The sequence below is a fragment of the Vulpes vulpes genome, chromosome 7 (genome assembly GCF_048418805.1).
Source record: "Vulpes vulpes isolate BD-2025 chromosome 7, VulVul3, whole genome shotgun sequence".
Lineage (NCBI taxonomy): Eukaryota > Metazoa > Chordata > Mammalia > Carnivora > Canidae > Vulpes > Vulpes vulpes.
Genome location: NC_132786.1, coordinates 22,526,917 through 22,668,991, shown reverse-complemented (window position 1 = coordinate 22,668,991; position 142,075 = coordinate 22,526,917). Strand labels below are relative to the sequence as shown.

The 142,075-nt window shown below is 47.2% G+C and overlaps 4 protein-coding genes and 1 long non-coding RNA gene across 18 annotated transcripts in view; 1 reads left to right on the top strand and 4 right to left on the bottom strand.

The window, feature by feature from the left end:
- Window positions 1-13,017: 13,017 nt before the first annotated feature.
- On the bottom strand, window positions 13,018-25,980 carry HTR5A (5-hydroxytryptamine receptor 5A). Its single transcript, XM_025993743.2, has 2 exons — window positions 24,851-25,980; window positions 13,018-13,920 (listed from the first exon to the last, which is right to left on the bottom strand). Exons 1-2 carry the CDS (start codon window positions 25,604-25,606, stop codon window positions 13,588-13,590), a joined length of 1,089 nt encoding a protein of 362 aa, XP_025849528.1. The 5' UTR covers window positions 25,607-25,980; the 3' UTR covers window positions 13,018-13,587.
- A 20,700-nt stretch (window positions 25,981-46,680) lies between these two features.
- LOC140599646 (uncharacterized) lies at window positions 46,681-51,228 on the bottom strand. Its single transcript, XR_012002532.1, has 2 exons — window positions 51,076-51,228; window positions 46,681-50,194 (listed from the first exon to the last, which is right to left on the bottom strand). It is a non-coding gene; the product is annotated as an uncharacterized lncRNA (long non-coding RNA).
- A 568-nt stretch (window positions 51,229-51,796) lies between these two features.
- Window positions 51,797-102,058, top strand: PAXIP1 (PAX interacting protein 1). 11 transcript variants are annotated; one of them, XM_072763235.1, is made up of 22 exons: window positions 52,427-52,764; window positions 56,000-56,134; window positions 60,492-60,535; window positions 62,799-62,862; window positions 67,205-67,367; window positions 70,248-70,361; window positions 74,875-75,513; window positions 80,703-81,357; window positions 81,812-81,906; window positions 84,702-84,797; window positions 85,695-85,832; window positions 86,491-86,612; window positions 86,998-87,182; window positions 88,235-88,278; window positions 90,139-90,209; window positions 91,449-91,551; window positions 92,530-92,698; window positions 99,466-99,566; window positions 100,530-100,664; window positions 100,751-100,826; window positions 100,913-100,973; window positions 101,609-102,058. In XM_072763235.1, exons 5-22 carry the CDS (start codon window positions 67,359-67,361, stop codon window positions 101,622-101,624), a joined length of 2,829 nt encoding a protein of 942 aa, XP_072619336.1. In that variant the 5' UTR covers window positions 52,427-52,764; window positions 56,000-56,134; window positions 60,492-60,535; window positions 62,799-62,862; window positions 67,205-67,358; the 3' UTR covers window positions 101,625-102,058. The 11 variants fall into 11 exon arrangements, with proteins under 11 accessions (XP_072619334.1, XP_072619330.1, XP_072619329.1 ...); XM_072763231.1 differs by lacking the exons at window positions 52,427-52,764; window positions 67,205-67,367 and adding an exon at window positions 51,872-52,066; XM_072763232.1 differs by lacking the exons at window positions 52,427-52,764; window positions 67,205-67,367 and adding an exon at window positions 51,872-52,066 and having other exon boundaries at window positions 100,913-100,977; window positions 101,613-101,764.
- Window positions 98,468-116,710, bottom strand: LOC112916191 (uncharacterized). Its single transcript, XM_072763239.1, has 7 exons — window positions 116,529-116,710; window positions 116,185-116,342; window positions 105,753-106,036; window positions 104,554-104,702; window positions 103,881-104,343; window positions 102,944-103,022; window positions 98,468-101,490 (listed from the first exon to the last, which is right to left on the bottom strand). Exons 2-5 carry the CDS (start codon window positions 116,240-116,242, stop codon window positions 104,169-104,171), a joined length of 666 nt encoding a protein of 221 aa, XP_072619340.1. The 5' UTR covers window positions 116,243-116,342; window positions 116,529-116,710; the 3' UTR covers window positions 98,468-101,490; window positions 102,944-103,022; window positions 103,881-104,168.
- Window positions 116,711-123,565: 6,855 nt separating this feature from the next.
- DPP6 (dipeptidyl peptidase like 6) overlaps window positions 123,566-142,075 on the bottom strand; it is a 908,079-nt gene continuing 889,569 nt past the window's right edge. For all 4 annotated transcript variants that reach the window (XM_072763227.1, XM_072763225.1, XM_072763226.1 and 1 more), the window contains exons 20-26: window positions 139,666-139,860; window positions 132,222-132,276; window positions 130,087-130,198; window positions 128,398-128,456; window positions 127,657-127,729; window positions 127,476-127,549; window positions 123,566-125,449 (exon numbers count right to left, since the gene is read on the bottom strand). In XM_072763227.1, coding sequence (XP_072619328.1) covers window positions 125,303-125,449; window positions 127,476-127,549; window positions 127,657-127,729; window positions 128,398-128,456; window positions 130,087-130,198; window positions 132,222-132,276; window positions 139,666-139,860 — 715 coding nt within the window. In that variant the 3' untranslated portion in view covers window positions 123,566-125,302. The remainder of the gene's footprint in view (window positions 125,450-127,475; window positions 127,550-127,656; window positions 127,730-128,397; window positions 128,457-130,086; window positions 130,199-132,221; window positions 132,277-139,665; window positions 139,861-142,075) is intronic.

Below are 142,075 nucleotides of genomic sequence, written 5' to 3'. Positions count from 1 at the left end.
AGAAGTGGAATTACCAGCAGGTCCACTTCTGGGAACATGCCTTAAAGAATTGAAAACAGGAACTCAAACAAATACTTGTTGGTTAACCAACTGTCCACAGCAACGCTATTCATAGTGACCCAAAGAGGGAAACAACCCAGAGGTCCATCAACAGACAAATGAATAAAAAAAGATGATAGCCACATACATTGTACTATTATTATGCAACCTTAAAAAAGAATGGCACACAGACATCTACAACGTGGGTAAACCTTGAAAACATTACACTAAGTGGAAAAAAAGCTGGACCCAAAGCTCCCATATTGCACAATTCTGTTTGTATGGAATGTGCAGAATAGGTAAATCCATATAAGTAGAAAGTAGATGGTGGCCAGGGGTTGGCGGGAGGGGAAAGGGGATGAACCACTTATGGGAACAGAGTTTTATTTGGGGGAGATAAAATGTTTTGGAACCAGATGAGGGTGATACTTGCAGTAGATGTTGCTGGTTATTCGCTTTTGATGGTTACTTTACATGTTGTGAATTTGGCCTTAATAAAAGGAACTCATACCTGAGAACGGCTGGATTCAGAGGGAAGGCCAGGCATCAGTATTTTTTTTTAAAGTCTTCCAGGCAGCGTGAACTTGTAGCTATGGCTGAGAGCCGTCGACGTAGGAGAGAAGGAGGTGGATCTCTGTGTCCCAAGCATGTCGCAGGAGGGGGTCCTGGTGTCAGGATGCAGTGTCCCACCACATGGACCCTGGCTGAGGCCCCCACCCTGGGCAGGCTCGTTCCCCAGCCAATGGTGCTAGATGAGATTCTAGAATCTCAGATGTAGCTTGGCAGATGAAAGAGGATTTGAAATGCAATTAAAGTGATACTTGGAGTACATCTGAGTTTATGGCTGGAGCCTAAAGGCGGTGCGTTCTCATACTTTTTTTTTTTTTTCATTCTCATACATTGTAATTCTACTCACGCTCAGTCATCCCTAACATTCCTGCGGGCTGCCGCTATGTGGAAGAGGAGCCTGGCTACCATGTACTCATTCAACAAATATTGGCCGAGCACCTTCTGGGGGCGTGGCACCCTTCCAAGCACCAAAGTTAGGACAGTGAACCAGCAGGTTGCAGGTGCCCCTGGCCCAGGTGACCCCAGCATCAGTGTGTGGCCTGAGGAGCCTCTGTTGCTGTCTTTGGTACACAGTTGCTTGGGCAGATCAGATGACCTGAGGCTTATGTTCTGTTTGCCCCGGAGGCCAGGAGCCAGTTTTGCGGGGGGGATCCATGGTTGCATTCCTGTTCTCAAGTGCAACCCCACGTCCTTAAGCCTTTTCCCACTAGCTTGCTTGGCTCTCTGCTGCGCCACTTGCTAACAAGTCAAAGAAAAATTTAATAGGTGCTCAGTTGACATGGTATTTATTGTGACATCTTTTTTTTTTTTTTTTTTTTGTGACATCTAAGCATGGTGCTCTGATAGTCTGGTCCCCTGGCAGGATAAAGCATCTGCAAGAAACTTCTCTTCAGTGAACGAGGCTGTCTTTCTGAATCTCAACCAGGATTCCTCAGCACAAGAAGGGGCCAGACTGTAGTGATTCCATGCAAGAGAGGTTTTAAAAATTAGTTCTTATTGCCAAAGGAACAGCCACAGGGATCTGGAGCTTCATGACACCCTGTGTCCCAGAGCCTTTACGTCCTGTTCAGTGACCGTCTACGCCACCTGGGGACTCAATGAGTCTAGGCCGGCACCCTAACATGCTGGGCCCGATAATTCCTTGTTGCAGGGTTGGTCCTGCACACATGTGATGTTGGCAGCATCCTCGACCCTCCCCACTGGATGTCAGCAGAGCGCCTCTTCTCCCCAATAGCTGGGAGTTTTTACAAGAACGTTTTCCGGACATTCAGAATGTCCTCAGTGGGGGCATTCCCCTAGAGACTCCTAGAGTTTCTCGGTGTGGGGTATAGGTTTCCAGACTTCCTCTCAGAGACTTTGAAAGATTCGTTTTACTCTGTCTCCTGAGCTGCTTTGTCTGCAGAAGAATGCTTGTGTTCACATAATATCTACTAACATTCCTTGGGATTAGGGTTTTAAGAAACACACCCTTAAAAAGTCTGGTTTAGGAAATGTTGCATGGGTAAGGGTCCTGGTGGAGGGCCAGATGCTGCCGACTGGCACCACTTAGCGTCCCATGGAGAGGACTTGGCTGACACTAAGGTGACTGGAGCATCCCTGCTCCCCTGCACTCCCATCCCTTCTGACCTCCTTGCTTCCGTAGGTGCACGTTCAAGCAGAGATGTGCCTGTTATCTTTCTGGGGCAGAGAACGGGGAGGAAGTATCTTAAAGGTCATTTTTCCAGCTGAATGGAAGTGTCTTGAGGAGCTATCCCTCTCGATCTGACCCCCAAACAGCCTGGGATCTATGAAGGGAGCACAGCGGGAACTGTTCGCTAACCTGGGCTTACCCCAGCAAAACCCTGCACACATACTCACACCCCATGTGTCTCACCTGGACTTCTGTGTGCAGTGTCAGGAGATTCTTTCTTCCGCTTGTAGGGCTCGGGCCCAGACAAGAAGAGATTTGGGGTTGACAAGGTTTTCTACTCAGTAAAAATGCACTTTCTCTGCCCTACCTAAAGCATCAGGGAAGTCAGACATGTCTCCTTGAATATTTATGGTCTCACAGCTTCTCCTATTAATAATTCATCACACATAGTGATGTCTCCCCATCAACAGGGCTGTGCAGGGAAGCAGAGGCAACAGAAAAATGCCCTCCTCCCGCCAACCCTGGAGGTCCCCGCACCCGAAGCCAACAGATGGGGAGCCTCGTGCCCATCGCCCTGTGAAAGTTCATAAAACACACTTTGTTGGAAGTTTCTACAACAAGCCTTTATTGCTGTAATAAATCATAACTGGAGATCACCAGAAAAGAAACAGTGCTTTTCCAGCCAAACTTCCAAGAGGAACATTTGGCTCCTTTTGTCATCCTGGGGCCAAATATTGCTGCTGAACTGGTCTAGTTTACACACATGGGGAAGCTTTCTGCCTCATGCAACTTAGCTCATCTCCAACTCAAAGCTGTCAAAATTACAAACACCTTTGTTTCTGGTTACAAATTATAGTCATCGCAATACTGTCGGGAAATATTTCAAAAGTTAAAAGGAAAGTCGTCTGTAATCCCAACACATGGAGATAAGCCACATTTATGTCTTGCTTTGTAACCTTCTAGGGTATACAAACCTATACATATAAATACGTACTTAAAAACAAGAATAGCACTGCACTACAAGTTCTCATAAATGTCATTCCATAGAAATCTATTGTCTTCCTTGTTTCCTATAATTTACATAAACACGCAATATAATGGCTTCCCAGCCTTTCATTGTACGGATTCTTCTGTGACGTTGGTCATATTTCCTGATGATTATTAATGTTGCTTCTACTTTTTTCTATTATTACAAAAATGCTGTGATGAGCACCCTTGTATTGTTGCATCCAGTGACTGACGTTCCTTCTGACTGACGTTCCTTCTCCCTGTGTCCGTCCTGGCAGGAGAGTGTGTCCGAGGACCTCACGTCCACCCCTCATCACACCTTGTCCTGAGGATGCAGGGCTGCAGTCGACAATGTCTGTGATCACCTACCTAAAGTTTATGGTGTTTTCTCCAACTGGTAAGACGCAGGGACAGAGGCAGGAACCATGGGCCGCAGGATGGCCGCGTCCAGACCAGCCCCTGCAGGCTCCCTGCTCCAAAGAAGAGGGGGAACCTGTCCCAGAATCACCCTGCAGGAACGCAGAGCCTCTGTGATGAAATATTTTAATGGGGGAGCTGAGAGCTTTGGGTTTTAATGTTCTGGTAAAACAGTCATGGTGTTTTCCTGAAGTTGGTGGACTTCCAGATTGCTTTCTCAAGGACTCACAACAGAGAGAGTCAGATCATCCAGCAACACGGTCATCTCCCAACATGGGCAGTGCTGGCACTCCCGCCATCCCCCTCCTGTTCTTCCTACCGGCAGCCTGTCCCTCCGCTGGTCTCCGTGACTCCTCCAGCCACATCAACCCCAGGCTGGGCTCACCGATGTCTTCTTGAAGGTTCTACTTTCCTCCAAAGTAATTCGCTTAAAAAACAGATGGTATCACTGCTTCACAGTCTGCAGTCCGCTGGCCTTGACCTTCAGACTCAGGACTCCAGATAGAGACAAATCATGCAAATCCTGGCTTGCTTTCAGGTTTCAGGGGTTTGATCTTATCTTCCTAACACAGGAGTCTCTCAAAGTGCGTCTCCTCCTCCCTCCCACCTCTCCCCAGCCCTCGAGCTGAGAAGCTAACATAGCACAGTGAGAGTCTTCATCCCGGCATGTTAGAAACGATCCTGCATTAGGATGTGGAGTAGTTTAGACTCCGAGGCATCAACCTCACTTCAGGACGGGATTTATATTGCACAGCCAAAGACTCTTTCCAAAGAATAGATCTCACCTCCACCCTAGAGTGAAATCCATTCTCCACCCCCAGCAATACTAAAAACAAGCAAGGAACCCCCCAAAATAACTTCTTACAGACTTCAATAATTCCAGGCCAGTTAAGACCCAAGTATGTAACGGTGTGATGTGAAGTGGGGTCTGGGAGCTAATGGTCCAGGAAGAATTCTTGAGACGTCTTCAGTAAAAAGCATGGTTTTATTAAAGCATGGACAGGACATGCAGGCAGAGAGAGATGCAGGGGGGTCACGAGGAGTGGGGAGGGGTGAAGGAGAGCAGGGGTCTCTAAGGAATTGGGAAGCAAGGTTTCCAGACCTTGAGGGGCTGGTTGGTGTTAGGAAAGAGTCGTTTACTACAGTCCAGGGAACCCGTGCTCATATGCCCAGGGGATGACTGCTAATATATATTGGGGGGGGGGGGGGACGGGGAACAGAGATAAAGAAGTTTCCAGAGGGGTTTTCCCAGGATCCTGGAGGTCAGGCTAATGTCAAGCTAAGGTTGCCTTCTGCCTCTAGCAAAGTATTGACTTCCAGGCAGTAGAGTTCCTGGAAGGTGGTCACCCTGCGTGTCCCAGGGACTTGTCACTGGGCTCCAAATTGTAAGGAGATTTAATATTTTCTTTTCTATTTGCTCTCCACATCACATAACACAACTGTCACCTTCTCAAAAATGTCTTTTCTGAGTGGAAACTTCCTTTCTGAGCTTCTGGGGGGTCCATCCATAATGTGGGGTAGGAAGAGCAAGTAGAAGCTTTCCTGTTAGGCACATAGTCAAGGCTTCTGTTAAATAGAGAAAAATGAATTTCAGAAACACCAGCGATGTCTATTCTCACCAGCTGGGAACAAGAGTGCTCATAACCATTCCAGGACCGGGTAGTGTTCACCTGGCCATTCTTTTTGAATTTCTCAGACTTGCTGATTCTTTTCTTAATTAAAAGATTGAATGTTGTTTTAATAATATATTTATTATAATTATTGGTGATATGTAACTCCTTTGAGCTGCCTCCTTGCATTCTTTTTTTTTCCTACTTTCATTCTGAGTTGTTTTCTATTCAGTTGTTTCTCTTGCAAAAGATACTTAATGAAGGCAGATGAAAACCATGACAATCTCATGTAAATTATATATAATTAAACAAGGAAGGAAAGTGGCCGTGAATCAAAACTCGAACTCAGAAACTCAGAAGAGAATCGGAGAACAATTAAGACATGAAGTGGAAACTCCTCAAACTCAGGAAACAAATTGAAGAAAAAGACAAAGTCAGCTCAGAAATAACAATTAGATCATGAACATAAACCATGGATGAGAGGTATAACCAGAAACACAAGGAGAAACATAAAGGATAAGAGAAATGCCAAGGGTGGGCAGTGCCTGGGTGGCTCAGTCGGTGGGGTCTGCCTTCAGCTCAGGCTATGATCTCAGGGTCCTGGAATAGAGTCCTGCATTGGGCCCCCTGCTTAGCAGGGAGCCTGCTTCTCCTTCTCCCTCTGCCCCCCCCCCCCCACTCATGTGAACGTGCATTTGCACGTGTGTGTGCATGCTCTCTCTCTCACTCTATCTCAAATAAATAAATAAAATCTTTTTTTAAAAAAAAGAAAGTGTAATAGTGAATTTTATGTGTCAGCGGGGCCATGGTACTTAGGTACTTAGTCAAACATTACTCTAGATGTGAAGGTATTTTTAAAATGTGGTTATATATGTATCAGCAGACTTTGAGCAAAGCAAACGAACTTTCATGGTGCCGGTGGCCTCATCCAATCAGTGGATGGCCTTCATTAAAGAGGGGCTCCATCAGCAGATGTCCTTGAGCTGCAGCTGCAACATCCACTGTTCCCTGGGTTCCAGCCTGTAGGCCTACTCTACAGGTTTTGGACTTGCCAGGTCCATCACCACATGAACCAATCCCCTGAAATCATCCTTTCTCTCTCTCCCTCCATACACACACACACACACACACACACACACACACACACCCTATTGGTTCTGTTTCTAATTCTAATGCTTGAAAAGGGGAGTTAGAGGAATGTAGAAAGTCTTTCTTATTGTCTTTTCAAAGCTGCTCTTCAAAGCTGAGAGGATCAATCCATCCCTCTCCTGACAGTCTTAACCTCTAATCCTGGCAGATGGATACCTTTGGTGAGCGGGGAGCAGTCTGTTTGCCTGGAAATGTGTGACAATAAGGTGAATGAACATATTCTTTTAAAAAGTGTGTCAATGACACCAGAATTGTAATTTCCAGTAAGTAACATTGGGTATATGAGTGGGCTCAGGCCACCATAACATATAGCACAGATTCAGAGCTTATGCAACAGAAATTAATCTTCTCACCATTCCTGGAGGCTGGAAGTCCAGGATTGAGATCCGGGTGCTCTAGCTTTGGGTGCAGGGGCTTGCCCTCCCACTGTGTGCTCACATGACCTCCCAGTTTGTGCATGGAGAGAGCACAGGCAAGCTCCCTGGTGTCTCTTCTTATGGGGATGCTAGGTGCGTGTGGAGGCCCCACCTTCATCACCTCCAGAGGCCCTGTCTCCAAATGCTCTGCCCTGGGGTCAAGCCTTCAACGTAAGAATTTGGGTGCTGGGTGGGACACAAAATTCACATCGACCAGAGGATCTAGATACAGATGGGGCGGCGGAATCTGGATCTAGATACAGATGGGGCGGCGGAAGGAGTGCACTTGGCTGAAATTGGAGTCTGTCCTTCCTTGAAATCAGTTCCAACGGTCCCTCCAGGAAGTGGCTTTCAATTTGTTGCTGAAATATCAAAGATTAAGGTTTTTTTACTTTTTTTTTTTTTTTTTTACAAGTCCTTTGATCTTGTTTAAAGATCCATGGGCAGATGTAACTAGTTCAAAAAGAATAAACCCCTCGTGGTTAAAATGAAGATTCCATGCTTCGGATCCCATGAATTCTACAGCCTCTGAATAGGACCACGGGGGGGGCGGGGGCTGTTTGTACACACGATGGATCTATAAGCCATGCCATAATCTCCCACCAGGACCTCAGCCCACAAGTATGCCTTCCACGTTTGGAGGAACTTACCTAAGGTCCAGTGCTTTGGGCATAAATAGGACTTGTCATCATATTAATTATTGCCCTGGGACCCACAGGAGGGCACCTGGCAGCCAAGGAGCAAGAGATTAGCTTACATTGCGCGAGCCAGGACAAAGGCGGGCTTCCCGCAGTCATGAGGAACATACACCGCAATGGTCCTTTAGGGCCAGTGAGAGTCCCCTGGAGTCCTTCACAGAGGAACACTGGCAGAGCCGTGCTCCCCACCGCAGTGCGGTCAGAGGGCCCACACTGCTAACGGGGTCTCCTTCTATGCCTCCTGCTTCATCCCCTTCATACTTGGCGCCTCAGTTCCCAGGCTCCCCAGGATCTGTAAAGGAAAGTGACCACCATGGTAAGCACCATTTACGCTTCCAGAAAAGTATAATAATCCTCCCCACCTCGATGTTCTGACAAGGCTTCCGAAGCACCTACAGCTTTTATGCCAATAACATTACTGTCTGGTTCTCTCAGGAGCTGCCTCAGAGTCTTCCAAGGACCAAGGAAGGGAATGATGATTTCATTGCAAACATGACACTTCTGTGAGAGCACAGAGGCATCGCTAGGATGGACGGTGGTGATGAAAAACGGTCATTATTTCCTAAAGTAGTCAGTTCACACCAGGAGGTGTGAACCAGCTGTTCCCTTCAGGCCAGCCTTCCGAGGCATTCACATCAGAAAGCTACCTCACCCTGGATGTGCAGAGAGACGTGCAACTTTTGGACGTTAGCATCTCAGGCAAGTCCCCTTGGGGATTTTGGCCGCAAGGAGCAGAGAACAAACTCGTGTATGTGAGGCAATAACTAAACCAGCAGGCTTCTCGGTGTCATGCAATCCAGGAAGGGCAGGAGGAGAAGAGCCACCTGCCCCCAGCAGCCTCCAATTTTTCCCCATGAGTGTCCTCCGGATGGTGTGCACACTTGGTGCAAGGGTCCTGTTGCTCAGTTGGCAAGCTGCTCACCTGGGCTAGTGGTCTTCTATGCTGCAGGGCTGCACCAAAACCACCCCAGGAATAAAAGCTGCCCAGAGAGGAGGCCACCTCGCTTGATAATCCTCCCACGTTGTACCTGCCCAGACTTTAAGATAAAGCTGGTATGCAGACTGTGAGTCAGATACAACTTTCTCTTACATGTATTCTTCACGTCAGCTCCCCTCGAAGCAGGGACAGTTGACTTCGAGATGAGATAGCGTGACCTCCACCTTTCTGTTTGTATAAACAAGTCAAGCCCTGGCTCTCATTCCCAGGCCAACTTCTTGGGAAGTTGTTCCTCAGCACTGTCGCTTTTTCCATCTTCCGAGGCCAGACTTGAGAGTCTCACAAGCAGCCCCAAAACCTGAAGTCCCTACATTCCTTGGCTCTTTGCCCCCTGATGGAAAACTGCAGGCCTGGCATTCCAGGCTCCATTGAGGTAGAGAGGTCATTACCCAGGGGAAGGCTGAATTGCACAGCCGCTGACACAGTGGTGCATTTGGGGTGATTTGGGTACTGAACCCTCGCATACAATTTCTGGGAATTGGGGCAGCCAGCACCTCCTGGGAACCCCCTGTCTTTACATCACATGGAGGAAACCAGGAAAGCTGTAGGGGGGTGCAGAGCCTCACAGCATTACTATGTCTTGAGGCCTTTGTTTCAAACTTCTGGTGAGCTCCCCAAAGTTCAGTGTATCTGTAGTGGGGACTCTCTGTCCTGAGATGTGTGAGTGGCCTCACAGATGGTTTGAGGAGAGACTTTGGAGAGAGCTAAGACATGGCGGGCTGGTGGTGGAGTGGGAGGGAACGAAGGTGTGAACATCTCATGAGGATGTCCCTTGCTCTCGGATAGGACAGCTCGGCATTGGAACCACAGCAGCCTTCCTTAAGTCCATGTAGACACGTAGGCATTTATTTAATGCACTGTTAGTAAAAATACCAACATTTTAGCTGAAGCTTGATGTGTTGATGGTAGGTGTCAACTGGAAAACAGTCTTTAACAAAATTGGTAAAAGCCCAACAGTGGACAACACATGATACATCCAGATAGCACAACAAACTCTAGGCCTCGCTGGGTAGAGTGTGGTGCTGGGGCAGCTGAGTGGAGGAGAACCGAAGCCGCCAGACAACTAGAGAGCGCTGGGCACTGGTGGCCAGAGTCAGTGACCCAGGCTGCTCCGCTGTAAGCTGGGCGCTGCTGCTGCTGCTTTCAGCTCCCAGAGCCTGCAGCCCTCTAGCTGGCTGTTCACTTTTGTAGCCTTGTGCATTCTCTGTAAGTCACATGAGCATGCGCACATGCACATGCACACGCACACACGCATGCAGAGGCATCCCCAAACTCTGATTTTCTCCCATAGTTTTGGTGATGCCAAGAACCACTGTCCCACGTGTCTCATACTCACCTGCTGGCCTCATGTAAAGCCACAACTAATGGACAGGAGAGCCAGGCAGTCAGTTCTGTTCCTACAGGTGGCTCCAAGCTCCCTGCCAGGCCCATCTGTCCAGCTGCACTTTATGACACACCACGCGGCAAGCGTTATGTCCCTAGAGCCCTTCCCTCTTGACCTAATTTGAACCTTAGATGGGTTCCAAAATGCAGAGAAAAAATTAAGCTCATTAGACAAACTGTCAAAAAGATTCTAAAACACCATCTTTGGTGACAGTGAAAGGCAGCCCCTTTGTGGTAAAATATTGAAGAGCGTACTTATTAATGGTGATGCCAAAGCAACTGGGGTGGTTGTGAGTGCTTCCTGCCATGCACCCCGCCTTCCTGGTGACCCCGCCGCAGGGACAGCTCAGTGCCTGGGGGACCCCATGTGCCTTGAGGAGCAGGCAGATGAGGAAGGCCCACGAGAGGCGGCCCCTCCAGCCCCCTCCACACCCATGCTCTCCAGACCTCCTTCTCCAGCCCTGGAGGGACCTCCATCTCCTAGAAGGTGGTGGTCAGGGCAGAGGACATAGGTCTCTCTGATGGCAAACAGGAGGTTCTGGGTCACCTGCCTTCATGAAGCTTCTCCAACAGCTCACGGGGGAACCCTGCCTGATGGTCACTTGTAGGGCTCCACCTGCGTCAAGATGACTCTGACCCTGACCTTGACCCCATCCTGTGTTGCTGTGTTTGGCCACTTTAGCAAAGTACCACAGACCAGGCAGTTTAAACACACAAAATTCATTCTCCCGTTTTAGAGCCCGGGCATCGGAGATCATGCTGCTGTAGGCTGGTCCCTTCCCAGGGCTCTCTGCCTGGAGTGTGGATGGCCGTCTTCTCCCTGTGTCCCCCCCCCCCCCCGTGGCTGTCCCTCCATGTACCTGTGCCCTCACCCCCCTTCTTATAGGGTCACCAGTCACCCTGGATCGGGTCCCACCCTCCTGACCTCACTTTACCTTAGTGGCCTCCACATGTGTCATGCCCTCTAGGACTGGGGGTTGGTTAGGACATCACACACGAGTTCTGGGGGGACACAACTCAGCCCGCAACACCCCCAGGTTTGGCTCCAGCCAAGCTGGAGAGACTGTCATATTGAATGCCACCATCCTTGAGTGTGCCTGTCTGGGTCGGGGGCTGGACCCCCCTCGTTCCTATCAACAGAAGCTGCAGTACAGCCAGAGACAGCGTCTCCGGGCACACAGTACGGGTCAGCACGAACAGAGCACTGGTGTGAGGCTGGGTGACCCCAGGGCTGCAGCGCCCTCAGCAGAGAGCTGACCTGGCCCTGCACCCCTCCTGGGGCTGCTGGGGAAGGGGACCCTCATAGGTAGAACTGAGCATCAGGGCTGCAGGTGGGCACCAGAGTGCGGCTGGGGGTGCTGGCACAGTCACCACCCCAGTTCAAAAACATTTTGGTTTGCGTTTTGTCCTATTTCCCACTGAGTCATCCGTAACTTTGAGTAGTGAAACAGAAGCAAAATAATTCTTTGGTTGCTACTTCTACCTTCAGTGGGCAGTGTTTCTTGCCCTGGAGTGGCATATGCAGAGCATTTCCTACGATGTGTATTTTAAGTGACATCTGGAAGGCGTAAAATATGAACTGAATACTCACCGTAACAGGACTTACGCATCTCACAGAAATATTAATGACCTCGGCAAGAGACTGAAATTAATATTATGACAACCTATTTCTCCAGCAAAGTGCACAGAATCCTGGGGGAGTCTGGAGTTTTTGAAGCCACCAGACAAACATGGCACATTTTCCTAAAGCCTCACTTTGCTGAAAAGTTTGAGGGAAATAAACCTTTAAAAAACAGGAAGACAAACATTGAAATTACAGAGTATCATGAATTTCACGAGAACTTTCAGATAGAACAGACTTTAAAAATTTTGCCCTTGGCTACGACAGTCTATCTACAGGTTCCCCATGACTACTGTAGCCTTCTCTGTTAACGGAGACTAGTGAAATTTTGGAAGCACTTCCTTTACTATAATACTAGAATCTAATAGGATTTGGTGGCCTCTCTGGTTCCAAGGAATAGCGGGGAAGGTACCTCAAGTAAGTGAACAATCTGTATTTTAAAATATTTGTGGGCCTGGCCCTTCCACAGATATATACAGAAGGAAAAAAAAGAAATCTAAGAATGTTTCCAAGGAAATCCTTCCATGAATTTGCTTCAATGCCTGGGTAAGAGGTTTGCACTTAGCATTGTCAGGGATGACCTCACAAAAACTGTGCAACATTTCCTCATCTTGCTCACATTCTTTGAGTAAGGAATCTTCGCAGTGAATGCAAGGCTAAACTTCCAAGACTACAAAATAACATAAATTTTCTACTTTTGAAATTTTGGTATAATTTATTATATACGAAAGAATACATGTTTATTATAATAATTCAAATATTATTATATAATATAATTATATGATATTATATAATATGTAATTTTTAAATTCATGCATTCAAAGAATCAGGGACATAGTGGACCACAGCCAGTTTTATTGTCTGAGACCTTTACCAAGTTTTGTGTAGTGGCCTGGATTTAAATGATCATATCAACACTGTACTATCACTTTATTGCCTTGACTCATTTACATAGAAGGGTCACATTATAAGGAACGGAGGCTCACTAGTTGCTAGTGTTGACCTCATAGCATCGGTTCACACACCAATAAAAAGACAGCAAATTAGCCAACTGTCCCTCTAAAGTGTACGTGTTTGGTGAGTGTAGCTTTACAGCCCTTGGTTGTGAAACTCTACTGAGGTAAATCATCCACGTTGTGACAACTGTTTTCCTCTAATCCCATGGTCCAAGGACAGAGTCTTTGTCCTGCAACAGCTGAATAAATTCCATACAAATAAAACCCATAGAAAATAAGCACATTTGGCAGATTCTATGAAACCACTGGATTTAAGTATTGTTCATATGTAGTTGCTTCAGAATGGAAGGAGGTATTTGACTTGATTTTTAGTTCCTGTTCCAAGTCGATGGGTTGAGTTTTAGAATAAACTAGCCAATGGGGACATTCACCACTTCCATTGGTGTGTGTGTGTGTGTGTGTGTGTGTGTGCACGTGCACGCATGAGCATGGTTGCCACAAACAAAGCCAATATTCACTGGTCTTGCAGCTGTGACTATGTACTTTAATAGGTTTAGAGACAATATTTTGTAGCCAAACATTGGAACATACACAATAAGTACTAGGGTATACTCACCAGGACCATAGAATGGCATTTCAAAATAAGGACTATTCCAGAAAACTGGGAATTATGGTTTCCTACCCCTCGGATGTCCCCATTCTGACTTCTTCCTCAACATTTTCTATCCATTCTCAACCTGTTCATGTTGCTTGATTTCTTCCCTCTTATCTGCCTTGTTTGACTTCTCTGGGGCAAGGACAATGACCACGCTGGAGTGGATTTGGGGGTGGAATGGGTACTTTGTGGGCAAAGTCTGTGGCTGTTAGGTGCCAAGTGAGAAATAATAGGTAATTTAGATCAATAAGGTTGCCAAAATTGGACTGTGAAGACCCACATCCCTACCTAGGAGTATGGAGGTGAGGGCCAGTTCTGAAGGCAACCCTGGAAAACTTCATGGGCTTGCCTTTTTCATGTGGTGCTGTGTAGGGATGGGGAAGTGGATGGAATTGGAAATTTCACTGAGTTACTCATTCTTATGCCCAGGCGCCATTCTCAGTGTTGCCTAGAAAAGAAATTCTTGAAGGCGCTATTGTAGTTCTTGTTGAATGCTGTATAGATCAGGGGGTTAAAGAAGGAGTTGGAGTAGCCGAGCCAAAGGAAGATGCTCTTCCAGATGGCGGGGATGTCACAGGAGCAGAGGGGGCTAATGAGCTCTGTGGTGAAGAAGGGGATCCAGCAGAGTGCAAACACCCCAATGAGGATGCCCACCATCAGGGCAGCTTTCTGGTCTTTCTGTTCCCTCCACGTGTCTCCTTCTGTCTGGAAGGTGACGGTGGTGTGGCGGACAGTGAACACCATCTGGGGCTGCTGAGTAGAGGTCTTTGCCTGGAAAAGATAAGCAGAAGCTTCATGAAAAGCCAGCTTCTTATGCCTGTCAAACACGTGGAGGCTGAACTCAGACCCTGGTGCCTGGATCCTATGCACCGACTTGAAGAGAAGGTCCTTGATGGAAGAGAAGGGAAACTGGCAAACTGCAGAGCCCACCCTCAGCTGTGAAAACATGGTGACAGAGCTGGGGTGCTTGTTACATCTTAGAAATGGAAGGAAAGTGGGAGCATCCACAATAAGTGTGATGAAGTTGAATTCCCTATTGCTGCCTACTCAGAGAGGAAAACCGAAATACACTACTATACAGGTCCTTCAGTATGTTTAATTTAGTGACAAAGGTACACGAGAGTAATCAAAAGGGTACTAAATTCTTACCAAATCCTTATACAATTAAAGCCTGATTTTCTGAAATTTTAATAACTTTCTGTGTTCGTGTGAATCCTCCCTAAATATTCTAGAATTTTTCTTCTGGTTTCAGTTTCCTACAACTGTTTGGGACAGTTCACTCACCAGGACACTTATCTCCTTCAGGGCTTTTTCTGTGTCCTTCTCCCCTGGTTTTCTTGGAAAATAGACCCCAAATTCTTGGAGTCTCCCCAGTTGGGTGTTCCCAGGTTCCCTTTGGATAGGTTTCTGCAAAATCAGTCTCTATGTTCCAGGCCCTTCCCAGAGAAGTAGGATTTCTGGGCATTTCCCTCCATTTCAGTCCTTTGACTTACATCTTTGGGGAATGAAACTAAGGAATGTCTGATGAGAAGGCAGCCTAAATATGGAGAAATTACAATGGGTAGATTTACCAAACTAGCAAGTTAACTGGTCCAGTTAGGATTTGGGACAATTTCTGGGCCAGTCGATCATTCGCTAGAGGGTGAGACTATATAGACATTAAATATCATTCTTCCCAACCCCAGCATTCTGTGACCCCAGTACATTTGCAAAGGAAAATCACACAGCTCTCTCTCATGCAGCACACAACCTTTTAGGCAAAAGACCAGGTCAGAAGGTCATTCTCATTAACCTAACCCACTTAACCAGTCCATGGCCACATCTGTAAATTGGAGTCAAAAGAAATCAACTTATTTGTCATATAAAATAACTGCGGTATAAATAGGAACACTATAGTTAAGGTAATAGTAGTTGATATGTGAATTATTAAATTTGTATGACAGCCTTCCTGTCATTTACTTGAAGAACAGTGGAACACCAAGCATTATACAATAAAAAAGAAGATCATGGGGTGCCTGGGTGGCTCAGTCAGTGAAGCATCTGTCTTTGGCTCAGGTCATGGTCCCAGGATCCTGGGATTGAGCCATCGGGCTCCCTGCTCAGCAGAGTCTGCTTGTCCTTCTCCCTCTACCCTCCCCCTCTGTTTGTGCTGTCAAATAAATAAATAAAACCTTAAAAGAAAAAAAAAAGATCATAAATATTGGAACAAAGAGTCCACAACACTGCAACTCTTAAAGACATACATAAAATGAAAAGTGAAAATCTCTCTTTCTATACCCTAATCTCACCCTGAGATGGAAGCATAGCAAGTTTTCTTATGTTATTAGTGCATGTCTGGTATTGCAGGAAATTCATTTGCAAAAATGCATACTATTTAGTTTCATTTTTCAACATAAAACAGAGAAATCCACCAATTTCTTGATAAAATTCAATCCCCAAATGGCATTGGGGAAACCATTTTCCCCTACTTTCCAAAGATGGAAATTGAAGGAAAATTCTGGTCCTGACTGTCGATCAGCATCGATATTTCTCTTGGTTCAGCATTCAACACTAAGTCACTTGACTGAGAAAGAGGGTCACTGATTCAAAATGGTTCTTCAGAGGGTCTGCTGGGAGGAGGATCTTTGCTGTTTGGGAGGACCTAGGTTTCTAGTTGTCTAATGTCTTATGGTCACTCACCCTGTGGCTTTCTGACTCAGGGACTCCAAAGCGCTTTGCTCTCTGTTAATCAATGATGGCAATAAAGCACCTAACTGAGTCTGGAGAATTGAATTCTATTAATTACTCTATCAATTACTCGACATGCTCATTAGATTCACAGAAAAAGAAGTAGTAGGGTAAAGAAAATGAGAATTCAAGCCAAATTAAACTTTTCTTAATTATCTTTGTAACACTGTATCTTTTACAGTGAGAATTGTGCACATATCTCACAATTTAGGATTCATACATAAATTTTTTCTAAGTGAACAATTAGCCTCATCTCTCCAAATGAATGCATTCTTTGGGGGCACATGTACTTATGTTCCAGGCTACTCATTTTTCCAAAGTGGTTATATGCTAAATAATAATTGGTTATTCATAAATCTAGTATGTTTCTTTAATTTCCTCTAACCATTTGGCTTCACCTGCCTACTAATATCACAGATAATCAATAGATTACCATCAGTAGTGGGTACTGAAGTTCAGAGATGAAGACTCTTACATTAGAAGTGTGGTTTTGGGGTGCTTTGCAGAATAGACCAGACCACAGTCAGAATGCAAGATGGACAGATAATCCAGGATGCTTAAGCTAGAAATGGTCTTACACTTTAAGGGAGGACTCCACAAGGGAAAGAGTGAAAACATTCTTCAAACTTCCCAACAAACTTAGGAAAAGACGGGATTCTTCTGTAGCTTTGGTAACAAGAAGCCTTGTTACATGTTTAAATATCTTCTGTTGATCAGGAACAGTACAGCTCTGTGAATGTACACTTGCATACCAACCAATCCATGGCTGCCCTTGCTTCTGAAAGTCAGCCAATTATGGTAGGCTCACTCCAATAAACCCTTCTCTGAGTGCCAATCCATTGATGACAATCTCACCAAGTAACCCCACTTTAGGGTGACGTCTGTTCACTGCCCTCCAGGTCCTGGACTCCATGCTGTCCCCAGTCCCCATAGATGGTCAGCATTCTGCTCTGCTCTAGAGACAGTACTTGACAAACAGCTTTTTTCTTACTGTAGTAAGTAATAGGTTTGGCTTGTATTTCTATTTCAGTTACTGTGCAGTGCTTGCATCATCCTTAGACAGTTCTAGAGAGTCCACTGAGATCATTTTGAAGACCCTCTATTTTGAAGGTCTGCCATGTTTGGACCACAGGTGCATTCACTGCACGCAGAGTCTGCAGCCAGGGGTACCAGTCTCAACATCTCCAACTGGCCCTGCTGGGCATTTCTTGCTCTCTGCATTTTGTTATCCTAGGACTTGTAACCAAAAGTGTCTTCATTTAAGGTCTTTAGGCTTAGATTTATGTATCAAGTAACTAGACCTTTGACAGAGATGTATACCATTTGCTAATGAACTTAGATTTTTGGGTAAGCCTCCTAGATCTCTTGTCCTGGAGGTGTACCATTTAGCAAATATTTTTGTTATGCCATCAAAGTACTTATTTTACTGCCAGTTGCTTTGCTTTTGCTCTTGTCTATATGTGCAAAGTCTTTGGTTTCATAGGGTAATTTTTTTTTTCTATAGGGTAATTTTTAAACCCTTTTCCTGGAGAGCCTTTCAGTTGAATGTAAAAAGGATTGCCTGGTAAGGCATTGGCTGGAAAAGCTTCTAATCCATTCCAAGCCAGACCTGAGGGCTAATGTTTTGAGGACTGTTAGACCTAAGACCAATTTGTGGGAAAGCAATTAATCAAACTTTGCTTTAGGTCCTTTACAAAATTTGAGGGAACTTCCTGTCTTCTTAATTTGCAAAAGAATGCCACTTTGTTCAGTTGGATTACACCTCAATGAATATTGGGTTGGTGATTGTATGGCCCCTTGCTAGTCTCTGGTCAGGGATCCTGAGACACTACTCATAGGCACAGACTGTTGACCAGCCATAGAAGCTCTTTCTTATGTGTCATGGTTTACCTAAGCCGAGGTCTTGATTTTGTCCATTAGAAACTTTGACTTCCTATTTTAAAGTCCACTATAATCCTAACTTTGTGCTTTTCTTGACAAGTGCCTCTTTTTTTTTTCTTAATAAGGAACTCTTGACCAAGTCAAAATCAATAAACTAAGCCATTTAAGAGCCATAGAAAAATTAAGAGAAAAATACCAAACAGTTAACAGCTGCTTTAATTGTTATGTTAAGGCCTTAAAGAAAATTCTAACCTAAAGTAGTCTCAAAGATTGTGTAACAGTCCCAAACCCACCCACCTTGTATACATATGTCTTGCATATTTCTTTTCTTTTTTTTTTTTGTCTTGCATATTTCTATTCAGCTTCGCCTGACGTCCTATATGCACTGTCCTTTCTTTAGGATTTTCTCAGAAAAAGCAAAGTCACAAGGTAAAATTGCCAGATAAGGAGTCAAATCTATAGATTTTCAATTAAAACCCTGGTCTAGAGTTAAGGGCTATGATTTAGAATTTTCCTAAAGAGAGAAAGTAAAAATAAAAACTATTATGGAATTTAGAACTACATGGGAGTATTGAATAAAATTCTTCTTGTCCTAGACAAATCTGTACCATGAATGAAGTTCATTGAAGTCTCCTCAGATGGGGAAAAACGGATCCTTAAAAGTAGAAGGATAGAAAAGAGAAGAGCTATATAACACAGCTATGAACATTTTAAATATAAAAATATATATTTTTATAAATATTTTTAAAATATTTTTATTTTTATTTTTTCCCAAATCAATTTCAGAAGCCCTTCTTTTTGTTAAATTTTATTTATTTATGTGAGAGAGCATTTGTAGAGAGAGAGAGAATCTGAAGCAGATTCTGCACTGAGCATGGAGCCTGACATGGGGCTGAATCCTACAACTGGGAGATGACGACCTGAGCCAAAACCAAGAGTCTGATGCTTAGCTAACTAAGCCACCCAGGTGCCTCTCAAAGCCCTTCTTTTAACCCTGAGCCAGACTTAATAAAAAGAAAGGATAAAGGGCCTACATAAACAAAATCATGAATGAAAGAGGAGAGATCATAACCAATACCATGGAAATACAAATTATAAGAGAATATTCTGAACAATTATATGCCAACAAATTAGACAAGCTGGAAGAAATGGATAAATTCCTAGAAACGTATAAACTACCAAAACTGAAACAGAAATAAATAGAAAACCTGAACAGACCCATAACCAGCAGGGAAATTGAAGCAGTAATAAAAAAATCTCCCAACAAACGAGAGTCCAGGGCCTGATGGCTTCCAAGGGGAATTCTACCAAACATTTAAAAAAGAACTAATAGGAATGCCTGGGTGGCTCAGCAGTTTAGTGCCTGCCTTTGGCCCAGGGTGTGATCCCGGGGTCCTGGGATCAAGTCTCACATCGGGCTCCCTGCATGGAGCCTGCTTCTCCATTCTGGCTGTGTCTCTGCCACTCTCTGTGTGTCTCTCATGAATAAATAAATACAATACAATACATACATACATACATACATACATAAGAACTAATACCTATTTTTCTAAAACTGCTCCAAAAAATAGAAATGGAAGGAAAACTTCCAAACTTATTCTATGAGACCAGCATTACTTTGATCCCAAACCTAGGCAAAGATCCCACCAAAAAGGAGAATTATAGACCAATATCCCTGATGAACATGGATGCAAAAATTCTGAGATACTAGCCAATAAGATCCAATAGTACGTTAAAAGGATTATTCTCCACAATCAAATGGGATTTATTCCTGGGCTGCAGGGGTTCAACATCTACAAACCAATTAACATGATACACCACATTAAAAAAAAAAAAAAGATAACCATGTGATCCTCTCAATAGGTGCAGAAAAAGCATACGACAAAACATAGCATCTTCTCTTGATAAAAACCCTCCACCACATAGGGATAGAGGTAATATACTTCAATATCATAAAAGCCATGTATGAAAGACCCACAGAGAATTATCATCCTCAATGGGGAAAAACTGAGAGATTTTGCCCTAAGGTCAGGAATATGATGAGGTTGGCCACTCTTAGAACTGTTTTTCAACATAGTACTAGAAGTCCTAGCCTCAGCAATCAGACAACAAAAAGAAATAAAAGGCATCCATATTGTCAAAGAAGTCAAACTTTCACTCTTTGCAGATGACATGATACTCTATGTAGGAAACCCAAAGACTCCATCAAAGAATTGCTAGAACTAATACAGGATTTCAGCAAAGTTGCAAGATATAAAATCGATGCACAGAAGTCTGTGGCATTTCTATACACTAACAATGAAGCAGTAGAAAGAAAAATCACGGAATTGATCCTGTTTGCAACTGTACCAAAACCCATATGATATCTAGGAATGAACTTAACTAGAGAGGTAAAAGATCTATACTCTGAAAACTGTAGAACACTTGTGAAAGAAATTGAGGAAGACACAAAGAAATGGTAAAACATTCCATGCTCATGGATTGGGAGAACAAATATTATTAAAATGTCTATGCTGCCCAAAAAAATCTATACATTCAATGTAATCCCTATCAAAATACTACCAGCATTTTTCATAGAACTTAAACAAAAAAATTTTAAATTTGTTTGGAACCAGAAAAGATCCTGAATAACCAAAGTAATATTGAATAAAAGCCAAAGCTGGAGACATTACAATTCTGGACTTCAAGTTATATTACAAAGCTGTGATCATCAAGCCAGTATGGTACTGGCACAAAAACAGACACAGAGACCAATAGAACAGAATAGAGACCCCAGAAATGGATCCTCAACTCTATGGCCTATTAATCTTCAACAAAGCAAGAAAAAGTATCCAATGGAAAAAAGTCTCTTCAACAAATTGTGTTGTGAAAATTAGGCAGCCACAGAAGAATGAAACTGTACCATTTTCTTACACCATACACAAAAATTAACTCAAAACGGATGAAAGACCTAAATGTGAGACAGGAATCCAGAGGAGAACACAAGAAGTACCTCTATGACCTCAGCCACAGCAACTTCTTCCTAGACACCTCTTCAAAGGCAAGAGAAACAAAAGCAAAAATGAACTATGGGGACTTCATCAAAATAAAAAGCTTTGCACAGCAAAGAAAACAGTTGACAAAACTAAAAGACAACTGACAGATTGGGAGAAGATATTTGCAAATGACATATCAGAGAAAGGGCTAGTATCCAAAATCTATAAAGAAGTTATTAAACTCAACACCCCCAAAATACTCAAATAATACAGTTAAGAAATGGGCAGAAGACATGAACAGACATTTTTCCAAAGAAGACATGCAAATGGCCAAGAGACACATGAAAAAATGCTCCACATCACTCAGCATCAGGGAAATACAAAACCAAAAACCACAATGAGACATCACTTCACACCAGATTGGCTAAAATTAACAAGTCAGGGAACAACGGATATTGGTGAGGATGCAGAGAAAAGGGAATCCTTTTACACTGCTGGTGGGAATGCAAATGAAAACTTTTTTTTTTTTTAAAGATTTATTTATTTATGATAGACATAGAGAGAGAGAGGCAGAGACACAGGAGGAGAGAGAAGCAGGCTCCATGCCAGGAGCCTGACATGGGACTCCATCCTGGGACTCCAGGACTGCGCCCTGGGCAAAAGGCAGGTGCTAAACCACTGAGCCACCCAGGGATCCCCACAAATGAAAACTTTTAACTCAAAAAGTTAAAAATAGAAACCACCCTATGATCCAGCAAGTCCACTAGGTATTTACCCCAAGGATACAAGCATAGTGATTCAAAGGGTCACCTGCACCCCAATGTTTATAGCAACAATGTCCAGAATAGCCAAACTGTGGAAAGAGCCCAGATTTCCATGAACAGATAAATGGATAGAGTAGACGTGATGTATATGTATGTATATATACTCACACAAAATGGACTACGACTCAGCCATCAAAAAATAAAATCTTGCCATTTGCAATGATGTAGATGGAACTAGAGGGTATTATGCTAAGCAAAATAACTCAGTCAGAAAAAAACAATTATGTAATTTCACTCCTATGTGGAATTTAAGAAACAAAACAGAGGATCATAGGGAAAGGGAGGGAAAAATAAAATAAGACAAAATCAGAGAGGGACACAAACCATCAGAGACCCTTAACTCTGGGAAACAAACTGAGGGTTGCTGGAGGGGGGTCGGGGGAGGTGGGGCGATGGGGTAATTGGGTGATGGGCATGGAGGAGGGCACGTGATGGGATAAGCACTAGGTGTTACATGCAACTGATGAATCACTAAACTGTACCACTGAAACTAATAATACAGTATATGTTATTTAATTGAATTTAAATAAAATTTTAAAAAAAGAAGAAAAAAGAGACTTATAAGATGATGTCAACCCACCTCTCCCTCTCTCAGTCCTCCAGTAACTGAACTCCATGCTTCCCAAAAATTCCATTTAAGATTAACACTGGGGGCACCGGGGTGACTCAGGGGTTGAGCATCTGCCTTCAGCTCAGGTCGTGATCCCAGGGTCCCAGGATTGAGTCCCACATCGGGATTCCTGCAGGGAGCCTGCTTCTCCCTCTGCCTGTATCTCTGTCTCTCTCTCTCTGTCTCTCTCTCTCTGTCTCTGTCTCTCATGAATAAATAAATAAAATCTTTATTAAAGAAATAAGATCCACCTTGTTCTCTGCTCAAAGTGATCGTGTCTGGCCAGCACAGCTCTGCCCCATGCTAGTAAGCAATAGATTCAGCATTATCCTTTAATGCTAGATCTTTGGTAGTAGTTTCATCATCCTTTGTCCAGAGCAAGGCCCATCTCTCATGTTGCCAGTTCCCATTTCAGTGTCTGAGAGAGGTTAGGTTCTCAGTATGTATTTGAAGAAAACTCAGCAGACAAAGAAGCAAGGAAGAAGTGTTGGGATTCCCTAGGTAACACAGCTAGTTGGTGGTAGAACTGGATTTAGAAACTTTAGCACCTGCTACCATAGAAAAAAAAATCAGGAAACCTGGTTTATAATTCATCCTTCACAGAAACAGTGCAGCTCTGAATCATTTGGAGGCCTTGCAACACCAAGGAATATTTTCTTAATATTATATGGCAGAGAGAGTGAAAGCCTGCATCACTTCATAGTAAGCTCCACAAGACAAAACTGACTGCTTTTCCTTTTTTTTTTTTTTTAAGATTTTATTTATTTATTCATGAGAGACACAGAGAGAGAGAGTCAGAGACACAGGCAGAGGGAGAAGCAGCCTCCTCCCAGGAAGCCTGACACAGGACTCGATCCTGGGTCTCCAGGAACACACCCTGGGTCGAAGATGGTGCTAAAATAAATGTGAAACCGCTGAGCCACCCGGGCGCCCTGCTTTTCCTTTTCAAGCTGTGTTTGGTATTGACTGCAAACCATTTACATAGATAATCATCTTGGCAGAAGAGGGTCCCTGCATGGAGGGTCTTCATAGGGGGCTGCTGTTCTTGTTCCTGGCCCAGAGCTGGGGTGGATTCTCACACATGTGGAAGCTCCAGGCAGTTTGGTGCTGCCACTGCTCAGAGCCATCAGATCAGCCCTCTTTGTTCAGGATCTGATAGATCAGGTTTCCCAAATCTGGCACTATTGTCATTTTGCTCTGAATAATTTTTTGTTGTTGCGGGGGCTGTCCCGTGCATAATGCAATGTTTAGCAGCATCCCTGGCCTCTACTGAGCCAGCATCCCTTGGCTCTCCCCCAAATGTTGATAATCAATAAAGTCTCCAGACATTCTAAATGGTCCCTGGAGGGTCAAATCACCTCTGGTTGAGACCATTGTTCTAGATAAAAGGACAGGTAGCCTCTGACCCCCTTTCCCTTCTTCTAGAATGATGCACTCTCTCCCCCCTTATCTACACCTCTGGTCCCTCTGAGCTTGATTGATTGGTTATTGTTAGAACTAGCTACTGATCTGGAAAACACAATCATATTGCAGCACTCACAATAGGTGTCTATGTCCCTCACTAGAGGGAGCTCTTCATGGGCAAAGATGATGTCTTTATCATTCTTTGCTCCTTGCACCAAGCCCATAGTATGTATTTAATATGCTTAATTGAATTTATGTTATCCCAGAGCCAATAAGAGAAAATGAGGCTGTGTAGGTTTCTGATCTAACTTGAATATGTGAGTTAGGTTCAAGGGATCACCTTGGCAATGAGAGCTGGTCAGGGGAGAACAATCCCCATATCCAGTCGTTATATATTTCCTGACTCTGGAGTCATCGGGTTGGGTTATTAAACAGTTAACAACAAAACAGGCAAGCATGGTGGAGAGAGGACAAGAAAAGAGCCCTCACAGTCGCTGTAGATTGTTTTGCTGAAAATGCCACTTGTAAAGAGCTGGAGAATTGTCTGCCTTAGATTTTTAATTCCTGCTGTAGCCTGTTAGGAAAGGCCAACAAGTGATCCCCCCCCCCCCCCCACTGCATACAAAAGCCTGATGGGCCTGGGGATAGACCCAGAAAGTAGCCCCACAGGCAGTGGAAGTAAATAACAAAACCAGGCTCTGAAATAGCAGCTAAACATCTTGATAATCTTGCTTCAGGGGAGGAGGATGAGTGGAATAGCAGGTTGTAATCCAGGAGATACTATGTTTTTGCAGAATTGGTGGCTTTAATTTGCAAAGAAAAAATAGACCGGGCTAAAACATTAATCTGTTTTGCCTGATGTTTAGCCATCTTTCTGCCAAATCACGTCACCATCTGTCCCTTCTACTCCTCCTTGAGCACTCCACTCTAGGTGCAGCAAGCTGCAAGTTTATCTAGTGGAGCCCCAGACACTGGCTTCATCAGACCTTCCAAAGGGTTTTATGGAATCACAGAATTTTAGAGCCACATGGGACCGTGTGGGGGTATGTAGTCATTTTATATATGGAAACAATCCACCAGAGATGGTAAAGGCCATTATTTGCTCTGTGATGCTGAGCACGTTGGTGCAAAGTCTCTGATGCTTTCTCCCAGTCTACCGCTTCCCCTTTCTCCCTCCCCTCTCCCCAAAAGAAAACCACAAAGTTCACTTTCTACAAACTTTGGAGTGAAAGCCTGAAGGAGCCCAGCGAAGTATTTACACGCATCCCTGGAACACCCACCTCCACAGCCTCCGTCAAGGGCGAGACGCTGTTGGTCTTCCTGGAGCCCACGCGCACCTTGGCGGCCTTGTAGATCTTCCAGTACACGAAAAGCACCACGCAGAGCGGCAGGTAGAAGGCGCCCACGGTGGAGAACACGGTGTAGGAGGGCTCGCGGCTCACCTGGCACTCCTCGCTGCCCTCGGAGTAGGTCTCCCCCCAGCCGAAGAGCAGCGGCGCCAGGGAGATCACCGCGGACAGCGCCCAGGTGAGCAGGATCATAACATTGGAGACGCGCCTGCGGGCGCGCAGCGTGTATTCCAGGTGGCGGGTGATGGACCAGTAGCGGTCCAGCGCGATGGCCGTCACGTTCCAGATGCTGGCGGTGCAGCAGAGCACGTCGCACGCGATCCACAGCTGGCAGAGCCGGCGGCCCAGCTGCCAGCGGCGGCCGGACAGCTCGTGCACCAGGCTCAGTGGCATGACCAGAGCCGCGACCAGCACGTCCGAGATGGCCATGGACGCCACGAGGTTGTGCGGAACACGGTGGAAGGTGCGCACGCGGAGAATGGTCGCCAGCACCAGGAGGTTCCAGGAGAAGGTGGCGGCCACCAGACAGCCCAGCAAGGTCAGCACAAGCACCCCGAAGACGGACAGGAGCGGCGGGCTGGGGCGCGGGGCTTCCGAGCCGGCGCCGGAGCCGAGGCTGCTGTGGTTGGCCTCCGAAGGGGCCGGGGTCAGGAGGGAAAAGTAGGTGAGGTTCGCGGGCGAATCCATCGTGGGGTCGGGCCAGCCCCGGGGCCAGCCCCGGGGGGGTGCGGAAGGGGCGTTCAGGAAGGCGGAGCAGCGCGCAGCCACCTGGACGTCTGCAGCCTCGCCGGTGGCCGGAGGCCGGAGGCCGGGCTCCCGGGGATTGCAGCCCGGACTGGCCCCCGCCTCCCGCCGGGGAGCGCGCGTGGGGGACGGCGTGGCAGGGCGGAGAAGGCTGGGCTGCGGCTGGCGGCTGGCGGCTGGCGGCCGGGCCCTCCTGGGCTTCCACCTCGGCGGGGGTGGTCGGGTGCCCAGGGCGGGCGGCGGCGGGGCGTCCCTGGAGCGCCCGGGCCGGTGCGTCAGAGCAGGACTCTCGCCTCGTCGCCTCCCCGGGCGGCGGCTACAGCCTCAACTCCGAGCCCCGGGGCAGGGGGGGCACCGAGGGCCCCGCTTTGTGGGGCCTGCCTTCCGCTCTCGCCCCTCCCCGTCTGGGGCCGCGGCGCGGGCGCGCCCATCCAGACCTGCCTCCTCAAAGTGGGGATCCAGCCTACGTAAGGCGTCAGCTGACAGGTCGCCTCTCCCCGCCTCTCCCCGCAGCGCGCGGGTGCTGTCCTCGGTGCTGCCGCCTCGCCCACCTGGGCGCGGGGCCGGGTGCTGTCCTCGGTACCGGCGCTGGTCCTTCTCTCTACGAGCCCTGCGCGCTTCCCCGGTGGATCGAGGTTACCAATGCGCCCTCCTGGAAACATTCCTCGGCCCCCCCACCCCCGCCCGCCCATCCAGGTCCTTCCAGGGGTGGTCTGCATACCTGGAGTGGGTCCTCAGCTTTCCACGGGGGCTTACATTCAGCATACGTGTTGGAGTCAAGCGTCTAGGATGGTATCGCCCGCTTTTCTTCTCCTGAAGATGACAGTACATGATTGCGTCCTTCCTACACAACACCTGGTGCTTCCCCCTAAGGGGTAGCTTTCCTTTAAGGAAAAAAGGGCAAAAAAGAAAAAAAAAGAAAGAAAGAAAGAAAAAAGGCAAGATAGCACTTACTGTCCTTCCTAGAGAAGGCTGAGGGAACCACAATGTTTCAACTACGTCCTCAGAATCACAGAGAAGCTGCAGTCTTTTCAGTGGTCCCCATTGGTTTTGCTTCCTTTGAGGGGCAACACTGGATACCAGTTGTTACAAAAATCCATCTTGTTGGAAAGAAAGGGGGCGTGTTTAACTCTTTCCCCACATACACACTTACAACTATATACACATCCATAGTAACTGGGAAAAGATCAAAAGCTCCGACCCAGAAGTTATGATGGAAAGCACTCCACAAAGGGAGACATGGTATCACAAGATAAACTAAAATAAGAGAGACAACATGATAGAAAGGAATATAAGACGGTGTTAAGAATTTTTAAAGTGCATGTAATTGGTATTATGAATCCTAGGCATTCAAGTGGTTGGCCACAAGTTTAGCCAAGGTTTTTTTTTTTTTTTTTAACTATTTGAAAATGAGAAATATGTTTTGTTACAAGATTCAATTTCTTTTTTTTTAATTTTTATTTATTATTTATGTATTATAGTCACAGAGAGAGAGAGAGAGAGAGGCAGAGACACAGGCAGAGGAAGAAGCAGGCTCCATGCACCGGGAGCCCGATGTGGGATTCAATCCCAGGTCTCCAGGATCGCGCCCTGGGCCAAAGGCAGGCACTAAACTACTGCGCCACCCAGGGATCCCCAAGATTCAATTTCTAACAGAATGCAATAAGTATCAGGAGAATGCACCGAGAAGAGAGAAGCTCCTTCACTGGGACCCAGCGAGTGACGCCCGCTGTTATGAAATGTTGATGGAAATACTCTTCATTAAATACAAGATTATTCACAGAGCTGCTTCACCCAAGATGCCTTAGACACAGCTGATGGTGGCTTCCTGTGTACAGTGCTGCTGTGTGTGGCTCTAGCTGAGGGGAAAACTTGTGTTCATTCAGAGAACATTTACCTTCTTGAAGCTATAGAAGCAACAGGAATAAGATGTAAACTATGAATCTTCATCTTTGAAACAAATACTGTGAACAATTCTACATTCAGTTTTAGGGACCCATGACCTGGAATAAGGGTGGCCTGCATATCCAGTAGGCAGCAGACCTTGATGATGGTATCTCCTGATACAGATCTTAAGAGGCATCATGGATTGCAAGCATATTCCTCACTGGCGCTGTATGCAACAGCTAGCAGTCTGCATTGACAGTTAAGTAGGAGGCTGTCAAATAAGGGGCCAAGCAAGGGATAACTGAGGATATTTTGTAAAAATTGGAGTGTCATATAGATAAGAATGCAGTCAAATGCTCTCACAAAGAAGAAATCCAATGGGGGTATTTCCAGGAGAACCAAATTTTTTTGAGGAATTCTGGTTTATCTCTTAAAGAAACAAAAAGAGAAATCAGAACATTTCATTTTTTTATCTTAGAACACGGCCATAATTTTAACTTGAAAAAATATATAAGCAGGTATAGAACTCCCACCTGCCATAAAGCACCCCTGAAATGTCAGTTTTGAGGAGTAGAATTTCTTGGTTTACCACCTACTGACTGAATTGTTTTCCCTTCTCCTTCAAAATTCTTGTGTTGAAGTGTTAACCCCCAGCACCTCAGAATGTGACTGTATTTGGAAATAGGATCTCTAAAAAGATGGTGAACTTAAACTGAAATTCTTAGGGTGAGTTGCACTGGTATCTTCACAGAAAAAGGGAATTTAGACACACAAAGGGATACCAGAAATGTGTGTACACAGAAGGAAACCACACAGGAATACAGCAAAAAGGTGGCCATCTGTGAACCAAAGAGAGAAGCCTCCAGAGTAGCCAAACTTGATGACACCTTGATCTTGAACTTATGGCCTTCAGAACCGTGTTAAAATAAATAAATAAATAAATAAATAAATAAATAAATAAATAAATAAATAAATAAATAAATAAATAAATGGAAATTACTGTTGCTTGAGCCACTCAGTGGGTGGTATTTTGTTATGGTAGCTCTCACAAATGAAGAGAGAAAAAAGACATATGCAAAAGACATATGCAAAAAATACAACCAAGATGATACACTGCATGGGGGTTTTATAGACACAATGACAAATTACAGGCCATCTACTGAAACACATCTTTATAAAATGTAGTATGTGCCCATGCTAGCAATAACTAGGTGCAAGTTCTGTTGTCTGTTGAAGTGCCTCAGAACTCATGAGTCAGTCATATGATTGGCATATAGAAAAATGTTGATTGTACATTTTTTATAACAAGAAGGTATGCGTCTATTTGATATAAGTAAGAGCTTAACTGCAAACTAAGATTCTTTTTTTTTTAAAAAAAAGATTTTACTTATTTATTCATGAGAGACAGAGAGAGAGAGAGAGAAGCAGAGACATAGGCAGGAGGAGAAGCAGGCTCCCCATGGCGAGCCTGATGTGGGATTTGATCCCAGGACCCCAGGATCACGCCCTGAGCCGAAGGCAGACACTTAACCACTGAGCTACCCAGGTGTCCCTACAAACTAAGATTCTTAATTACAAGTTTAAAAATGAGAAAAACTGGGAAATGCAGAACATGACCTTATTCTGCCCTACTTGCAAGGATGGAGGGATAACATTTTTCCTACCCACCTAAACTATTACAGTTTTATAAGACTCATAAATCATTAAAGCATTATTGTTATACAAAATCTATATTATAAACCAGGCATCAGGGGGATCCCTGGGTGGCTCATGGGGATCCCTGTGTGGCTCAGCAGTTTAGTGCCTGCCTTTGGCCCAGGGTGTGATCCCGGGGTCCTGGGATCAAGTCTCACATCGGGCTCCCTGCATGGAACCTGCTTCTCCCTCTGCCTGTGTCTCTGCTTCTCTCTCTCTCTCTCTCTCTGTGTGTGTGTGTGTGTGTGTGTGTGTCTCATGAATAAATAAATAAAATCTTAAAAAAATAAATCAGGCATTAAATAAGTATCCCTGTATGATCATACCTCAAACAAATTTTAAGAAACGGTTATCTCTATTTTATTTATTTTGAGAGAGAGAAAGAGAGAGCATGGGAAAGGGGGAGGGGCAGAGAGAGAGAGAGAGAGAGAGAGAATCTTGAGCAGGCTCCAAGCCCAGCATAGAGCCTAAATGTGGGCTCTATCCCATAACCCTGAGATCTTGACTTGAGTGAAAATCAAAGTCAGACACTTAACCAACGGAGTCACCCAGGTGCCCCTATTATTCCCACTTTATAATTGAGAAAATGGAGTCCTAGAAATGAAGGAACTTGTCCAAAATTACATGAGATTTGAGCCTGAGTGTGGCCCAAGTGTGTGCTCTTGATCAGTATGTTTTACTCTACTAATAATCAGGATTTCACAACAGTTAACTACATAGGCTAAGCCTTTGTCTTCATTAATCACTGCTATAACAAAATACCACAAACTGTGGCTTATACAACAGAAATTTATCTGCTCATGGTTCTGGAACTCTGAGATCACAGTGTCAGCATGGCCAGGTTCTGATGAGAGCTCTCTTCCTGGCTTTCAAACATTTGGAGAGAGAGAGAGAGAGTGAGAGAGAGATCTCTTTCTCTTCTAAGGCCACAGTCCTGTTGGATAAGGGCTCCAACCTCATGACTTACTTTAACTGTGTAAAAACTATCTCCAGATACAGTCACATTGGGAGTTAAGGCTTCAACATATGAATGGGGGGATACAATTCAGTCCATAGCAGACCTAAGAGGCCACTTAATGGTAATGGAAAGACCAAAACAATTTACAGAACTCAGTGTTATTCCCAGCCAATTTTTCCAAAGGTGATAGAAGATAAAAATAACCAGAGGAGCCATTCTGCATGGTCTTTTAAAGGCTTACCTTCTCCACATGCTTAACAATGGCCACAAAAATCCAAGCTTGCTATGTTGTCAAGAAGAAAATGGAAATGGATCATGGATAGAATGAATAGCATGCACCTAGGCTACATTTTAAGAGATCATGGTCCTCACACTTTTAAAACAATTGCTTACCCCTGTTTGTATATAAGAAGTACATTTTTTCTTCATCTAGTCTACTTAAAAGTAGAAAACAACTGCAAGTCACAATATACTGACAGCTGAAGAATATGGTGCTGGTGGAGATCCTATGCTTCATTCAGAGTGTCTCAAACTCCATACACATTCTATGACCAGAAGAAGAGATGTGCTAGTTCTAGATTATATATAATAGAGTGTGTTTTTCCCTTTTTCAAAGGATAAAAGAGTACAAATAGAAGTTATTTTCAGCCTAAACCCGCACTGACTGCCTTACGTGCACCTGCAGTACATGTGCCTAGTTTGGAGACTGCTAACTATGGGTCATTCTCAGGGTCCATCAGGATAGGACAACACACATACACTTGGTCAGGGAGAACAGATAGCAAGAGTGACAGGTCATCATTCAAAGCAGCACCAGGGCAGTAAAACACCTGCTACACCCTTTTAGCTTGAGCACAAACTATTGGCCCCTCATCCTATGTCATCCTGAGTGAACTACATGAACTGGTTGACTATTCCAGTCACAGCCAATTCATTAGGCTGAATAATTAATTCCTCATGTCAGACAACTTCTCTTTATTTTTGTTTTCCTATCACACCCAACAGAGCCTAAAATGTATTAGGCCCTATAAATATTTTCTGAGAGAACAAAATCAGGAAAAAAAGATCTCCCAAGTAAACTACTGTTTTTCGTGTCTAATGTAGGCATAATTAAAGCTATCTGAGTGGAAACACTAACATAAAAATTAAGAAAATGTCTAACCTCAGAGCAGTGATGCTGTGCTTTTTTTTAAAAAAAAAGCACAATTATTCTGAATAAGGTGAAGTCAAGAATAAATAGATGCTAAATTGTTATCAAAATCTTATAAAATAAGATCAGGACAGGGTCATGGAAGTCGTGGCTCTCGCGTAATATTGTTCTCCTCCCCTAACTACTACAACAAATGACAAGGTCGGAGTGACCAGCAGGAGGCGCCCATTAACAGTGAGCTATGGAGATTGTGAATGCAACACAGCAACCATGGAGATAGATACCTCATCAGCAAGAGTATAGCACTCAAAACAAACCAGGCATTGACAATGAGGAGGCTGATGGTAGATAACACTAAGAAAAGAGCCACACTCTTCTGCCCAGGGATCACACCAGAACCACTTCTCAGGCTCAAAACCTATGAGCTGAAGGAGAAGGCAGACACCTATGATGAATGACCCTACAACATAGTACTAGGTGTACTCAGTAGAAATAGCCTTGGTCCTCCCCTCAAAGAGCTGACAGCTATATTCACAGATAACTGTGCATGGAGGATAGGAAATATCTGGACCTTCTGAGGACTGTTGGACTGAGGACTGTTGGACACATTCTGAATTGACACTGAATCCAAAGTACCACTATGGTCTCCTTGTCAGAGCAGGAGCAATTGGAGGCCAGCCAATAAATGGAGGCCTGGTCAATCAGAGTAGATGCATTGGGTCAGTGGACCTTTCCTAGTGGTTATTTCTCCAGTTTCCAAGTATAGAATTAGAATGCATTTATGATAGTTGGTGGAACCCCACATTGGTTCATTGCCCTATGTGATAAAATATATTATTATAGGGAAGGCCAAGAGGGAGACTCCAAAACTCCTCCCCTACCCCGCAGCCAAGATAACAACACAGCTGAAGGGCAGAGAACAACACAGCTGAAGGCAGAGATTATCACCTCTCCTGTCTTACCCGCATGCAATTACCTACTTAATCCCTACAACATCAGTTGGATCCTGGCAGATGACAATGATCCACCACAAACTTAATCAAGTATTATTAGCACAGTTATACAGTCCATGCAGGTCCAGCTGAATTGGCATATCTGCTGGAGTGGATTAACACAGCTTTCAGTACCTGGAATGCAGACACTGATCTGGCCTCTGAGCTATTTTCTGTTCCCATCAGACAGGACAATCAAAGCAGCTCATACTCGCTTGAAACAGCCAATGGCAAACATCTATGTTCTTGCTCCAGGGCTACGTTAACTTTTTTCTTTCCTTCATGAAAGGGTCTGAAGGACCCCGAATCATCTAGATTAATGGTTTTCAAAGTATGGTCGATAAACCCCAAGAAGCCTCTCAGGCCCTTTCAGGAGGTCTACAAGGTCAAAACTATTTTTATAGAAACATTAAGATACTGTTGCCTTTTTCACTGAGTTGACAGTTTCAGTGAGGGTGCAAAAGTGATGGGTGAGTCAACCTGTAGGCACCTGAGCACAGATCAGAGCAATGGAATGGAATTATAGCAGTAATCACTGGCACTCCTGCCCTACACTCAACAGGAAGGAAACAAAAGAAAAAAATGCCAGTTTCACTTAAGTATTAAGAATTTTTCTTAAGGAAGAATTAACTATATTAAATTACATTAATTATAGTAATATAATTTATTACATTATAATCAATATATTAAGTTATATATTATTAATATTAAATCTTGGCCTTTGGATACACATTTTTTTAAAGTCAGTGTAACACATTAGAAGGTGTGCATACAGCATTTCCCGTATGCACCTAAAGAAGATGATTGTCTTAAGGAAAAGGACACATGCGAGTGTTTGATTTGAAATAATAGCTTTTTTAAAAAAATGAAACATCATTTTTACTTGAAAGAACTACTGACAGATAATAAACTTTCATTACTGAGTCCTGGGTGTTTGGCAGATATTTTCTCAAAATGAATGAAGTGAGCCTTCATGTCAGGCAAAACAACTGATAGTGTTTGTTACTCATAATAAAATGCGAGCTTTCAAGTGAAAATTAGAATTTTGGAAAACTCATATCCACCACGGTGAGCTTGACAGCTTCCCAATACTTAAGGACCTTTCTGATGAGATTGGTGGTGTATTAACAAATGTGAGTTTTTGACATTATGTAATGAAATATGTCAACATCTGAAAGATCTGGATAATTCAGTGAGCCAATGACCAGTCCATGATGCTACAAAATCATAAAGGGATAGAGGATCCATTTCAAAAGGCCAAATAGACCAATGGACTTTAATCTAACAGAGTATAATGGATTTCAGATTCTACCTCATAACAAACCTTTAAGAAACTACCACGTATTGAGTTTTGATATACCATCACAGGAAAATATCCATAATTATCTATTATAGACTATTAAAATACTCTTCCACTTTTCAGCTATATATTTCTGTGAGGCTAGATTTTCTTCATAAACTTAAACCAAAATAATGTATCACAACAGATGGGATGCAGAAACAGATATGAGATTCCAGCTGTCTTGAAAAGATTTGCAAAAATGTTAAATAATGCCACGCAAATTTTTTTTCAAAAATATGGTTATTTTTCCTAAAGACATGCCATTTGTGTAAACATATAATGGGTTTGGGGCACCTGGGTGGCTCAGTGGTTGAACGTCTGCCTTTGGCCCAGGGTGTGATCCTGGGGTCCTGGGATCAAGTCGTACATCGGGCTCCTTGCAGGGAGCCTGCTTCTCCTTCTACCTGTGTCTCTGCCTCTCTCTCTGTCTCTCATGAATAAATGAATAAATAATCTTCAAAAAGCATATAATGGGTTTATCATTTTATTGCTAACAGATTAATATGTAAGTATGTTTTAAATTTGCCTGTTTCAATTTATATTCCAGTGAATATACATAGATATGACTCATGTAAACAAAATCTCTTTGGGATACTCAATCTTCTGAAGACTGTAAAGGAGCCCTGAGACCAACACTGAGAAGTGCTGTTGTCAGCATTCATCAGAATGTGACAATGGCCCACTGTGTTAGTGCAGAATATCGATAGAACTGGATGGCGGTATGCTAGTCCTTGGTAAAGTATGTGTGCTATAACAGGTAGGGAATAAACCTTTTGAGGATCCAGACAGTGGCTGTATCAGGGAAGATGTCAGGGATCCAGTTGTCTGGGACATGGCAGGAGCATTCCTTCCAACGTAAAAGAAAAAGTACTGCATCTGGGACTTCCCAGCACTAAAAGGGAAGCATAGTTCATGGTAGGCATTTTGGGTGCCACAGGAGATCCATTCTACACTTGAGAGCACTGCTCTGATTCATATACCCAGTGACATGAAAAGGCTGCCAGCTGTGGTTGGAGCTAAGAGCAGGAGAGGGATCTACCAGAGGTCCTGGTGCCAGGGAGAGTAACTCTCCTGCTTGGGCCCTGAGATGGCAAATCTTATGGTACTAGATGCACCTGGAATGGGAAAAGACTGCATGTAGATTTTGTAGTAGACACCAACACAAGAGTGACAGTGTCAACTCCTAGGGTTCCGATACAAGGTCATGCCATGTGCACAGAAAGCATTATACCTTTGGAATAGCAGCTTGTGATGTGCTAGGCTTCAGCAGAGACAGAGCACCTGAGCATGAGGCATTAAGTGGTGATAGAACAAGATATAACCACCATGACCTGATTCTTGCAGAACCACCCACAAGATTGGGTGGGCCCAGCAGCAGAACAGCATAAAATGGGGAAAAAAAGATGCAATTAAGCTCCACAAGCCAGTTCCCTAGGCCACCTTGTCACCTGTCATTGCTGTGTGAGCACCTATCCTTAAGCTGCATGACTAGTTGATGGGGTGTGGGAAAAGCAGAGAGTGGTTCAGAGAGATGGGTCAGCTTGGTGTTGGCACAAGCCAAAGGAAAGACCTGGGGCTGCTCATGGCCCTACTCTGAGGTGGCTTTGACTTCCAAATAAATGGAGCTCTGGGGGGTGCATCAGATCATCCATTTTGTGTGGAAAGCGAAATGACCCAAAGTAGGAATATATGAAGACTGGGGAGCAGGATCTAAAGGCCTGGAGGGTGCAATATGGGGAAGAAAGTGGCCTGTGAAAGCAGCATGTGGATAAACCAAAGGGAATACATCCAAAATGGGAACATCTCTATCTCCTTCTAAATTACGTTTAACGTGCTCCAGGGGGCAACCACGTGGAATGAAGTCCTGAAGTCCCGACGGCAGAGTGGCCCAGCCAGCTGGGGACAGCCTCTATCCCTGGCAGATCTAGTGCAGGACAACAATTGCATGGAGAAGCCATGGTAGGAAGGGAAGAAAACCATGAAAGGTAGAACAGTGCAGACTCCTCCCTATCAAGCCTGGTGTAGTTACTGTCACTGCCTGGTATCCACCTTGCCAATAGCAGACACCAATCCTGAGCCCCCAAACTGGTACCATCCACTGAGGGGATCGACCAACCACTTGCCTAGTGGCCCAAACTGACTCATATGGGAACCAACCATGTGCAGAGGGAGGGCAGCTGCTTGGCTGCGTATGTGGATGTGTCCTTCTCGCTTGTGGGGTCTCGGCCAGCACTGCTCTCCAAGGACTCACATGAGTTCTGAGCCGCAGATACCGAGTTCCACATAACATCCTATTGAACCAATATCTCCACTTTACAGTCAGGGCATATCACCTTATCTGTGGATAGTTCCCTGGGTATACTGGCACATTCACCGTGGAATATTACACAGCACTGAAGATGAGTGGACAGTGCTATGTACAACTATGACAGATCTCTCAGGATCTTGAGCAAAGGATGACAGACACAGAATTCCACTTAATATAGGTTCCATTCATGGGAATCTACTAACAGGAAAATGACTCTAGGGCATCAGAAGTCAGGATAGTTAGCCATGGTGGGGCAGTGATGAGGAGGGGGTAGTGTTCTAGTCCTTGCTGCCCACACAGCTGTGCCCACCTTGTGGGCTCCTTTCAGTTCCACATGTATGGCTTGTGCATGTTTTGTGTATACGTTATGCTTCAATAAAAGATTAAAAAGATTCAACAGTAAGAGTAGCTCATTATCTTCCAGTTTGAAGTGTTCTCTTTAATTACCTCCTCCAGCAACAGTTACCTTCAGCAGAATGGAAAACCCATGATTATTACAAAATCATTTATTTAAAAAATATTGAGGACATCACAGATTTCTCTCCCCTGAAGCAATATTAAATTTTGCCCTACTTCGGTAGGTCATGATAAAATTTTAAGATCATAATGCCATATGCCTATGTCAGCCATCTGCTGCTCTGGGTAGTATTTTGTAGTCATTTAGAAATGATCGTAGGGAACCAAGAATGTGGTTCGCTACAGGTGACTGAGGGCCTGACGAGCAGGGGTTCCAATCGGGATTACCACGTGGCTGTGGCCCAGGGTTAGAGCAGCGACAGCAGCCGCACCCAGGACTCAGCTCTCTCTCTGCACCCCACTGTCCTCTGCAGGCTGGCTCACCACCTACCTTCTCGCACATTGCCTGCTGCACATCCAAGCATCTCATCCATTTACCGGGAGAAAGAGGAGGTTAACGAAGGAGTGCCACGTTCTGCTGAGCTCTGCTTGCATACTCCGCACCTACACTGGTGACCCCAGAATGAGGATCTCCCCCGCCCCGAATGCCACCACAGGAGCCTTCTACTCATAGTGAATCCACGAGAATTGTGTAACATGGCCAATGCTTGCTGCCAAAGCAGCTAGGACATTTCATAGTTAGCTTTCTTGTCTGTATAGCAGAGGACAGAGTGGGGTTGGGACTGCCAATTAAGTGGGGGAAATTAAGATGATTGCTGCTCTATCATGTGATTTCCCTCCCCCGACCCATGCTATTAAATAACTATGTACTCTAGCGCTCATCAGTTCTAAAACTCAAGATCTTGACCCTTGTGCTGGCATGAGGAACCCTGCGTTTCAGGGGACAGAAGTGCATCTCACTGCTTAGGGAGCATTACCGTCTGATGTCAGGGGCGTGAGCTCCGTCCTGCGGATCCGCCAAATGGTGCCTTCACCTGGGGCTGAGGGTGGAAGCGAGTCTGCACCACTCAGGCCCGTGCTTCACACTGCCGTCTGTGCTCAGTAGAGAGTCAGGGCGTCTTGTTCAAGAACCAAGAACTCCTGTCGTACAGGAACTCTGAGCAGGTGCAGTTTCTGTGTCTTCCTTGTCTTGGGGCCCCCGCCACACTCTCTGTGCTCCATTAAGCTTTATGAGCTACAGGCGTTTTCAAGCCAATCACTAAATGAGACCAGGGCCTGTGGTGGTCTCGGCCTTCACCCCTGCTGCCCACAGCTGTTTGTCGGACTCTGAAGCTACCTGGACCAGCTGTGTCTAGCTGTGTCCGTCTCCAGGTAGTTGCTACAATGACAGCTTCCAAAGAATAGCTACAGAGCCCTTTGAGGTAAAATGAAAGTGGATCTTTCTGGAAGAAGTGTTTTTGGAGGCCTGCGATGATGTTACATGTAAAAATTCTCATTTCATGTACTTTACTTAGTTCACAAAACTTCTCTTCCATGGCCTTTCTCCTCAATATGTAAATGTCCTCTAAAAAAAAAACTGAGACCAATTTTGGTGAATTAACATGTTTATGAAAACCACTTCCTATTATTTTAACCAGACTGTGAGATCTCTTAAGTGCAAGGCTGGTCTTGGTTGTCCTGTGGCCAGGAAAACCTTCAGGAGTCGCTGAAGGATTTTGGGTCTTGGTGACACCAATACAATAATTCCGGTAGGTTAAGTGGCTAATGGTTTTGAGAAAATCGATGAACTGCACTCTGAAGTCTTCATGAACTACCCCTAGCGTGACTGGAGTTGGCTGTGCTCGAGCGGGGCCACACTGACCGGTTCTCCTACCCCAGTCTCGGCGTCGTGGGTGTGGTCCGTCCCCCTCTGGAATGGTCTCACTCCAGGATGGCAGTGCCAGTCCTCCGGCCACCTATCCAGGTCTGAGCTCTGACTGGCTGCGTGGAAGTGGCAGACACCCTCTGCTTTACAGAGCTTTGGCTGGCTCCTGGGATCCTTCTTTCTCAGTTAGTCCTATCTTGGATCTGCCCAGCCTAGTCTTAGCAAGAATCACGTCACCACCCCTGCCCTTGACACCCGATCAAGGTGTTCATCCCCCACTCTCGATGTCCAAGTCTTGGGCTGTCTCCAGCAAGACTCCCATTTGGCCATGTCAGCAAGGATTCCCCTATCCTCGATGTCTTCTCTCCGTGGTTTCTGTCCCCTGACCCCTTCGCTGCTCCTCCACTACGAACCCTACACTGTCTTTGCCGTGTTCAGAGCTCAGCCTGGTCTCTCTTGTCCGTTGAAGACACTCTTCCTTACTCTTTTACCAAGCATCAGAGTAACTTCCTTCACAGAGGCGGAGCACGCAGTTGTTCGGATGATCAACTGCCTCAGTTTGCTCCTACCTGAGGGTTTTCTCAGGATGCAGGGCTTTCAGTTATGGGCAGGTCAGACTGTTGGCCACTGCAGAGCTTTTGCTCAGTAACTGTAACCTCTACTTGATCCCTCTATGTGCAGCTCTCCCATGCGAGTCATAAAGAGAGGCTTGGCTACTGGAGAATGTATGCCACGCTTTGGACACCTGCTTGTATTTAGCTCATGGGCGGTGGTAGAAGACAGATGAACACTGAGGGCTGACACAGCCTACAGATCAGGGACCAGGGAAGTGAGAAGCTGAAAACCAGAGGACATGTAGAGTGACAGGTGAAGAAGTCAGGCAACCCATGTCCGAGTCTTGGAAAACCCAGAGACACGTGATATACCACACTCCCAACTGGAGAGGCCGTCTTTCTCCCACATTTTACTTTGAGAAATGTTCAAGCTTCCGAAAAAGTTGAAAGAATAATGAGAATGCATGTTTCATAACCTGGGCTCACCAATGTAAACATCTTGCTACATGTCTTTCACACACACATATATGTGTATATATGTATGTATATGTGTGAATTTGTATACACATATGTATCTCACCTTCTTATGTATACAAACACATACATGCTTGCCTCCAAAGACATCTCACCAGGGTTGAATTTGCAAAGCATTCCTGATCAAGAATGTGAATTAAAAATGAGAAAATTGCTGTGCTAACAGCAAATTAAGACATGAAAAGGCTCTCAATCTTATGTGCAGATAGGGAAATGCTATAGTTTGCTTTTTAAAATCATCTTCATTTTTCTAATTTGATGAGTAAAAAAAGTAGCACAACATCCAAAGTTGATGAGAGTGTAAGGGAGTCAGGTACGTTACACACTGCTGATAGTAACGAAAATTGTTGGTGGAAATATAAGTTAATTTGCGGAGGAAATAATCCCAAATAGAAAAGGAGGATCTGGGCAGCCCAGGTGGCTCAGTGGTTTAGTGCCGCCTTCAGCAGAGGGTGTGATCCTGGAGACCCAGGATGGAGTCCCACATCGGGCTCCTGCATGGAGCCTGCTTCTCTCTCTGCACCTCTCTCTCTGTCTCTCATGAATAAATAAAATCTTAAAAAAGAAAAGGAGGACCTATTAAAATTAACAATGTGTGATCCAGCAATCTTTCTCTAAGAATCAGGACTCAATTTTACAGAAATGAAAGCACCTGTCCTTAATTGTAGTTCAAAGCTGTTTACAAGGCGAAAGCAGTCCTGTTTCTCCTGATTTAAACCTTCCTCTGGCATGTTTTACCTTACCAGCCCCAACTTCTCCAAGCCTCCCATCTGAGCACTGAAGATGTGAAGAGGAGGGATGACATTGAGTCACACAAGATGAAGAGAGGATCAGTATGCACCATGGAAGAAAACTGAGAAGAGAGTATGGAGGAGGGAGAGGAGGGAAAGTTTGGCGTGACCCTGCTCAAGTCCCAGCAAAGCCTCTCATTTTTATTTGCATCTTAGCACCTTCATTCAGCATCAAGAAGACTGGAATTAATACTTTTATATCTGAAAATATCTGATTGAAGATATAAGCAATCGTTCCTAGGATGGGTTCCAAGAAGGGACTGCCTAGAATAACAACACATTGTGGCAAACTGGCAAATATCGATGGATTGAGTTTCAAGTATGCTAATCTCTGATGAATCTTCCTGTAAATATCGCTGCTAAAGAAGGTATAAATGAAGCTCCTTTCTCTGATTCTAATAAACACATAGATAAATGGAAGGAAACATACAATGACAAAGCTTAAAATGTAAAAATTCAGTGTTGCTGATGTTATGACCCCTACCCTCCAAAACGTGAAAATTTTCTATAGCAATGGAACATGGCACTCAACACTATTTTTTTGTACTCCCGTGAACGTTCTCAGAGCTCCCACACACACAGGCAAACAGATTAAGTAAATTCTCCCACTGAGAAATATGTTGGAATGATCCAGAACTCTATTAAATCAATTAATCATTGAAACTAGTTGCCCAGGCAAAGGGTTCTGAAAATAAATTGGTTCTGTGTTCACTGAGGTTCCTCTCTGCTTGTCATGGGCTCGGTTTCCTTTCTCTCTATGGGTATGCAGCAGACTCTTCTGAGTATGTGAGCAACACAGGAGCAGATGAGTATCAATACCCTCAATGCTGACCCCAGTGCATTTTCTGATGTTACAAATGAAATAGTCGGTGCCACTCAATCAAAGCACACCAGCTGTTTCCTTCCTGTAACTTTCTTTCTGATTCATCCTATAGCCTCCATACTCCCAACGGGCAAGGTACTTCCTGCGTTCTCTGCGAGTAGCAGCTGGTGCTTAAGGGGAGAAGATGAACTGATTTTTTTTTTTAGATTTATTTATTTATTTGAGAGAGAGAGAGAGCTGGAACATGAGCAATGGGGAGGGGCAAAGGGAGAGGGAGGAGCAGACTCGGTGCTGGGTAGGGAGCCTGATGTGGGGCTCGATCCCAGGACCATGAAATGAAATCAAGAGTCATACACTGCACTGACTGAGCCATCCAGGCACTCCAGAAGATGAGCTGATTTAAATTGAGTGAGATACTTTCTACTTAGGAAACAGAGGATAGTGTTAGAACTTTGATTTAATTGGGTTTTTAATTAATATCTTAGAAAAATATGTAAGAATTTAGAATTTAACAATTTAGAATTGACTAGGAATAGAATGTCATAAATAAAGAGTGACACTTTTTAAGATTTATAGTCCTCAGATTTGTTCTAAGCTTAAGGTCCAAAATATTTGTTCATGTTAGGAAATGGAAAAAAAGAAAATGTATTTTAACTTATTTAAGGAGCCACATACCTAATTTTGCCACCATTTTCTCTTTGTGAACATGTTATCCATAAAAACAGTTATCACGTGTTGAAATGTCCGGCTTTTTTTTTTTTTTTTTTTGGTAACAAAAATAGTTTTATCTTGTGAAATATCTTGTGAAAATGTGCCTAAAAATCCTTATATTTATCTTGGCAGACACTGAATTATTATAACTTCTTTCAGATGAGTGCTTTTCTTTTTTTTTCCACGAGCGTCACTACACAATAGGCATTTATATTCGATATACTATGAACGAATTTCACTAAGACTTTACTCATTTTCACCTGTGCCATGCTAATAAGTCTCAAACAGCTCGGTCAAGTCTCAGCAGCTGGCATTGTGCCCCACTGAGTATCACAAACTGAAAAATGATTATTTGGGGAGGCTTCATAATTATGCTAAGATGAAAATGTTGGCAGCCAGGAGATACATATTTTTCAAGATTTGAGAGAAAATTTAATGAAAGTGCCACAAACATATTACTTAGGATGATGATTTGCACTTAATATGAGGCCCTTTTCTCTCTGGATTTCAAAGTCTGGACTAATTAATTAGCCCTAATCCCCCTGTTTTCCTGATGGTCAAGCATTCAGACAGACCTCCCGAGAGCAGAATTATCACAGTGAAGCAGAAAGTGTGCCGACGGGGGCCATGAGGCCGGTGGCTTCGTTCACACCTGTTGGGTGTCAGCCTTTGTTTCTTCCACTTTCAAGTCTGTAACCCTGGATTCCCTCACCCCCCACCCCACGTCAGCAAACTTAGGCCCAAAGGCTAAATCTGGCCCACTGCCTGTTTTTGCAAGTAAAGTTCTATTGGAACACAGCCTTGCTCATTGGTAAGCACATTGTCTACGGCTGCCTTCCCACTGCAACTGCCAAGGTAAAGAAAACAAAAAAAGACTACAGATCATGACGTCTGAAATATTTTTTACCTGGCCTTTCACACACACACAAATTTTCTGACCCAAGACTTAACCTCTCTGAACATTTCCCCATCTGTAAAATAAAACCCAATAGCCACTAACATAGCGACTTCATGAGAAGAGTTTTGTTTTAAATTTGCACAGTGATGACTGTCTTTAGTGGTGCCCCAAAACTAGGGTGAAGAATCCTTAGCAATGATATTAATTCATTCAAAACACGTCCATCCATTCTTTTTTTAAAATATTTTATTTATTTATGAGAGAGAGAGAGAGAGAGACAGGCAGAGACAAAGGCAGAGGGAGATGCAGGCTCCATGCAGGGAGCCCAATGTGGTACTTGATCGTGGGACTCCAGGGATCACGCCCTGAGCCAAAGGCAGGCGCTCAACCGCTGAGCCACCCAGGTGTCCCCATCCACCTTTTAAATATGTGTCCACCTGACATCAGGCACCACTTTAAACAGCGTGTGTGTGGGGGGGGAGAAACACGTTAAGGGAAATACGACTTATTTTAATTAGTAGTGGAGGGATTATGTGGGGGTGGGTGGGGACGAGATATGAGATGAAGTGTTTCAAAATAAAGTCTTTTTTGGTATTTTAAATATTAGGTTTTGGGGTGAAGGCAAGCACTCACATTTTAGGTTCCCTACCCTGTTAAATCCTTTGCCCTGAAAATGGTTCACAGACATATCACACCAGCCATCACACTGGGTTGAGATAAACTCTCTCCTATTTGATTGGCTTAGTCATCCTCCATCCACGCCAAAGAGCCTCTGCTGACATAATTTACTTGTAAATAGAAAGGACCAAAAGAATTCTATGTCAAGTCATGAGAGATGTTTCAAGACGTGGGGGTTTGATCTTGGCCATAAGAAGAGGTAAGATCGGCTCTGGTGCATTGAGTGGAGAGGGTCGTTCCACAGGGAGAGGTCAACTGACCTCAGAGAGCCATGGAGTCGTGGCCATGCTTGAGGCAAGTCAAACAGTTCAGTCTGGTGGGAAGAGAGCATGGAGGAAGGCAAGTAGCAGAGACAGGCCTGGGGTGCTCAGTTCTGGAGGATAATGATGGGGCATCCACAGGGAGTATAGGAGGTCCTGGTGCTCACTGATGGCAGGCTAATGGGTTTGGACTGTGCCCCATGGGCAGTGAGACACCTTGGGCAGCATGGGTCCCCCAAGGGGAGCACTGTGCAGCCAGCACTTCTCAAGCACTGTGGAACTCGTACGGTACTATGCCTGCTTTACGCTGATAGGGCAGGTATCTTCCAAATGGGATCAAATGGAAGACCAGCTCCTACTGCTCAGTTTTCACCCTCATAACAGATAGATTCTGATCCACGAGAACTGTGGGCGATCATTGTTACTCCCTACACAGCTCTGCTCTAAAGGTTTTTGATCCACTACGTGGTACGTGTCTTCCAGAGCCCTGCTCCACAGCCCCTTCCTCCTTGGGTCAGGAGCTGCTGTCTTGCCACGTTGGTTCCGGGCTGGGCCTCTGCTGAGGTTGCTGCTCCGAACAGGAATGGGTGCCTTCTTCCTCTCCTTATTACCTGCCAGAGCCTTAATCACCCCAGTCCCCATGGCATCTCCCTGCTTGAATTCCAGGACCCTATGCTACTCATGTTGGAATTTAATATGCTGCTTAGGGAACAGCTCTCAGTCAGGGGCATCCAACTCTTGACTTCAGCCCAGGTTGTGATCTCAGGGTCATGGGATCCAGCCCCACATTGGACTCCATGCTCAGCAAATAGTCTGCTTGTCCTTCTCTCTCTACTCCTCCCCCTGTGCATGCATGCACTCTCTCTCTAAAATGAATAAAATCTTAAAAAAAAAAAAAGAATGGATCTCATTCTGAGGGGGCATCTTGACAGCTTAGCAATGCCTATTTGCTGTGCTCCCTCATGCTCAATAAATGTTTGCTCAACAGAAGTGCACTTCCTATAACCAGACACTTCATTTTTCTAAATATGTTAGATCTGCGTTTAAAACTGTACCACTACCACCATCACCCGTGCCCCCAAGATTCCCTCATGTAACCTATGGCGGACCTGAGCTTCCGCCAGGTAGTGCTGTGCTATGGACAGGCAGCAATGAAGAGGCCTGGGTAAGTGGGCAGCCATGTGCTGTCTCTGATACTCTCTGCACAGCATAGGACTGATCACTCCAATCTACATGAGGATGTACTTGGAAAGTGGGGAAGAGAAAAATCCAGCCACTTTACAGATCCAGTCTCATTTTTGCTCTTTGAAAAACTGTTTAATCTTTGTGTGTGTATCATGTCTTTAAAACATAGCTATCCACAAATTATTTATATAAACACATACATACACCCAAAAGAACAGGCCTATGTGGTTTCCACAAGCCATATGGATATTAGGTCATGGTTTTACTGGGTCATCTCAAATGTCATTGATGTAGTCTGTTAACAAGTCTGAGGAAAATCTGAGTATTTTACTGTGTCATTTATATGGGTGATAATTTCAGAAAGCCATTATAATTATCTAGCATTATTCAAAGCTTTATGATTATTTTATTGTCCTTAACTAAGATCATGTGGTAGAGCTATTTCTTATAAAATCCTATGTCCTAGGGTATCTTTTAACTTTAAATACAAGACATATCCACTGAGTTCTAATTTGATAGAAATTATGGAATCTCAACCTGTTTTTACATTTACCATGTTTCAAAATAAGGAGAAAATGGCCTTTGCATGTACCTGATACCTCACCTAAAATCCCCTTCAGCCTGTCCTGTTCTTGCCTTGATCATCAAGCAGTAAGTATAAAACTTGGCAATATTCCCTCTTGTCACAAGCTTTCCAATTATTGAAAATTAAGTAACTCCCAATAGAGGAGAAATCATTAAATATATAGTAAATAATGAGGTTAATTAATTTAACCCCTTCTAATTAGGAAACTAATTAAATCAGAAAATTAAAACTGACACAAGACTAAAATTGGTAAGTTTTGAACTTAGATATAACTATCATCTCTTCGTTGTCAGCCAATTCCAAAGGAGGAATAGATGTTAGCTACAAAAATATGTATCAGTGGACTATTTAACTGATACAAAGCTAAGTTTTCCATACCACAAATACTATTTTTAGAGAGTACCTTTTTTCCTGCTTCTGTTATAGGTGAAATTAAACCTTGTTCCTTTTAATTCTTCTAAAGAATAAATGAGAATAAATCCAAAAATATGGATTTAGCCCAAATTCTGCGAGTAACTGTGACTAGGGGCAAGATACTTAAGTTCTCTGGGCCTCAGGCTTCTCATCGTCGGAATATCCTATTAAAGAAGTGAGGTTGACTCACAATACCTTGAAGATAGAGATAGACCCAAAGAGAAGGAATGGCTTAGCAAATTAGAGTCAAGGTATTAAAATCTTTATCAGTAAAAAAAAAAAAAAATCTTTATCAGTGCGACAGAGTTCAGAACCAGATCCTCACTTACAGTCTTGAGTAATTAGCTGGTGAACCATGAGATAAAATTAGGCATATATTTTTGCAGAGACCCAGCTCTCTCTACAATCTTAAACTGTCATGCCAGTCCAGATGAGCTTTGGATATTCGTTTCTAACCTCTGGAGAAAGTCTCAAAGTAATAACATAATGGTTTTGGTGTGTAGTTCATTGGCAGTGCTGTTTCTACACCTAAAAATATCTGAGCAGGTATCCTCTTGGCAGTCTTTGGACTCCCCATCCTGTTTACGATGTTCTCAAGCTACATGCAATCGACAAGAGGGTGGGGCACTGTGGTCAAGGCCCTTTCATGGGACCCACCCTGTGAAGGTAAGCCAATTGAGATTCCCAAAAGCCACCACCCAGAAGAGTTTTGATGAAGAGGAGCTCTTTGATAGATACTTGATCTCACCTGAAAAGGCGAGTGGCCCCAATTTGTAGGGAATCTTCCAAATTCCAGGGCTCTCTTGCTTCAGCATGTACTTCCTGTGGCTGGTGCCCGTGAACACAGAGAGAAATTAAATGTAGTCCATCTGATCAAGGTGGCTTCCATGAAGCGCTAGTAGCAGCTGATGGGGCATAATTCTTCCCCCAAATTTGAATGCTGAACTCGTTCATTTTAATTACTATAAACAAATGTGTTCTAATTTCTTGGCATGTTAATGCTGTTTAGTGCTTCACATCAAACGGTCAATACTACTCACAATGACGACTTTATTTCCACATACTTCAAAGTCCATGACATAAATGATGCCGCAGTTAATCCTGCAACCAGGTTGTCACAAACCACTTCACTTTAAATAGCTAACAGGCTATTTTCTCCTATTCCCACAGCTACAGGATGATTCTATACCTCAAATGCAACAGTCTGCTCTGGTGGGGATCCAAGATCTTCATACACTAAACATAACCTATTTATTTTGTATTGTTCCCCATTTTACTCGTATCAAATAATCAATGACTTAATATCTAAAACATGCAACTTTCTATTCAGCAACACCAGCCTTCTGACCTCACGCCGCTCATCTGTGATCTCCCTGAGAATTACTTATCCACTCCACACAAGAAGTCTTCCCTAGCTATCTAAGCACATGGGGACCCCTTCTCTCAATATCTGCTGTATTTCTCACTAATTCCACTCATGCCTGGCTTGGGTATCCTAGATACTTGTAAGGTTTTTTTTTTTTTTTTTTTTTTTTTTAGGGCAGACACAGTATCATATTTGAAAGAAAACGTTTCCCACTGTTCCCATCGGGTTTTCATGTCCATAATACCAGCTAGGGTTGCAACTGAAGCAGCACGCTCAAATCAGGGTCATCTGAGCGAGTTGGTTTTTAAATGTACTACTCACAAAGGTGTAGGCAGGATGTGTGGATAATGGAGGAGCCTAGGTCCAAAGAGAAGAAGGCAAGCTGGCAAGACCCCAGTTGGAGAAGGTTGTGCAGGACAGGTTAGTTACTTCGCCAGCTCAAGCCAACTTGATGTGGAACGTGGGAAATAAACAGCCTAATCTCAACCTCCGCTGGGCTTCCCTCTTCAGCAAATTCAAGTGGAAGCCAGTGTATGAGGGAGACTATACAACCCAGTCAGGTCAGGGTCCTGGGACAGAGAACAAGGTGAAGGATGGAATGTAGATCTGAGGGTGGGAAGATAATGTAAGATAACCAGCAGGTCCATTGCAGGCCCTCAATAAATAACTGATTGTTTAAAAAAAACAAAACACTATTGGGGCACAAGTGGCTCAGTCGGTTAGGATTGGTTTCAGCTCAGGTCACGATCTCATGGCTGTGCATTGAGCCCCGCCTCAGGGTCTGTGCCCAGTGCGGAGTCCGCCTCATGTTCTCTCTCCCTCTCTCAAACAAATAAAATCTTTAAAAAATAAAAATTACAATTCAACAAATACCTATTGAGCAGCTATACACAAACTTGCTATTTAAAAAGATTAACAATTTTGTGTTATGTTGGCATTCTCCAATCTTAATTTGTAGTTTTTAAAATAAATTTTTAAAAAAAGGACAGAAGTCGGCAAGATGCCAACGATCCCATTTCCTTTTCCTAGATACATAGAAGACAACACTTCCCAGCCTTCCTTGCAGTTTAGGTGGGGGTCACAAGACTAGGATTTGGCTAATGGAAGTGGTTGGGCGCAGAAGTGTGATGCTCTTTCCAGGCCATAGAACTTCCTGCATGATATTGTGAGCTTTCTTTCGGTCTGAATATCTGAAAGCAAATGGCTCTCGGACAGCAAAGGCACAGAATGACAGAAGCCCTAAGTGCCCATTTGGAGGAAAGCTAATTGAGCAAGCCACCTAGTTGTGTGCAAGAAAATCTCAATGTCTTAATTCAGTGGAATGTAGTTCCATCATTTTAAACATGGTTTCTCCATGGTGGTGCTGTTGACATTTTGCACAGGCTTATGCTGTGGGGGCTGTCCTGTATATTGTACAATATTTAGCAGCTCCCTGGCCTCTATACAAAATATCAGTAGTGCCCCACCTCTAGTCCTGACAATCAAAAATGTTTCCAGACATTTTGTCTGTCTGGACACCATCTGGACAGGGTGGCAAAACTGCCCATAGTGGAGAACTGATTTAAGTCCTCTTGGCTAATATACCGCATGCTAGGCACTGTGCTCAGTGATGGGAGACAGGTATAGGACATACTTTCTAACTTTGAGAGTGGGACAGTATACAGGACATCACACATGCATGTATATTTTTAAGATAACTGCTTCACTGCAGCATTGTAATTGTTACACTGGAAACAAATGTGCAACAGTTGGTTAAATTCAGGTATATTAAAAACCTGTACTGCATATGCATTAAATAATGCAGATGTATGTACTGACAAGAAAGGACAATTCTTTTTTAAGTGGCAACAGAAGAGCACGTGTAGTATAATTTTTTTTTAAGGAAGAAATATTTTTCTATGCGACGATGTCTGGAAGGACTTTAAGTGTTTGCTTCTGGGGATTGAATTTGGGGTAATTTACTTTTTCCTTGTGTTTTCTAGTTTTTATACATTAGTTAGATGACTATTGGTGGTAACTGTGCTGTGTGGGAGTTGACCAAACCTTTCCCATAAACAACACCCTTGGGGTTCCCAGGTTCTCTAAGACTGGCTTTTTTGTGCCTCTAACATTAACGTAAGTATCTCCTTTTATGAGAAAGGTTAAATGTTGTAGTCTATAAACCTAGATGAAAGGTTTACTAAACATTGCTAATATCTAACTTTAAGTGGTGTGTGACCATCTGATCTGAACAAAATACAAGAACAAGGCTGAGTGTTCTATATAATATAGAGATGCATTAAAAAAAAGCCATTTGGAAATACTTTTCTCAATAACACTTCAAATTCCCACCAGTATGACTGAAGTATTCTCAGCTCTAGTTTTGCTTTTTCAATTTCACACTGCACTTTTTTGTAGCCCTGGGCCATCGAACTTGCAAAACAGAAAACAAGAAATGTATGACCCTATTTACTGTATCAGCATCAAGCAATATCTGTTTATTACCTGTTTATTATCTGAAGGCTGATTATCAACGAAATGACCATGGTTTGAACTTTGCTGGAAGAAGTGTAAAACTATTAATGGTATCATATCTGAGGGTAGTATGTGCATCAAAGTGAAGTGCAAAGCTTCTGTTTAATCAAAAGATACTGTTATTATCTCTAATCTGGGACATCTTCTAAGTGCCACAAAAATCAACAAGAAATATCTATTTGTGAAGAAAATACAGTCATCTCAACATGGTATTTTTCTTCCATAATTTTGCGTATGGACATCTTAAGAAGTGAACCTTTTGTGAGAATCATTTTTATGAGTCGTAGGGCTAATTTTAAAAAACTGAACTGCCTTCTCAAGTCCTTTGGCAGGTGGGTTCAGGATGCCAGTCTTGTTGACTTCCTTAGAGCATCTAGCACCCATGTGAAATTGATCTCGTCTAGAGGTTTTTATTTGTTGGTCCCTGGCAAAGTGGCTCTGTTGAGCGCACTCTGAGAGTGTTTCCTGGGTGCTGACGCCTGGCCCTCCTGCTGCTGGTGCAAGGTGCACACATGTGCACCATGGGCCCATGCAGCTCCCTGGGGATGACAGGTTGGCATTTTACAGGGAGCAGATGCATACAGATGTTACTTCCATATTCCTTGTCCACTCTTGAGTCCCAGCAGGGTAGGTTTGTTCTGCTAAACCGGACAAGTTTTCTAACCTAGAAAACAAAACACTTGCTTGGTATGCTTTACATCTTTTAAAATTATGCAGTTTGTGTTTAACCAGAGAAGGAGAGAGCTAAAAGAGTCCTGTCATACTATAACAGGGCCAGCTAATCTTGGTTCAGTCTTTATACAAGCGATTTATTACACTCCCATTTTCTTAACATCGAACATAAAATGTAACCATGAACATCAAATACGTTGTCAGGTACTCAGATAAGGAGGGCAGCTCTTATTCAAACAAGCACTCACGTTTTTATTTTTCATCGCAGGAATGTGCTGGCTGCAAGCACACATGGAGTGATGAGTCCAAACGCACCCGCGAGACGCCCTCCAGCCAGCTGCCCTGTCCTCCCCCGCTGCTCTATCCTTCCCCATCCTGCTCCATCGTCTTCTGTCCTTCCCTGTCCGGCTCCCTCCTCCTCGTTCCGCCTCGTCCTCCCCGGCCAGCCAACATCCCCACCAGTCCTTCCCTTTCTTCTCCCGTCCTCCTGGGCTACCCAGTCCAACCACCCCATCTTCTTCCATCCTCCCCGACCCTGCCCTGTCCTGCCCTGGTCCCACCACCCCGTCCTGCTCCGTCCTCCCCAACCTTCCTCATCCCTCCCATCTTCCCCCACCCTGCCCTGTCCTGGTCCATCCTTCCCAACCTTCCTCATCCCTCCCATCTTCCCCCACCCTGCCCTGTCCTGCCCCGGTCCCACCACCCCGTCTTCTCCCGTCCTCCCCATCCTTCCCTATCCTGCCTCGTCCTCCCCCCTCCCCGGTCCCACCACCCGGTCCTGCTCCGCCCCGAGCGCCCGTCCCCGCAGACCGCACAGCTCAGGCAGACCCCAGAACGGAACTCCGGAGGTTCCCGGGTCTTTAAAAAACCAACCGCACTCGCACTGACTCGAGAACGCTGACCACTCAGCAGGTGACAGCAGCCTGCTGCGTGTCCGCGGCGCCGCCGGGTGACATCAGGGAGAGGACACGTCAGGGCGGCGCCGGCAGGGTGACGTCAGAACGCGCACGTCACGACGGGCCGCCGCCGGGGGCTGTGTGTGGGGGGGCAGGGCCTCCCTCGGCAGGAGTGCGCTGCGGGTGCGACGGCGAGACGCCCACCGGCGAGGCCCAGGACCCCAGTCAGCCGCGGCGCCCTCGGTCCCGCACGCCGTCCGGCGCCCGCCCCTCGGCTGGGACCGAGCGCCCGCGACCCGACCTCTGTCGCCCGCGGGCGCTGCGGCGTTACCTCGGTCCCGTCGGGCGGCCGGCGGCGACGGGAGCCCCTCCCGGGCCCGAGGCTACCCCGCGCCGCCATCGCCTCCGCCGCAAGCCCCGCCCCCCGCGCCGCGCGCCTGCGCAGCCCGAGCGGCCGCGCGTGTTGACGGGAGGGGCCTCCGCGTTCCCTTCTTTCCCGGGACCGGCCCACTCGGACCGCGCCGGGGGGGGGGCGCGTTTGTCCGCGTCCTCGGGGTCCGCCTCTCGAGGGGGCGGCGGCTCCGGGTTCCGGGTGTGTGGAGCGGGCCTCGTGGGGGCCGTGCCCGCGGAGGTTCGAGCCGCGGGGGAGGTGGGGGGCGGCGCCGGCGGGCGGCCGGGCCCTCGGCGCTCCCCCTCGGCGGCCGGCGGGATGGTGCGTCCCGCAGGGCGCGCGCGGCTCCCGCGCTTGGGCCGCTCGGCGCGGGCGGGGGCGCGGAGGGCGGGGGAGCGGGCCCGACTCGCAGGACCGGGCCCCGGCCGCGCCGTTGGGGAGCGGGCCCCGCGGGGCGGGGCGGGAGCCGCCGCGGAGCCTTCCGGCCACCGCGACCATGTCGGACCCGGCGCCCAAAGTTCCCGAGGAGATGTTCCGAGAGGTCAAGTATTACGCGGTGGGCGACATCGACCCGCAGGTACCGCGCCGCCCCCGCCCGCGCCCGCGCCCGCGCCCGTCCGCCAGTCCGCGCCTGCCCGCGCCCGCGCCCTCCGCCCGCCGCGTCTCCGTCCCCGTCCCGTCCCTGCTCCCGCCGCGGGCGCGCGCCTGGCCGCAGAACGTCTGGGCCCCGCCGCCCCGGCCGCCGGCCTGGCTGCGCGGACGCTGGGCCGCCGGGCGCCGAGCAGGCCCGGGGCTGGGGGGCCGAGGGGCCGGGGGAAAGGGACCTGCGGGAGGGGACCTGGGGGGCGGCCTGGGGACCTGCGGGAGCTGACCCACGGAGGGCAGGTGGAGGACCTGGGGGTGGGGGTCCTGCGGGACCTGCGACCGGCGAGCCCAGGGGAGCGACCTTCCGAAGCAGACCCAGGGAGGGGACCTGGGGGGCGGTCTAGGGACCTTCGGGAGAGGACCCAGGGAGGGGACCTACGGCAGGGGACCTGGGGGCCGTCTTCTAGACCCGCGGCCTGGAGGCTGGGACACAGGGGTCTAAAGGACCCACGATTAGAGGAAGCATGAAGGGAGGCGTGGAGATCTGGGTCATGCCCTACTGGGACCATCAGCCAGGGAGGGGACATGTAGAGGGGGTTGCTTCCTGACCAGAGAGGAGGGGAGGATATCGGGTGGGGGGGCCACGTCTCCGGCCTCTGCCTGGTGGGGGTCCGGCATCCTGTCGCATAGGTAAGTCCCCCAAACCCATCTGCCACCTCAGCCAATTGCTACTTTGCTTCTTTCTGAGGCAGATTTGGAGCAGGAGCATCCTTCCTGTTGCCCACCCCATGTGCCTGTGCTCCCAGAACAGGGGGCCCGAGAGTGGGGACAAGGTGAAGGGAATGGAGCTCAGGTGGGAACCCCAGGTCCAGGCTGCTGGGGTGTAGTGAACAGCCCCTGGTGTGGCCAGCCACCAGAGCTCACAAGGCTGGGCTGTGCAGCTGCAATCATGTGGGAAGTGCTTCGTTTGAAACCCTCTAATTCCTATTTCTTGATTTTCCTAATTGGGATTAAACAGTAAATGTGGAAGATATCCAGGTGGCACTAAAATTGTGAACATTTAACAGGCTCATACCAAAAGATACAGTTTTTTCTAAGCCCCCCCCCCCCCCCCGTAATACATCTGTTTAAACGTCAGGGTGTTACTCTTGCACTGTGGAAGTGAATCTTAGTTGAATATCTATTTCAGGTGAATCTTCGCAACATTCTTTTTATTAAAGTTTGTGCAGGTAAAATTACCTGGGGTGTCTTATATGCTATGAGGGCTAAGCTTGGAGGTGAAGAGACTTGGAGCCAGGTGATCAGACCTTCGTCCTCAAGAGTGGAGACAGGTGTTTAACCAATGATCTTGGTTGGCACTGAAAGAATTATGGAAGGTTGATTGGTCTTGACCTTGTAGAGGCTGGTCTGTTTGTATCTTAGTAAACTAAACTCCCTTGTGTGACTTTCAGGGTGGACCCTTGTTCTGTTGTAACTGTAGGGTGAAGAGACTGGTCCTTGAATTTAAAGGTAAACCGGTGTTGAACCCATAGAGATCATGATGAATGCCTGTAACAGTGGCAGCTTTTTCCGGTATTGATAATTTTCCTGTCTTTGACTATCCAACCTTCTCCCCCACCTCCTTCCTACTCTCTTTATTTCATTTTAGGACTTTGGCTCTTATGAGGGACTTGAATCAAATGTTACTTAAAACCTGGAATGAGCTGAATTGGAACCATATTTGCTCAACTATGAGTCAAATCTAAGTGCTTAAAAATGTCCTTGGCAAACTACTTTGATGTGAAACAGTAGATTTTCTAAATGATTTAGAGCCAGAACATTGATTCCCTGAATCTTATAAATAAGGATTCAGAAAGTTCATGTGTATTGAACATCTAGCACCTGTTAAAAGCATTGGACCGAAGATGAGAAGAACTGATCCTTCTCAAGAACCCTTCATTGCTGGGGATGAGGAGCACACCTGAAGACATGGTGGTGTAGGGTGGTAGGTGTGGCAAGGACAGACTTTAAATTATAAATGCTGAGGTGCTTAGGAAGAGGCACCACTGAACTTTTTTTTTTTTTTTTAAGATTTTATTCATTCATGAGAGAGGGACACACACACACACACACACAGGCAGAGACACAGGTAGAAGGAGAAGTAGGCTCCATGCAGGGAGCACGATGTGGGACTCATCTCGGGACTCCAAGATCACGTCCTGGGCTGAAGGCGGGCACCAAACCGCTGAGCCACCCAGGGATCCCCTGAACTTTTTTAAAGTAGTCCTATCAGTGGGGTGTTGAGCTATACCCCGAAATCTATAGGATGAGGTGATGTTTTTCGTGTTAAATGTGTGCTGAGGAACAGAAGCATTGATGTATTTGAAACACACCAGGGTGATCAGTACACCTAGTGCAGAGTGACATGAGTTAAATCTAGTAATAGATTCAGTAGTGTGAAGATTATAAAGAAGCTACAAGTTTGGGCACCCTTCAAGTCCATGAAAAAATTAGTATTTCAGCAGAGTTGTAGAAAAGGCAGGCGACGGTGGGTGAAGAGTGAGCAGGAAGTGAAGACATCTTGGACGGTTCCAAGTTATCTGTCAGGAAGAGGAAGCAGAGAAGGAGCCTGGAGGTGTGTGAGTGCATTTGAGGACCAGCGAGGCCTTCTTTGTTCTTGGGTGGAAGGGGAGAGATTGAAATCTCATGACTCCTAAACAATGTGGTAGGGTTGGAAATGCAGACTGGAGGGTGGATAGAGGAGGGTACCATTTTCTGTGGGTCAAGTCGAGTGGATGTGAAAACTAAAGAAGTTTGGAGGTGACGTGTGGCTACACCTACTGGTTTTCACTTACTAAACAAATATTGAGCATTGGTCCCAGTTGCTACCTCTGGATGGTCAATAAAACATCCTGAAAAAATTGTCCACCTTGTGGGTAAATTGAACTTTGTGGGCATCAGTTCACGTTCCTATGTGGTGCGCACCTGGGCTCCTCAGGCTCTGCCCTCACCTGCACCTGTCCCTGAAGTCTCTGGCCTGTGAGTAGCCTCCGGTTTATTTACTGCGTTGCACCTGGGGACCTCACTCTCAGAACTTTGGCCACCATTGACTGCCATCTGGTGGGGGCCCAGGCATTTTCCTAGCCCTTCCACCTGGCATGGGAAGGATGTGCCCCAGACTAAAGTACTTTTCTTCCTCGCCTGTGTGCTCATAACATGTTCCTCAGTGGAGGCTATTCTTGTGTCCCCAGGCTTTTTTTTCTTGCACTCCTACCTCTCCCAGGCACTTGTTTCTTCTTCCTAACCCCTAGTGATAGTTCTTTGGTCTGTGACCCTGGATTCCTGCTGTTATCTCAAACGCAGTCCATTCTTCTTTCAGCAAATCTGGTCATATCATTTCCCTGCTGAGAACCCTTGTGTCACTCCAGAAGACGCTTCTGTAGGAGAATAAAATCCATGTGTGTGTAGCACATGACTGTTGGACCCTATCACCTGTCCGGTGTATTGAATGCTGCTACCCTCTCTCCCCTCCAATAGCCCATGTATATTTGTCTCACTAAGTCCTTAAATTCATCAAGAATCTGCTCATTGTAGCTCCTTTTCTGGAAAATTTCCCATTTGTGATGAAACTACCTGTTCCTAAACCTTGAGGGTTGAGCCTGGTTGCCCTCTCAGCACTGTCCTGGCTGCCTGTCAGATCTTCAGTCCTCAGGACAGAGACGGTACCTAGTGCCCAGCTCACAGCCTTCATGCTTACTTGGTCAGTGGATTGGGATCTGCTGCTTTCCTCTGCTCTCAAATGTTTGATTGCATATGACTCAGTAAAAGGTTATTAATTGTGTGGTGAATATGGTATGTCTTTATTAGCATTTTCATTCACAACAATTTGTGGAAATCAGGAATGAAATGCAATGTTTTTCATTTTAATTTGTGTGGTTTTTTGAAGGTTATCCAGCTTCTCAAAGCTGGGAAAGCTAAGGAAGTGTCCTACAATGCGCTAGCCTCACACATAATCTCAGAAGACGGGGATAACCCTGAGGTTGGAGAAGCTCGTGAAGTCTTTGATTTACCTGTAGTTAAGGTCAGTAGTAAATCTTGTTAATTTTACACACTTCATCGTATGCCTTGAAATCGATACAGGGTCTTGCCGAAGTACTGTCTTGTATGGGAAGCTGCCAGGCCATCAGAGCTCTTTGAACACACCAGTAACCGACTGCAGCATAAAGCCCTTTGCATTAAATCATGCTGTGGCAAGGTTTCTGCACGTTGCAGGTAACTCTGAACTGCTCAGCTCATGCACCTGCTATGGCGTGGCCCTGGTTCATCTCTGCCTGCAGCTCTCTATGCCAAGGATGTGTCCAGGAAATGGGTGTGTCGTCTTCCAGCGCTGGGCACTGGGGACTCCTAAGACAGTGTGCTCGATCCCAAGTGGGCAGTCTTGTCAGGACGTGACGACTCGAGCAGGCCACTTCCATCCCTACTACAGCAAGTGGTCTTAATTTCCACCTAGACACGTTGGAGCGAGTCCTGTCCTGGTTTGCTGTGCTGTTTAACTGCTCTCTGACATTGGTCACCATGACTGGGACACTGTCCACCCAGTGGCCATCATTGGTACCACTATCTAGCTGACTCTGGGTGGTTTATTTTAGAAAGTGGAGGCCTCGGCTCAGGTCGGTGACATGGTCAGATTTTGTTGATCTGCACACTGCTGTTCTCTTGCTGCTCATAGTTAAATGCCTGATGTTAAATGCATATTTTGAAATAAAATTTTGTAGTTTTGGTCCCTTAATTTTTTTCTAATCGTAGGTATTATTTATTTGTTTTAAAATAGTTCAGTTCGATTACCACTTTTTTTTTTAGGCTGTCAAATACTTTGCCTTAAAATCAGTATGAAAGTGATTGTGGTTTAATAACAAGAGAGGCTAGGAGTTAGGAAAGATTGCCATTAAGTTTGGCTGGGATACAAAGAAGCTGACCAGCCCTGGGAAGTCTGTACCTTATCGGTACCCAGGGTCTGAAACTGCCTTGCAGGCTTAGAAATCTGATTTTTGAAAATAAACCTGAAAGCAGATCTGTCTCACGAGAAGGTTCTCAGAAACCAGACTCTCCAGAGACGGCTGTTTCGGTCAGAGTAACTATTAATTTGCAGCACTGAAATAGAGTGGTCACGATCCTGCACTAGATGGCTTATTTCATTGTGGCCAGCTCCTGTGTGAAGCCCACATGTCAGCAGGTTGCCTGCTCCCTTCACCTGACCCCACTTGATAAGAGAGACAGACTCATGACAGGCAGTGGGCTGTGGGTTCGTGCACTTACCTCCCTGGGACCCTGCTTTTGTCTCTGGTTTGTTTCCATTCTCCTTAGCCATGGGGACAGTGTCTGCACTCCCTCAGCAGCCTGGAGCTCATTGTCTCAGGACAGTGACTTCATGTAGATTGTGTAGGTTGCAGAATGAAACTTAAAAGGGCAGCCTTACTGACAAATGTTGGGGCCAAAGTCATTGTTGCCAGACCATTTAGAGCAGTGGTTCTTAAATCTGGTGACACTCAAATCCCTTCTTGCAGCAAGCACTTTGTAATACCCTCTTTACTCTCTCTTTATTTGCGTGTAACAGAACACATAGTTTAGAACATATGTACACATGGATGTGCATTTATATTTACATATAAATTGCCCAAACTGAAACGTAAAGGAGAAAAAGAAAATAAATAATATGTATTTCAATGTGTAGATCCTTGGGCACAGGTCCACAAGGATGGGGTAAAAAGGTGAGCTGCCGGGACTGGTCAGATGTGAAGTGACTGCCATGGATGTGGACTGGTCCCCAGAGCTCATAGGCTGGGTCGCCAGCTGGGAGATAACATTTCAAAATGGTGATCAGTCCTTGCTAGAATTCTGAGCTAAAAAAAAAAACAGTCTTCTTCATTTTACACATTGTATTTCTGGAAAAGTCAGGCTGTAATAAGGCTGCATGAAATACCTATTACCCAGCTTCTATAATTATCACCATTTTGCCAATCTAGCTTAATATACCCCCATCCTCCTCTTCCCCTTTGCCTGTAGTAGCTTGAAACAAGGCCCCAGGCACAGTCATCTTTCATCTGCTTCACAGCTCCAGGCTGCTTGTGATTTGTGACAGCGCCTGTCCTGTCCAGGGACTACAGTGCCCCATGACGGGATGATGGAGTTGTGAGAGCTTGTCCAGCAGTGTGTGTGTACCCCAAGATTGCTGCTGCTAGACCCTCGAGTTCCTAGGCCGAATTTGGCTGATTGAGGCAGAGGCCTGGTTCTATAAGCACAGATTCCTTGGCCTTTAACTTATTGAATCTGACAAATGCATTTTAAAAATCATCTTTATGCACAGTGACAGTGTATCATTTACATATTTGAATTGTATAGATGTTTAAAACTTGCATCTTTAGGCACCAAAACTTTTTTTAAATGGAAATATTTTTCTCAGTGGCCTTAGGACATCATTGGAAATGATAGTTATGCTGACTTATAGTGGGCTTATTTTTACATACTGTTATTTGCCTTTGGGATAAATCACTCCTTGTTACTATGCTTTTCTAGTTCTCCATTTCTGTGGTTACTGGTATGTCTTACAGACTTGGCATTATTTTTTATTTTTTCAAGATTTTATTTGAGAGAGAGCATGAGTGAATGAGAGAGAACAGGAGCAGAGGGGAGAGGGAGAGAGACTAGACTCCCCACTGAGTAGGGATCCAGATGTGGGGCTCGATCCCAGGACCCTGAGATAATGACCGGAAGGCAGGTGCTTCCTCCACTGAGACACCCAGGTGCCCCTGACTCAGCATTATTTTATGTAGAGTCTTCTGAATGAGGGTCTGAGGGTGGATCTGTGAGTGGGCATTATGACTAGCCCTAAATGCTTAAACGGGGATACCTATACTTGTTCCCTCCCTCAGGTTTTCAGAGGGACACTTACCAGGGTGTGTGCTGCGTGGTAGTTGGAAGGGATGCCTTTCCAGAGTGTCTGCTTCCTTCTGTGGTCACACTCCTACTCAGAGGCACCTCTCTCAGTGTTCTTGAGAAAAGTCACACCTTAACCTGCCCAAATCATAGCACAGCGCATTGCCTGAGGCTCTGAAAACTCAGACTCAGGGATGAATAGAAATGCTGGTTTCTGGAAAGCCCACCTGGTGCTCAGCCCTGCAGCCAGGGAGTTCCACAGGGCTCTGGGTGTTACTGTGCAGAATAACAGCTTGGCCCCCATGATGATGAGAGTCAAAGCCAATATTGGGTGACTGATGCTGGCCAGCCTCCTTCAGTTTCACTGAAGTTATCCCAGGATCATCAAAAAATAAAATGTGAAGACACATTGGATAGAATGCATGGAAAGTAACACTAAATGCTTTCTTTCAGCATGGGGCGCTTCATCCAGTAGGTTAGCATGCTTGCCAAATAACCAAATCATTGTCATGAAAATAATGTCCCAAGGAGAGCCAATCTTTATTTTATAAAATATCACGTAGTCCTACACCTTGTTCATGGAAGACCCACTGTTATAAACTTAGGCTGACACATTGTTGGTGTCAAATGATTGCTGAAAAAAGATGAGGGGATTTTGTTTTCTAAAGTTGTTTTAAGGTGTACGTGACAAAGCTAGTGTGAAGATCATTAGGGGAGCACTGGTTGCACGAGAGCAAAGGCTACATTTTTCTTCTTCATTGTTATATTTGCAGTGCCTTGCACCATCTCTGGCACAAAATAGATTTTCGATAAATATTTGATGAATAAGTTGATGCATGAATAATAGCTAGATATGTACATTTAAGTGGGTGGAAGTTTCTGGAAGTTTCAGCTGGCTAAATGGGGCATTACATAGTTGAATGTAACTTTGAAAATTACATGTAGAAATGTAAGATAATTTTTCAAAGATGTTAATTACCGAAAAAGGTGGTAATGAAGCTTAAGGTTTTATAAGTAATCCGAATTTTGGAGTTCATAAAAAATTACCAGACAGAAATACTCTTCATGGTTTGCAAATGTTGTATCTATTGGGATTTACTAAAAAACAACTGTGAATTTCCACTTGGTTGGATTCAAGATTGAAGAAAGGAACCAGACAGCGGCTGATATACCTGGGGTGGGGAGGGAGTGGAGATGGCTCTCAGGTCCCTGTCCTTCCAGCTGTGAGGACAGTTTCTAGCTGGTGTAGATGCTGAAGCAGCAATGTGTGTACACCTAAAATTTAAGTTTCTGTATGTAGTAATTTAAAATATATCTGGTAGTGTTTCATTCTATAGCAGAATTCCAATCACCTTGACCATTGATAACTAATCTTTGATATTGTTACTACTTGAATACTTATAATCTGGGTGCTTTTAATTTCCAGGAGCAATGTTGGTGAAATAGTGTCATTTGATTATAAATTGAAAGTATTTTTTGATTTGAGTTCATATTTTCTTTTTCAGCCATCTTGGGTGATCTTGTCCGTTCAGTGTGGAGCTCTGCTGCCGTATCCTTTTTGGGGGAAGGGGAGAGGGGAAGGACAATGCTGGGTTAAGACTCACATGATGACTAAGTGGATTCATTAGTTAGGGCAGTTTGTGTGTGTGCATTCTCTGTCCCTGCTGTTTTCTACTCTCTGTCAGATTTTATGTCATCTCCCCTGGAGGGAAGGGTACCAGCTGTGGGGGAGCTTCTCTGGGCTGGAACCTGGGGGCACAGGCTCTAGTCCTGGGAGTGGGTTTTATGATCTCAGACAGTTTGCTTCTCTGGACCTCAGTTTTCTTGTCTCTGGAACAGATAGCTTTTGTGATGTCCAGTTAGGTAGAATATTTCTAAAATTGTAAATCTGCCTGAACCAAACCCTGAGTTATTTGGATGGTAGATAGGGAAAGAGAACGGCAGAACATTGTTAGTTTTGTTACATGCATCATTATTCTTTTTGATTACGTTGGATAAAAGGTTTATTTAACACACATGTTGTCACCTGCTATGGCCTGGGTACTAAAACGGAGAGGTCAAGAAGACCTCGTTGCTGCCCTCGAGGAGCTCCCTCCCATGCCTGTGTCCTTCACTTCATCATTTCTTGAGTGTGGCTCTGGAGCACAGGCCTTCCTGCCTTTGTGTGAGATGTCAGCTGCTGTTCAGTGTCCTGAACAGTGTCACGGCTTCTGTTTCACTCTGGCAGTGTGGAGCCTCACTGGAGAGTCACTCCACATGTAACCTGCTTGTGGAAGTCACTTCCTGTAAGGGCACATGCTAACATACAGTGATGTTAAAATTGCAGACTCCAACAGGGGATGATGTTCTTCACCCTCTTGTTTTGTAGCTATGCCAGACAGTTCCTGTGAGTGCATTTTTACTTATTGAACTGATGCAGCTGGAGGGAACCTTTTTATATGAAATATTTATAGGTGGCCTCAGATACACAGAAAACATCCCTTTGTAAGCAGAACTTCAGCATCTGCAACTCAAACGTTCTAAGATTGCTCATAATTTAAAGAGTTAAAAGAAATCAGTTCCTGTTTTTAGTTTTCATTCGCGTGGATCTTTGGGAGTTGTTGTCTTTATAAGCACAGGAAAAAAGCTGGGGAGGGGGTGGGGGTTGAAGATAAGTGCTTAGTTCTTCTTGTTCTGGATCATTTATTCTCTGCACAGGATTCCTTGAGAAGCCATCATTGCCCTACAGTTCTATTTGCCTGTTGGAGAGCAGCTTGAAGGGACACAAAAGGAGGAGGGCCTGAGGCTTGGGGGTAACACTCTAGACTTGACTTTGTTGATGTTTCCTCAGGTCTTTGCAAGTAGGAAACCCTTAAGGTAAAGGCAGGAGGATGGATAGATGGTGGGTGATGGGGCTGAAGGTATGATGTTGGGGCCTGCAGAGCAGATTGTAGTCGGGCAGGCTCCCGTCTTTGTGAGGTTTCTTAGCCGGGCTATGTAAAGGACTTCTAGATCGCAGTGGAGTTTTCAGTCTCTTCTGTTGTTCCTAGTTCTTATTTCAGGGGGGATACTTTTCTCTTGTTTGGAGACCAAAGTAATGCTTTAACCCATTTTGAATTGTAGAAATTTTTAAAAAACAGCCATTGTGTTTACTTTGAGTGGTTTGTAGAGTACAGGCACCTAGAGGTTGTATCGTGTCCGTCGTCGTTCCCCCCCCCCGTGTAAAGCCGAATGCCCAGTGGCGGGCACCCAGTCAGCTCTTCTGAATGAATTTTAACAATCAGAGCTGGGAGGGTTGATAACTGTATTTTCTGACTCTTGTTTTAACAAAGGGAAAATTGAAGCTCAGAGTTGGTCTTGCTCAAGTTCCTAAAATTAGCAGTGGTTATAAGACTAGAACTCAAGTTCTTTTGTGAGAGATTCTGTACTGTACAACAGAAGTCCCACAAATGTTTCTTTCTCAGATAAACTCAAGACTTTTAATTGGCTTTTAAAATAATTGCTGTGCTGTATGTGTGTATAAATCTATCTGTGTGTGTTTGATTGTGTACAGTGAGCTAGCTCAGAGGTCCGATGGCTTCCCTGTGATTGTGCTGTGCCCACTTTATTGGCCATGTGAGTGGAGATGCTGGATCAGAGCATGCGCTTCACAGAACCACCCATTCGTTCTGTGCTGCCTGTTGCTCCTTTCTCTGCTCTACCTGTGTCACCTTGGTCAATCTAAGTCTCTTTCCTGTGTGGATCCAGTGAGAGGGAGGGGGGTGGATTGTGTCATAGCAAAATGCAGCTTGCACTAATCTCATTTAATTGGAATCTTAATAACTATCAAACAGAGTAAATGGTTTTTCTCCAGAGTCATGTCAGATTTTTTTTGGAATCACTGCCTGTCTCTCCCAGGTAAGTATGGTTACAACCATGTTATTCACTCATGTTATTCACACATAATAGTTCCTGGTTTTTATGAGATTGGATTTATGACCCATTGGTGAACCAGTTTTAAAGAAGTTCTTTTCTAAACTGCATATTCAGTGTGACCTTTTGACACATTTATCATTATTTAAATATCCATGCCTGGTCTTAAGATTTAAAATTTTAATGGGTGAAAATGGTCTTTCTAATCCAAAGAGTTACAAAGATACGGAATTTGAATATCAAAAAATAGTAAAAATGAAATTATTTTAAGATGACAAGAAAAATTCAGTCATAAAGGTAAATGATTTTTTAAATAAAGGGCTCATTTAGATCAATAAGAGAAATAAAATCTCAGATAAGGCAGAAAAATGAACTTACAACTTACTACAGAGGAATTACAAGTGTGACAAAACATTTGACACACTTTATAATCTAAGACATGAATATTTTACTACACTGAGATGAGAATTTCCACTTCTCGAATCTGTGACCCTGTGTTTGGTGCTGGTACGCCTGCAGACAAGCTCCCCTCCCTGCTGGCAGGAGTGCAGATAGTGCGGCTGTTTTCTACAGAAGTAACAGTGTCGGGAGCCCTAAAATACTCCTTTTGTTTTCTCTTCCAGTTCTCTTACATTTAGAAATTTATCCCAAATTGGTAGAAATAAGGGCAGATTGATGGATAATGGTGTTCAGTGGAGCATTATGTAGAATAGGGAAAAATTGGGGAAAAAATCAGATCATCCTGTGTTTGGAAATGGTTCAGAAACCTGTTCTATGTCTTGTACAATGGCCTAACTCTGTAGCCAGTTTTGAATTGCTGCTTTATGAAAGTATGGAAAGAGGTGGTAAAAGCTTTCAGTGGGGGAGAAAACCAGGCCGTTAACAGGTGTGTGGCATTACAGTAAGCCAGTAAAATACATGAGACATGTCTAAAGGGAGGGACCAGAATGTCAGCGGTAGGGTATCTAAGTAGTGGGAAGGTGAATATTCAGTATTTCTAAGTTGTATTGTGTCCCCTGCACTGTCAGCTAGGAAACCCTCAGCCTGTAGAAACCATTGTAACAAATTCAGCAGATTTGGAAATCGCATAGGACGATGTGTTTAGCGTGAGGATGGGGATAGGTGTGGTCAACAGTGCTCCTTGCTATGTGCCCTCTCAGACCTGTGCCCATGGGGACCGTGGTCAGGAGCATGTGGCCCATCCTGTGGAAGTCTTGAGGAGAGGGCCTTCAGGGCCGATAAGTGAGAGGTCAGGGTGCAAGCCACAGCCTTGTGCTCTGTGCTGATGGGTCCTGGAGCTCGTTCAGCAGCAGCCGCCCTGTCTCAGTTGGACCCTTTCCCTGTTCACACAGTAAGCAGGTTCAGGGAGGGTGGACTCAGTTTTTGTTTGTATCTCTTACAAATTCTTGAAGTTCTTTGAAATTATAAAATTCTCTCTTACTGTTTTTGCTTTATTCATTTAATAGGGAGCCTTGAAATCCTGGCTTTTTTTCTCTTTTGAGAACAGGAATTTTGTTGGTATTTGTATTTTTCATTGCTTTTCACATCTCTGCAATAAATGTGTATTTATAATGATAACGATCTTTGAAGTTGGCTAAAATGAAAAGCTTTTAATGGTGGGTGCTGTGGCTGTATGTGAGTCTCATTGTTCCCTTATACTTCTCTGTATGTTCCAAATGTACAATAAATGTCAGGAAAGTTTTAAAAATGAAGACATTTTATTATTATTATTCCTTAATGCATAAACGCAATATACTTTGGTTAAAATGTGCATTTTGCGTGTAATTACATTTTTGTTTTTTGGATTGATGGGTTCAGAAATTCAGAGCTCCCTATCCAGAGGGTTCAAGTTGAGTGAGAAGAGAGAGGGAGAGGCTAGGGCAGGGAGTCCCGAGGTGTTTTCAGGGAGCAAGGTCACAGTGACATGATATGTAGCAGACCTGACTTGGGGAAATAAGTAAGAAAATCAGAAATATGTGAGTATATGATGATTTCAGGGTTTTAAATTTGATAATTAGCTATTATTAAATACTAACTATGAGTTTAGCATTAGAGAAGACTTTTAGTCTTAGAAAAAACAATAATTACGTTTAACAAAGGGTATGATAAATGGAACATGATTTTAGATACATAATGTAAAGGTTATAGTACACACAACACCTACTGTGTGATGTGCTAAGTCCCGTGGGCCTGATCTCAGTGTGAGTTCACGAGAGCAGGCATGAGTGTGGACAGCAAAGTCAGGAAAGCCTGTGTGTGTGTGTGTGTGTGTGTGTGTGTGTGTGATGTCAGATGTGAGGGGCCTGAAAAAGTGGGGAAGGAGGGGTGCATTCATGGCAGAGCTGCATGGAAAGAGAGGAGGAGGGCGCAGGGAACAAAGGCGTTTTCTCACTGTGCAGAGGAAAGAAAGCAGCGTGGATGGTGAGCTCGGGAACTGAGACAGATGTTGGAGTTTGAGCTCCCTAAAGTAGCCGGAAGGATGCTTTCCTTTTTCTTAATATTTAATTTTGGATTACACATATTTACCTTAGGACATTTGGAAAACAGAAAAACAAAGTTAAAATCCCTGCAGTCCTTTAGGGGCACCTGGTCTGGGAGCAGTAGCAGGACACAAGTGCAGGGAGGGGATGGAAGTTTTGGTGGAAGGGAGAGGTGTGGTACTGGAATTGAAGCAGAGGTTTGGACTCAGGATGTTGCTGTGTTGCTGATGTTCCCAGACAGGAATCAGCAGGGCTTGGTGACTTGGGACAAAGGAGAAGGGAGTGCCCTCAGTGCCCCTCTGTGCCAAGTCCTACAGGAGTTGCCTCCAGTTTTTGTTTTATTATGTGATAAATAAATAAAACTGAGGTGATGTCCTCCGTCAGACCAGGAGCCTGGGGGAAGTGCCAGCTAGCATCACTGCTGGGGATCAGAAGTGGGAGCCAGGTTTTTCAGGGAAGATGGTGAAGTTGGTTGGAAACATGTTGAGTGTGAGGTGTGGATCAGCTGTCCAGATAGGGGGCCGTGGAGATGTGACATGAGGGCAGAGAATTAGCTGCACCTAGGGGAAGGTGGAAAGGCACATACTCAAGAAGAGAGCCTGGGGTAGCATGCTGTGAAGGAGATTTGGGAAGAAAAGAGATTTAAGCCTAAATAGAGGTGATACCGGAGGGAGGAGTAGGGTAATAGTAGGATGAAATAAGATGTAATTAGTTTTTAGTTCTGGGAAAGAGCAGCCCCTCAGGTAAAGATGTGGAGCACGAATTTGTAGTAGGTAGTTGTGCATAGCTTCTGGGTCCCCTCGGTCCTGCCTGTGACCCGGGAAAGGAGGAGGGGCATGGATGTTGGACAGGGACACAGCATGGCTGATTGCCCTGGTGGCTGTCATGCCAGCCTAGCGGTCCATGTGGAGCTCAGGTTCCGGGTTGAGAAGACAACAGGTGTAGTCCGTGGAGGGGCAGGGAGGAGGAGAATGGAGAGCCTAGGGAAGGCAGCAAGAAGCAGGTAGAGAGCAGGCTTCCCTGGGCGGTGTGGTCTGGGAAGCGGCCCAGCCTGTAGAGATGATCTAGGTGTGAAACTCATTGTGGGCAGTGGCAGGATCTGTGCTGGACAGAAGGTGAATTTAGAAGGACCTTTTGATAGTGTTTTTATGTCCTTTTAACAAATTCATTAGATAATAAAAATTGGAACCCAGAATCCATATGATCTTTATGGATCACTTAGTACACTGTTCATCACTCAGGATGATGAATTGGAATCCTCAGCGTGTTATGGGATCACATAATAAAAAGCTGTGCTTTTGAGTTCATGATGATTGATCAGATAAAGATGGACAATATTTTGCTCGATAGTGTTTCACATGCCGAGAGCCTGGCTAAGAAAAGTGCACTGGGGACACTGATATTGTGTGGTTGCTAAGACATGTTAATTTAGTTTTTAAGATGAATTAACATACAAGGTGCACATCATGCAGCTAAGGGGATTTGGTGCAACAGACACCTGATGAATACTTCTTTCGTGACAGGCCCAGTGCCGAGGGGTGCACATAAGTTAAGGTGTAGGAGGTCTTCCCCTCAGTAAATGTACATTGTAGAAGAGAAGACAGACATGTGAACACACTGTGTGCTGTAGTACACACAGAGGTAAAAGTGGGTACGAGGTGTGGAGATGGTACCAGGACGGAGCCATCAAGGTGGTCTGTCTGCACCATGCAGAGACTCTTTGGTGTCTGCACCTTCTTCTGAGCACTTGCACCCACACATGCGCACCCCAGGCAGGACCCCCCAACCTTTACAAAAGGACTGTTTGCTTGGTGGCTCTCAGTGACCTTCTGTCTTTTCCCCGTCAGGGTGTTGATACAAGCTGGAGCTCTTTGTTGGAGTCTTCCAGAGCTCTCCCAGGGAGAGGTAGGGAAGGGAGCTTGTGCCAGCAGAAGCTGAGAAGCACAGACACCATCTGCCTTCTCCTGACCCGGTATTGATGCAGGCTGGGGCCCTGTTGTAATGTGCTGGGTAGGTTTGGGGGATAGGTCGAGAGTCTGATGGAGAGCCTGGCCAAGGTCGTAATTTAAATCTTGAGGACTAAAAATAAAAGCCCTTTCCATTCTGTATCTCAATCAACAGATATTTCTTGACTGCCTACCCATGTGCCTTGCACTGTACTAGGTACTGTGAGAACTATCAAACATGTTTAAGTTGTGGTTCTTAGTGAGACCCCCATCTTTAATCAGGATGATTATAGTTTCTAATCACGATGGGACAAGGACAAATTCAGGGGGCCTAGAACCAAGGAGGGTCCTACTTGTGTGAGACCTCCCAAGAAGGAAGGGTGTACCTGATTGGTATGAAGGGAGCATTTATTCATTTGGGGGCCGTGGATGAGGTGACCATCCTCTGCTCCACATTCTTAAGTGGGTAGCATAGTGGGCAGAGGAAGCATGCAGTTTTTGGAGCGTGCCCAGCCTGTAGATGCTTGTGTAGCTTGCTGTGGGAGTCCAGGGACACTGGTAGTGGGGTGGGAGTTGAGGGTGGTTAAGGCACAGAGCCAGAGCATAGTGTGTTTGAGGAGTGTCCCACCAACATGGCTGAGGTTTGAGACACGTGTGTGGGAACAGCTCTAGGTGGTTGGCAGCCACGCGGGCAGGATGGCCTGAGTCACCACTGAAGGAGTTGGGTTTTGGTCTTAAGGTATCGAGATCACATCCAGGCTTTGTTAGCCATGATGAGAAGATTGCTCTTTTTTCTTTTTCTTTTTCTTTTTTTTTTTTTTTTTTAAAAGGAAGGCACTTTTCCCCAGTTATAAAATTAACACTCTTGAAAATTTGGAAAATACAGAAAAGTATAAAAATGAAAACACAAATGTCCCCATAATTCCATCACCACTAGATAACTATTATTAACATTTTGGTGTGGAAAGAGCATTCTTAACTATTATTCTGATACAGATTCATTAAATGAGCTGGCGTGGATGTTTGAAGTCATTTAACCCAGATGTGCATCGATGAAGAATCTGATTCATGGAAGTTCTCCCAAGTTGACAGGAACTAGTTTTGGAGACCGTGTATCAGTTCCAGGTCTCCCTTTCTCCCAACCAATGTTCTTTCCACAGCAATATACTTCTCCAGGCCTGTTGAGACCCAGGCCTGTGATGCAGGCTGGGGAGGGCCATGGACTAGGCTCACTGCGGTCAGTACAGCTGGGGCTGCATGTAACTGACCTGCGGCTGCAGCTCTCCGGAGAAGGCATGTTGAGCTTATGTTTCTTTAATTTTGTTTTTAATAGAGATGATCTAACGATTCATTGGAGTAGTCTGTATTATCCTGTAATTAAACCTCACCTCTCCAAATGCTGCAGGAGATAAATGTTTTTGTGAAAAGCCTCTAGTAAAAACAACAATTTTCTGATCCAATCTTCTGAAATGTGACAGTGACTAACTAAATTAAAGAAATATAAAATAGTGATTTTTCAAGGTGATGTTATAAAATTAATGTGTTCTTGTTAGCAGTCACAGTAGTGTGGAATGCAAAATAATTTCTAGGAACATTTGTACACTGGATGAAAGTAGATGTAAAATGTTAAGAGTTCTGGCAAGCTGAATAATGGCAGGTTCTAAAAAATACTGTTTATAATATTTTATAGAATTAATTTGAGACAAAGTTCAGAATTCTTAACAGCTATTATAACCCTCAATCTATATAAATTATCCAGGAAAAAAGCAAACTTTGTTAAATGATAATCTTAGAATTAATTAACACACCTTTTCTTGTTTCTTTTGTCTCTTAGACTCTAAAATTTTATTTTTTAGAAATTATTTTTGGGGGCAGCCCCTGTGGCGCAGCGGTTTAGCGCCGCCTGCAGCCTTGGGTGTGATCCTGGAGACCCGGGATCGAGTCCCACTTGGGGCTCCCTGCAGGGAGCCTGCTTCTCCCTCTGCCTGTGTCTCTGCCTCTCTCTGTCTCTATGAATAAATAAAATCTTTTAAAAAAAATTACTTTTCGTAGTAACTACCCTTAGAGAAGGATAGAACAGTGGGAAAACACAAGTAGGCCTGGGTTTAGACAGACCTGGGTTTTAAAAGCCAGCTTTTCTGATGATCAGCTGTAATTTTTGTAAGTTTGTTTCCTGATCTATATAATGGGTCGAATGATTCCTACTTCGAGTGGCGGTTATAAGGATTAGGAGTATATACAAAGCACTTGGCACAGTTCCTGGCACATAGTAGGCAGGCAATAAATGGTAGCTATTTTTTGTTATAGTGAAAGCCTCTTTTCCAACATGAGCCATTCTCTCTGAAGTCGACTTCATCACTTATGCCTTATGCAAGCATAAGAATTATTCCTTTTATGCTTGCCTTATTTCCTTTTATGTGTTAAGTAATATTTATGTTTTACCCTGAGCTTACAAATAACTATTTTTGTCTTTTTATTTTATCCATTTCATAATTAGTATTTATCTGTTAATGAGTAAGGAATTCCATAGTGATTTTGAAACTGCTGTTGTATTTAAACATTTTAATACATGACAGTTGTAAGGATGGAATGGTGCACCAGTTCCTTCTGTTTTTTTTTTTTTTTTCCCTATTGCTTTTGTTGAAATAATCTTCCATTCATTTTTTTGGAGTGTGGATATGTGTTTTCTATTCATTTGGTGACAAGGCAAAAAAGATGTCTATAGAACTATCATGATAGGAATGAAAGTTTTTGTCATGATAAGCAAATAGCTAAAAGCTCATCTGCTATTTTTCCCACTAATACCCTTAGGTTTATTTCATTTAATAAGAGAGAAAAGTAGATACAGCAGAGTTTGTTAAGACGTTACAGTGTATTTTAATATTAAATAGACTTGCGTAGACTGAAATGTGTGACAGAAGCTTGGTGTGTCATTCTCGCTCAGGTGTCGTCCACAGACAGGAGCGCCCTGTGGGCTTTGCTCACTTTCTACGGGGGCGACTGCCAGCTGCACCTCAACAAGAAATGCACACATCTGGTTGTTCCAGAACCAAAGGGGGTAAGCGTTTCACGTACGTTTTCCTTCTCCTGCGTCATTTAAGTATTTCCAGTAATCAAATATTGTTTTGAGTTTCCTTTGAATTTAATTATTAGATTCCATGTACAAAAGCTGGTTCTGTTAGTTTGTATTTTTTGCACCCGGCTTCATTCCACAGAGGATGTCAGATGATTATCATTTCGATGCTAAGCCAGATCTGACCACTACCTACAAAGAAATTGGGGTTTATTTCATGGAGAAAATGGGAATGTTTTTTGAATCCCTTGAGTTTCCTTTCAAATCTAGTAAAACTTCATTTTTATTTGGGAAAATACGTATTTTTAGTCCCCTTCACAGTCTTAAAAAAGGCCTTGTACTGAGGATAACTTTGTCAGTGTGTATTTGGTGAAGTTTTCAATACCGTTTCCATTTTAGTAATTTAGGATATAAGAAAGCTCATTTAAAAAAAAAAAAAAAAGAAAGCTCATTTATCTTGGTAATTACAGGGTTCCTATCTCTGAGCATTGGTGGGGTCCCCAGGTCAGCGGCATCAGCCTGTCTTGTGCATTTGTTAGAAATGCAGACTGTATGCCTGCCCCAGACCTCGTAAATCAGGACCCGGCGAGGGTGTGGGGAGTCCCGTTATCGGTGTCAGGCCCTCCTGGTGATTCTGGGGTCCATGAGAGTGTGAGAACCACTGCTTTCTGGAAATCAAACTCTTCCTCCCGAGAACAGTTACTTACAACTTTGAGAGTCAGGGGCAGGATATTTATGGTGAGCTAATTTTCCACGCATCCCCTCCGTGTTCCCTTACTGCCTTCAGTCTAAGTCAGCGCTGTCATCCTGTTTCCCATGTGGATGCACTGCTGCGTGGGGAGAGAGGTGTGTGTGGTACCCAGCCATGGCACCGCCTCGTGTGTGCAGCTTGGGACTGGTACAAACCTGTCCCGCCCAGGAGACCCCTTTCCCACGGACTTTGAGACTGAGCAGAGCTCATCCCTAAGTGTGGTTAGGCTGGTTTCCTGACACCAGATTTTGAGCTGGTGTGTGTGGTTGTTAACACAGTAAGCCACACAATCCTAAGAAGAAACGTCTACTGGGAAAATTTCAGATTTGAATCTTAAAATTTGAGTAAAAAATTATATTTGTACATTTTAAGAGAAGTATATGCTTTGGTTATACTATTTTTATATTAGTATCTTGTAAATTTATGGCTAAAATTTGATTTCAAGTGGTAGTTTGAAGGGAAACAAAGTCCTTATAGCTTTTATAGCTGTGAGCAAATACTTCTGAGGAGCCAAATGATAAATTTAAGAAGCAGTATATGAGTGGGGTGGGTTTGTCAGACAGATCTGCTGATTGCACACAAAAGCCAATTGCATCTCTTCAAATACTTTTTTTCCTTTTTTTTTTTAAATGAACAAAGAAAATGTTTGAATGGCAGTCAAAACTACCTTTCATACTCTTGAATTTTTAAAAATGTTCAGTTAAGTGGAGAAGAATGGAGGGATTTAGTAACAAAATCAACAGGACAGAGGATGCTCGTCGTTACTGGGAAGGGCTGGCTTGTGGCCGCTGCAGGCTTTGGCGTATGAAGTGTGCCCATGTGACAGAACCACACCAGTGCCTGAGTCCGCAACATTTAATACTTTGTAATTTTGAGGATCCAAGAATTGGAATGACTTAGCTGGTAAATTAGCCCCAGCAAAGGCATTCAATTCAGCGTTGCTTTGCTGCAGGTCATTCGTGATGTGTGCGGTGCCAGCACCCTGTGCAGACAACAGCCCAGGGCTGCCGCGGTGGCTCCCAGCACTAAGTGTGGCATTTTCCCTTTGATGTCTAAAATGCTCTGCGACTGCTATTCATGGCAGTGGTTTTATTTTTGCTATTAACAGAATTAAAATATTTCATATTTTATCTCAACAAACATCTTTTTACCTTGGAAAATAATATCCAAACCTTATTTTGTATGTAGGTTATTGGATCATCTTGAATTTTTGCATTATTTATGTATTTTATAAATATTTTGGTATATATCTGGACTTGATGTTTTCCCAAGACAGCTCTGTGGCTCTTTTGAAACAGGTAGTCAAGAAATTAAAAGTGTCTAGTCTGCTATAAAAACTTATCTATGTTTACTGTGGGAGGATTGATTTAACACTTAATACTTAAATATTTCAGAATGATTTTTAGAATAAGGAATAAACATTTTTTAAAATAAAAAATTTTTTTAAATAAAAAATTTTTATTTTAATTCCCGTTAGTTAACATACAGTGCTGTGCTAGTTTCGGGTGCACAGAAATTCAGCTCTTGCACACCTCACCCGGTGCGTGGCTTAGTGTCAGTGCGTTAAGCGTGCGGCCATCTTCATGTGTTTCTGCACGTAAGTTTATAGACGCTTATATCTTAATGAAAGATGTTACTGGTTGATAAGTAGTTTTATTGAGTTAAGCATTTAAGGGTTCCCACATGCTTTTACATTTAAGTTTAAAAACACTTGTATCTTAATAAGAAAATACGTTACTTAAATCATGGTTTATACACAATGTAGTTTCAAGTAGGTAAGCAGTGGGGTGTGGGTGAATCAACACAGTCCTACAGAGTTGGTGGCATAGCCTTGGAAGGGGGATGTAGTTACAGATAATGAAGCCTTAAAGTGCTTTCCATACTTTCATACTGGAACCTAGGAATTCTTCTACAGCAATTTAGGATATATGTGTTGACATTTAACTTCAGTTCCTCAGAGTAGCAAAACACTAAATAAACATTAGAAACAACTAGAATAAATGGCACCACACCTAACTAAGCAGTAATCCATGACACCAGAGGATTGCCTGATTGTACAGCCATGCAGCAGAGTGGTGCACTTGGGTTCAAGTGGGTAAGCCCTGGGTGTGGGATGGCTTGACAGCCAGCGTGGATGCCATAGTGGTGGAGGTTTTTCATTAGAGATGCATGAACAGCATTGCAGAGGAGCCAGGGGAGGCAGGATTGCAGAAGTCGCCAGTTATTGGAGCTGGGGATGTATCTCATACCTGTCCCCACTTTTGGCTTTGTTTGGAAACATACATTAAAAAGTTAAGAGTGCCTGTGTACAAGTTTACGTATTGACGCGGGAGGTGGTTGTAATACAGTCAGTAAAAATGCATTATAAAGTATTTTCACACTGTGACAACATGGTGCCTGTCTTAATATATATGTATGTACATGTACGTGTCTGCTCATAACAAAAATAATTAAAACTGGACACTAAAAATGTTGATTGTGGTGACCTCTCATCACGTGGTCATGATTTTATGTCCATTTTTCTTTTTGCTTTACTTGTTATTCACGTGTACTTTCCCATGACCAAGTTTTACTAATGTTTTAAAAAGGTTTAAAGTAAAAAAAAAAAAAAAAAAAAAAGGTTTAAAGTAGAATATTCTCAAAAGTAACAGAAAGTGAAATCCCTTAGACATGGGTGGGTCTCACTCCTTCCAGGAGGCGGGTCCTGACTCCACAGTGCTGCCATTGCCCATGCCACACTGAGAGTGATCCTCTGTTCAGCTCCTCCGGTGTCGGCCCCTCTGGTGCAGCCCTACAGACTGTCACTCCTTCACCCCTTCACCCTTTCACCCCTGTGCAGCCAACCATAAACAGCAGTGGCACCTTGGGCCCCCTCCACAGGAAACGGATTATAGCGCAGGGTCTGGACTACATGTTTGCTAGAGAACTGCAGGCAGCCTAGGCTCTAGAAGCAGGGGTGTGAGATTCTTAGTTAAGTGAACCACAGTTACATTTATTTTAGAGCTACTGTTGTGTATTACCTTTGCTTCATATTTCCATTATTATCTCCATTATTATCGTTCTGTCTACACCCTTACCTGCAGGACCACCCCTGCCCGTGAGCATACCTTTTCTGTGTGCTCATTGTGTGTGCTTCACTACATTTTGCTCACTGACGCCCCCGCCAGGCCTCATCTTGCAGTGCGTGGTACAGCTCACAGGGCTAGGCTTATTGCACATCACTCAATGGTGGCTTCACATCGCAGTCTCCTTAGTGTTTTCTCTCCCTCCGAAGCTAAATCGTAAACCTCATTAGGTCTGAGATGTCCCTGTGAAGTGAGCTCCGTAGTCTAGACGCCTCCTTAGGAAAGCCTTCCTGACTGTGTCTGATATCCTGGAGGAACTCTGCGCCGCAGTTCCAGCTTTGTACAGGTTGTCAATAAATAAAAACTAGATTAGGTGACAGTTCCCATGGGATTGGTAGTTCTACTTTTTGCTAAAATACCATTCGTAAAAGTTAATTTTAAACAAAATCTTTTACAACTACTATTGCAGGCATGAGGCCTTCCTGAGATCATAGATCCATGATTCGTTTTGGCTCTAGTCCTGCATCTGAAAGGAGTTTAAGCTTTTCTGCGTATGAAATGACAGTCACAGGTGCTAAACATTTCAGCTGCATGCCTGTCCTAAAGTTCTGTTTTTAAATACACACTTTCAGGGACTTTGATAAAACTTACAACTTTGTGTGTGTTTATGCTTTACTTGTAGGAGAAATACGAATGCGCGTTAAAGAGAGCAAGTATCAAAATTGTTACCCCTGACTGGGTCCTGGATTGCATATCTGAGAAAACCAAAAAGGATGAAGCATTTTATCATCCTCGACTGATTATTTATGAAGAGGAAGAGGAGGAAGAAGAAGAGGAGGAGGAGGAGGTAGAGAATGAGGAACAGGATTCCCAAAATGAGGGTAGTACAGATGGAAAATCCAGCCCTGCCAGTTCTCAAGAAGGCTCTCCTTCAGGGGACCAGCAGTTTTCACCCAAATCAAACACTGATAAATCTAAAGGGGAGTTGATGTTTGATGATTCTTCAGATTCATCACCTGAGAAACAAGAGAGGAACTTAAACTGGACCCCTGCCGAAGTCCCACAGTTGGCCTCAGCAAAACGCAGACTGCCCCCGGGAAAGGAGCCTGGGTTAATTAACTTATGTGCCAACGTGCCGCCAGTCCCAGGCAACATCTTACCTCCCGAGGTCCGGGGTAACCTCATGGCTTCGGGACAAAACCTCCAAAGTTCCGAAAGATCAGAAATGATCGCTGCTTGGAGTCCTGCTGTGCGGACGTTGAGAAACATTACTAATAATGCTGATATTCAGCAGATTAGCCGACCGTCAAATGTAGCACATGTAAGTCACTCTTTAAAGAACAGAAATTTAAGTAACAGATGTTGGAGTTGGATTTTATAGTCTGTTTCAACATGGTTTGGTATTTTCTGCTTCTTCAGAACACTTAACTTACAAGCAGTGTTTGTGTGGGAACTTGTTTTACAGTTGTATGTATGTGTGTGTGCGTGTGTGCGTATAGTTCATGGTCTCTGAAATTCCAGCAGGGTACCAGTGATAGGGGTGCTCGCCCTGGAGGAAGGGTTTCCATTCTTACTTAGCCTAAAATGAGCAGTGGCCACAGAGAGGTATGAAGTTGACCAGGTATTCCTTTCTTGCTTTATTATGAACTTGATGGTAGATGAATAATGAAACATGAATTATTCATTACCGAAGCCTGAATCTGAACTGATAGTTTTATGACTGGAGCTTGTTGATGCAGAATGGACTGTAAAAGTTTTGGTAGATGTCTTTCAATTTAAGACTACAAGGAAGTAGTCAAGGTACATCGGCCTGGTATACATTTGTGTGGGTTGTGGGACAAGGTGGCAAAGAAGAAAGACAAGTCTTCCGCCCTCGTTTCAGGTGGGGAAGACAAGACAGATATGAACAAAAGGGCTTCTGGTCTGGGTGTTTTGAAGACAGTCCTTAAGGGGTCATATAATAGCTGTTGGAGGAAGGAGGCTGTTGAGGAGAGGTGATCAGGGAGGGCCTCACGAAGGAGGGGGTGTGAATGACAAGGCCCATGGGGAGGACTGGGAGAGAGAGTTCCAGACAAAAGGGACAGCGGCAGTGATGACCTAGAAGCAGGCATGGATTTCCTGTGTTGTAGGGAAAGAAAGAATAATGAGACTTGAGGTAGCGGGGAGAGCTGGAGGCATTTGTACGGATCTGTCCCCGGGGGCCCATACCATTCTCCCTTAGGGAAAGTGGTCACCTTCTGAGTGTGTCTCTGGGGCTCTAGGAATGGTGACCAAGTATGTCTTTCTTACTGCAGGTGACATTGTCACTGTTGAGTATGACTGTGGTAGTGGTTTTAGAAAGTCTTTCTTGATTACAGATGGCATGTTAAAAATACTGTTTTCTTCCTCTCCTCCCTCCCTCGACTTAGCAGTGAGTAACTGCTAGTACGTGGTTCTTGAGACACTGGAAGGTTGTGTCGTTCAGAATAAGGTACAAGAAAAGAAAGCCCATTCCTCAGATATCCGAAAGATGAAAAATAAGATGGGATGAGGTAATGTGTGTATGGTGTCAGAGAAGAGAGAGGGAATTGGATATGGAGAGAATGGAAGATTCTGAAATAGTTGATACACAGATCCTGGGAAGACCGATTTGTTGGATCTGGGAAGGACCTGGTTTAGGTTTGCGACCATAACCTGGAAAGTTGCGAAGAGGAAGGTGGAACTGACCAGGTCGGCAGGTGGTGGAGGGGTGGGAAAGATGATGAATAGACGGAAGGCAGAGGTGGCCAGAGCCTGATGTAGTTGGATTAGCAGTTTTGGAGGTGCGCTGGCTTTGGAGATAAAGGTTGAGGGAGAGCAGGGTTGCACACCACAACTGATGCCACCCTCTTCCTGACACCTTTAGTTTGGTCCAAACTATTTTTTGAATTTATTTACCAAAATCATGAGATTCTCTATAAAAATGGGATTTCTGGCATTTCTCGAGAAGTGGAGGAGCCAGCCAGTATTTTGCAGTCTGAGTGGTGAAGTGCTTGATGGCCGAGCAGCAAATTCTTTTGTAGTGAGGTGCCTTCGACGGGCTCGCTCCTCATGTACTTACGACCCCTGTGCCATCATTTGCTCTTGACTTGCTGGGCCGGGAGGTCATTGAGTTGATGTGGAGGACACTGGCAGGTGACGGAGTGAGGGGCTCGGAGTGAAGAGAAGGTCCCTGAAATGAGGTGGTCAGAGTGTGGCAGGGCCAGGTGGTGCCCGTGCTCACGTGGGGTCCCCGGAGGTGAGAGGAGGAGACAGGAGGCGGAGAGAGCGTGGTGGGCGCCCATGGGCAGCAGTACCCCTGACAGGGCAGAGGGGTGGTAGAGCCGTGAGCTGTGTCCCTGTACCAGGGGGCTGTCGGGGTGGAGGCGATAGGCAGAAAGCACTGGAAAGCCAGGGGCTTGAGGCGATCCGGAGAAGGTAGCCGGGGGGCAGCCTGTCAGAAACCAGGGAGTGATGAGTGTCACAGGGGGAGACGCTGGGCTATGCAGGCACACCTGTCCTGTGCAGGCAGACAGGTGAAGTGTGCCCATGGGGACCTGCCCCCGGCAGGCTTGAGACTTCAATGGGCCAGAGTGCTGAGCCCATGGGGAGCCTTGGGAGCCCTCATGCCTCCTGGAGTTGAGGGATCAGGAACGAGCCTTCAGACTGGATGGACAGATGTGCTCCCTGCTCTTCATCCGCGGGCTCTGTGGACAGTTCTGGGATCCCTGCTGGCCTTTGCCACCGTACTCTGTGATGTCAACTTGAATCTCACGCTTCCTAAATTCGCATTTGGATATGGAATAATATTGCAAGAGGTGGAAAGACATGACCACACCAGGGAGAGGGACGCACCCTACAGGAGAGGCTTGACGCCCCCACCCCAGGTGCTGCCCACAGGGTGCTGCGAGGCAGGAAGCCCCCACCCCCCAACCCCCCTATGACGGCCGGGCCCAGCACTAGGGGGAGCAGCTGTGAAGAGATTTTCGGAGAGTTTTTCCACAGTGTAAGAACATGGGACGTTTTGCTGCCAGATGTGAAGAAAATGAATTTTTGAAATGTTACAAATAGAAGACAGATTTAGTTTAAAATTAGATCAGGGGTTGGGAGAAGAACATAGCTAACCATCAATCTGTTTAAATTGCAGATTTTTAGTGGTTTGGAGCCATGTTTGTATTATAATTCTTTATGTATTGGGCCACTCAATATATAAGTAATTTAAAGATTATCATAGTATTATATGAAGAAAAAATTCAGACTTATGTGATCAAGCAGCTAAGAATCTTCTTTCTTTGATTCCTCAGTACTAACGTGTTCAGCCACAGATCAGAGGGTTGAAAAGCTGGCTGATGAGTCCAGGAGGTGTCCTGAGAGTTACTTCACTGGGTGGCCCGCCAGGTGCCCGACTTTCCAGGCCATTGTCCATCTCACTCAGGCCAGTGCTCTTGTCCTGACCTCCATCTGCTCCCAGTTGCCTTGTGCTCACAGCCTGGCTTTCCCCAGCTTCTCAGGTTGTGATCACCACACAGAAGGTGCCCTGGCCCTCCGGGCCCCCTGCAGAGTTGTCCTGGCCATTCTGAGGTGGGAGCTGAGAGGACCAGCCTCGGGCTCCAGGCTGTGGAGCATACATGAGGGTCCCTCAGACCTACCAGAGCCCCCCCTTTGATCTGGGTGTGGGGGTGCAGGGGCAAGAGCCCCAGGGCAAACGACTGGTTCCACCCTGTTCATTGTAGCAGACAGGACATGGGTGGTTTTTTCTGAGAGTAAAAATATGTACGAAATTTTAAAAATTCAAATGGTCCCTACTGTAAAGTGATAGAGTCCCTTCCATCCCTAACTCCTGTTTCCACTCCAGAAGCAGCCCCTGTTACTGACCTGCACTGTGCGTACAGGCTCATGCTTGATCCACAGAAATACAAGCAGGTGCTCGCCACCCTGACCCACGTGTGATTGTGTGGAGGTGTGAGGCTTTGATTGGTGTCCTGCCATCTGGGTGTGGTGGGTGCTGAGGTCAATCTACCTCCTCTTTACAGGGTATTTTTTAAATGCTTGTAAGCATAGAGAAGAAATTGTTGCCCTATTATTTACAAATTTGTTTAAAAAGTTTCTTCTCTGTTTAGAGCTCCACTGAGGAGTTTTTGAAGAATGAGGAAAACTTAACAGAGATAAAGAGGTCCTACCTGTGAGGTGTTTGCACGGACAGCTGTACTGAGCGCTGGTGTTTGACCCACTTCAGTTTCAGGCCCCATTGTTTCATCACTAAATCTGGAGTCTGTGTTACCTTTGCAAATTATAAAACCTTTCTGTTTTGGAGTCTACTTGGATGGAAGAGATATTTTAAGATCATGTTTGAGATCGTCTTATAGCTGTGCCTTATATTAAAATTGAATTTCTAGAGTTTAATGTAAATGGCCAAGTGTGCCTTTAATAGGATTAAGTTATATTTATTGAGTTTTAGTAAAATCTATTTGATTGTTACAGTTCTCTCAACCATAAGAAAATGGTTTCTTATTTTGAGCATATTGGGAAGAAATTCCTTGTAGAAATTCCTCGTTGTTGTTTTATTCAGCACCATGCAGGATAAGAAAATAACCTACCATCTGGGGCTCTGGCATCTCCTGACTCCCTCCCACCCCTCAGCTTGTACAGAGCTCTTGGAGTACTCTTGTCCTTGTGAAGCAGAATGAGCTAGAAGGGAAACAGTCTGCTAGCTGGGTTTCTCTCTAGCTTGAAACACTTTTGCCACTTAAAGAGCCCCACGTCCTTTTTGAGGAAGGCTGATATGCCAGCTACACGGATGATTTTCCAGTTGGAGGAACATTTACCATTTAAGCAAACCTGCTGTTGGTGTCTTTTCTGTCCCCTGTTGACAGAGCATGCCAGTGCCCAGGGCTTGCTGACCACAGATGAGGAGGAGCCGGCTGCTCTGGTGGGGTTACGTGCTGTCTGTGTCGGGTGCTTTCACTTGGGTGTAGTCAAGAATTCTTGTTGCCTCTCATTGGGTAGCTTTCATTGTTGGGAAGGAGCCAAGGTCAGGCTCCTGCTTGCCATTCCCCAGAGCATCCTTGGGTTAGGAGAAGTCTGTGGAATGTTGTAGATGGGGAAAGGGTCCTGGTGAGGCCCTGTGCACTTCACGTTGTACGGCGGTGCCCGGACTCCCACTCAAGGCCCCAGGAGTAAGTAGGATGCCTTTGTTTTTCTCCCCTTTTTTGGGGCAGCCCTGTCACTGTGCTCTAGAAAACACATCAGCCATGTGATGTTTGTACTAAGTCATGAGCTTATTCTATTTTACTTCAAGTTTTGGTGGTCTCAAAATAGGAATTCACGTTATTGAAGTTGGTGATGCTTTCGTAAATATAAAATGCTTTATTTTTTTGAAGCTTGTTGTTTGGTGCTTCCTATTTCTTTAAACATTAAGGGAATGTGGGAGATGCTCATATTCTCTCAATTAAGGGAACGTTAGTACATTTCAGTAATGATTGCTGATGATTTTGCCTAATTTTTGTTTTCTAGATCTTACAGTCCCTTTCTGCACCTACAAAAAACTTAGAGCAGCAGGTGAATCACAGCCAGCAGGGCCACGCGAATGCCAATGCAGTGCTGTTCAGCCAGGTGAAGGTGGCTCCGGAGCCACACCTGCCACAGCAGCCACCACAGCCACCACCGCCCCCACCGCCACCTCATCCAGTGCTGCACCTTCCCACTCAGCAGCTCCTGCAGCTCCAGCCGCAGCCGCAGATCTCCCAGCAGCCTTACCCTCAGCAGCAGCCACACCCCTTCCCCCCACAGCCGCTGCCCTTCCCCCAGCAGCCCCTGCACCGGCCCCAGCAGCCCCTGCAGCCCCTGCAGCCACAGCAGCAGCACGCCCTGCAGCAGCAGCTGCACCAGCTCCAGCAGCACCAGCTCCAGCAGCAGCAGCTGGCACAGCTCCAGCAGCACAGCCTACTGCAGCAACAACAGCTCCAGCGTCTGCAGCAGCAGCAGCAGCAGCACGTGCAGAGCCAGACACCCCAGGCCCTGCCACACCAGGCACAGCCCCCACAGCCCCAGCACCAGCCTCTGCAGCAGCCCATTCAGCAGCCTCCGCAGCAGCACCAGCCCCAGCAACCCCTGCAGCCCCCACAGCAACCACAGCACCAGCTCTTCGGACACGACCCAGCAGTAGAAAGTGAGTTGTGTGGAATTTATCTGCCTTTCCTGAAAGTCTCGTACTTGTTTAAATGCTGAGAGAGTGGGTTTGAGCATGGGGTGAGGATTCACATCAGAATTTTGCACCCAATGAAGGACTTGGTTATAACAGTGGAGGAAGTGTATGGTCTCTGCAGCTGGGGACGGCATCCCCCTCGAAGTGCATGTCAGTGTCCTCCAGGAGGAGAGTTGTCCCGAGGGCTGACACAGACGTTAACTCTGTTGGTTTCATTTTTAGTTGTGAATATAGACAGTCCAGGTAATGTATTCATAGCAGTCTTTCCAGTGTAGTACTCAGGCTGCTGGTGGATGTGTCCTGGTCAAGAGTGATTCACTTCATAGATTCAGATTAAACTCAGCAGAATGAACACTTTAGTTTTTGTGCACGTCCGCATATTCATGGGGTTTTACTTTTCTTGTATAATTTGTGCCAGTTCCAGAAGAAGGCTTCTTACTGGGATGTGTGTTTGCGATTGCGGATTATCCAGAGCAGATGTCTGATAAGCAGCTGCTGGCCACCTGGAAAAGGGTGAGTCGTGCTTAAAGAAGTAAACTTTGTCCTGAAGACTCTCCTCTCCGAATATAACCTGAACTTCATTCACTTGGCTGCCCTGACACATGCACATCTGTGTTTTGAATGTATTATGGACATTCTGTTTTTTAAGATTTTATTTATTCATGAGAGACACACAGAGAGAGGCAGAGACACAGGCAGAGGGAGAGGCAGAGGATCCCTGTGGGGAGCCCAATGTGGGACTTGATCCCAGGACCCCGGGATCATGCCCTGAACCCAGGGCAGACTTGGGTTGAGCCACCCAGACGTCCGTATTACGGGCATTCTTATTCATATTCTTATTCATATTCTCTGTGACCTTAGGCAAACCACTTTTTTGGGCTTCATTATTGGTTTAGCTGTAAGGGGAAATGTTGGACTTTATCATTCTTCAGATTTTTTCAGTTCAGATTCAAAGGGGTACAAGCTATTTGTATGTAACTGGGGATGTAAGAGTAAGACCAGGATTTTGGTGCCCTGGAATAGGAACCGTCAGCTTCCATGTGCCTTCATCATTTCTGTCTCTAAAGGCAAGTGCTGGAAAATCTTAGAGACTCCAGCTGGGAAGGTCTCTAGTTGTGAACTGTAGTCCCTGTATTGCTTATTTTGTATGGTGGCCTTTAAAGAAAAGGAGAAAAAAAGACTTTGCTCTTCAGTGTCACAAATCAAAACAGACTCAAATTTAAAAGAAAAAATGAGTTTAAGTATGTTTCCAGTGTACTTTGAATGTGCTTCCCTCTGAGTGTTCCTGTTGTTCAAACCCTGCTCTGTGCCAAGCATTCGGTAAGACACAGGACGTTGATGAATGTACAAGTTTGAGAAAACTGTGTATCAGTTGGAGAAATAGCCGTCTGTCCAGGGTATGAGGAGGCAGGATGGCTGGTACAAGGAGAGCTGTAAGACAGAATATCATCCTTTGGCTGAATGCAGCACGAGGGCCAGTCTCGGGCCAGGGGCCTCAGAACTTGGGGCCAGGAGGGTGTCATGAGTCAGGTGCCGCATGGGCAGCTGGAATTAATCAAGTGGTGTCTTCAGAGTTCTTAGGAAAAGTGACGCTGGCCGAAAATGGCATGTCCAGTCTGTGTGACACATGGCGCTGGAAAGGGCGGTGTCCTTGGACTTCCGCCATCAGCCCTCCCTCTGCGCAGAGACAGGAAGGGAAGTGTTAGGCCGAGAGTGGAGGGAGGTGCCAGACAGATATGAAAGTGAGTGTGGGGAGGAGCCAGCCCCAGCTGGAGCAGGAAGAGCGGTCTCCAGGGGCAGCACAAGGTAGAGACGGTGCTGCCAGGCTTCTCGGTGTGCTTGATCGGTGACATACCGATCGGTGACATACCATCTGCTGCACCTTAGTGATTTGGAGCAGCAACGCCTGTCACCTTGCTGTTCCCTCATGGGTGGGAGACATGGCCGGTGGTGCCACAGGGTGGCTGGGTTCAGGCTCTCTGCTGAGGTGCTGTCAGCGGGTGGAGGGGGCCTCTAGGCCTCACTGCACAGGCCCCTCCCTAGGCCTGGGGTAGCCCTGGGTTCTCCCAGGGTGCGGGACCTAAGGCAGAGCAAGGAGGAAGCCACCGCGTGTCTCATGACTGTCTTAGAAGCCGCACGTAGTCACTCCATCATAGTCTGTTGGGCCAGCAAGTTCCCAGGCGAGGGGCCCAGGCTTAGCTCTGAAGGGAGGTGCACCTGGGGATTTGTGGGCAGTGTTTTAACCACCACGATGTCCTTCTTTGTACAGTTTGAGAGTGACCTAGAGATACTCAGGAAGGGAAGAAGAGGCGGGGGGGAGGGAGTTTGGCCCTGGACTAGCCTTGGGGAGGGGCGCGTACAGTGGTTGACCCGTGGCCGAGCTTCGGGGAATTAAATCCCAGAGACTCACTCCAAAGAGAATGGTGATGTGGCCAAATGAGGAAGGCTGGAGGCAGGAGTGTTCCAGGCAGTAGGAGGTCAGGAGATGTGGAGCAGGTAGGCTACATTAGTGATTTCCAGAAGACATGGCAGGAGTGTGGTGTGGCTTCTGCTGGGGAGCGAGAACCAGTGGAGTGGGAAGTGGGTGTTTCTGTCACACCTTATGAAACTGTAGACAAACTGCTATAATAACTGAATTTAAAAAGTAAATGAAGCAGGATGGTTTTGTGGGCAGAAATTTTATCATAGTGCAGGTCTCTCTCTTGTGGTGCATAGTTTGGACTCTCAGCAGCGCTGGCCTGCACGTAATGCCCATGGTCAGACCTGGGGCAGGCCCTCCCCCAGCTCATGATCACCATGAAATGCCACTTCTCAGTAGTCACTAACTTCATACTGCTTTTTCTTCTTTTAATAACGGCCCTTAACCAGGGTTGCTCTGCCTGCCAGGGCATGTTTGGCCATGTGTGAGGATGGTTCTAGTTGTCACACGTTGGGGGGTGGGTGTTGTTGGTTTCCAATGGGTACAGTCAGCAGCACGGCCAGTTCACAGCACAGCTTCAGGTGGTCTAAGACATCAGCAGTGCCAGGTGGAGAAAACCCAGTTTCAGAAAGAGAACATTGTGTTTCTCTTCTCTTTCCTTCTGGAAATTCAGATTAAATGAGTGCTGGAGTTCATTTTTATTTCATGGTGCTGGGTAGAAAACCTGGTAAATACAACCAACATATACACATATTACACTTTGGTGAAATACACTGCAAAAAATAAACAGTGGACTTATTTGATAGCAGTCTAATCTGAAATAATAATTCTGCTCTGTTCTCCTGAGTCCATGAAGTTGATTACGACTTTGGGTCTTGTGTGTGTCCAGATAATCCAGATGCATGGTGGCGCTGTGGACCCTACATTCTCAAGCCGGTGTACACACCTTCTGTGTGAGAGTCAGGTCAGCAGTATGTATGCACAGGTGAGTAGTGTGGCCTCAGCTGCTACTGCAGCAATGGCCCTTTTCACAGACCGTCTAAGGATTCTAGAGACTGGAGAGGAACTTTTTTCTACCTCTAAAAGTAGGGAAGTGCCTTCTTAGTAATTTTCATCAGTCTTTGGTGGGACGGATATGTTTGTGGATGGAGAAAGTGCAGGACACCCCTCGTAGTGTTAAGGAAAGGACACAGGCCTTTGGCTCGCTTCAAAGCTGCACTGACTGAATGGGGGGCGGTTGCAGGATTTCCCACTATTGTGGGGCTATGTACGCAGGGCTGGACTGAACGTCTGTAACGCCCCCTGGGGCACAGTCCCCTTGTCCATCCCCTGAAGTGCCATCTCTTCTCCTTTCCTGACAATGTGGTTATTGGTGCATAGACCGTGGTCAGTAGGTGTGTGGTGAATGGCCTCCCACAAACTCCTCTTAAACACGGTAACCATATACTGGATCCCCTTTCTAACTAAAAATGTGGCCATGCTCGTGATGGTTTTATTTTTTCTCTCTGTGGTTAATTTTAAGTGGGTAAGTATGTTTTTTCCGAACTTGTTCTCATTGGGGCTTCTGTGTTCTGAAGGGAAATGTTAATTTGGTGATCATAGACTTCTCATGCCACAATTGAAGTTATTTTGGAGGCCATTGTAAAATGTTGCTTTGGTCCCTGTCACAGGCTATTGGTGTGTAGGTGGCCACATTCCTAGTTGTGTGGAAGTCAGCCTGCTCCTGTGTTGTCATTTAAGTAAATCAGGTGCTCTGTGTCACGTGATCCCCATGGGGCTTCTGTAAAGGTGTCACTGTAGTTATACAGCCTGACAACTGGGTATTTAATCCTGCAGCTGCAAACACCCCAGCACAGCAAACCTGTGATTTTGTGTTTGGTAGGCGATCAGGGAGAGGAAGAGATGTGTCACCGCACACTGGCTGAACACGGTCTTGAAGAAGAAGAAACTGGTGCCGCCTCACCGTGCCCTGCATTTCCCGGTGGCATTCCCCCCCGGAGGAAAGCCATGCTCCCAGCACGTAAGGGACACCCCTCTGCTTCGTGCTCGTTCTCCTCCTCCCGCAAAGCGGCCCCACACTGCCTTTGTCTCCCACGTGGGCCCCAGGGTACCGGTCCCGGTGCACTTCCCCTGGCCCCGGCTCCAGAGGGCCCAAGTGGCGCCAGTACCTCACTTCCTGTGTTCCTTCAAACCGGCAGTTTCCTGTGGAGCAGAATTTAACCACGTCTCTCAAATCTGTAACACTACTTAAAATCCAAAAGTAAAGCAGGCGACTTGCACCGGGAGTGGCCCCTGCAGGCAGGACCTGATTCATAGTTGTAGGTTCTCACTCAGACATTCTCAAAATTGGCATCAGTGAGAATGAAGAACTGGCTGAGTGTTTACGTGCTTAGTAAAACAGTTTTGTTAGAATGATCTGAACAGTGTCCTGTTAACACAAGAGAGGCGTTCCCATAGTTGGTGTCCTGATTCCCAGCTCTCCCTCTGATGGCTCCGCATGAACCCTATTTACCACAAAGTGCCGATTTTGACGCTCATCGGAGTGGCGTTACGGCCTCTGTGCAGAAATGTCCAGCGGAGGCTGAAAATACATGCGCATAAAGCAGGCCCAGAGAAGGAGGTGTTTGCGGGTTAGATCACTGCTGCGTTTTGGCCTTATTTGCTCTCTTTGTGCTTAGATTATTTCTGTGACTGGATTTGTCGACAGTGACAGAGACGACCTGAAGCTAATGGCTTGCCTGGCGGGCGCCAGGTACACAGGCTACCTGTGCCGCAGCAACACGGTGCTCATCTGCAAAGAGTAAGTGCGGCTCTGGGATTCCCATGGCGAACTGCCTTCTTGCATTTCTGAGCACAGCCTGGCTCTGCTGGGAGTTTGCAAATCGATGTCTGTTTGAACAAGGGCAGTGATGGCAGAAGTATCTATAAAACAGTGGAAGGAAATTAGATGAATTAGGGAGATGAGAACTAATTAGGTAGTGGGAATAAGGTAAACCTTTTGAAGTAGTGGATGACCTGGTGACCCAGCAGGAGCCCTGGGACGTGTCCTGAAATGACCAGCCGGAGGTTATCATCACCTGTGCTAAGATACCCCTGGTATTTCTATGTTGTTGAAAATAAACATTATTTTGAATAATAGACAAGTCTAACATTTAAAATCTTTTTTCTTTTAAAAAAAAAAAAAGACCAATTGGTTTAAAGTATGAAAAAGCCAAGGAGTGGAGGATACCCTGTGTGAATGCCCAGTGGCTTGGCGACATCCTCCTGGGAAACTTCGAGGCGCTGAGGCAGGTGCACTATGGCCGCTACACGTCGTTCAATCTGCAGGAGCCATTTGCCCCGACGCAGCATCTGGTTTTAAATCTTCTGGGTAAGTGGAGTTTCACGGGCTGTCAGACGAAGAGGGTTACACATGCTCCTGCCGCTTCTTTCTGACCTGAGGCATGGTCGTGGCACTAGCTTTCCCATTGTTTGTAATTGACATCATTTCCTGTCTCCTCACCCCCCTCCACTCCACCCTGCGCAGGGGTTCCTTCTGGTTTGCTGTGCTTGTTCGCCTTTATAGTAGATGCTTACAGCTGGGAGGAGCACTGTTATCTCTTCAGCCAGCTTGCACTTCTCCAAAACACCCCCACCCCATGGAATGTGCCCTGCTTTCTCTCCTTCCTTTGTAAGTGAGCACCCCAACTCCTCCCCTTGCCCTTGCTGGACCTTGGGCAAGCATGTGCATGTCTGCTGCTGCTCCTGGACTGTGGCCTCCTGCTCCTGGGGTCCGTTATAGCACTTGGTTCTGCTGCACATGCTTAAGTGAATGCACCCAAGGAAATGATCATTCAGGCTTTGCTTTCATATGCTTGCTTTTTAAAAGCTCATTCAGCTGGATTTTTGGATGGCTTTAACCATGAGAAAGTTCTTCATTTTGAGCCATAATCTCCCTCCCTGGGATATATGTGCCCATCTGCCTTCGGTTTTGAAATGAAAGCATTGCAAAGACTCATCGTCCTTCCCCGAAGCATTTAGTTCGGCTGTTGTGGGGCGGGGGGGTGGGGGGGGGGGTGGGGCGGGGGCATGCTGTGTCCTTCATGCTGGGCTCCTGTTGCCACAGAGGATTGTGGCTCACAGACATGGCCGGTGGCCCCCAGACTGGGCCATGGAATAGCTTTGCTTTAGGCCCCTGTCACTATGCTCCTCGTCTAGAGGATGCTGGGTACTGAACCCCCTGAGCACAGCCCCAGAGCTGCTTGCTGCACTCCCTCACCTGCCCTTATACTGGAAGCATCAGCACAGTCTTTATATGCATCCTTGATAAATGCCCATGAGGCCACCTATGTGTCGAAGGCTAACCCCAGAAAAGGGTTTCACAAACAGGCTTTTCCAATTCAACAGTGTGTTGTTGTAAAAATAACTTGTTTCTCTCTCTAGATGCTTGGAGAGTCCCACTGAAGGTGTCGGCAGAGTTGCTGATGGTAGGTTGAGTCTTTGGCCCAGTCGCTTAGGCCGTCACATCTTAGAAACACGCAGTGGGTATAGATTTGTATTTGTCAGTTAAAAACTCTTCAACTTGTCAGCATAACAAATGAAGTTGTATCTTCTTGCTTCTCATAAAGTGTTTAGCACACCTTGGGTCTTTCCCCCCTCAGTTGATGGTATTGTCCCTCGTTGGTACTTACAGAGAAGCTCAGTTGGCTTCAGAGCAGAGAGTGGAGGAGGAAGTAGGACAAGTGCCCATCTTGTCTCTGTCACCTGTGCGGGCTGGGAGCCCTGAAAGCAGCCCTAGCAGCTCCAGCTCATTCTGGGCTGCAGAGGAGATGAGGTGGCCTGGCCAGGTCGGGGGAGGTTTCTGATTCAGGACTAGGAGCAGGTGTGAGTGCCAGCGGATGCTGTGTAGCTGGGGGCCATCTCTGATGGTGGCACGTGCATTGTATTTTCTGGTGTGTTTCCGTGTCACTGCTCAGTAATGTCACACTGTAGAACATGTCTCCTGCTCACGGTCACTGCTGACGCTCCTGCCACCATGAGGGCAGCTATGGTTTCATTGTTGGTGGTAGTAGGGCTTCGTGCGTGTTACCATATGTACCCACCTGGGTTGTTTCAGTAATGGACTTCTGTATCACGTGCCCACTGATGTTCAGTGCATCCCTGAGAGCTACAGAGGAGATTGAGGGTTTGTGTCCCCTAAACACCAACTGAGGAGAGGGCTCCTGTCAGGATTCCCTAGTAGCGTCTCAGCCTGTGCTCTGATTGAGGGCTTGCCCGGCTGTTTTCCAGATCTAACCTGGAAGCCGCTGATGATCATCACAGTCTCTTTCCTTCATGCTCATGATCATGTGCTCACATGGGTTTGTTTTTCTTTGCTTAAACTCGTAATTATGATTTTAATAAAACATGACCAGCCCTGACACATCAGCAAAAGCCAATATTCTCCTAATTCCTTTGGAGGAAAGAAATGTTGAGTGGCTTTTAAGGTGAGGCTGGGAACGTGGTCATGAGTTCTTTCCTTCCCAGACCCCTCTTTCTCTGTGGCTCTGTGTCAGGATTACAGAGCTCTGGGTTTCTTGTTACTGACACGTGGTGGTGTGGACACTTGCGAATGCTTGCTGGCTGCAGAGAGCCGAGGGTGGTCTCCTTGTCACAGTGGCAGTGAGAGAAAGTAGAGCCTGGTCCCATGTGTGACTGGGCGAGGAGGTCCCAGGTGTTTTCTGTAGATGTGCTGACTTCTGTTGTGGTCTTCTATATACAGCAGCTGTGTTTAGAAAGTGTTAAGGTCAGTTAATAAGATAGGTAGTGGTTTCACACAGTAAAATAGACACAGTGTCTCTGGAAGCAGTTCTGGGAAAGCTACCCTGCGGCACGTGGTCCTGCGCTCAGCAGTGTTGCTCATCTGCCCAGTGTGAACTGCAATAGGCAGGATTTCTGCTTGAGGAGTAGTCGTTTTCCAGGGAATATAACTGCAGTGAGAATGTTTTCCAAATTCCAAAGTGGGACACAAGACATATTGGAAGTAAAAACTGCCGTGCAGTATTGAAGGTGGAGGACTGCATGTGCAGCATGGGGGGGTGGGGGAGACGGAGACCTCCTCAGGGCATCTGAGGACCGGGAGGCTTGGGGAGCCTGGAAGGCAGGCTGAGAGGTACACAGAGGTTCTGGAAAGCCCTCCTGCTCCTGGATGGAGACTTCCTTGTCACTCTTCTGGGCTAATGCTAGTTTTGATGCAGTGGAGAGCATGAATTATGTAGGAGAGGGGTTGGTTATGTGACACATAAATCTCTTGGAAGCTCCTGTGTTACTTGTGAGAGTGATTAAAGTGAGTGATATTTTAATTACAGAGTATGAGGCTACCTCCCAAACTGAAACAGAATGAAGTGACCAACATCCAGCCTTCTTCCAAAAGAGCCAGGTATGAATGGTCCCATACGTCTCTTGTGCTTGGTTATTGTTTACAGGGCTGTTTTAGAAACTGGTCACAACTGGGGAAATTTCTGAACGTTTCACAATAAATTGGATTTGTTAATTGCTTCACAACTTTGTTGTGATTGGGATATAAAGGTGGGTAGACAAGTATTTCTTTTTTATTAAATAAAAAAGAATCTTTTCATTTTTATTTATTTTATTTTTTAAAGCAAAACCTTATCAGAACCTCAGCAAAAGTATGGCTGCTGTAGCAGAGCAGGTGGGAGGCCTGGGTGGGCTGGCTGTGCCAGTGTGTATGGGACTGTGCCCTCTGGGCACGCCCTGTGGCTCAGGTGGGCAGGGGCCAAGACCCCTTTGGAAGGACATAGGTGGTACACTGGTCTCACTTGCTAAAAACCTGGTTGGCCAGTACGGGTCAGTAATGAAGTCCTGCCTTATGTGATTAGTAAGGCACAGCAGATACAGGTTGAACTAGGGAGTTTTCTTCTTCATCCATGAGTTTGGAAAAGCCCTTATTTCTGAGCTGGACTTGGCAAACCACAGTTTACCTGCTTGGGCTGCCCTGTGCAGTCACAACCTTCTCATCTCTCCGCTGCTCTGCATCATACTCCTTCCACCCCACATTACAGTCTGTGAATTACAGAAGTATTCAGTAGCATCCTAATTGTGTGACTTTATAAATTTTTAAGAGAGAGAGCGTGAGCAGTGTGGGACGGGCAGAGGGAGAGGGAGAATCTTAAGCAGATTCTGTGCCCGGTGCACAGTCTGACCTGAGGCGTGATCTCATGGCCTCAGGATCAAAACTTGAGCTGAAATCAAGAGTTGGATGCTCAAAATCAAATCAAATAAACCTTAAAAAATTATTTTACCTGGATGATTTCAAATGTAAGCTCAGAGTGGAATTGAAAATTGTAAGGATATGTAAAGACTGAGTGAATTTAAAATGTGTGCTTAAGTCAGATGGCTTGTCTTGAGCCTTTTGGTGTAAGATGGGGGTGAGTAAAGGGCGTGTGAGACTCGGCTGCAGCTCCCGGGACGCTGGCTGGGTAAAAGGGGTGACTGTAAACGGTGGGAAGAAAAGACAGGTACCACTCATTTTCCTTTACAGAAAAATCCCCACATGGTTAAAGCTCTGGACAGTTGTTAAAACTATTAAAATCCCTTGTTAGCTAAAGAACATTTTTATTCTAAGTAAAGTCACCTTTCTGTTCTACTTATTTTATAGAATCGAAGATCTGCCACCTCCCACTAAAAAGTTAACACCAGAATTGACTCCTTTTGTGCTTTTCACCGGGTTTGAGCCTGTACAAGTCCAACAATATATCAAGGTAAAATTATATTCTGCTTTCTCTGAGGGTCTTTAGCTTTGTGCTTTTCTGTATTTATTTGCTTTAGGATAGCAGTTTATTAAAATAACATTTAATCAGGAATACCCTGTTACCACAGTCTTTACAGCGTATGTTTATAAAGTAGTTGTATTTCTTACAATAACAAGTGGTCATGAAATTGTTAATGAGTCTTCAGCTTGTTCTGTGCTTTTTATAGTTAGTTTTATACTTAGACACTTGCTTTAATAGAAAAATATGACTCTGGTGATTAGAGCAAGACCCATATTTATAGTCACGTGAACATGCAAGCCTGCTTGCGCGCCATCATCCTAGAACCCCCAGTGTAGGGGGTATGCCTGCCACTCTGCATCTCCCACAGTAGCCACAGGCCACAGGATGGAGGGCTTGGGGGGAGTTGTGTTCGTATGTGCTTGGATACTAGGTGGGAACGCGACCTTACAGACGCGTCCTGGAACAGCAGCTTCCCATGGGCAGGGCGGGGCGAGGATTGCGGTTTCAAGTTGGCCTGCATCGTGTTTGATTTGTATGTTGTGCTTTCGGTTTTTTAAAGGAAAAGAAACAGTTACAAATGCTGTTGTAAGTTTAGTGCAATTTTTAATTTTTTTACTTTTACAATTGGGTGTAGTCACTGACCTCTTGTTCACTTGTTCGTGTCTTCTCATCACATCTCTGCTAGGAGTCTGTGAAACCAGAGACTGTATGTCACTGTGCTTCATCAGCACCCGTTTCAGCTATAAGCTTGGGCACATTCACACCTTTCATGAGATGTGCTGCCTGGTTCTGGGGCACTTTATCTGTTAGGGATGTGGTGTCTGACGGAGAAGTGCTCTTTTTATCGGGGTTTGTGTGGACTTTATTACAGACACGTGCACCGTCGGCACCGTTGTGCCGTCTGTGCCGCGCTGTCGGGTGGCCCGTACCCCTGTGCTCATCTCTGCTCTGTGCTCCTGCCTTTAGAAGCTCTACATTCTCGGGGGCGAGGTTGCCGAGTCCGCGCAGAAATGCACACACCTCATCGCCAGCAAAGTGACGCGCACGGTGAAGTTCCTGACGGCCATCTCTGTGGTGAAGCACATCGTGACCCCAGAGTGGCTGGAGGAGTGTTTCAAGTGTCAGAAGTTTATTGGTAGGTGGTGGTGTCACTGCCTTAGTTTTTAATGCTAAAAACTGACCCCCCCCCCCCCCCCCGCCATTTTCATCCCAAGAAACCTCTAGTTTGCTTTTTTTCCCTGAGAACTCACCATTGAATTGACAAATAACTGGCTGTGACATGGAAGGAATTTGATATTTTTGCATCATACTATGAAATGGAAAGGTTGTGGTCATTTGGACAGCGTTAGGGGAAAATAAGCTCTCTGCCACTGCTGTTTTGTTTCCTGGTCAATGCACTTTGTTTGGACACTGGCTGTAGAGTGCAATTCTCCCACACAGTGGTGTCCATGAGTGTCTTGGTGCAGTTCTGATGGCAGGTTCCGGCAGAGGGATGGGTGTCTCCCTCCCATCGCCCACCCCTCACCGTTCAGAGCCCTCAGAGTGGCTTCCTTCTAGGCAGTGAGGCTTACAGACAGCATAGGAAGGGTTTTCCCTTTGTCAGTGTCCCCAAGCGTTTTCAGACTTTACTACATAGGGAGTCCAGTCTGTTTCTCCACAGAAACTACGTGGCCAAAATTGACACGCACCTTTGTTATGACACGCACCTTTGTTAGGTAAGTTAGCGTGAGCAGCAGTGGCAGTGCCTTCTGTGTGCGGGTGTTCCCAGGGCACTGTGACCCCCACACGCACATGCTCAGCCCCCACTTGGCCACCAGTCTGGGGGGAGTGAGAAGAGAGGGGTTTGGCCCTGTGACAAGCTTCACCACAATCTCAGTCTGGTTTCTTGGTTTTGGTTCTTAAGCCCCAACCACAGTGGTGCAGAGACTTAGCTCCCCTGTGTTCCATTCCCCCCATCCTGTGGCTGTGACCTCACTAGCCTCTGATTAGGGCACACACACACCCATGTTTCTATGCCAGCCATGTACCCCAGAGGCCGCACCCCCCCTTGTTGCTGCCCCTGGAGCAGTGGGATGATATGGATCCACCAGACCCACAGACCCTCCAGGTCCCCACTGGCCTCGCACTGTTCTGACCCACAAAACTAACCTAATTTATCCCTAATAGGGACAAATAGTTGTTAATGTTAAATTGAAGTATTTCAGATCCATGTTATTTTCTTGGCCACTGGTGTTTAAACCTAATTCAGTCTTTAAAACAATTAATAAAGGTATATATATTTTAAAGTTCATGTAATCTAATATACAGATGAGAAAGTATGATCCAGAAAATTATCTTATTATAAATATATATTATTTATAATAACAAACCATAGCTATAAGCAAAGCTATAACCAAACTTAAAATTCCATGATTCTGTATCAAAATCAATCATAGGAAAGAATCATTATATGAAAATAAATTTCCAATTACAATAGTATAGTCAATTCTCATTACTCGTGGTACTTCTGTTCTACAGAGTAGCCACAGACCCCAAATTCTAGAACACTGAGCCATTGCTCTCAGAGGAAACACAGGGCTGGGTTCCTGCAAGCCCTGGTCACATTTTTATCAACTGATCAATATCTACACTTGTAGGGCTCTGTAAAACCTTGTTTTATGTGTACCTCTGTTTAAAGACACTGTTAGAATCTATTCTTGCCTCCTTCACACTGGCCTCCGGGCCAGCTGTGCGTAACTGGTGGCTGAATGAAGCCATCATAACTCGTGCTTTCTCCATACAGCACAACATGGCCTCTTCCCTGGGGGGCGCTGCAGCACCACAGTCCATGCTGGGGCATTGGAAACTACAGAGTTACCAACAAAAAGCATAAAAATGTAAAAAAATAATAATAATACTAAATAGACCATAGAAAGGAAACTTTCTTACGGTATATATTGAATGAAGGCAGACGTCTTCTGGGAAAGGGCACGCATTTGGAGGCTCTGGTTTGCCACTGCTATGTGTTTCTGCAAGTGACTGCAAAAACTCCACAAATACAGATTTGAGGTTCCAAATGTAAAATCCATATATAATGAGGATAACTATATTAATACTTAGAAATTTTTTCAATTGAAAAAAAAATTTTTTTTCAGTTGAAAATAAGTTTTGTTCTTAAAAGATATTGGTGGGACACCTGGGTGGCTCAGCAGTTAAGCATCTGCCTTTGGCTCAGGGCGTGATGCTGGAGTCCTGGGATTGAGTCCCACATCAGGCTACTTGCATGGAGCTTGCTTCTCCCTCTGCCTTTGTGTCTGCCTCTCTCTGTATGTCTCTCATGAATAAGTAAATAAAATCTTAAAAAAAAAAAAAAAAGGATACTGGTGAAATACAAAACCTAACAATGTAGGCAGAAGAAAAAAGTTGTAGGAACAATTCCCATAAACATATATATTAACTCCCAATTTTGTAGAAGCACTATAAAATTTAAAATGTGACAGTCTGTTCCTTCACTGAAATTTGAGTTACTTAATTTATCAAGGCTGTGAAACATGATTTTTTTTTTATCTGTTTATAAAGTTTATAGCAGTTTATATTTCCATGAAGTTTTGGTTGACTGACTTGCATTTGTTATGGCATAACCATTGATCTCTGTTGGAAGGTGGTTTAGTCATGTTGTAAACACTTAATAGTAAATAATAAATAGTAAATAGTAAACATTTCACATTTGACCCCCCCCACCCCCCAGATATCAGCATTTAAGAGAATTTTTGTAGTTTACAATAATTGCCTTTTCTGAGTGTCATGGTGTTGGACTCAGACAGTCCACATAGCCTTTTCACAGTGACTTCCTCAATTTAGTGAGATGCACCTGGGTTTCCTCTGTCTTTTCACAGCTTTAGAGCTGGTTTCTTCATAGCATTGAGCAACATTCCACTGTCTGCCTGGACCACAGTTTATCTGGTCACCAAATGATGGGCATGTTGGCTCCTTCTGAGTTTTGACAATTATGAATACAGTCACTATCATTGTTCTTATGTAGCTTTTGTGTGGATGTAAGTTTTCAACTCCTTTGAGTCCGTACCAAGGGGTGTGATTGCTGGATTGTGTGTGTGGTAAAGGCACGTTTAGTTTGGTGAGAATCCACCACGCTGTCTTCTGTGTCTGCTGTACCACTTTGCACTCCCGGCAGCAAGGAAAGAGAGTGCCTATTGCTCCACATCCTTGCTGCGTGTGGTGTTACCAGTGTTTTAAATTTCCACCATTTTAACAGTGGTAGAGTGGTAATCTCATTTTTGCTTTAATTTGCAGTTTGATAATGACACAGAGGATATTTTCATGTGTGTATTTGCCATCTATCTTATCTGGTGACATGTCCAGATTTTTTGCCTCCCCCCCCCCTTTTAAGATTTTATTTATTTATTCATGAGAGACACACAGAGGCAGAGAGACACAGGCAGAAGGAGAAGCAGACTCCCTGCAAGGAGCCCAATTCAGGACTCGATTCCAGGACCCGGAATCATGCCCTGAGTCGAAGGCAGACGCTTAACCCACTGAGCCACCCAGTCGTCCCTTTTGCCCTTTTTTGAAATTGGGCTGTTTTCTTATTATTAAATCTCAAAGACACTTTTTGTATATTTTGAATAGCAGTCCTTTATCAGATGTTTCTTTTCCCACCATTTTCTTCCAGTCTGTGGCTTGTCTTCTCATTCTCCTAACACTGTTTTCCCAGAACACAAGTTTTTAATTTTAATGAAGTCCAGCTTATCAATTATTTCTTCCAGGGATTGTGCCTTTGGTGATGTATCTAAAGTCCTTGCCATATTCAGGGTCATCTAGATTTTCTCCGATGTTCTAGGAGTTTTATAGTTTACACTTGGGTCTGTGCTCATTTTAATTCTTTTAAAGATTTTTAAATAGAATGAGAGAGCATGAGCCAGGGGAAGGGGGCAGAGGGAGAAGCAGACTCCCTGCTCAGAAGGGGCCTGATGTGGGGCTTGATACCAGGACCCCAGGATCATGACCTGAGCCCAAGGCAGATGCTTAAGCTACTGAGCCACCCAGGGGCCCCCCATTTTAATTTCTGTGCAGGTGTGTCTGTCTAGATTTAGTTTTTCGCATGTGGACAACCAGTTGTTGAAAAGATGATCTTTGCTCAGTTGTACTGCCTTTGTTCCTTTGTTAAAGACCCATATATGTAGTTTATGTGGGTTTCTGGGTGCTCTCTCCCCGTTTGATTCTTTTGCCGGTGCCACATGGATTTGATTCCTCAACACTGACGTGAGTCAGGCACTAGCGGTCCTCCAGCTCGGCTCTTGTCCTTTGATGTTGGGTTAGCTGTTCTGGGTCCTCTCCTCCCATCTCAACCTTAGGATCAGTTTGTTGGTATACATAAATCATTTATTATTAATACACATTTAAAGATACTTTGTTTTACCAAAAGTTTACACTTTTGGATTATTTTTTAATTTCTCAAAAAGAGTATTTACCTTAATGTGTGATTGGTAGTTAGTGTCTGAATTTTTGCTTTCAGAGTCATTTCTTTCTTTTACTCATCTTTTAGCATTTTACCAATCTTTTTTTTTTTTTTGGAAGATCTTATTTATTTATTTATGATAGACACGGGGGGGGGGGGCAAAGACACAGGCAGAGGGAGAAGCAGGCCCCATGCCAGGAGCCCAATGTGGAACCTGATCCCGGGACTCCAGGATCACACCCTGGGCCAAAGGCAGGTGCTAAACCGCCGAGCCACCCAGGGATCCCCTTTACTGATCTTTAAGCATAATCTTTCTCATTTTTCTTATTTGAGACCATCACCAGGTTACCAAACAGTTGCAAGTATGGTACAAATTACTGCTTTTTCCTGAACCATGAAAGAGTCCATTACCAAAGCGATGTGCTATCCTCCCTGAACACCTCGATGTGTGTGTGTTACCTGTGGGACAGGACACACTGATGGCTGTGGTACAGCTATCAGTCAGGGCCACTGCTGCTGTCTCCTCTTCGGACCTCATTCAGCTCTGCCTGATGGTCCCAGGGGTGTGGGCCAGGGCATCCGGTTCAGAACCATGTAGGGGGTTGCCACGTGTCCTTGGTGTTCCGTTGTCACTTAGGCTGGTTATTCTATAGACCATCCCTCTGTGGGTGTACCCGCTTCCCCCCGTGCCACCTTGCCCCCCAACTGGGGGCAGGACATCCTCGCTCCTGCCAGGGCTTGTGCTGTGCTCCCTGGTGCAGGGGGTACATGCCGGCCTCTGCAGTGATATGTCATTTATGGGGAAGTACTTGAAAACCATGCAGTGTTACTGGTCCTTGGATTCCTCATTTCCTTGTGTGGCCTCCATTGTCAGTGTTCTCGGTGGGTGGTTGTCGTGCTGTCCTTGATGTGCACACTGTCCCCACTTGCACGGCAACAGCTGTTGGGGCTGGCCTCAGGGTCTCTCAGCCTGTCCCCTTGGTCTTTCTGCCCCATGTCTGTAAGCCCCTTCTCCCCGCAGCGAGGAATCGGATTGCAACTCTGTGCAACCAGTCTCCCAAGTTAGCCACCACCGCCTCGCCAGCATGGCACCATCCATTCGCCTGCCTGTGCCAGCCCCACCGTGGCCCCCACTGCTTCAGAACTGAATTGTTCAAGATGTGCTAGAGGCATAGTTTTGTATTTCCCTCTAATTTATGTAGTTTTACATACCAATTTTACAGATAATCACTTTCTGGGATACTCGTTTCTATTGTGCCGCTGGCAAAAACTTCATTTTCAGGTTGAGTCTTTCCACAGACTCCTACGCACATAACGCAACCCTGTTCCTTGTTAAAGGCCAAGCGTAGCATCTCCTCTGTGATGGAGCTGTCAGAGCTGTGCCTGGGGCCTCCTCACCAGTTCTTGAGAGGGCCTAAATGGTTGCCCTAGAAATTTACATTTCAGATATTTCACATGTGACTACTTTTCATTTTTTATTTCTGTTTTCGGACACATTTTTTTCACTTAAAACAGCAGAGCAGCTTTCTCTGGCTGATCAAATGATCTTGTATTTCTAGCAGTTAAGAATTTCGTTCTCTGTTTATTGCTCAGGGTCAGCAAACTGTGGCCTGTGAGCTAAGAATGTTTTTTACATGTTTAAAGCCTCATTGCTTTATGAAAAGAAGGATGTTCAGCAGAAACAGTGTGTGGCCTGCAAGTCCCAACCTGTGCGTCCTGTTGGCCGCCCTCCTTGGCCAGCCCCTACCCCCAGACTTCCCTGTGCCATCGGGTGAGAAGCCTCTGTGTTTTGCTACTTGGTTATTTTTATAAGTGAAGAAATGCTTTTCTGAGCATAAGACATTTAGAAGACACTTAAAACATTTTGTGATCTTTGACTTTTGGTAAATGGACATTTCTTAGGGTGTTACCATGAGAACTCTGAAAAAGATAATTAAAATTCTCCTAAGGCTTCAAGATTTAGTGAAACTATTCTGAGTTGCTATCTACTTTCATATATTTAAAAGGAATATTTTTGTTAGATCTATAAAGTGTAATGGATTATCAGCTCAGTGAGTCTAATTGATGAGACTTGTGGTTATCATACACACGTGGATGTGATGATGCTGGTTCTGAGCTGGTGGCACTGGGACTGTGAACTCCCTGAAACCGCATGAACTGGTGGCAGGGTGTGGCAGTAGAGAGGGTCCCCGGTTCTCCGTCCATTTGCTTTCAAGAGTGTATGACCCCAGAGGTTAAGACACGCTGCAGAGAAGGCAGTCTGTCTTTCCTTTGTCTGGCTGTATTCAGGGGGGAGGGTGTGAGATCTCAGTATTCTGAGGTTCCCAGGGAAGTGTGAGCCGTGAGCGACACATGCCCCTGACCTGTGGGGAGACCTCTAGGGCGGAACTCTGTGCCCAGTATTCCTCTAGTCTGCACTTTTCTGACCCAGTGGCTCTGTTTTCCAGATGAGCAGAACTACCTCCTCCGAGACGCCGAAGCTGAAGTGCTGTTCTCTTTCAGTCTGGAAGAGTCCCTGAAAAGGGCGCATACCTCCCCCCTCTTCAAGGTAAAGTGTAGTTGCCCTGTATGCCAACACATAGCACAGTGGGAGGGACAGTAACTAAGTGGGTAGCACACACTGGCCCTGGGGAGCTGGTCGTGTTCCTGGAGGTCTCTGCTGGGGAGGCCCGGCGTGCCTCCAGAGCACTGCCCTTCATTCTGTTAGACACGCTCAGACAAAGTGTCTGGGTGTTCAGGGAGTGTGTTATGAATAATCTAATTGGTAAGAGACACTTAGGTTGATTTTTCTGCTTTTCACAAATCTTTGCTACTTCATGCTCTTCTCATTAAATGTATGCTCAGCTGCAAAATGAGGATTCTTGGAAAAATATTGTATACTTAAACAATTTAAGACAGAAGACTTTTAAATATTTGTTAGAACAGCTTGAAAAAAATTTTTGTATCGTTCTGCTTTTACCCTTTTCAAGGAACCAGCTTAGGAATGAAAATGAGAATGTTACGATGGAGCTTCCCTAAAATAGTCTGAGTTCTCTAAATGTTCTTTTTCTATGAGCAGTTTAAAACATAGTATTTTGTGGTGCACTTCAGAGAACAGGCATTGGAGAGTTAGATCTCCACCATCAGGATCATTTCCTGGTCTGAGCCCACGAAGCACACAGGTATTGAAGAGAGGTCATGCAGGTTCTCAGCCGCCTCTTGCTTGACATACGAGGTGGATGATGTAGCGTCCTTGCCGACACCACGGGATCCTTCATGTCTCTTAGGGCAGAGGTTCCAGGTACTTCTACTAATCACAAGCCTTACCTGATAAAGGAAAATGCTTCAGTTTTTTCAGATTGGCATCCTTGGTCCCTCCAGGCCCACCTCACGTTGGGAACTTGCAGGGCCTGGTCCTTCTGTAACGTCATGAAATTATACATTTTATAAAAACTGCCAGTAGAATTTATGAAAAATTACATACCCCCAAGATTCAAAGCATTTAAAAATGTGCACATATTTTTATTTTTAGGCGAAATATTTTTACATCACACCTGGAATCTGCCCAAGTCTTTCGACCATGAAGGCGATCGTGGAATGTGCAGGAGGACGAGTGTTGTCTAAACAACCATCTTTCCGGAAACTCGTGGAGCACAAGCAAAATAAGGTAGCTAGAAGACAGGCTGCTGATTTCGTCACTGCCCAATGACATTCCTTGTTCAGTAACCAATAACCTCCTTTTCTTTTCCTTAGAGTTTGTCAGAAATAATTTTAATATCCTGTGAAAATGACCTTCATTTATGTCGAGAATATTTTGCCAGAGGAATAGGTATGGCTTATTGCTCTTTTTATTGGAGTGTGTGTGTACACACAGCAGCACATTTACTTTCACATTGTTGGTTTCATTCCTTTCAGATGTTCACAATGCAGAGTTCATTCTCACTGGAGTGCTCACACAAACACTGGACTATGAATCATATCCTTTTCGAAAGCCGCACACCACTGATAGCAAAGCCGTATGTGTTCTGTGATAGAAGGCCTGTTGAGTTTTTGCAGAGACTGTGCTTATAGAAGCATTTTCTTTATAGTTTGTACTCTTCCAGAGTTTTTAAAAATACTAAATGTCTATCCTGTACTACTTTGAGAAAGAACTGCTTTGGGGTGATTTATGGGTGTCCTCTCAGGGACCTTTTTTTGTCTCCATCTAGCAACAGAAAGGAGCCTGATTTAATTTTGTTCCAGGAGGATGGGTCAGAGCTGCAGGGGTTGGCAGGTGCTCTGGAGGATCCAGGGAGGGAGGACTTGTCTGTGGTGGGGGCTCCAGGGCCAGCAGCCTGCACTTTGTACCTCGTAGTTGAAAGAATCAGCCACGACAGGGCCTCAGCTTTGCAGAGCAGAATCACTTCCGAGCATGTGTGCCAGGTCCCACCACCGCAGAGGGTCTGCTGCGCTCAGGCTGCGGGAGTTCAGCGCAGGGGCATCCGTAAAGCTCCCTGTGAGTGAAAAAAATGCCGTCAGGTACTTACCTAACTAGATTTGGGATCCCTGCCCCCCCTGTACGGGCTGTTAGTTCATATTGTGTTTGAAATGTGTTTTCCTTAACAAGCCTACATATAAATTTAACTGATGGCATCGACACTGCGCTGTGACTGGAGCCCTGGGACAAGTTCTGGCTGTGTCCCCTTCAGACGCCCGTGTTTTCCAGCTGCTTTAGGAGGCAGGCATTTTAAAGCAGGAGAACAAATATAATAAATATACTGCATCTTATTAAGATGTGTAATTTTATTCTGAGGAAACATAAATTATGTTTTGTATTATAGGAATTTATGAGCCCACATTAGGTTTTATGATTCATTTGCCAGGTTTTTAAATGTTTTCAAACACTGTTAACAGAACTTCGGCTACAAAAAAAAAATGATGTAAATAAAGACCTTGCTATCTCTAAATTATGGATGTTAAAGATTTGAAATGTTTTGTACTTTGATTATTTTTATTTCTTATACTCTTTTCTTTTATATTGATATCTTGCCCACATTTTAAATAAATGTACTTTTGAACTTAGAATTGATTTTTTTGCATAATTTATTATGATTTGCATTAATTGAGTAATTTCAAGGCAAAATAAACTCCTGAGCAGCAGCACCAGCACCAGCACCCACCATGCAGAGCCTTCGAGACCCCGTGTCTGTCCCAGTTCCATTCCAGATCCTGTACTCCTACATTTCTTGCGGGATCCAGTCAGAGGCCACCCTCTCAGAAGGTCGGGAACTGCTAACAGTTAATACACTATTATGTTCAGTGTATTAATGTCTTTAAGAGCAGAGTTGCTCTCACTGTGCTCATCAGGCACACATGTTCCTGAGACACTGAATTTGCTTCCCTAACAATTTCTGAAATATCTTCCCTAGAAACAGTTGTGACCCACTCGATAATTCCTTAATTCTTGAATATAGTTTAGGTGGAAAGACACAAGCACAGAATGAACATGAGTCCACGTTATGGGAATTCTCAGTATTCCTCTAGGGCTTTGGTGATGGTCACACACTCGGGATGTCACTTCTTCACATGTTCTCCTGGCTCTGCTGGGGTAGGACTGTGTGGAGCTCTTTCTCCAAGTGGAAGGGGAATCATCTCATGCTTCATCATTTAAATGCAAGGATCACTATCTTCCAAGTTTCTGCCCTGACCTTGGCTTTCTGTGGGATTTCCTGGGGAGCTGCCCAGTTAGCAGGTGGGCACACCACACCTACAGGCACACTCAGCGTGACGGGCATATTTGATTGGCTACCCGGAAGTATATATCTTGAGCTCTTTAAAGTATGCCCTAAGAGCATTTGTTTTTTAGATGGACTACATTCTGCCATCTACTTGTATTTTTAACAAATTGTACCTCCAAATTTGTCTGCTTGGAAGATAATTTTGTACCTGAGCAAACTTTAAACTTACCTGTAGAACTAGCCATTTCCTCTCACGTACCCCAGATGGAATCACTGTTGCTATGAAATATCTTAGATCCTGCAAAATTCTGAAAGGGAGAAAGAGTTTCATAGTTGAGAACACAGTTTTGCTTGCAGGGTATTCAGGTTGCTGCCCTACTGCTCACACCCTGGAAGGAAAGTAAACACGGGGATGGATTCAGCGGGCCGCCTGTGCAGAGCCCTGCATCTGTTCAGTCTTCAGTGGAGACAGGGTGTTTGTTTAACCAACATGCAAGTATGACTGATTTGATTAACCTTTCAATTAGTGGTTTTTTTCAAAAGCTGCCAAGAAATAATCCTGAAACACTCCAGGAGCTGTCTGCAGCCAACTGGCTTGCCCAGCTGCTGAGCACGGATTTGGTGGCTCGGGGGGGAGTTATGTACGAACATAGGATAGAGATTTCAAGTAAATGCTTCTTAGAGAAGTTGATCTAAAAAGTTATTTTCTCCTAAGAAAAGGAAGTCTTTCACTTAATCCTGTTTTGTCTGGCTCAAGGTTAATGAATATACCCACATATACAATGTAAAAATTCCTAATGGCCACAGTAAAATTTTAAAAATTTCTAATTTTTAAATAATTTTACTTAACACCATGTATTTAAGACACTGTTCCAACCACAAGTCATCAATATTTTACAAAATATTGCAATTATTGCAATGGTGGGTGTTTTTTATTTTTTTGGTGCTGTCTCTAAAATACACTGTGTATTTTATTTACACTTAGAGCACATCTCAATTCTGACAGTAAATTTTCATTAGAAATAGTTTATCTGTATTTAGATTTCATACCACTTAACAGTTTAAAAATTTACACTCCAGGTTATCCTAAGTATGAGTGTTTTCCACTAACGAAATGAGTGTCAGTTAAAATTAATGTTAAATAAGATTAAAATCCAGCTCTTCACCTGCATGAGGTGCATTTCTGTGCTCGGTGACCAGGTGTAGCTGTCATGTCAGTGGCCATCTGCACGGGCTCACTCTGGAAACGGGAGGGCCAATGAGGAGGTCAACAGCCTGTCTAAGCAGCTCCAAGATTGCTTCTCTGTGTGGAGTCACGAATTCCATTCCCTGCCACGGACAGTAGAAGGTGTGTTTCCATCTGCGTAGGTGCAAGGTGTTGAGAGGCAAGCGGAAGGAATCCTATGCGTCCTTGCTCTTATGAAAAGTTGGGCAGGCTTGAATCCTGCCAATAACTAGTGACTGCAGCAGGAACAGTGAGCAGTGCTGGCCACGCAGCACCATGTTCCGTGGATCCCGCGGCCTGCGAGTGAACAGGGCTGCCGGGAGACGTCCTGTAGGCTGTAGGCAAAAGCTCCTCTAACCCGAGTGCTTGCATCCTGGGAAGCCCTCCCAAATCCCCGATGTTTGCTGAATCAAAAAGTGTGAGATGAAGAAGGTCTGCGTTCATGGGAGGCTGGCTGCCCCCGCACACCTGCCCGAGACAGTGTGTACTCCCGTAGGCACATCTGTTCCAGCCACCACGCATCACGCAGGCACCCGTCCCGGTCCTTCATGCGCCCAAGGGCAGACGGCTGCTCCCCGGGAACCCCGCGGCCTGCCCACCTGTCCACACCTCACCTCGCTCTTGTTGACTCCGCTGCATGAATGGTCACAGCCATGCATCCCGTTGGCGTCAGGATTGTCTCCTTCCCTCCTGAATCTGAACTAGGTCTCAAGATGCCTCCTTGGCTCATCTCTCCCTGCTGCCCTCCGTACTCGTCACATTCCTGTTAAGAGAAGAAAAGTACCCGAGTTGTGATTTTGGAGTCTTTCTTAAAGCCTTGTGACATCCCCACCCCACTCTTCATCCCCAGCAGCCACACAGAATTCCTTCCTGTTTCTCATGGCAGACTGTCCTCCCACTCATGAAGGCCTCTAAGCTATTTCTGGTCCTTGAACTTTTTCTGTTTTCTTAGACACTGATCCGGAACAAAAAAAATGCCTTAGAGGCACGAAGTTACTTGTGTGCACAAGCAACAAAAAAAAAACAGGTAAACTGGATCACATAAAAATTAAAACCTTTTGTGTATCAAGATACAACTGTTGAAAGTGAAAAGACAACCCCCCGAGAGAAAATATTTTCAAATCCTCTGATAAGGAGCTAATATCCAGAGTATATAAAGAACTCCTACAACTCAACCACAACAATAACAAAAAACCCTGGTCTTAAAATGAGCAAAACACTTCAATAGATGTTTCTCCAAAAATGTACGAATGGCCAGTAAGCATGTGAAGAGATGCTCCACATCCCTCGTCATCAGGGAAATGCAAATCCAAACCACAGTGAGATAGCCCCTCACACCATCAGGATGGCTACCATCCAACAAAGGAAAACGTAACGAGGACGTGGAGAGATCGGGCCCTCTGTGCACTGTTGGGGGGATGCAAACTGGTGCAGCTACCGTGGAAAACTGTATGGGGGTTCCTTGAAGTTTATAAGCAGAACTACCTCATGATCCAGCAGTTCTGGGGATATACCCAAAAGAATTAAAAGCAGGGACTTCGTGAGACATTTCTACACCCACGTTCAAAAGCATTATCATTCAGAGGAGCCAAAAGTTGGAGGCAACCCAAGTGCCCATCGACTGGTGTGTGGATAAGGAAAATGTAGCCCATGCACACAAATTATAATTCAGTCTTAGAAGGAGGAAATCCTGACGCCTGCTATAACATGGGTGATCCCGAGGACATCATGCCGAGTGGGATAAGTGAGTCACAAAGGGACTAGGTGACTGACTAGAATCATCAGATTCACAGAGATGGTCGGTCGTGCGCACCGTGTGCCAGAGGAGGGGTGGGAGCTTGTGTCTGGTGGGGAGGAGGTGGCGTCCTTCCCTGAGGACAGGCAGCACTCCCGGGAGAGCAGAAGCCCCGCAGTGCAGGAGCATGGCCCGTCCCAGGACCCGGATGCCGCTGACTACCAGTGACCCCATGGGACAGGCCACCTGTGCTCCTGGTGCCGTGCACCTGCGTGGGCCGATGCACGAAGCAGAACACGACTCCCCCTGATGGTGACACCACCGACTTCTCAGCCTGGGGTGCTGCACGCGTCCAGTCACACCTGCGGAGGGGACGCCAAGAAAGCATGACCCTGGCACCCTGCTCGTCCCGGGGACCCCGTGTTGCCCCTCACCCCAGGCTGGGCTGTGGCCTCCAGGGTAAGCCCCGACAACCCCAGCAGGTCCAGCCCCAATAACAAGAATCCCCGGGCAGAGCTGAGAGGAAAGGGCTGGGCTGGCCCAGCCAGGAGGGAGAATTCTGGGAAAATGCGAGCAGCCACCCTGCCATGTGAACTACTGGAAAAGACAGGCTTTTCTAAGCTCCTGAAGGAAGTTCCCTTGGACATTATAACATCTTTAATGGAGACCCACTGGTCTACCTTGACACCAACAAACAGTGGTGCCTTGGCCTTGGGTAGACCCTGTGCCCCCGAGAGACAGAGGTAGCCCCACTGGGTTATGCCTTGAGCACAACTTTCCAGGATTTTGGACCTAAACTCCAGTAATCGGCTCCATCTCACCCCAACTCATGATGAATGCCACCACCTGCCTCGTGATGAGAATGCGAGGGGCAGCAGGGCAGCTTTCTGCCAGGTGTGCCAGGATTCCACATGCCACCTGTGTTGCCATGGACTTGCAACTGTTAAGATTTTATTTAATAACTGTTTGTACTTTCCTTCTGCAGACCCTCCCAAGCCATATTCTTTATTTTTTCAGATGGGATTTTACTGCAGCACCGGACCCCAGAGAGCCAAGCTTGTAGAATGGAGCATGTAGCACCTGCCCTCAGCTTGTCTTTTTAACAGTCCAATTCTCCCGATTCTTTTTCAGTCAGGACTTATCATTTGTAAACTTTGTTTTGCAAGTGCATGTAAAATACTTGGTTTTTATTTCAGCTTATTCCTGTTTTCAGGTTTTCCCTATTATAGGAGTGATGTCTTATTATTGCTCATCGTCATCATAATCTGGCATCATTAGGCAATAGAATGAAGATGATCCCAGTTTTGGATTACATGTCATATTTTGATAAAATTAAAGGAAATTTTCAACTTTAATGTTCGTGGATCCTGCTCCCGGGCTCCCAGGGAAGCTATACTTAACACTTACCAGGGTCATAAAGACTCAGCAAAACTCCAAAGCATGGGCTCTATTTCTGTCCTGTGCACATACTGTACATCTGCTTTGTTCAAAAAACAAAAGCAAAAAAAAAAAAAAAAAAAAAAAGCATTCCAAATACAAGGGAAAAAAAATCTCCCTGGTCTCCATAAGATTAAAGTCATACAGCCTTACACATACTTAAAACAGAAGTCTGTGACTTTCTGGAATATCCATGCTCAAGATGGTTTGTAACTATGTTAAAAAACACACAAAAACCCAACAATAGCCAAATTACCCTGCACCACACATTCCCTCCCCAGAGCACGCTTCTCTGTGAAGACTGAGTATCTGGGCAGCTGTCTTAACTGGGGCTCAAATATGATTCTCTTCCTTTCTCTCTGAAAATTTTAAAAAGGTTCGTTCTCTCTGCTTCAACATTTCTTCACATAGTTGGAGGATGTCAGAGCAACTCACCTGAGAACGCCCGGGGGTTGTCAGGAACTCAGTGCTCAGTACCAGCACGGGCCCTTTGTACCCTAATATCCAGCCTCCTCACTTTGAAGTGACAGTCCTTTTATTCATGCTGTTAAGGGTTACCAGTAATGTTCTCCAAGTGGGAATAACCTCCAGGAGTTGGTTGTTTTAACTCAGTATTATAATAACTGACATTATTAAAGAAGGCTGGAGCAAATTTTCTGCCTAGATATGAGAGCCCGAGTCATTCAGCCTCAAAGAAAAGGGACACTTGTTCCTCCCAGCCAAATAATGTTCTCGGGTGGCTGAAAGCCTAAAGGAAGTGTCTGATGGCAGTCTTCGAGATGTGCAGTGCTTCCATTAGGAATTTCCCATCTCAGAAAGTAACTAGCCACTGGCTTGTCCCAGGTTCACACATAAGGATGGATCATCCAGTGCTCCAAGAACCCTTGCTGGTCCCTTGAAAGGAGAAACCAAGGCACGTAGGGGAGTGTATCACAGCGCTTTGGAAGGAACACTTATAAGCAGTACCTTCTGGACCCACCACGCTAAACATCCTTAAATCTAATTCAAGCCTTATTGTAAAAATAAACCAAAAGGAGTAGGGAACCATGTTTCAAAAGCTGAAGAGCTCCCAAAGAAAACCAAGTGCCTACAGGAACTCTGACAAGCTCTCTATTCCCAGCACCTATGGAGTCTCTGCTTGCAAGTCCTTATGAAAACGGGAAAATCTACTAAGGATAACCTGAGTCTCAGATGGCCCAAAAGGAGTTCTCTTCACATGTCTGAGTTAATTTTCTTGTGTACACAATTAGCCAGCTGTAAGACTATGCAACCAGAAGCTATGAAGCCCCCAGCTTTTGGGGAGGAACCAGCAGCATTCAAAGAGGCACTCTGATCTTCATTTGGTTTGTCTGTTGCTGTAGCTTTTTTTTTTTTTTTTTTAAGATTTTATTTATCAGAGACAGAGAGGGAGGGACAGGCAGAGGGAGAAGCAGGCTCAATGCAGGGAGTCCGATGTGGGGACTCTATCCGGGTCTCCGGGATCACGCCCTGGGCCGAAGGCAGGCGCCAAACCGCTAAGCCACCTGGGCTACCCTCTGTTGCTGTAGCTTTTGATATCTTTGGATAAAACCATCTGTGTTCTGATCAAAAACTAGGAAAATAACTAATTAATGGATCCATAAATTATAATGCTATCTTGTGACTGGGTTTGTTTTAATTAAAGGGAGATTATTTGGAAATTGGGTCTTTAATGTCCTCTCCACAAATATTTTGTGAAACAAAGGCTAAATTTTGCTTGTATCTTTGTTTGTATATATGTGTCTACGTGTAATAACTGATATTTTCTCCACCTTGGGATGGCATTGATAAAATTAATTTGTAAAGGAGCTCTCTTTAATTAGTTTAAAGGCAAGCACTTATAAAAACTTTCTAAAACTCAGAAGATAAAAACTAACTCAAATGTTTTTCAAAGTTATATATGATCTAGGATGAAATTCCCTACATTTAGGCTTTTATTCGCTCCATAAGGATGCCCCATGTAAAGGAACTCAAAAGATGTTCCTGAGAAAGAAGGATGGACAAAAACCAATACAGCCAACCCCCTTCTCAATAGTCAGAAAAATGAGGAAAATGAGGAGGAAAACAGGAAGACACTGGTAATTCTAAATCCATAAGCACAAGCACCAGAGCTGATACCCAATCTACTGCCTATACCACTGCCTCCTGCGGAGGGCTAAAAAGCAAATGGAGAGAAAGCTTGTTTTGCAGGAGGCAAAGACAGGAGATGGAAATGAAGAAATGCCAGTTCCAACTTTGAATTGGCCTCTGCCTTACCTTCCTCCTGGTTCCTGTACAACCACTACCAGGGCTGCTCACCCAGCTGGCCCCTATAGCATCCTCAGCACCTCTGCCACCATTGGCTTCTGCTCTTCCTACCCTCACTACCAAGGAGCAAAAAGCACCCAGAGCTGCCAGACAGGCTATCTCCTTATGAGGTTCAAACTAGAGTACTTCCCAAATCAGGATGAAGGGGCCCAAGGACTCCCCTGGACTCCAACAACCCACAGGAGCCCCAGGTAAAATTGACAGGACAGAACAAACTGAATAATGTTTTAGCAGACGCAGGTGCAGCATATTCAGTATTAAAGCTAATTCAAGGTTGGTTTAAAATAGACATGTTTTTGGTGCTATCAACATCAAATATAATACAGATAATCAGCTGATATCCTACCTGAAGTTATTCATGTTGTCCTGTTGTAATCTGTCAGCCAAAATGACTTAAAATAATGGTTGATTTTTGTCTCATGAAGTTTTCATGGGTTAACGGTGAGTAAATTAAATTTTAAAGAAATGGTTCAGAAATTTTTAAATAGCTTCCAAAATCTTTGGTAACCTTAAGCTTTGAGGTTTTTCTAGGTTAAATCAATAAATTGGGCTGAATTCATTGGAGTTAAAATTCTGCTAAATGGAATCAAGACTGCTGGAAGCGATAAGGAAATCAACTCTGTATGTAGTGAAAGCAGATATGTAAGAAAGGTATGAAGACTGAGAATACACTTCTGTTGAGAGAAAATATTTTTGTTCTGATACAAGACTGGTTCTTTAGAGAGGGAAAACTTATGACAAAGTAAATAAAAAAGAAAGTTGTAGAAGTTTGATAAGGGGAGCTTTTGGAAAAGAATCTCATATGTGGTCATGATGACTACAATCGGAATAAATAAATTTTAAAAATACACTTGCATAGGCTATGAGAGGGAAGATGGCAGAGTAGGTGATCTAGGCTCACTTTCTCCCATGGATACAACTAAAACATCCACATCAGGGTACACAACCCAGAAAATGAAACCAAGACTAGCAGAACAGACTCTCTACAGCTAACTGTAGAGACGAGGTCACATGGGAAAAAGCAGGAAGGGCAGTCCATAGAACATAGGAGGGAAGCTGCAGGCATGGAGGGGAGAAGAGCAGACCCCACCCAGGCACCAGGGACCCACAAGAGGAAGACATATCCCACAAATCCCCACATTTGGCTTTGAAAACCTGATGGGCCTAGCTTCACAAGTTCTACAATCAGTGGGGTTAACACTTGGGACTTTAAAACTCAGTGAACAGGGCTCTGGGAGAGTGAGGAGAGCTAGAGGAAACTGAATTCCTGCCCTTAAGGAGGCAGCACAAAAAAGAGCCCCACTGAGATACAGCATAGAAGTAGCAGTTTGAAAACACCTGGGATATACGAGATTTATTTACTAACCTCAGAACATGTGCTGGAACGGCAGGGATCTTCGGGAGACTTCAACAACAAAAGAGGTGGTGGGTGCCACTTCCCTCCCCTGACCCAGTCTAGATACAGAGACATCCGTGGGAACCAGCACAGCACTAACAGTCTCCACCTAGCTGGCTAACAGCATGCCCTGCCACCACGCACTTCTGGACCTGCCCCTCCATCCCTGTCTTGGTGAGCTTTCTTGGGCTGATGCAAGTCCCCTCCTAAGGACCAGCAACTCTGCTGGCACCACGAGTGCCCCATTGCCACATTCTCCTCCAACACCTCTTTGGCTAGAACTCATCCAAAGCAGTACCACAAGCCTGGCAGTGTGCAGGGGGCCCCAACAGAGGCCAGCAATGCTCCAGAGTGACTCCCACTCCAGGGAATGGAAATGATAACCACACATCGCAGATCCACTGCAGCCTCACCAGTGTACTGGGGGCAGACAGCCGGTCTGACTACAAGTCCCACTCACCAAGAAAATATTCTTTGGGGAAAACACAGAGGACACTGCACTGCAGGGCACTACAGGATTTCTTCCAAAGGCCACTATTTTCAAAAGCAAGAGATGTAGCTGACTTTCCTAACACAGAGAAACAGACACAAGGAATTAGATAAAATGAGGAGACAGAGGAATATGTCCTAAATGAAAGACTGGAACAAAATCACAGCAAGAGACCTAAGCAAAACAGAAAAGCAAAATGCCTGACAGAGAATTTAAGATACTCACTGGACTTGTGAACAAGAATGGAGAACCACAGGGATACCCTCAGCAAAGAGATAGAAAACATAAAGAACCATTCTGAAATGAAGAACTCAATAACTGAAATTTAAAATACACTAGATGAGATGCCTGGGTGGCTCAGACACCGGTTGAGCATCTGCCTTTGGCCCAGGGCATGATCCCAGGATCCGGGACCAAGTCTCACATCAGGCTCCTTGCAGGGAGCCTGCTTCTCCCTCAGCCTGTGTCTCTCCCTCTCTTTCTCTCTGTGTCTCTCATGAATAAATAAATAAATCTTAAAAAAATAAAATGAATAAAATACACTAGATGAAATAGTGGACTAGAGGAAGCAGAACACATCAGTGACCTGGAAGACAGCAATGGAAAGCAATCAAGTTGAGCAGGAGAAAGAGAAAAATAACAAAAAAATGAAAGTATACTAAAGGGACACAGAGACACACACCATCAAGCATAACACTTGCATTATAGGGGTCCTAGAAGGAGAAGAGAGAGGAAAGAGAGCAGAAAATTTATTTGAAGAAACAATAGCTGAAAAACGTCCTGAAACTGGGGAAGGACAGAAGTCTAGATCCAGGAGGCAGAGCACCCACAGGGAAAAAAAAATCCATCTAAGGAGGTCCACAACAAGACACAGAGTAATTAAAATGGCAAAAAGTAGTGATAAAGAGAATTTTAAAAGCAGCAAGAGAAAAGAAAGAAAGAAAGAAAGAAAGAAAGAAAGAAAGAAAGAAAGAAAGAAAGATACAAGGGAAACCCCGTAAGGCTCTCAGCTAATTTTCCAGCAGAACCTTTGTAGGCCAGAAGATAGTGGCATGATACATTCAAAGTGCTGAAAGAAAAAAATCTGCAGCCAAGAATATTCTATCCAGAAAGGCTACTGTTCAGAATAGGAGGAGAGACAAATAATTTCCCATACAAACAAAAGTTAAAGGAATTCATGACCACTAAACCAACCTTAAATGTTAAAGGGGACTTTTTTGAGTAGAAAGACCATAGCAAGAGTAAGAAAAGTAGGAAGCACAAACTGGCAATAAGCACATACCTCTCAATAATTACCTTGAACATAAATGGACTAAACACTCCAATCAAAAGACACAGGGTGACAAAATGGATAAGAAAGCAAGGCCCATGTATATGCTGCCCACAAGAGACTCAACTGAGACCTAAAGACACATGCAAATTGAAAGTGAAAGGATGAAAAAAGTATCATGAAAAAAGAAGTGAAAAGAAACCTGGGGTAGCACTGCTTATATTGGGCAAAACAGACTTTAAAACAAGATTGCAGGGATCCCTGGGTGGCGCAGCAGTTTGGCGCCTGCCTTTGGCCCAGGGCGCGATCCTGGAGACCCGGGATCGAGTCCCACATCAGGCTCCCGGTGCATGGAGCCTGCTTCTCCTTCTGCCTGTGTCTCTGCCTCTCTCTCTCTGTGTGACTATCATAAAATAATAATAATAATAATAATAATAAATAAATAAATACAAGATTACAGCGAAAGACAGACAAGGGCACTACATAATCATAAAAAGAACAATCCAATAAAAAGATATAATTATTAATGTTTATGCACCTAACATAGAAGCCCCCAAATACATAAAATAGCTAGTAACAAACATAAAGGAAACAATCAATAGTAATAATAGTAGAGGATTTTAACAACTCATTTACATCAATGGATAGATTATCCAAACAGAAAAAAAAAACCCCTCAAAAACAGAAAATCAAGAAGGAAAGAGTGGCTTTGAATAACACAATGGATCAGATAGATCTAACAGATATATTCAGAATATTCCATTCTAAAACATCAGAATACACATTCTTTTCAAGTGTACATGGAACATTCTCCAGACTGAGAGAATGTTTTGCATATTAGGCTACGAAACAAGTCTTGACAAATTTGAAAGATCAAAGTCATACCATATGTCTTTTCTGACCACAACATTATGAAACTCGAAGTCAACCACAAGAAAAAAACCTGGAAATACCACAAATACATGGAGGTTAAATACCTTGCCCGTAATCAATGAATGGCTCAACCAAAAATCAAAGAGGAAATCAAAAAATCTATGGAGATAAATGAAAATGAAAACATAATGGTCCAAAATCCTTGGGATGGAGCAAAAAATGTTCTAAGAGGGAATTTTATAGCAGGATAGGCCTACCTCAGAAAGCAAGAAAAATCTCAAATAAACAGCCTAACCATATCCCTAAAGAAACTAGAAGAAAAAAAGAACAAAATCCTAAACTAGCAGAAGAAAGGAAATAAAAAAGATTAGAGCAGAAATAAATGTAATTGAAATAAAAAATACCACAATTGAATGATCAATGAAACCAGGAGATGGTTCTTTGGAAAGTTAGGAATTTGATAAATTTTTCAGCTAGACTCATCAAAAAAGAAGCAGAGAGAGAGAGAGAGAGAGAGAACTCAAACAAAACCAGAAATGGAAGAGGACCAATAACAACCAACACTACAGAAATAAATACATCAAAAAACTCCCAGCAAACAAAAGTCCAGGACCAGATGGCTTCACAGGTGAATTCTACCAAACATTTAAAGAAGAGTATCTATTCTTCTCAAACTATTTCAGAAGATCGAAGAGGAAAGAAAGCTTCCAAATTCATCCTATGAGGCCAGCATTACCCCGATACCAAAACCAGGTAAAGACGCCACCAAAAAAGCAAACTACAGGCCAATATTTCTGATGAACACAGATGAAAATAATCATCAACAAAATACTAGCAAAACAAACCCAATACATTAAAAAAATCATTCACCCAAACAGATTTAGTCCTAGGAGGCAAGGGTGGTTCAATACTTACAAATCAACGAACACGAGACATCACATCAATAAGAGAAAGCATAAAAACCATATGATAACTTAAATAGATACAGAAAAAATCAAGATGTTGACAAAGTACAACATCCACTGATGATGAAAACCCTCAACATAGGTCTAGAGGGAACATACCTCAACATAATAAAGGCCATCTATGAAAAACCCACAGCCAACATCATCCTCAATGGGGAAAAGCCTAGAGCCTTTCCCCCAAGGGTAAGAACACGACAGGGATGTCCACTGTCACCACTTTTATTCATCACAGTACTGGAAGTCCCAGCCTCAGCAATCAGACAAGCAAAAGAAATTATAGGCATCTGAATTGGTAAGGAAAAAGCAAAAACTCTATCTGCAGATGACATGAATCTATATATAGAAAAACCTGAAAGACTCCACCAAAAACTACTTAGAACTGATAAACGAATTCAGTAAGGTCACAGATACAAAACCAATATACAGGAATATGCTGCATTTCTACACACTAATAACAAAGTAACAGAATTAAGAAAAAACAATCCCATTCACAATTTCACCAAAAAGGATAGATGCCTAGGAATGAACTTAACTAAAGAGGTGAAAGACCTCTACTCTGAAAACTATAAAACACTGATGAAAGACACCGATGATGCCCCCAAACAAATGAAAAGATATTCCATGCTCATGGATTGGCAGGTGCAGGAGCCTCAGGGGCACAGCAGCTCCTGTAGTGACAGCCTTAGGGCCTGTTGCTCTATGGGCTACTTAACTCAAAAGGATCACCAGAGGCATTGGAACCTACAAACCAGAAAAATCCATCATGCTCCCCGCACCCATTCATTCCATCTTGGAGGATACTTGGAAACTGATGTGGAAATCTCACTGGCAGCACTCGGGTCTCAGATACTGCCTTTATAATTTGCTCCAACCATCAACCTATGTTTTCTTTTGTTCCCATGGAAATGCCTCTCCTTATAATCACATGATTGCTTGCTGAGCATGGCTAACACCACTTGCTGCACCTATAGTAACTACTCCCGGGAAGAAAGAACCCATATAAACAAAACTGGGCAGCAAGTCACAAGCCCACGGCCCTGTCCAGGTCATCCGAGCTCTCAGAGTGCACCCACAGCCCCTTCTCCCTATCCTGAGACACCCTCCAGACATCAGGGGCTGAACTTGGTCTCCTTCCGATGTTACCTCTCAGCCCCAGAGTAACCAAGGAATGTACCTTATGTTTACTCACTGCTCATGCTCCATCTTCTCTCACAAATAATCATACATTCCCCACCTTTCCATCAAAGTGCATGTAAAGGATTCTTTGGATTTTTCTCCTCCTTAAGTCTACCACAATATCACGTCAGTTCCTTCAACTCCTGCTTATTAGAATTCGTTTACTCTGAATCATTGTCGCAAAGACCTTTACAAACGCAAAACCTGAGGATCTAAGCCAAGCACGTGCACTGCTTGCTTGCCGGGTGGACTTCATACAAAACACAGATCACTTTTAAGCTTCCCACCCTTTACATTACAATAAGTTTCCCCTGCCAAGGAACTCTGGGTGAAAAAACATACATGTTCATACCTACACGAGGGACTGGAGGGGCCCAGGGGAGACCAGCCGGGCACTCTGGCACCAGACGACAGGAAAACCTAAGATTGGTCAAAGCTTTCTGAGGAAAGACCATTGATCAAAAGGGGGAAATGTCAAGGACAATGTAATGGTCAACGTTTGTGGTCCTCGCTCCCGGGCTCCCCGGGAAGCTATACTTTAACATCTCAAAGGCGGCCACTTTCCCCGAAGTGCTTACCTGAGTTTCCGAAGCGGCTACCTGGCGGGGGCTGTGGGTCCTCGGGCGGTCCGGGCATCCCGTCTCCCCGCCAGGCCCGCTGTGCCCGTGGAGCCCCGCCCGGGCGCTCTGGGACCCCAGGCGTCCCCCGCTGGCGCTGGAGGCGAGTCAAGGCACACCTGAAAGCAACGCCCTTTCGCGATCCTGAGCATCTCCTTGAGCCTCCGCAGCTGTCTGCTTACCGCAGGCGGGCCCGCGCTCAGGACGGCTAAGGGGCCGCCACTGCGCCGCCGCGGCCGCCGCCGCCGCCTCCGCCCCCGCCCCCGGCCCCGGCCCTGCGCAGGCGCCCCTCCCACCCGGCTCACCTGCCGCCCGCGGGCGCCTCCTCCCAGGCCTCGCCGGGCACCCCCGTCTCTGGCTGCCGCTTGCCACAGCGGCAGCCCCGGCTCCGGGTGCGTGGCGAGGCCGCCGGCGGGGGCCTCGGGAGCTCAGGGCCCAGCGCCGCCTTCCCGCCCGCGCGCCCCGCGGCTCCCCGCCCTGGCGGCCTGCGCGCAGCTCCCGCACGTCAGGCCGCCCCTCCCCGCCGCCGCCGCCGCGCCCGCCCCCGCGCCAGCCCGCCCTTCCGAGCTGTGCCGGCGCCGCCCGCGGAGGGGACTCGGGCGCGGGCTGTGTCGCCCCCCGCCCCCCACCCCGCTCCCACGCCGCCACCGTGGCCTCCCCGCCCCTGCCCGGCCCGGCCCCCGCGGGCCACTTACCAGAGCGCCGTGGGCAAGCGGGCGGCCCAGCGTGAGCCTCTGCTGCCCCCTGCGGGCGGCGTCCACGCGCGGCGGAGCCAGCGGGAGGGATCCTGCTGCGCACCTGGGGCCCGCGGGAAGGGGGGAGGGAGGGAGGGAGGGAGGGAGGGCTGCTGCGGCGGGGGCGGGGCTGGCGGGGCGGGGCGGGGCTGGCCGGGGGGCGGGGCTGGCGGGGCGGGGGCGGGGCGTGGCGTGGCTGGCCGGGGGGCGTGGCTGGCCGGGCGGGGGCGGGGCGTGGCTGGCCGGGGGCGGGGCTGGCCGGGCGGGGGCGGGGCGGGGCGGGGCTGGCCGGGCGGGGGCGGGGCCGGGAGGTGGCGGGGAGAGCAGGGTCCTCCGCGGCCGGCGTCCCGTCCTGCCCCTAGGTGACAGGCTTCCCAAGGCCTGTGGGCTGGACGTGGCCCAGGGCCTGCAGCGGAGCGGGAAGCAGAAGACACCAGCACGGGGAGGGCCTTGCACAGCGAGCGCCCATTTCGCAGGACCGGAGTCCCTTAGGGACCCTGGGCCGGCTATCGTGTTGCCCATGGACTGGAGCCCTGGAGCCCACGTGGCCTGCCCATAGCCGCGAGCTGTTTCCTGAACTCCCTGCTGGGAAGAGAGGCCCCCCTCCAGCCCTAGAAACCTGTTGCCCAAAGACTGCCGGAAAAGCCATTTATAGGCACCTCCTGGTCAGGAGACGGTCTGGCTGCTCCAGCCTCCCCCGGCCTCAGGTGACCAGAGTGGCTGTTCAGGTTGTGGACCCGAGGTCACGCAGGCCACCCTGAGTCTTACGAATGCTTTCCATTATTGTCTATAAGACAGGCAACAGATGCAGGTGTTTCAGAAATAGCTGCTTTGTCACAGGGCTAAGGTGCAACTTGAAGGCTCTGGCCTGCTCAGCGGCGTATGGACTTCCAAAATTCCCCATGAGCCTGCCCTGCCCCACCTGACCTGGAATCTTGGGGTAGGGGTGGGGGCAGGCCCTGGGTCCAGATGCCTACAAACATCCTCCCATGTCTAGAGTCCGGGAATGGTGACCCTGCAGAGACATCTGTCCCCCTTGTGCCCCACCCCCCCGCCCACGGGAGCTGAAGCAGAGTGGGAGCAGTGGGTCCTTGAGGCTCTGGACCGGAGGAGGGCTCAGGTGTGTGTGTGGGGGGGGGAAGGTGGTAGGTGCAGCCCAGAGCCTCGGCCATTCCTGACTCCAAGGGCAGCTTCTCTGGAGTTTGTCCTGCTCCTTGCGCTTTTCCATGGCCTCTCGTGCCTTCCAAAGCGCCTCACGTACATTTTGCTGAATTTTCACAGCTGCCTTGTACAGCCATCAAGACAGATGCTATTACTCTATTTTACTATGAAAAATGGGACCCAGAGAAGTCAAGAGGCTTCGCAAGGATGCAGGGACGGGGCGGAATGAGGCAGTGGCACAGAGGGCTCAGCATCTCCGTCTCCCGCCCCGGAGCAACACTGCTGTGCCCAGACAGATGGACTTTGCCGGTGTCAGGATGATGCACAGAGGGTATGATGTGCGGACCAGGAAGGAAGAGGCCAGAGAGATGAATGGTGCATCCTAGTTCACCCCAAACTTGCCAAGCACCCTGTCCCCAGCTCGGTGCTTGAACACAGTGGCAACTGCCAATGCAGTTTGCCCAGTTTGGGTTTTTGCTTTAGGGCAGGAAAGTGCCAAAAAGGGATCTTTAGCAGGTAGCAGATTCACAAGGGGGTGCCTTCCATGGTCCTTGGGGTGCGACCAACCTCCCTGTGACTCAGGCCCCCGGCCCCGCCCACTTGACCTTGCCGGGGTCCAGTCCAGTTCGGTCCCACCTGGGGAACCAGGTGTGCTGGACGCTCGGGAAGCCACAGGAGAGGCTGCTATTCTCCACGGTTGGTGGGCATGTTGGAGACATGTACGTTCCGGGAGGAGTCTTGGCGAGCGGACATCTCCCCCGGGGATGCACCTTTTCTCCCTGGCCCTCAGCCCGTGATGCTGGGGAAGGCCTCCCTGACAGCCCAGGCCCGAGTGTGTGTGTTGGTGTCTCACTGGCCCCAAGGGGTGGTGTCTGCACAAGGCAAAGCCGCCCTCCACCTCGTGTCAAGGTCACGTTGCCATTTGCTAGTGGGGGTTGATTTCTGGTGCTCCCTGCCCTTCATCCCTGTGATGGTCTTTGCTAGGGGGAGTCATTAGAAGAAGATTCCTGTATTAGGGAAATTTCCTGTATTAAGGAAAATGAGTAAATCACCAAATGTAGCAATTAGCCATCACATTTCTGGCTACTTGTCAGCAGTCCCCTTGTGTCTGGGGCGTGGCTTGGTGAGGCACTGACGTAACATGGGATGAAGCAGGCGAGCCTCTGCTCTTCCCTTTGCTCTGTGAGAACTATGGAAAACTCTGGTTTTGGTACACAAGGTCTGGCCAGAGGAACAAGATGATGTGGAAAGCAATTTGTAGGTAAAACAAGCATCATGACTTGCTGGTGTCATGGGGAGCTCGGTGGGGGGATGCGCTGCAGACTCAGAGCTGAGGCCACAGGCCCAGGCAGGAAAACTGCAAGTTTCTGCTGCGTCTGCTTGTCATGACCAGTCAGATTCACACTGGCCTCTTGCTTGGGCCCGATTATGTGAGTTGAGCCCACACTTGTGCTTGTCATTAGGGTCATAAAGACCTTGAGCTTCATGTGAGAACCCCTGATGGACGTGGGAGATGTTGCCTAGGGCTGAGGGGATAGTGGAGGCCACAGGCCCCTTGCACCACCCGGCAATCTGTTGAGGCCTGCCAGGAACCTGCAGAAGCCCCTCGATGTTCCTGCGGCAGCCTGCACAGAGCTTCACCACGGCTGCTGATCTGCTTTCGGGGCCGCACCTGAGGCTTCTGGCCAGAAGCCTCTGCCCTCCATGGCCAGAGAAGCCCACTGGTCCTAACAGAAGGTGTTGCGAGGAGGACTGTCTCACGTCACTGCCCAACTCCGTTTTCAGGGATGTCAAGTTGACCCTCTGATGTTGCAGAAGTGTTTACACCACGGGCATCAGCAGACACCACAGAGCGGCACTTCTAACAGTTTTCTTGTGGAGACTCGGCTGACCACACACCTCCAATACGGTCATCTATATTCTGTTCGACGGGCTCTCTTCCTTCTTTGAGCACATGAACAGCTTATTCAGCAAATCAGCATTCTGACTTTTTGACAATAGTTAAGATTTCTGTAAAAATGGTTATTTAGAAACCACACACATCTCTCTCTCTTTTAAAAAAAATGAGATTTTATTTATTTATTTGACAGAGAAAGAGTGCACAAGCAGGGGGAGTAGCAGAGGGAGAGGGAGAAGTAGGCTCCCTGCTGAGTGGGGAGCCCAACGTGGGGACTTGATCCCAGGACCCCCAGGATCATGACCCAAGCCAAAGGCAGACGCTTAGCCAACTGAGCCACCAGGCACCCCTAGAAACCATACATCTTTTAATATAACCTGAACCATTAAACTCCAACAGTCTTCTTGTGTTCAAAGCAAAATTGGGAGACATTATTGGGTCTGTTTCTTTCTTAGTCAATGGATTTGCTTCATCTATATTTTTATTTTAAAAATGTGCTCCCACCAGTAAGGAATACTGGCAGTGAAATCTCCCTGACCAAGTTCCCCTGGGGTCTCCTGGATGAAAGTGATTTGTGTGTCACGGGCTTTGCCCATTGCCCTCTTAATTCAGTATATTTGCCTTCTGAGAACACCCACCCAGCGTGTGTGGGAGGCAGCCCGACCCGGGCGCGGGGGCCTGAGCTCCTGTGGACCGGGCGGCTCCAGCGCCCTCCCTCCAGCGCTTGTGTGTGTTGCCTGTGCAGACATCCAGGCCGGAGCCTCCCCTCCGGGGCCCTTCGTGGCCCTGGGTCTGGCCGTGTTGGTCTGCAGAACGCGGGCTGTAGAGGCGGGGCTGCCAGGGTGGCCCCAGGCCCCATGGAGGAGTTACCCGGCCTCACAGCAGGTATGGAGGATGCCTCCCCAGCTCCCGAGCTCCTCACCTGCCTCTCTCCCAGGAGATGGGGGGCCCCGTTGGCTGCCACTTGAGCTCCTCTCAGAGTTAGAGCCTCTCAGTCGCTTTCCCTCTAGGCACCTGGGCAGAGGACCTCCCCTGTTCTCTTTCCCCCAAAACAAACCAGGCGGTAAGACCAAGACTCAAACCAAACCTATTATTCAAATGCACGGGAGTCACTACAGGTCACAGGTCACGTGCGCCCAGACCCAGCCGACCCCTGGCCTAGGACGCGGGGAGGGGAGCTCAGTGGTGGCACACCTGCCCTTCCCTCATGCTGCGCTGCTGTCTCCACCTCTCTGCTCCTTTTCTTTCCCGCTCTGCAAAATGTAGGTAAGAATGGAACATCATAGGATGTTGTGGATTAATGTGTTAGTTGTGTGAAGACAGTGTGTGGATCCACGTGAAATGGTGCCCGGAACACGGCAAGCTGTCGGTAAATGGTCACTGTTATGACTGTGGCCCTTGCTGTCTGAGGTGAGCGGCCACGCACTCCTCTGCTGCTGACCCGTGCAAAGGCTTGGTTGTCTGGGATGACCGGCCCCGACACACACTTCGCAGTGCCTGTTACAGGTCTCTGGGCCCTGACAGTGAGGGCGCTCACACTGGCACGTGGGAGCCACCTCATGGGCAGTGTCTGCTTGGACCTCAGGGAACGGGGTGCGGGGGGGACGTGGAGGCAGGGTGCTTACCGCGGCCTCCCAGGGCGGAGCTGGGGGAGCAGCCACTTCGTGCTTGCATTTCAGTTTCCCTGAAACTTCAGTGAACTGCACAGGAGTTGGGAGCATCTGTGGACTGGCCATTTGTCTGGAGCCTAAACATCCACACCCATTTCCCCTGAGTCTGGCTCCATGTTGGCCGGAGGCTTGGGACTCCTAAGCTGGTGAGGCAGACGCCCCAGAGCCTCCTAGAGGCCCGGAGGCCTGGCCCTCAGAGCTGATCCCTGCAGAAAACCCAGCACGGGAAGAGGCACACAGGGCAGCACTGCCTGCCCCTGGGTTTGGGGGTGGCTCCCTGTCTCTTCGGCTTTAGGTCCCCCATCTGATGAGATGCTGATGGCGAATGGCAGTTGTGTGGCTTGTGGTTTGCAGAAGGGCCCATTTGGACCCTCTGGGAGGCCCCTGCCCTCCCTCCCTCCTCCCACCTCCTCCCTCCCTCCTCTCTCATCTCTCCTCCCCCCACTGTCTCCCCACCTTCTCCTCCTTCCATCCTCCTGATCCCAGGGGCCCCACCCACCCCTGGGCAACTCCTCTCCAATACCTACTTTCTGCCAGCAAGAAAGGAAACAGGACTACCCGCCAGGGACTGAGGGTGTGCTCCCCAAATCTCACTCCCAATGTGGTGGTTTAGGAGGTAGGGTAGTTGGGAGGTAGGTTTACATGAGGTCATGAGGATGGGGCACCCATGCAGGGGTTAGTGCCCCCATAGGAAGAGAGAGTGCCCTCCCACACCCCTGCCCCTGCTGGGGAGGGCAGCTTCCGTGAGCCAGGAGGATAGCCCTGGCTGGGAATCCACGGGCCGGCACCTCCATCTCGGACTCCCAGTCTCCAGAGCCGTGAGAACTACATTTCTGATGCAGAAGTATCCAGTCTGTGGTGTTCTGTGATGGCAGCCCAAGCAGAGTAAGGCACCACCTGGGGGAAAGCAAGTGGAGGCCGCTGGTCCGGGAGTGGCTGGAGCCCGGGGAGGGGGAGGGGGGATGAGGCCCAGGGACACGGAGGGCCAACTGGAAGCAGGTCCCTATGGGGTGGGTGGATCCGGGGAATGTGCATGGCTCTCCTGCTGCTCCTAAGTGGCAGGTGGGGAAGAGCCAGGGCAGCTGCCAGTTACTGACCAAGTCTGGCCGTTTGGGGCTGACAGCTGCGGACTGTGGCCTGGCTTCCCGGCTGGTGACTGTGGCTGGTGGGTCCGAGCTCAGCGTTTATATATGTCCTGGACATTCCTGTCTGCACATCCATCTCCCACCAGGCTTCCCTGGCTCCCCGGTGATTATCCTAGGAGCTCCCATGGTGTGCTAACAGAGGGGGCTGGGGGAGTCTCTGAAATGCCCGTCTAGCTTCTGTGTGACACTGGGATTTTCACAGCAGCTTCCCGAAGGCAATCAGCTTTCCATGAAATCATCATTCTGGGACTGCCCATTAGAGGTTTCCATTACAGGTGAGGCAGAAGGGAGATGGGTGCATTTTCAGGCCTGTGGGGAGAAAGCCTGCTCCCCACACCTCTGGGATGGCGGCAGCCCAGATCCTAGGAGATGCCGCAGAACAATCCCCACACCTGGACATTTTTCTCAAGTTTTCCAGGGGGCAATGGTTCAGACCCCTCAGAGAGCCAATGTTACCATTACTGTTATGGGATATCTCTGTGTCTTCGCCCTAAAACCCAAAAGACGCAGCCCAAACCCACTTTCTCTGATTGATTTGGGACTTTGATATACTTCATGGGTCCCACCCTTCTTACCATCGATGCCCCGGCCCTGGATACGGCTTGTGTTTGCTGCACATCAGGCTCTGGGGGACGTGCATCTGTCTTGGTGAGGGCTCAGTAGGTATCTTAGCAAAGCTCTGCACACTTTCTAAGGAGGGGTGGTGGAGGGTAAGCAAGAAAAGAGCTATCCGAGTGGTAAAATAATGTTTTATTCCATGGATGAACAAACGCTACCATGCCACATTCTCACTTCCACCCTGCCAGGTCCCGTGGCTGGAGCAGGCTTCCCCCGTCAGACCTAGTTGGCTTTGCATTCGGTCAAGCCCATCGAAACAGCGAAAGCATGATTGCGTAGCATTCAGAGTTGCTCCCGTGGCTCATGCGTTGGTCCTTTCCAGAAATGGCGATGTCTCGCCTGGAGAAATCCTGCACTGGAGACCTTCCAATCACACTAGCTGCAGCTGACATCCAGAACTCATGGAGATGAAACCCGAACCCCCAAACACCAAAAAGCGACACGGACAAATCTTCTCTGCTGACAGGATGTCAAGGACCCCCCAGCAGGACCGGAAGCTGGAGACATCAGTACTGACGTTCAGGTTGTCAACAAGCTCCAAAGGAAACAGCAGTGATGGATGTGTCTCAGACTAGCACTTGTGGAGAGTGCGGGTCAGCCACAGGGGGTCGGCATGCAGGCGGCATGGTGGGGGCTGGTGGACGGCAGCGCCAGTCCTGTCTTTATGTACAAGAAAATGAAATACACACCAGGGGTGGCTGTTCATTGGGCCAGAGGCTGCGCGCAGGAGGTGTTGAGGCCATTTCACCGTCCCCAGGGTGCCAGGCAACCGCATGCACCTGCGTCCCGGGACGACAGGACGCCTGTCCCCTGATCACGCTACAGACTCAGGGATGGAGTCAACTCCTTGTCTTTTTACATTTCTTTAACCAAACGCCATCTGAAAAGCCTCAACAACTTATCAAGTGGGGAGTGGATGGGCTCCAGGACATAGGTAAATCTTGTGAATATAAGCCAAATCCTAATGCAGCTTTGTGGGAAAGACATTTTATTTATGCATTTTCTTGTTTTTCCTTTCTTTTGTTTTTTTTTTTTTTAGTGAATGCTATTAGATGTTTTTTTCCCTTCAGTTTTTTTGAAATTTCTCCACAAAGTCTCAAGACAATCTTGAGGAGAGAGCAGTTAGTTCCTTCTGATCCGTTTCTTTATCCAAACAAGTGCAAAGCCTACACACTGACCAAAGAACACAAAGCCAAAAAGAAACAGAAAAGAAGAAGGAGAAAGCAAGAAAGCAAGAAAGAAGGCAAGCACAGTGAAACAACCCCGTGACCAGAGACAGTGTCAGATAAAAACCATAGAAAAATACGAATTAATTCCATAAGGTTAACCATTAGCATAGCTACAGTAATACTTTGTACAGCCCCTTGAAATGCTGAGTCTCCTAATTACAGAAAGGAGCAAGCTGATCTATGACCAAGTAGTGTTAAAATAATTGTGCTATAGTTGTTTCCATGGTGTGGTTATATCGGACAGGACGGATGCTGCTGATGTGGGCACGCACACTAGTGAGGGTGGGTCTTAACGCTACTGCACGATAGCTTGGGTTTGAGGGCCAATTTCTTCACTGCCGTCCATCCTTTGCTCTGTTCCTTGGGGAGGGGCCGTGGGATGCACCAGTCACTCTGGGGCCAGAAGAGGGTGATGCTGCAGTGGCTCCGGGCGCATGGGAGCCCCCCGTGAGCGATGACGCGTCTCGGCCCGGGAAGGAGCTGTTTTCCGAAGCAAAGCCGCCTTTGGGACGCGAGACACACATGCTATGGAAGTCACACTTCTTGCCCCCGCCCCAGCCAGCCCCTGTGGGCCGGGGAGGCGGGGTCCCGGCTACACACTGTTCCAGGAGGAGCCCCGTGGTGCTCAGTCCTCCTCCTCCTCTTCTTTTGCTGTGGCCATGGGGAGTTTGTCCTGAATCCGGAAGCATTCCACAAAGAAGTTGATGATGGATCGGTACAGGTGCTGGTGGAGGGAGGCACTGTGAAAGTAATGGCTTTCGTCTGGGTAGATCTGTGGGGAAGGCAGGGAAAGTTTACTCACGGGTGGGGTCCCCTGTGGGCCCCGGGGATGCTCGTAAGACGTGAACCCAGCACGGCCAAGGCCCTGCGCACGGCTCCGGGGCAGCCTGCAAAGCGAATTTCCTAAACCACGGCAATGCGGGCGTCAGCACCTTCTTCTCTGGGCTCAGTAAGTTAGAGAACACTTTGTTCGACAGACTGTATAGAGCCTGGATCTGCTGGTTTGGACTGGCAGCATGGATGGACACGCACTAGAGGACCATGGAGGCTCCCGCCCCGGGCTCCAGGGACCAGGATCCCCAAAGACCTGGGAAGAATTCTGTGTTATCTCCACACCCTGCACCCGCGTTTGGCTCACCCTGTAGCCATGGGCGGGTAGCTTCCCCGAGCCCCAGTTTTTCCAGGTGTGTCAAGTGGAGATGATCATCATAATAGAATCCAGCTCATAAAGTTTTGTGAGGTTTCAATGATAGACTCCCTGTGAAGTGTTTAGAATAAGGCCAGGACACGGGGAGGGCTTAAAAGATGGTGGCACACGACCACCACGTGTAAGGACGGATCCTCCTGGCCCCTGGAGGTGCCACACATTTCCACACACAGGTACCTGTGCCGGCAGGGACTCACGACAAGTCTAACTGACTCGGAAGCCCATGTTCTTACCATGATACCAGGCTGCCTCCTGTATTTTGAAGACTGTCTTCCTCTATATCTTTAGAGGATGGCGTTCACCCTTATTTGATTTATCAATGACGGAGCTGTTACTTAGAAAAACATCTACCCCACAAAAGGACACCAGGTAGGATGTATGTCTCTTCCAGTCTAGATCCCCAGGCTCTCTGCCCTTTGCTGGACTTGATCCCTGATCCACATTCACTGAGAATCTGTGAAGACATTTGCTGTGCCTGCAAGCTTGGCACTGGGCTATGGCCCCCTTCCTTGTCTCCGGTGTGGCCTACAATGCACACTGCTCAACATCTTGCTGATGTAGCTTGGTCTATGCCTTGGGGAGGGATCCACATTAGCACATGAAAGTTTGCCTTTTAACCCATGACATGCCTAACACGTAGCTAACAAAACCATGGCAACTGTCGACCATGAGTCAAGGCTTTCAGAAGCAAGCTCAAAGGTGACGTGCTAAGTCCTTCCTTCCCCATTCATCAACGCTCAGGCCAAACTGCCTCCTGGCAGGAGTCTCTCCCAGACTGGCCCAGCCTGCCCGTGACCCTCCAATAGGCCAGGAGCTCAGAGAGAGAAGGTGGGCAGCAGTCAGTGCCAAGGCTGGCCCTGTCAGGGGGACGTGTGCCTATGAAGGAAACCTCCCATTGGTCTCTAGACCCAAAGAGACCATTGGGGTCATGCGTGTTTTGCCAAAGGAACCTGTGGCCGGGGAAGGAAATGGAGGTTGTTTCTAGAAGCGGCATTGTGCATCGCTACAAGGATCCCAGACATGAGGCGCTGGGTCGGTTCCTGATGCCAGTGAAAACAGGGCTGTGAGCTGGTTTCATGAGAAGAGTAGCACTCTAACTGCTGCTCAGCCACAGATGATTCTGGAACATTCTGCCAGAATTTAGTGAATGTGTGGTGCTATCCAGAGGGAGACTAGTGGAGAAGGCTCAGGACTTGCACTTGTAAAGCCCCCAATGCCTCCCAGAGTGCTGCTCTCATCAACACTGGAGCAACAGCCCCCGTCCTCACTGCCAGGTTACACCACCAGCCTCACTGTGGCATTGTGCTGGTCGTGTTGGCCTTACTCGTTGCCTGCAGTGGGTGCCGGGGGTTAGTGGTGGAGTTATAAAGGGGTTTGCACATGGTCGAGCGCAGAACCCGACAACCACCAATTACTAGAGAAAATAAGCCTGTGCTGATTCGTCTGGCCTGATGCACCCCTGCCCGCCTCTACAACTGGAACACAGGTGTGTCTGCAGAACTGGGATGAACTGAATACCAATCAGTTCTTTTTCCATGAAAAGGACATCTCTCTCCAGGCGTGGAGCAGGGGAGATGTGCAAATACTGTACCTGTAAGCTGTAGTTAGCCTTCCCCTTAATTAGTTGTGTAATGAGTTCTGCTGTGTGCTGGAAATGGATTTTTTCTGTCAAAAAAAAAACAAAAAACAAAAAACAAAAAAAGAGGGAAGTACTGGTTAGAGACATTCACACCATCAAGGTGATGCTGTGCATTAACATTGGTGGTCCTTACCATCCGCGGTTGCGTGGATGATCAGAAACTGCTGTTCTTCTAGTGCTGACACTCGATGGGCCACCTTTGTCATCTGCATATGTGGGGACAAGGGGACACAGTTAGGGGGCCTCTCTGCCGTGGGTGAGGTGCACTGGACCCTGACTGAGAAGGTAGCTGGGTGTCCTGGGGACAGTGGCAACAGTCCCCAGGGGGGACTGTCCCCCTCAAGACAACTGGGGGCTTGCCATCGGAGGGAAACACATGGCACGTCCCAGAGCCTCAGCGGCCCCTGCCCCGCAGCCACCGAAGAAACACCCCATGTGACACTGTGCCAAGGCATTTCAATGCTACGATGCCACCTGCTATGACGTGGCAGGTGGCATCAGGGCACTTTCTGTCCCCCAATCAATGGCTTATTTTCCCAAAGTAGAACCAGCCTTGGGGAAGGTGACCAGCAGTCATCCATGCCCAACGACTGTGGGCCCTGGGACAGATCCTCTGTCTATCCCAAGATGTTCCTAACTCCCCTCTTTGTCCCTTAGGTACCAGAAAGGGGCCCCAGATGGGCCCCAGAGAGGCTCTGGTCCCCTCAGCTCACAGCCTGGTGGAAGGTTTTCTCCAAGTGACTTTGGTGGTTGTGGGGGAGAGAGAGGGAGAGGGCAGTGGGGCCAGGGAGGGAGTGTGGGTCCTGGAGCTGGGTCAGGGGGTAGGACCGATGTCATCCAGTTCCCCTGGGGCAGCAGGGGCACCCCAACATACCTCATATGCTCTGTTGTCAAGTCCATGGAGGCCCAAGTACCTCTCAGAAAACGCAGACGCTGGACACAAGCAGAGGAAGGCTGGGTTACCGGTATAGGTCAGTACAGAGCCGCTAGCCACAGGGGGCGCCCCTGGCACAGGGTGGGGGGCTCACTCACAGGACAAACCCCTCAACCTGCAGGTCCTTCCCCAGGTCATCAGACGGCACCAGGGTAACACAAAAATATGCTAGAGCTGGTGGGTGGGCTTTGAGCTGTACAGCGAAACCTCAATCAAGTGAAACAATCTGAAAATCTGAATCCTCAATAAACAAGATTTATCCCTCCTTCCCCCCTGCTTTGTTTCAACATATAGGAAAGGCAACAAATCCTACAAAGCAAGCAGATTTTGTTTTTGTTTTTTCCTTTTTCTTTTTTTAAAGCCAGGCATGTCCCCTTCTAGTCAAAGCCCTGGCTCTAGCTCCAGGTTCTGGGTGAGGACCTGGCGTCTGCCCTGTCAGGGAAGTCAGGAAGGAAGGAGCTCAGAAGGCTTCTGCAAGTGGTAGGGACCTCCTTAATTAAGGGGAAGACACAGTGGAGGATTTCCCTGTCTGGGACTCTGTGACCAATCAAGGTGTAGGCTGGTACATTTATGTGCTTTCAAATCAGGCAAATCTGAAATAGCATGATTGAAAAGATTAAGAAAGTCTCACTGAATTTAAAAAATCTGAACCATGCTACATGTATTCCCATGGGGAAATTAATTTTAAATTATGAACATTTTGAATGAAGAGAGTTCTATAGTCCTGTAAGGACTATCAGTTGAGTTTGCATCAGGGCTCTCTGTAAAAGTCTGTAGGAGCTGGTGGGCTGAGGGCTCCTGGACCCCACGGGGCCCCAGGTGCAGAGATGGGGCACATGGGCATGGGGGGATGTGTGGCCAGGGCCGTGGTACTTGTAGGCCTGCAGCAGGACTTAGCAGACTGGTGGCAAGAAGCCCTCGACCTCTGATCCTATCAGTCAGTCTGTTTTGTGCAGCATAGCTGGGGTCCACAGCCTGGCCTCCCCATAACCTCGACCTGAAAGCCAGTTCTCAGAGCCCACAAGGAACACCTCACCACACGTTTTCAGAAAAGCACAAATGTCACAAAACCATTCACATTTAGAGAAAAAGAGCTAGCCAGCTCCAGGAGAAGGTAGGGAGCCTCCAATCCCAAAACCGTGATGGTAGAGCCATGGTGGGGCCTGGCAGAGGCCCGGTTCCCACGCCTGGGAGGGCTGCCCGTCTGGTCCCTACAGCAAGCCATCCTGACATCCTGGCCCTGGTCGCTGACTCTTGCCCGTTAGGAAGGCAAGGTGCCGGCCAGGTGCCACTTGCACTGCCAGGTCACCACCTGATTTCTGCCAAGCGGCGGCCCCCTCAGCCACTCCACCCCTCCTCACTTAACCCCTACCCGCACACATCGAGGCTCTTCTGGCGCTGTGAGGACCCCAGGCCAGTGTCTAGCTCCTGGTCTCATGGGTCAGGAATGTGACTTGCGGACATTGGTGGTTGGCCGCTTTCATCAGACACGTGACCTGAAACGCTCCCTCCCCTGCCCCAGTGGCTTCCCCTGTGGGGAGGGAGTGCATGGAGCAAGGGCAGCAGGTGGGAACATGGGGCGGGGGTGGGGGAGGCAGGGGGCCCAGCCTGTGGAGTCAAGATCATTACCGTAGAGCTTGAAGTCCGTGATTGGAGAGAGAGCAGAGCCACAGGTGAAAACCTGAGCCTGATTTTCACCCTTTGCTGGGAGGATGTAGGTGCTCAGGTACCCGCCATAATCCTGCAGGAGACAGAAAGCGGTAAGTGGGCACAGCGTCAGTGATGCTGTCAGGAAAGCAGCCTCAGATGTAAGATCAGGGACTCAGCAACCATTTCACGTAGCTTCTGTTGCACAGTAAACACGCCAAGAGGCTAATATCTGCCCAGCTAGGTATTATGGGATGTGCAGCTAATGTGTGAGGGGGAGCCGTGGCAGTGGGCTCTGAATGTATGTGTGCTGGTGTGTGTGTGTGTGTGTGCTGAGGTGTGTGCGTGTTGGGGTGTGCATGTGTGTATGCTGGGCTGTGTGTGTGCTGAGGTGTGTGCACCGGGGTGTGCATGTATGTGTGTCCTGGGGTGTGTGCTGGGCTGTGTGTTGGATGGGACAGTCGAGTGTGGAGATGCCACGCACCCAATGGAGACTGTGCAGCCCACACTGTGCCAGCCTCACTGTAGTGTGCACCCTTTATGACCTGTGTGTTGGTTACATCATAAATGAATTCTGTTCGTCCCACAGAACAGGAGTGTCTTGTCTTAATGAGCCTACAATCAACCTCCTTGGTATTTACTCAAAGGAGCTGAAAACATGTGTACACAGAAACCTGTGCGGGGAGGATGAGATCAGCTTTTCTCATAAATGCCAAAACTTGGAAGTAGGTGAATGTTCACATACACGGTATACAGGGCATGTTATTCAGGGCTGAGAAATAACGAGCTCTCGAGCCCCGAAAGGGACCGTGAGTGCATATGACCAGGTGAAAGAAGTCGAAAAGGCTACAGGTGTGTTTGAGGAGGAGCGAGCACTGGACAGAGGCCCAGGCTGAGGGTAGTTACCTCCCTGGCTGGGCTTGGATGCGTGACAGACGTTGACACCCAATCTTACACCTATAAATGATCCTACTGGTTCCAAGCTCCTCCCGGGCAGTGAGTGGGTCTCCACCGGCATGGACTGGGCACTAGAACTCAGTGCCCATGCCGTGGTCTGTGCCTGAGCCTCGGAGAGAGGCCGCTGGGCCTCCCCTCTGCTGCCTTCCCTCTGGGGAGGGTCCCCAGAGGCCATGCGTGGGATTGCCCCCGGGGCAGTGCCATGTCTCACATGTACCCTGGGCGGGGGTTCCAGAGGCAATGGCATCCAAGTAATCCTAGAGTTACCAGTTCAAGCCTCCACGGGGTCACTGCAGGGCGCCTCTGGAGGACCTAGGCTCTGATGGGTCCCTTGGAGGGAAGCTGGATCTGTGTCTACCCGTCCATGCCTCACTTCCTTCAGATCAAGAGGCCAGGGATCCAGGCTGTCTAAGGATGGGGGCGGGTGTGCCTGGATGGTACAAGGTGGCCCCACGGACCTGACTCGCAGCCCTGGGCCTCCACGATATGAGCTACCACCGGCAGATGTGGACATGGGCCACCCTGCAGAACATGAACCGCCTACTCCCCTCTTTCCATGCCAGTGAACCTGGCAAATTAATGTGGCTGCTGCGCATAGGGATACAGGGAAATTAGGATGCCTGCCCCTGTTTCCTGGGGAGCCACACCTGGCACCAGGGCAGGCTGGCATGTGGCAAGTAACAAAGGGCCTGATCCAGTGCTCTCACAGGACCTGGCTCCGTTTTCTTTCCTTCCAGATAATGTAGACAGTGACTCTGATAAACGAGCAGGTCAGGGCTGCCCGGGTGGCTCAGTGGTTTAGCGCCGCCTTCAGCCCAGGCCCTGACCCTGGAGTCCCAGGATCAAGTCCCACGTCAGGCTCCCTGCATGGAGCCTGCTTCTCCCTCTGCCTGTGTCTCTGCCTCTCTCTCTCTCTCCTCTCTGTGTTTCTCATGAATAAATAAAATCTTAAAAGAAACAAAACAAAAACAAAACGAGCAGATCAGATGAGGGCCCCCCTTGCTGGACTCCCTCAGCATCCAACCTCTCATTTGCAAAAAACTAATGGCTCTCCTGCCATCGGACCAGAGACATTCGGAACAAATGAGATGGGGCCTGGGTGACAGGGCAGGGCAGCGCTCTCAGTCAGAGGTGCTCAGATGAGCTGGGAGCAGGCTCACCTTCCCAAACACGGCCACACGCGCCTTATCAATGTATTGCTCCTTCAGCATCATCCTGCCAAAGAAGAGAGGTAGAGTGAGTGTGCGGCATGGTTGCCCTTTGGCCCAGAGCCATGCTCCACAACCATTCCAAGCAAGAAAACCCCCATTTACATCGAGGGAAATACTGGAATTCAGATATAAATGTTCATTGCTTTTCTTTGTTTAGTGCGCAGGCAGGGCGTCCATGCCGAAAGCCTCCCAGTGCCCTTGCCGTAACTGTCCAGGTCTGTAAAACTCGCCTAGGGAAAGCCAGGAGGGCCAGCGGCAATGCCATTCTGGAGCACAGGCCCTGCTGGGTCCCTACTCTGCAACAGTCGGCCCCTCATGTGGACCATGGTACTCCCAGCCACCCCCGGCTCTGGGAGGGCTGTCCGGGGTCAGCTTGGTTCTGTGCTAAAGGGCTTGGACCAGGTGCTGGCCTCCCACTCCACCTGCCACGTCCCTTGTCTTCAGCTTCCACAGGGGGCAGAGCTGGGGTGGGGACTGGTCCCTGGCTTGTACCTGTTTGGCGGCAGACTCACCCCTGCCTCGTGCTTCCTGCCTCGGACACGGACAACTCGACACCCCAGCTGGCCCTGCTGGGGTCCTGCCTTGCCGTTGTCACCCTTCCTCAGGGGTCGTCCCTTGTTTCCTCACAAAATGACAGCAATCTTTTGGGTTCCTGGCCCCTAATCCAGCAGTGGGAGTCCCGCCACCTGCTGGCAAACGACTGGCTGCTGTCTGGGTCTCTGTGACATATGCACCCCCTGCCAGAGCACCTCCCTGCACAGCCCTGGTCCTTCCATTTCTACTTCTTCATGATTATTCCCTTGTGGCTGTTTTCAGTGTTGTGCTGGCTGGCTGGAGCCCTCATCACTGATAACTACCCTTCCCAGCCTGAGTGGAGTGTAAAAATCTGGGTACCAAGCCCTCAGAGCCAGGTCTTTAAGGACCACCCTCCACCCCCCACCCTTAGGTCCTAGGATGCGGGCCGTCCACCACAATCAGAACAGCTGTTCTATGGCCAACGTCCAAGGTGAGTGGACATAAGTTCCCGGGGGCAAGGGCCCAGCTTGGAGCAACACTGTCCCTGACTCTCCCCAATGGAGGAAAGTAGTAAGAGAACATCCGGGTGGGCCTAGAGGCCACCAGCCCCACAGAGGCAGGAAAGAGAAGAAAGTTGGAATTGACAGATTACGAGAATGTTTTAGCATTTGAACTGAAATACTAGCAGGAATGTGAGCAGGATTTGGGTACAAGGGGGAGATGTTATGAGTAGGTCTGTGGAGAGCTTCTCAAGTGAAAGACAAGCAACATGTCATGTCCAGAACCAAACAATGCAGACAAAGCTGGGGCATGGAGTGGGCCACCAGCTCTGTGCTGAGCAGTATCTACGGAGGTCCTGCATCCCCAACAACTGATCTAACCAGACATTTTGGGGTGGGATGTGCGTGTGTGTGTGTGCAGAACTGCTAAATCCTCAGCTGCTGGGAGCTCCTGCAGGGTTGGGAGTGGTTGTTTCCGCCAAGCAGGACTGTGGGGAGGGGCAGGCACAGGGCATAGGCCTCTGCTGCTGTTGATTTAAACAGATGTTATGGGTCAAACTCCAAAAATCATGGTCAAGTCCTAACCCCTAAAGCCTCAGAATGTGACCGTATTTGGAAATAAGGTCATCAGATGTAAGTAGTTAAGATGAGGTTAGACCTAATGCCCTTCATCCAGGGTAACTGGCATCCTTAGAGGGGAAGAGACTCAGAGACCTAGGAGGAGCCCCATGTTAAGAAGGAAGATTGTAGCCATGAGTGTAGCCATGAGTCTGCAAGCCAAGGGTCCCCACAGGTTGCTGGGACACCCAGTAGCTGCAAGAGGTAAGGAAGGAATATCCCGTACAGATTTCAGAGGGGGCAAGGCCCTGCCCACACTTTGACTTTGGTGTCCCAGCTCCAGGAAACTAATAGAACACTTTAATAAATTTGCTTTTTGGAAAAAAAAAAAAAAAAAACACGTTGTGCAGGTGTCACAGGATAACCTGGCCAGCTTCAAATCACACCTGCCAGGAGTGTGATGTGGAGGTGCACATGCGTGCATGGACACACACACACACCATGTTCCTGGTCTCCAGAGCTTTGTGGGTATTCCCACCTATCTGGAACCAGTGCAGACATATCTCCAAGTTCCTCAACTGTCTCCTCGTGCCCCAAACCCCTGATATGCAGAAGCACGTTTGGGAACATCTGGTGGGTTGGTCTGGCTCAGTCAGCTATCTTCACAACTGATCCCCTGGATCCCATGAGGATCCTGCCCTAGGTCCTGATGTCCAGATCGCACTTGCTCCGATCCATGTGGCCGTGTGTGGGGACCATGGAGCGTGGTGTGAGCCAAGTGAACCACAAAGGTCTCCATTCCAACTTGTAAAATACCTTGGATTTCCATTCTCAGCCCTCCTTCCAAGTGTGAGGGTGGCTCTGGGTCTTTGGCAACCCCTTCATCTAATTACCTGGTGACTCACTTCCTGATCTAAATGCCAGAAATCTTGGTAATGACCCTCATTTCAAAAGTACTCTGGAGTCTTCCAGGGGTGGTTGTTTTTTCCAAATCAAATTATTTTTATTATCTCGTAGCTGTATTTTCACCAATGAACCAAGCAAATATGATGTTTTTTGTTTTTTGTTTTTTTCCTGGTGGACAGTGAAATCCCAAGACCAAGGAGACCTGATTTCATATGTAAGGAGCACTTTTCATTACTGGGATGGTCTGAGGTCTAGCTGGTGCAGAAGCAGAATCCATCAGGGTGTCTTTACAGAGCCTGCCTTGAGTTCGCACTAGGCTGGTGTGCAGAGGCGCTGGCATGCCAGGGCTCCAGCTCTCAAGAAGTGCCATCTACTATGGGAGATGGGCTAACAGGGTGACATGTGGCAGCACTAATGACATGGCATGATGGGATGTGTGCCCGTTGGGTGGTGATGCAGCCGAGCACACAAGCAATGAAACCCGAGGAGAAGCCATGAGCTGGTCAGAGCGAGTGAGAACTGCGTGCACAGGAGGTTAAGGGAACACCTCCCGGGTGGCGGCCCAGGGTCCTGGATAAGCAGGGCTGTGTGTGGGGACATGTGGAATTTCAGGCAGGGGGACAGGGCACAAGCTTGTGCACCTCGTGGCCTCCCTTCTCCCTTGAGAGAACCTGCCCTGACCAGTGATCACAAGTTCTGACCTCCCCGCAGGGTCTGCGGCATCCCAAGTTGTGCTCCCGGCCACTGAGCACAGCAGCGGCCCTACAGCTGGGCCTCCACTGCCTGCATGGGATCCTCCGCTGTCTCTCTCTCAGACCCCAGCACCCCGTCCCCACCCTCTGCCCTGTGTCCTCCATCCTCACCCTTCCACTGCAGTGTCAGAGTCCACTGCAGCCACCAGGGCCTGCCTCCTGCCCGGGCCTCCGTCACAGACAACCCCCACCGAAACCTTGTGCTATGCCCACCCCGGCACCCACCTTGGGGATCCAAGCTGACACAGGTGCCACGGCCCGTTCCGAGCAGGGGAAGCTCAGAGCCTCACAGAGGCTTGATTTGGGAAGAAAAAGGAGCCAACGGGGGTGGGAGGAGAAACACGGCCAGGGCCTTTGTCGTGCTCTGTGGGATGGGTGGACACGTCACTGTGACGGGTCTGAGCTCTGCACAGCTCACCCCTCGCTGGCTCCGGCTCTGAGGCAGAGCCCCATGCCCCCCTCCATGGTCATTCACCTGCCGAGTCCTGATGCGCCCTCTCCCCGAGGCCGTGCTCCTGCCTGGTCGGCCGGGACTGTGCCCCTGTTCTGGAGTCCAGCCTTGACCCTCTCGGGCCTGCAGCTTCCCCACTGCAGGCCTGGGGCAGCTGTCCCACCGGGCAGCCTCGAGGCCACACCCACGTAGCCTCCAGGCCAGGACCAGTCTCCCCACCCTCCTCCTTCTTTGTCATTGTGTGGGCTGCCTCCTCTCTGCATCCCCTCCACTCACTGTCCACAGGCTGCACTGCACTCAGTGCCCCCGGGGATGAGTAGTATGAACAGTGACAACGGCTCCCCTGTCCTCTGGCTTCTGGTGTGTTCGGCCCACAGGGAGTGCCAGCAGGAGGGAGCAGTGGTCAGGGCACTGGTCCTGGCTCCCTCCCTGCACGGCTCCTGTCAGGTGCTCCCTCCTCGTGGCCAAGGTCTCTTCTGGGGTCTGTCGTGGCTCCTGCTCCTGTCTGGCTGGCCTAGGACACCTCACCATTCCTCGGATCTCCCTAACCCCACCCACGCCCCTGCAAATGCTCACTGTTCTTCACCTCTGTTCTAACTACTCAGTTTGTCAGGCCACTGACCCATCAAACTTGCTACATGCTACCAGAATTCCAGTTCTGAAAAATAAAGTTCACCCTGCCACCGCCTTGCTTAAAAAGTCTTTTGCAGAACTCTGCTGCGTACGTGGCAAGTTCGGATTCCTTAGGATGCTGTGGGCAGCATCTTGCCATCTAGCCCTATCCCACCTCCCCACGCACCTGCCCCCTCCCCTGCCCCCCCACCTCCCCATGTACCTGCCTCTCCTCCACCCCCCACCTCCCCATGCACCTGTCCCTCCTCCATCCCCCCACCTCCCTATGCACCTGTCCCTCCTCCATCCCCCTCACCTCCCTATACACCTGTCCCTCCTCTGCCCGCCCCACCTCCCCATGCATCTGCCTCCTCCTCTGCCCTCTCACACTGTGGTCCCCTGGTGCTCAGTGAGCCCTGAACAGTGGTGCCTTTGCATTCCCTCAAGCCCTTACTCACAATATCCTCCCTGCTTTGAATTTGCATCTCCTGTTTTCTGCCTGACAGATCCCTGTTAATCCTTTGAAGTCTTGCCCAAAGGTCACCTCCTCCCAGAAGCCCTTCAGGCAGGGTTGTTTGCCTCTGTAGCTTATGCTCCAAGTGAGTGTGGCTCCACCCTGTACCCAAACACCTCTTCCCTTACACAGTGGCTGGGCTGGGGAGGGGGTTTGCTCATGTCAGCTACACATCAGGAGCTGACCCAGAGGGCTCCAGGACAATCACAAAGAGGGCCGGGGACCTTGGGGGCATTAGCATGGTGGGCCAGCCTCATGGTTTCTTAGACATCTGATAAAACAGGGCCATTTCTTTCTGAAATGAAAATACAGAGCCAGACCCTAATAAAGCTTGGTAGAGCTCTGTGTGGCTGGAATGGTTTGGGCCTCAGCTCCTCGCCTGTCTTGAGATGGCTGTAAGGTTTTCGAAGGCTTCCAGAGTCTTGTGCTTGTGAGCCTCGGTGGCCTAACGGTGGACATTACTCACTGTCTTACCGGGACAGGTTCTGCCTTGTTTTTTGAACAGATGGCAAGATCAATTCCTTATTTTTAGAAAACATCATGAGTGTGAAACAGCCTTTTGCTCTCTCTCGTTCCTGTGCTCGGAGGGGAGCGGCTAGACACAGCCAAGCACCTGCAGGGGTGTGTGTTTCGGGTGTGCCTGAAGGACACGGCGTCCTTCTGCCTGGGGCCTCTGGGGTGAGAGGCTCTGTGCCCCATGCCCCACGCTCCATGGGGGAGTAAGACCAGGGTGGGCAAGGGGGACACTGAGGGAGGAAGGCTTTGCTGCTGTCTTGCAACACAAGCCCCCATGTGGATACTGATCGAAGTCCCACTCCTACTTCCAAGTCCAGCCAGGACCCCTGCCCCTTTTAGGGAACACCACTAGCTGAGGACCCCTGCCACGTCCTCCCCCTTCTGCACAGAGCCCCAGGGGCCCTAACTGTCCACCTTTCTTTCCCTGCTCCACTGGTCCAGGGGGACCTCCTAGGTCTCAGGGTGACAGCCCACACCTCTCTGGCCAGTCATGGGTTCTAGGTCCAGGATTGGTCAGGGGCATGTAAGGAGAGGTTTGGTGGGTGCTTCTGGGGAGGCTCCTCCCTTCCCTTCTGGAAGTTTCTGGAAGTGGCTCCTTCCCCAACCTGCTGGAGGGGATGAATGAAGAAGCATGAACTGAGGTACTCCTGGCAGCCATCCCATGAACATGAGGAGAATCAGCTCTGGATGAGGCCATTACATTTGGCTGAGCAGAGAGATGGAGAGAACCTGGGCCTTGGGTGGCATTACTGGCTCTCTGGCTCAATGAACCCCAATGCCCACCATCACTCTGGAACTTCCAGGGCCAATACAGCTCCTTATATTTAAAGCATGTTTGACTTCGTCTGCCTTCGTGTGAACTTCCAGGCAAAAGCATCCTAGCAGGTGTACCTTCCCGGACCATGGGTCCTCAGAAGGTTCTCCTCCTTCGTACTTTGTAACACGCACAGGGCCCTGGGCATGTCGCCTCATCTCTGCTCCATCAGCGCACGATGCCCTTGAGCAGAGAGGGCCATTCATCCACTCACTCATCATCTCATCCAGTTGAAAATTATTTAACTGAGCACCTACCAGAAGCCACCAATCTTTCCAAAAACAAGAGAGAAACGTCACAAGACAGTGAAGTGAAAGGTGTCAAGCCTGCAAGGCACACAAGCCATGGGAATGGGTGGGATGGGACACCACGCTTCCTTGCAGCCCTTCAGGAGACACGTATTTAGCACCTGCACACTGTGCTCTACTGTCTCCGGGGACCCAGGGGCCGGTGTCCCTCACCTCTACTGCCTGGGAAGCTAACTGTCCTTACTTGGGTCCCGTTCCCCTTCCTGTCATTCCTTGGGGCGGGAGTCTGCAGATTTGGATGAGCTTCTCTGCAGCATCTATCTCTCCATGGCTGTCATGCTGACGCTGCCGTCCACCACACCGGCAGACCGTGAAAACCACTGCCACCTGTTGAGCACGAGCGCTGGAACAGGCTCCGGCCTGGAACAGGCTCTTGATGTCTTTTTTACCAGGGCGACTATAAAACTCCAGTAATTTGGAGCATCTGTCCCTTGGTGCTCAGCCTCTATCTGCTCGGTACTGGTCTCTGACTGACGAAGATGTGGAACGAGACAAAAATGGGCCGAGTAGGGCTTCCTGACTGGCCCCCTCGATGCGTCAGGGATCGTGTCGTCAGAAACGCAGCGCCTCATCATCTGGCTCCGTCCCCACCCATATTGTCCACCCCCCTTCCTGTCTTCCCTCCCTCCCTGCCCTCTGTGAGGAATGGCCAAGACGTGTGTGGACGCCAGCCCAGGTCTGTGACCACAGCACGGGGAGCCAGGCAAGTCCCTGTCATGGGCCCGGCACCATGTTGTCATCCACTAGACACATAGGCTACCTGCCCTGGCAACTAGCGCAGGAGTCTCGGGGGGAACAGGGAACGTTACTTGGAGTCCCCTCGAAACCTGCTCAGAATCGCCCGTAGAGTTTTGTTAGTGTGAGCGGTTGCGTGAGAAGCGTGCACACCCGTGAGGGGCTGTCACCCCCACTGCCTCTCCCACTGGCGCCCCGTGGGGGTCCTCACCGCACGGCCTCCATCTGGTCTTTCTCCTCCAGGGAGCCCAGCCTCCGCCCCACCTCATGCAGGAGCTTGGTTCCTTGGAAGCCGCTGCCGCGGCCGTCACACTTCACCACCACGGCTCCGTGGCTGCTCACCATCACCGTCTCCCAGGTCACCTCGAACTTCTCGGCCACGCTCTGGCTCCCAGGGGTGCCGTCCCTGGAAGAGAGCCCGAGGCCTCAGCATGCTGTGCGGTGCTGGCCGCTCCGACAGACGCCGGGCCCCGATGACGCCGGGGGTCCCGGCTCCCCGATCACGGCTCCCAGCCTGACTCCGGCCGCGGTGCGGCATGGATGCCGCCGAAATCGGCCAGTGCCGCAGACTGGCCGTCCCGCGTGGAGGCTCGGGCCTGCGCGTGCACCGGCACGCTGACGGGTGAAGGTGAAGATGGTAGTAGAGTCCTGCTCCTTTCCGTGGGACAGGACGGGCACGGAAGGCCAGCCCCTCACCCAGCAACTGCAACAGATGGCCAGGCCCCATGCTGAGAGCCAGCCAACTGAAGACGACCGGGCCGGTCCTTTCTTCAGGGAGGTGATGGCTCCCACTGCCACCGCCATCTTGGCTTTCTGCTGGGGACCGCAGGCATGCAGGCAGGGGGTGTGTGGTGTGTGTGAGAGAGACATGTGTGAGGTGTGTGTGTGTGTGTGTGTGAGGAGTATGTATGCAGGGGTGTGTGAGGGAGGTTTGTGTGAGGCATGTGAGGTATGTGTGTGTGAGAAGTGTGGATGCAGGAGTGTGTGTATGTGTGAGTAGTGTATGTATGAGGGGTGTGTGAGGTGTATGTATGCACAGGCGTGCCAGGGGTGTGTGTGGGGTGGGTGTATGTGAGGACTGTGAGCGATGGGTATGTGAAGTGTGTGTGTGAGAGGTGTGTGCATGTGAGGGGCATGTATGTGTGAAGAATATGTAAGGGGTGTATATGAGGGTGTGAGGGGTGTGTGTGAGTGGTGATGGGTATGTGAGGTACGTGTGGATTGTATGTATGAGGTGTGTCTCTGAGGGGTATGTGTATGAGGTGTGTATGTGAGGGGTATGTGAGGAATGTGTGTGTGAGGGTGTGTATGTGTGAGGAATGTGTGTGTGAGTGACATACATGACTGTGTGAGGGGTGTGTGTGGGAGGGGTGTGTGTATGTGAGGGAAGTGTGTGTGAGGGGTATGTGATGAATGTGTGTGTGAGGGTGTGTATGCTGTGTAAGGGGTGTGTGTACAAGTGGTATGTGAGGTGTGTATGTGAGGGGTATGTGATGAATGTGTGTGCGAGGGGTGTGTATGAGGGGTGTGTGAGGGGCTGTGTGTGACACACGTGTGTGGTCGTTGGCAAAGTGCCAAGCCTGTCCAAACAGTATGGAAAGTGGGCTAATTGCAAAATCGAATCAGATATTGGAATCTACACCAGGGCGTCTCCATAATGAAGCCCTCCCGTCGCTGAGGGACCAGGTCCCCAGGACAGGAGCCGGGCAACAGGAGAAGGTTCATCAGGTCATTTGACACTGATGCAGGTGGGTGATTTCATGGTGTCCCTAAAACAACCCCAGCACAGGCCTCTGCTCCACTTGGACCTCTTTCAAGTGAACATGAGGGGCGGCTCCCAGGGGGGCAGTGACAGAGCCTAGTATTCTCATGCTCCACGGCCATGAAAGAGCACACGTGGAGGTGAAGAGAGCACGTGTGAAACACCTGGCTGGCGTCTGCCTTTGAAATCACTTCTGTGTGCCCATGTTAACACTTGTCTAACCCTCAGGGTGGGCAGTTCTCATCTCGCGCACTGCCCAGTGAGGGCAGGCTCTCCCGTCAGGATGACCCCTTCCGAGGTGGTGACAGAGCTCTGAACACTTGATCTCATGATCTCAATTGAGGGCTCCTTGAGTAACACACGAAATGTCTGAACTGACCCTTGATTGGCAAAGGAACCGTGTTCAAGGCCGTTTCACAGTGGCTGAAGCTGCCGAGGCCCCGGCAGGTCTGGTGTGAGCGGGGAGCCTGCTGGGGAGCCGGGCCCGTGCCCCGCCGTGCCTGCCTCTGCCACTGGAGCGGCCTGCGCCCTGGGGGAACTGAGCGCCCCCCTCATGCAAGCGGCCACCTGACTCTCCAGACCAGCTTGTCCGTCTGTTTCTGAGCCTGTTTGCAGCCTGGGTAGCGCCCCCTGGCCCCCCAAAGCCCGTCCCCCCGAAGCCCAGCTCCAGGCCCCACAGTAGAGGTAGGCTGGGGCAGGGGCGCCAGCTCCGTTCACGGCCTGCTACCTGCTGGCCACCTAACCTGGCTTCACTCTTACTTTGCAACCTCAGGTCTCATGCTTGTCTTTTTCTTAAGAGTCTGGATGTTCGTATCTGGTGGGGTCACCAAGTCCCCAGGCCAGCAACACCCTCCCCCAG

Coding starts and splice junctions, on each gene's coding strand:
- HTR5A (XM_025993743.2), bottom strand. CDS start 25,606: ATGGATTCGCCCGCGAACCTCACCTACTTTTCCCTCCTGACCCCGGCC. Junction 13,921..24,850: donor CCTTGACGGAGGCTGTGGAG/GTGGGTGTTCCA, acceptor TATCTTTTCCAG/GCAAAGACCTCTACTCAGCA.
- PAXIP1 (XM_072763233.1), top strand. CDS start 51,986: ATGTCGGACCCGGCGCCCAAAGTTCCCGAGGAGATGTTCCGAGAGGTC. Junction 56,135..60,491: donor TTGATTTACCTGTAGTTAAG/GTCAGTAGTAAA, acceptor TTTCTTTTTCAG/CCATCTTGGGTGATCTTGTC. Junction 99,567..100,529: donor ATACCTCCCCCCTCTTCAAG/GTAAAGTGTAGT, acceptor TTTTATTTTTAG/GCGAAATATTTTTACATCAC.
- LOC112916191 (XM_072763239.1), bottom strand. CDS start 116,242: ATGCCCGGACCGCCCGAGGACCCACAGCCCCCGCCAGGTAGCCGCTTC. Junction 104,703..105,752: donor CACCCCTCCTCTGGCACACG/GTGCGCACGACC, acceptor TTCTCTTAACAG/GAATGTGACGAGTACGGAGG. Junction 104,344..104,553: donor GCGGAGTCAACAAGAGCGAG/GTGAGGTGTGGA, acceptor TTTTTGATTCAG/CAAACATCGGGGATTTGGGA.